Genomic DNA, 140006 nt, shown 5'->3' on the forward strand with positions numbered 1-140006 from the left:
TCATTAACATCCATGGAGCTCGCCCATACACAAATTCATCCTCAATCTTGTTGATTTAAACCCATATGCCAAGTTTAATCAAACAGGATCAGAAGCTCGGCCTATCAGAGGCAAGATCATCTCACTGAAATTAGATCTTGACGATATAAGCAATTATTATATGCTCATTTTTCCCCCGTTAACTTTACATTGTCAGAATCGTTCAGTATTTTACGATATTGCACACCTTCATATTGCACTCACGCGCAGGACACGTGTGCCCAGTAGTATATTAGGAACTATGTTGTAAACAAATCATGTACCCTCGTGTAGCAGACGCTTTACATTTTGGTTGATTAAATTTGTTTCTGAATGAAATAAAGCATATGTTTCGTAGACTGCCACATACCAGCTGCTTTGCTATATTCCGCGTTAACTGTTTTTGATACAATGTTTCGGATTTTGGCGATAGACGCCAGATTTCATAAAATTGCTTGGTACCTAAAAATAACATGCTTGGCGTAAACTGTCTCCTTTGGCTGGTAATAAGAATGGCAAAAAAATATACTTACAGCTTTACATTCTGAATTTCCTCAAAATGTACTTTCTTAGTTCTGCAAATCCGAATTACATGAGCCATGTCATGAGTTCTCAAGCTTGATTATACATTTCTAAATTGTACTGTACTTTCGACTATATTCCAAGTGCAATTACATCCTCCTTACTGCACTCAAAATGAAATAAACATTAAATTCAGGTCTTTTTGATAATTGCAATTAAAACACTTCATATTTTCCCCACGTTATGATTTCAAATAGTCAGTGACAAAACAAACACACTTGCAGATGTAAACACGCTTCTCCCCCGCTGCTTCAATCCGATGTATTTCATGTACAATTTGCACAGATGAATCCAGTCCATAATCACGAAATTTCTTAGAATCGACAAAAACACCAAAATCTATTCATTCCAGATCAAATGGAAAACTTGTTGCAATGCGCATTCATACACAACATGACTCCAAATTTCAATTTTAAGTAGACAAAAACTCCATTTTCTTTCAAAACTTATGTCAAGTTCAAATTTATCTGGGCGGAGTTATGTGTGGATTAACAATGTTGTTGTAATGTACTGATGATTCTGCGCTTGTGTATATAGTTTGGAATACGGCATACATTCATTTACTTTCTATAAATTCAGATAATAAATATTGACTCCTGAGTGTGGTAACAAGCTCGTAAAATCAGATGCAAGATCACCTCATTAATACGGTATGCGTGATTCCCAGTCGTATTCGAACTTTTCCACGATTTTCACGACGTAAGTATATACATTCCAAATTTGTTCAAAATCAGATCAGAAAGTTCGTCTTCAAAGGATAAAAAGCTCATTATGGAATATGTTTGAAATGTTGATGATATAAACCTAGATTCAACGTTTGATCACAATCGGATAAAAACCATGAAGTCGAGAGTAATAACAAACACAGTTTGACGGACGGGCAACGGATGATGAGCTAAGAGACCACGGCTGTCATCTAAAGCTGCTTCACGAGATGATTTCTAAGAAAAGCAACGTTTGCTTTAATTTGCAGCCAGAGTATCTCGCTAGAACTAGCACTCAACTGGGTGTAAAGAATTTCCAGGAATTCGGGACCATTCCTTCCTTTTAACTGCTGAATGTTGAAACCATCTATGACATTCTTCAGCAAATAACTATATACCAGCTTAGTACTATTTCATTTAGCACAAGGTGGGTATCGTTAGAAGTCTTTTGGTGAAAACCCCTTGTCATGAAGTTCATCCATTCAGCACCAGTAGTGACAAAAAGAGTTTTATGACAGCCATATTGTAAGTACGACTGGCACCGTTCTCATTCAGAATCAACAAGGTATCATAAGACGTTTATTACAATATTTTCAATATCTGACTTTCCATTCCGACGCAGAAATAAATAGATTTTCAAGATGGTTGCTACAGCGGCGATACTGTAAATCAGATCTGCGCCATTTTCATATAAGACTAACTGAACATCATAAGAAGTCTTTGGTGAAAACTGGACGTAAATAAATATGAATTTCTGCTCGTGTAGAGTCGCGATAATAAGATTTTTAAGAGGCCGCCATATTACATGTTAGACTGGCATTGTTTTTATTTAAGGCAAAGTAGAGTATTTTAGTGAAAACCCCAATGACGACATGGCCATCCATTCAAGCGTATTTGATATGACAAGATATTTAAGATAGCTAACATGGCGGCTATATTGGAAGTCAGATCGGCACCATTTTCCATTTGGGCCAACTAGACGCGATAAGAGATCTGTTAACATGATCCTTCGTTAAAGAGACGTTGCAATAATAATAAATTTTTCCAGGATGGCCAAGCAGCACCATTTTCATTTAGGACAACAAGTCCATGGGATGAATGAGTGCGTAAAGTTTCAAGGTAATCCTCTAAGCTGTTAAGAAGTAGCGATAACAAACTTATGCTAACAAACGGACAGACCTCGGATGACATCATATCACACCATTAGCACTTCTGGCCTATGATAACCAAAGTCAAAAACTGGCTTACTATTTAATTTTAATATAAGATCTGGCACAGAAAAATAGAATTCAATGATTTCTAGAAAATTAGGATTACAGTAACGTATACAATATTCACCTTATTAACAACATTTTGAAACGCCCTCAAAGTTTACGTGGTTATGAAATGAGATTTCCATTAAATAACCCTACAGAAAGAATTTCCCTTTAATTTGTATTCTTTTGAACTTCATTTTCAATAAACATGTTACCATTGAAAATATATAAAAATAGTCAATGTGTAATTGTCTTTTATGACAGCTGCGTAGGTAATGGTGGCGTAGAATCATATGTATCACGACTCCAGCCATGGATCAATTGCTACCAATATAGGCTGTTAATTAATTAATTAATATATTTATTTATTTTTTATTTATTTATTTATTTACATACATACATACATACATACATACATACATACATACATACATACATACATACATACATACATACAAAACGACGATCATTGTCTTGGCATAGAAAACTTGCTAAGTGAAAAATTATTAGTGAAAGGGCCAGCATGGTTGTTTTATATTCAGCTTTTTTAGAGGAGATCAACAAATGAAAGACCTCACTGATATGTGGAATATAAACTCGAAGATGACGAAGCCTTTTCTTTCAAGAAAATACTTGGAATGCACATTGTTCGTTGTATAACCGAACTGAATGTTTGGCATCAGGTACACGGTATTAAATTCATAGAAGTAATAGATTTGGTCGACCCATTACAAATCAGTTGTTAGAAGAAAATCATCTCATGAAAGTTACTATGTGTCCGTCTGCACCTTTTCATCATCTATAAGAGGAAAAGCTGAATCATCCAGATCGGGATTAACTTGATTTACATCGACAACAGACTTCGTTCTAGTTGTACTTTCTTCAGTTTTCGTTTCCCCTTCGGTTGCCTCCAACGTTTCTTTAAGAGGTGGATTCGTCTCAACAACGTAATAGCGAAGAAAACTCTCCGTTGACCTCCGTCCTTGCTAAAAGAAAAAGATAAAAGACTGGAATAAGAAATGAAGAAGCTTCTTATTAAAAAAGTGATCAATCAAAATACTTGAGCATGTGCTCTTTTACGATTACCAAGATCTCGTTGCAAAAAATTCCTAATTTTGAATTGAATACCCCTAAGAGATGCGACATTAATATTGTATCTCACAACAGAAGAAAAAGTGCGGGATCCAAAATGCATAGTATAGGCATGAAACGGGGTACAGCTGACAAAAGAGAAAAATATAGCGATAAATATACCTGTAACGATAGCGTCTAATGTGTGACCAGCGTAACCATGGATGTGGTGGTTATTAGCTCCAATCATAAACAAATGATAACTGTGGCCATAGAAAACCCAACGCACTTTACCCAGTAGTGAAAAATAATACATTAGAAAAAACAAATTTAAAAACTGACGATAATTGGCAGTTGGTATTGAACTATATTTCATGGGTTGTACAGTGTTTTCGTCACTGCAAGACGTCAGCAAGTAAATGTTACCTCAACAACGAATTTTCTGTCTTCTTCTTCTAGCACGAAATCTGATGTCCCCACGTGACCCGTGTTAATTCCCACCGTTCTCTTGATATCGCTTCCCTGTTGCAAAGAAATAACGCCTTATGTAACGATCGCTTAACACTAAATTTCTATCACTATATTTAGGTTCGTGCCTAGTACAATATATATCACCAAGTTATTGATTTGTGGTTGATTTAAATGATACAGTTATGCTTGAAAATGTCTATTTCTGTTTCAAGCAAGCTGTCTGTACTTCGAACACTTAACATCATTTCCAACTCCTAGAGATCGAACATACATGATATAAGCATTTCAAATGTATGTATCAGAGTTGAAACGAATATCTAAACATTCGACTTCGAATACTCTTTTACGAATATTCTTAAAACAAATTAGTAATTGAATATTCGTTTATTTACCCAGATAGTTTGACTGCATATTGGAACAGGAACAAGCAAGGCGAAATGTAAACTGTGCAACGTCGAATTAATTAATCTAAAATGCAATAAATTACAACATGGTAAATCACATGAAATTCAACCACTGCCTCATAAGGTAATCATCGTGTCAAAATTCTGAACAGTCATAACATCTCCATTTCTAATCTTTAGATTACTGAAATATGACATGTAATACAGCAAGTTGACAAAGAACATGAGTTGGAATGAGGGGGGTATATCAAAGTTACCAAAGCCTTAACAATTAATCAAACAGAGTTACGAAAACATTGTATGAACTGTTCGAAGACACTTGTTTTGTCATGAGTGGCTATAGTTCATCCAGCAAACCATTACCACTACCCACCACCAATGACCTTACCCCGAAAAGTACCTCCAGTATAGTTCCGCTTTGATATAGTATTCAATTTGTGACGTCATTTTACAGCTATTTGTCTATACGATTAAAATCTGACACTATACTTGTCTTATTTTCTTAGAAGTCAGTAATCCACATGTCGGCTTCATATTAATAAGATGTGCATGGATAAGTTGGCATGACTTTGGAACACAATCATTTAAGCCGCAGAGGTCGAGGGCTTGCTTTCGATAATGCCTGTTTTTGGTTGTGTTTATTTGGGGCTGTGTATTTAGTACAGAGCCAGAAGTTTCAGGATTTGTTTAAAACTGTGCAGGCATTATATCACTTCTTATTTCCCTTACCTTTCTGAAAATGCCTTAAATGTTTGTTTTGAATATTTCTTTACCCATAAAATCGAATTGTCTACTCCCAAACTTGGTTCAAGCAGAAAATTCGTAATCTGGGCATCGATTCACGTTTCACAAAGCAAAGTACGCCTGTATTATTTTTATTTTTATTATTTTTTTGCTTTTGTTTCTGAAGTTAGGACGTACAACTTTTCGTACGTGATTATTTGGGGTTTCACAACGAAAATGACCGCCACTTTTTACTAAGTTTCTCTTACAAATTTACGGAATTTAACGGGAACTCCAAGAGAGGCGCAAGTGCAAAGTTTTTTTTCCCCATATGTTTGTGGAGAGAGAGAGTTATTTTGAGATGCTCTCTGACATTCCAATGTATACCGTATACTAAGCTGTTCTGAAGCATATATTTACTCGTTCTAAAAGAAGACATTTACAAATTCATATGCGTATTGATACGTTTTACACTGTAGATTAACATGAACAATACCAACAAGTTAGATATGGAATGACAGATTTTACTTAAATTCTGTCACAAATCACTTCAGAAGCAAAATGACTACGTTATATCCAGGTCAAGAAGTGTCGATGTAAAAAGAGAAATTACGATGAGGAAAAAGTGTAATCCAGTAGACCGTACGTTCTTTAGGATAGCTACTACTCATTCCATATATTTTCTCTGCATGCTTGCATGTGATGGTGTATAATGTAAGCATTCCATTATGTATGATATGGGCGGCAGTCTTTAATAAATCTAACGAAAATGATCGTCGACATCATCATCACATATTTGTATCCGCAAGAAACACGATTTAATAAATGTTTTAAAATGGATCATAATAAGAATTCTTTCTTGCAGACTTTGTGGTCCTTAGATAAACAAAACCGTTTCAGCTAGATCTGGAAAATATTTAAAAAAGGGACATCTATGTTATTGAATAACTGAAATTTTTTATATTTTTTAATTCTTGGCTGATATTATGCACATCTGTAGATGATTTAGTTCCAACTGGATATTTCAAAACGTTTGACTCAGTGATTCAATATAGATACTAATATACTATTCTAACTGCTTTATTACGATTGGATACTGAGATTAATAAACAACTTCCCACTTGTTTATGTTCCTGTTTCCGTTCAAATCACATATTTGTACAATAATCAATCACAACAACATACATTGCGATGAGGAAGCATTGCTTCGTATATGTAAACCTGAGGGAATTATTATTCTTATAGCAAATTATAAGCTGCCCCTGCATGGATCCGTAACTTTTCTCAATAGGGTCCACAGCTCATGATACCAAATTTAGTAAACCAAATCAGACAGATGACTCTTCTCTAGAACAAACACAATTCTGTTAATACTAATCATCGTTAGACAGCAATCATTCAAATAGTAACGGAAATGTGCGATCCATAATATGACCAAAATGTAAACAACACCAAAAACAACAATAACTATTTATAGCTTAATTTACATTTTCTTCAGGCCTCTATTTCCAGAATGTTGTTCTTCCCTTTTCCTAGAAAACGATTCCTTGTACAACTTATATGCTCAAATGATTTGAATATTTTAGTACAAGTCTATATATTGTCTTTTTTTAATCAAATTGCATTTTTTTAAAAGGTCATACAGACATCTCGAAACAGTAACTCTTGAGTCTTTTTTACTTCATTCAGCCGTATTGTGGGAGTTGATCTTAATGGCCTTCTTTCAGCTAGTGCGCTGGTTTACAAAGATAATGTTAAATACAATAAACAGGAGAAGTAAAAGAAAATTTATATTTAACCTAATAGTTTCTCAATTTTTATATTCTTGTATCAATGTATTGTCCCTGATTTACTTAAATGGATCTACATTACGTCCCACATATTACAAAAATGAAATTTATTCCATGGTTTGACGCGGAGAAAACATGGAGGGGTGTTAGAGCATGAATAAATGATGAGTTTTTGGCACCATAATCTGAAATATACCCGGCATTTACGCAGGAAAATAATATTTTCTTTTTGTTAGGCACAAAATTTTTAGTTTACGCTGGCTCTTCACCCATCCACCCACCCACCCACCAGTTTTCGTAAATTAGCTTCTCTTTCATAGGCTGATCATTTAAATATAAGTGACTTAAGAGAGCAGTTGGATTGGTTGACCTAATCTGTCGCAGTAAATTATATTTTTGACATTCTGTAAACTATTTAACGCTATCTGAAAACAAAGCATCTCCGATTCAGCAATGCACCGCATTGGTTTATCTTTGTTGTTAAGGGACTAAGGGGAAATATCTTCATAGAGACACGAACGGTATCTGGTCCAATTTCTCCATCAAATATTAACTTTGACATCTGAAATGTTAGGCAGTTTCTATTTATTTGTTCAAGCTCACAAAGTACTCGCTTTGTTGCTTCAGGTATTATAATTATTGTAGCCACAAACAATCAAGCGTCGCATGGCATGATGGGAAATCTTGTATTTTCACAATTGAAAATATAATAATATACTTTCACATGTGAAAATATAGGAACAAAACAATATGAAAATTGTGTCGCAAATAAGTTTCTATATGTCATGGTTAAATATATTATAAAAGTGATTAGTTAACCATTTTGATATAGATAAAAAAAATGTACGGCTTAGCCGTTCATTCACAAGTTCAAATCTGTATATTCACGGAATTTTAGCTTAACAATCTCTCTCTCTCTCTCTCTCTCTCTCTCTCTCTCTCTCTCTCACACACACACACTCACACACACACACACACACACACACACACTACTCTCTTTAATAAGAATAAAATACTTTTATTTTTTTTATTTGGCTAATAGGTTATAGAATAATTTACCGTCATGTTTGGGTAGTTGTGTTGTCACTGTTTTTCTAAGCGTCACCTTTGTCGCCAGCCTTTATAAGCACCTTGCAACAGCCTTATTACATGTTACTCGGTAATTAAGTACAGACTACACAAATGCTATTCTTGCACGTACGAGATTTTCCAAAGAATATTTTTGTGACGCGCCCTTAAGAAACAGCGCAAGATTTTCTTACGCTTAAAACGTATGACAATGCTGTGAGTGAATTTATGTTGCTTCGTGAAACGGGGCCCAGATACCTACCATAACAGATTTTCCATCCTACTGCTTACAGAAGCCACAATTTTATTCACATTGCAATGTACATTTTATGTACAAAATGGTACCAAAATAGCAATTATTTGCCATGTCTGGATATGAATTTCAGATGACTTACCCGAAAATCCCAATGTCCGGGCATTTTATAATCGGTAAGAAAGTTGGTCCCGTTGAGCTCTTCACTTCACTTTTGAAGCGCATTCTCTCTCTCTCTCTCTCTCTCTCTCTCTCTCTCTCTCTCTCTCTCTCTCTCAGAGTCATGCTTCATAAACACGTATAAAATCGTGTTCGAGACTTATTTAACTCTAAAAGTCGAGGTATTGGGAATCGCTGAAGAGAAACCATGGTAGTTGGATCCACGAAAGACATGGTTTGTTAGAACCACTGACCTCGTGCAATGCATGCCATGATAAAGACAGATACAAAAATAATGTATATTTCTGGAAGAATTTTGACTAAAAAGGGAGGTATGTAGGTAGGTATGTTTATGGTGTTTTATTTGAATCTGCATGTGCAAATATTACATCAAATGCTATACGTATGCCTACCTCAACAACGATTCTCTTGACATTTGTTAACAGTGCAGACTGAAGTGTGTCAAAGAATGAGAAGACTCCCTTGATCTCTTTTCTCTGGTATCCAAGGAAACGGGCTTGTAGAGAAATCCCCGTCCTCTCAATAAACCGGACCAGTTCGTGGAAATTTATCTAAAGTATGCAAAAGACACGTATTTTAATCGACGATGGGAAGAATAACATTAATTTCAAATTTATCATTTGTAACCATCTATTAATAAACAAAACGAAAATCTCCACAGACGTAAGGAATACTTACAGTCCATTTCAAATAATAGATATTTAAACCTCAGTACGGTACTGAAGATGTGTCATCTGTAGTAGTGTACCAAAAACTTGATTAATTTTAAGGATGTACTTATCCTCTCCCCTATAACAATTGGGCAAATAACCCCTCGATTTTCCAAAATTCTAAGGATCTCCGTTGAGCTGTAAACTAGTCTTGGAGATCAGAAAACTACAAACAAGCAATTCATACATTATTCCATTCCATATATAGACAATTATAAAAAGTCTTTGGATGTGGGAGTCGTAGGCATGTGGGTGAAGGATAATTATTTCATTTATCTCTAGACTGGTCTGTTATCATTATTATCCTACAAATAAAGATGAGATAAATATTATAATGACATAAAAAGCTATCAGTACCATTCCATCTTTGTTTTCATCCATGACATCGAACGCATCCTCCACTGTAATGTCCTTCCCAAACAACCTCTCCATATAACGACTGGGGAAAATTGTATCCTTTGAAAATGTACATAATATACCATTATTCTTGTAATATGTTCAATCATTTAGTTAAGACGACATTCCTGGAAGCAAGCAGCAAATTATATTATCAATGAAGTTTTCGTCTGCTCAACAAGAATTCGACATTCTATTAACAGCTTTTTTGCTAAAACGTAGCAGAGAACGAGATTTAGTACTGCCCATCAGCCAATATGTTTTTTCTACATAGGGAATTCCGGATATTCAAAGGTCTTCTGGGTAACATGGATATGGTTCATGTTGTCTATGTCAACGTTCTCGGATAATGCTGATAAATACAAAATGCGGCATATCTACATATCATGATGTTTTCACTTTTCGACGTAGTTTAAAAAGAAATAAGTCCATCGATATTTTCCTTTACATCGGTTCCTTCGTTTTAGCGGCACTTTGAGGACTTGTTTATTTATATCATACCGTGAAAATGGGAGTTAAGTGCCTTTCCCAAAAACACACCGAGGTATGCGAGTCAGAAGCTCTACAAACTGAGCTGCCATGACTACATTGCCAGACTCTGATTTAACATAGGTGAAAACATTTGGTATAATCTGGTATTATCCTTTATTTGTTCTCAAATTTCTCGAAAGCTTAGGTTATACTTTACCAAAAGTAGTATTTTACATCGTTGAGAATGAATATAAAAAACTGCCTTGCAGAATAAATTTCACCTTACCACAAAATGTGAAACTTGATATCATTCATCGACATAATGGGATCTAAAAGCATAAGCTGTAGAGAATACATATTTTATCATGCACTAATAAATACAAATACCTGCTTGTGTGGTTTTTTTTTTTTCTTGTTTTTCAGATTACGGTGTTTTACAACATTTCAAAATTTAGAGTGTTATATCGTACTGAAGTAAATAAGATACACACTGTGGTAGCCTATCCGACAGGTGTGGGTGGGGGCGCATTCTTCTGGTCACGAATCAATCTCCGTTACCAATATATTTTGTTATGATGATCATCAGTCTCGTTTTCGAAACGTGTTTACGTCTTATTCATCGTCAGCTTTCACTAAGAGGAGTAATTCATGGTCTGATCAGTGCAAACTTTTGTCGAACACGACGAAAGAGATTCAGAGCATGTAAGTTCTGAGGCTTGTCCGAATGTTCCGGCATGGTTTGCGAATAGCACAGTATCGTTATTCTTTTATTATCAATTACCTAATATGGCAGTCTTCCACAAAATACTACAAAACCTGTACTCAAGCAGCAAGTTGGATTCGGATATTCATACAGACAGCAAGTTCGATTCGGATATTTATGTTCGAGCAACACGTAAGATTCCGATGTTTCAGCACTGATAACGTTAAAAAATCACACCAGCTAAAACTGAACATTATCATGTAAGAAATTCGAATAATGTAAGGCGGTTAATGGAAATTAGTGTCTGGTAATTGTTTAGACATGTGCAGATCTTTAAATGTATTCGAACAAAACGATCCCAGAGATGAATCAATTACAGACAAGAATAAAGAGATGTCGCCAACATATTTAAACCCACAGAAACATAACTGAGTCGAATGCCTTGTGGTGGAGTGGGGGTATTTCTGTCAATCATCATAGAACTTGAAGGTTTCTCGTGCATGTGAATGCCTCACAGTATCATTACTTGAAAATTTGACTCTTTACAAACGGCAGCCTATACGTCATCAGATAGTTATGAATTTGATCCAGAAAGCAAGAAATTGATTGGTTGAAGATTAAGACAATGAATACTAAAATTACGAAAATATATGTACCTTCGTCAAAACCTAATTTCGTTCCAAAAAATAACAATATGAAAAACTTAATGTTGCATCCATGACGTAGCAGATTTTGATATATTTCTGTTTTATATATATTTAAAAGAGGTTAGAGGTAAAAATGTCGCAAAGATTTGTACATGACTATGAAAATGATGCTAATTGTTGTAATTTCTTTTATGAAAAGTTGGCGTATTACTACAAATACTACATAAAATATAGCCACGAAAATACTTACATCATTCAAAGCATTTGCTAGCTCTTCCCTGTTGATAACGTCATCATTGTTTTTGTTGTGTATCTTCAATACCTATGAATACATTCATATACATCATGTACATACATGCTTTTATATATATATATATATATATATATATATATATATATATATATATATATATATATATATATATATATATATATATATATATATATATATATATATATATATATATATATATATATATATATCTTATGTGTATTATTACCTTGATAATAGTTTGTACGGGTCATTTAGTTAATGGCAATTTATATACTAATATTCTTTACGATCGTAGATTTGTACTTTAAGACGAGGTCATTTTTGTCATCGTAATGCGTAGATTCATTCATTAATTAGTTCAATGTTGAGTTGTACTCTTATCTAAGTAAGCATTATATCATCTGACTTCAGGAGCCGAGTTCTTGACAGGACAAACTGACCTTGTTCCTGACTGGTTAGTGTAAAGCAACTGACCTTGTTTACAAGTTCGGATCATTCTAGAATGAATATGCGTCTTTCATATGTATTGCACATTCGTTATCTATATAAGATATGTTTACGTAAGAATTAATTTTTCCTAATATTAATATAATTCTTGGAAGACATTTCTTTACATTTTTTTGAGGGGATTTACTTTTTTAATTCAACCATTCATTGGAATTACAAAGTGCACAAAAAACTTGGAATTATATCTGTTATAATATTACTGAGAATTCATTTAATAAATACATTGTTTGGATGATATTGTTTGAATTACTCTATGCCCTTAGACTTAACAAAACATTTAGGACCAGTCAGGATGACCATACTGTAACTTGTTTGTAATGTTTCACTTTTTTATTTTAGGAAAATAATTTGTATTTTCAGTTTTACCAAACTTGTCTGTTTTCGCTTTTATGTTACTTAATCGAAGACCATAGAGCAGTAGCAATATAGATATATAGCGAGAGAGAGAGAGAGAGAGAGAGAGAGTAGGGAGGATAAAGATAAAAAGATAACAGAACTAATCTGATTCTCGACGGAAGAAATGAAAGCTATTTAATCTTCTAAAGAAGAATTCCTATGATGCAAAACCAAAAACAAGGCAATGAAAACATAAAATTAACGGGGTAATGGTACAACCGTTGCCGTCATAGTTGCGTCGTCGCCAATTTCGGCTAAGGTCGAGACATAGTAATCAAATTGACATACATTTTCCTACATTCAACTTATTTCAACTGGGAACTAATCCAATGACTACTGTGTGACCTAACAAGCATATACAAAGACCTCATTTGTGGGCTATAGCAGTTGAAGGTATTAGCCAATCGAATCAGCTCGACTTTTTTACGTCATCTGTTACACAAATTCTAAGCTCACAAACTGAGCAAACATATTCGTATCCGGCTACAAAATTATGCGGCGGAACTAGATAACAAACTTTGTTACATATCAGAATTTTCGATGTAAGTGTTGAGGTCTTCCGAGTATGGAACAGACAAAATATATACATTACCTTCAGGAATGCATTAACAGCATGCAGAGTACGGACGTGTTCCAATCTAGCTCTTTCTTGCATCTTCTTTTTTTTAAGTTTCTCTCTGGAGGTAAAAGGTGCATTCAGTTGGTTTTCCGTACATGTTTGTATACTATGTACACTATGTACACTATGAGTGTATGTATGTATGTATGTATGTATGTATGTATGTAGTTAGGTTGGTAGATAGGTAGGTATGTTTCTGGTGTTCTTTTTAAATCTGCATGCATGTATCTAATATAGTGTATGTATTTTTGATATAAATTATGTATTCTATATGCACATTACCATTATAAAGGTAACGTAACTTAGTAATGTATCCATGCTTTATATGTAATTAGTTTGTGTGTTAAAGTATCGTAAATTGGTAATGTATCCATGCTTTATGTGTGATTAGTTTGTGTTAATGCATCGTAAACTGGTAATGTATCCATGCTTTATGTTAATTAGTTTGTGTGATAACGTATCGTAAATTGGTAATGTATTTAGGTTTTAATGTATGATTAGTTGGCGTCCTAATGTATCATATACTGACTTGTATCCTAATATTTATAAAGTCTTCTCGTTTTGCTTATACATGTGTTTTGTTGATTGTTTGTTGGAATAATAGCCCTTAAGGTGCATTATTATTGATTACAATATCCAATCTCAAATACTGTCGGTACTGAACAATGATAACCTTTAAGTCAGAAATTATTTAACGAGTTTCATAAATTCAATATTAAATCGTCATTCGTTTGAGATTCTTTTAGATTCTGAGTGGAAAGAGTTTAGATATAATGAAAATCAAATGATTAATATCACTGCATTTAATTCTAGCTCGGATGCTGTACTTTTCAGTTATTGTACGTCAAATATAGTCCCAATAGAGAGTTAAGCAATATTGCACAGTTTGAAAAGCAATAATATTTAGAAATAGGTTCATTTTTTAAAATAAAAATTCAACGAGGAACTGACCATTTAATCAATGATAGAACATTTAACAAGAGCAACATAAGTTTTCAACCCTGGATCTCTGATAGAAATTCCTGTGTAATGTCACAGCCAAGACACCTTTCATAACTAAACGGCTATCCAACAGATCCAAAGTTTTAGCTTGGCGTTTGGAGAATTCAGTGTATGGTATATGGGTCATATTCCAACATACGTAACCATGATTCTATTCTTTTGTGATAGTCGCCATATTGTTGATAGTAATAGTTGAAAAAGTGGATCCAATAGGCGGAGTAAGGAAAATTCCTACCAGTCACAGCCAATCAATACTGAAAACAGTGCACTGCATGGGTGATCTAGACCAATCCGATTCACAGAAAGTGATACGTTAACGTGTTGACATATCCAAAATAATAAACCGCAAGCACTGTGTAAAGTGTACCAACTATGACATAATATCTAAATATGCATCAGGTGTAATAATACTGCCTAACCTCACAAATGCCATCTTAACGTCATGAAAAGTAACGACGCAAAGACCGAGGCATTCGAATATACGTGAAAGTCATTTCAATACATCACTGGTAAAATAAAATCAGTATTTCTCGTCACGAAATAAAAAAGAATCTTGCTTCAAATGAAATTTGTGAAAAACGTAGAACAATTTCAATCTCGCAAAGGTAGAAATCATCCAATTCGTTTCATACATTTCATTTAGAAATGAGCCCATTGGAGCCTCCGTATCTTCATTCATGACTTTCCTTTGGTAGCTGAAATCTTTTACAAAGCTAATGGAGAACAGAAACATCCAAAGGATCCTAAATTGTTTGTAAATGCGTTTGTCTTTTTCATGATTTACGCATTCATTTCTTGTTTTTTTTTTTTGTACAACAGTTGTACATGAAGATACATTATTAATTGTTTCTATACAGTATACTGTAAAAATGACAAGACTTAAATAAATTACGTATATAAGATGCGGCCTAGATAAAGAACAGATATAAGGCCTGCTAGAAATTTGTGTTGCGAATTCGAACTTACTTGCCAAGTTTGGTTTGTGGAAATTCTGGAGGCCTAGCCCCAACTCTCCTTTCCAGAATATCTTTCAGAATGTCTCGCTCGTTATCTGCATACTGTGACGTTAGTAAAAAGCAAAGATTACACCACAAGTTTAGAAAAAGAAATAGTTTGCGATTCATTAAATAGCATTTTAGGACTGGAACTCTTAAAGCTTCTTAAGTTTGAGCATGGAAAGTTTGTTTTCAACTGACTTCAAAAGAATGTTTTCTTAAAATAAATTTTTAAAAACTAATATTGCATTTTCATCCCAACCTCAAAAACCTCCAATGTTAAAACGAGTACAGCACCGTTAAAAACTTCAATCTCGCAGTTTAAACGTTGAGAAACATACGAAAAAGTTTAAAATTAATGTGCACAAATGCTCTTAAATTTACAAATATAACACAAGTCTCTCTCTCTCATTATATAGCTATTGTATTTTTAAATGGCTGTGGTTGGCTCCGTTTGCATGGACTTTAAATCAATGTATTTAAAATATCAACGACATATTGTTTATTTTATCCAAATGACAAATGAATTTAGATCAGGGGTCTCAAACACTAGACCTGCCAAGCTATATCCTGTAACCCGCAAAATGATTGGCGTCACAAGGTGTCATGAGAGATAACAAAGGTGGTGCTGCCCTTGGTCCATCGAAAAAGCCCTCGTGCGGCCCTCAGGATGGTATGAGTTTGAGACCCCTGGTTTAGATGAATTCACAATATTGTCTGTCACAAACAAATTATATAACGTTTTTACCAGGACATGTGCCAAGTGTTTCAAGATAACTTTTTTCACTGAGCAACACTCGAGAATGGACTGGCTGGACAGAAGAAATGAATTTGAGTTAATTGACACATACCAACAGAAATCCAAGAGATTTCTCGTTGAATGTCCCGAATCTTTCTTTTTTCTCAAAAAGTTTTGGGAAATCTTCTAAGGGCTGTAGTCTATTCAAAAAGCTGTCCTTCATGTCCATGGACAGCCACCAACCTTACGAGAAAATAAAAGAAAACTCACGCTATAATTGGTTTGATGGGACTGGATAAAATTATACTCTAGATACGTTGCAGTTTAATCCAACCAATGGGCAAGTACATGCAGTATTACTAGCACAAAAACATTCCCTGTGATATCTAAGATGCATTTACACAATTAAAAATCTACACATATATAGGCTAACTTCGTCTGGTTCACTTCACTCAGTTTCTAGTGTTGCAATTAAATTTACGTGTACAATCTCAATGACAGCGAATCTTGGTGGCTACACAACTACCACAAAGATTACCTTTTATATTGTAACAGTTCCAAATCATTCACTAATGAAAACGTGAGCTACAAATCCTACTTTTACTTTTACTTTCAGACTAAAATGTAAAAATTATATTATATATAAGCAAATGGTCTAATACCTAGTGAATCAAACAACTGCATGAGCGTGGCTTGATAGTCCATCTTCCTTTATCTCAAAGGACCTCAAGACAACAGTCGTTGTCAACTGAAAGGTTCTCATACGCGTAATTATTTTCTAATCACCTAATGACAACAAATCACGAAACTCTAATTTCATACTTGCATGGTTGTTCTCTTACTGCACAGTTGTATGACTTTGTAGTAAGCCATTTCGAGTTGAATATTAGTACCCAAGACCATGCAATACAAAATAAGAACCAGAACAAAAAGAGAAGTATTCCAATCTCCAATTACAAAACACATATACCTAAAATATTTAGATAATTCCCCATGTTAATAAAATAGGTAGAGTCCATTTGACAATAATAATCCTAGATGTCATGAAGTATCGCGAAAACTGTTAAGATTCAGTGTTTCCCTTTACGCAGATTTGTGCGTCAGGGACGCACGCTGGAGAAAATTGACGCACACATTTTGTTGCCGTGCGTTTTTTTTTTTTGACGCAAAGGATTTTCATAATGTGATCAGGATTTATTTGACGATGGATGGCATCGTATTTTCTTCGAGCATAGGCATTGACTGGTTCCCCGCTTTGTTTGCTCCTTGCCTTGCGCTCCTCTATTCGTATAGCAGAGTGCAACGCAGGGAACATTCGAAACAATGAACCAGACTAGCATAGGCAATGTTATGACGGAGTAGCTTCCCCTAATCTCGCGAGCTCTCACGCGATTTTCATTAAGCTTGCAAGCCGTCATCTAGATGTTTAATCTCACTGCTTGATGCACTAGAAAGTGACCTCCAGATTAAAACGCCGTGCACTAAAAATAATTAGCGAATAAAGTGAAAGAAGCAGAACACAAAAGAATAACTACGGATCTAACTTTAATGAAAAATGGAGAAAATAATGCCCTTGACTGGACGACGGTATTCATACATTAGGATTACCGGTGTGACTTATGATCGCGTGATTGCAATGATAGCAAAAGTGAATAATCCTTTCTTGACTGTGTTTTAGAATTTTTAAAAATCTGCCCTCGTTCGCCACAAGATATCTGGAGAACACATTATAACCCAAGACATTCTTTCACAACAAAGAAATCAGTAAACTTGCAGAGACAAAAGCGTTATTTGGATTACAAAGTCAGCGGGTCATTGCAGATTTTGCTGGTTTTTAACTTTGCTGCAATAAAAGACAGATCTTAAAGTTCAAGAGTAACTTATTAGAAAGAAGATAATCATTATCCTCCTTGATATTTGGATAAATAAGCTCTAGGACGAAGTACAATGAAACCGATGATAGTACACATTTTATGAAAGGCAGTAATTTGACTGCCATTTTGTTAAAAAGATTTATTTGGCTTTTTGTATTGGCATGTTATGTACTGTGTTGGGCTATAATATTGCTTCACATTGATTATAAGGAGACTGTTAAAAGAACGACTTTAAAAGAAAAATGAACTAATAAAATTATTCTTTGAATGGACAATGCATTTGTTTGTTAATTGTGCATGTCGATTTATTTGTATGCTTAGAGAGAGAGAATGTTGTGCAAGTTGCAATATCATATTTGAAGCTGAAAAAGTACGAGTCATATAAAAATTTGTCAGTAAATTTTTGACCCCCACATTTTTTATTTGACCCCCAGTTCTGACATCAAAGGGGTTTTTTAACCCTCAATTTTACACCCCTGGGGGATACACCGGTTAAGATGGTTCATTCTGACGAGACTAATCCATACTGTCAAGTCTCGCTAAAGCTGAACAGTCTGCTCTTAGAAATTGGCTAAATTACCGGAGTTCAGAAGAGTTCAGAAATATATTCTCAACACTGACACCAAATTATCAAACAAATAATCACTGAAATCTAACTAAGCTATAAACGGATATGTAAGTACTAAAACACATATCTGAGGTTTATATACACATATAAACATTCTTGCAAGTGTGCTGTCGATTATAGGCCAATAGATCAATGATGAATTTCCACTCATTAATCACTAGTGACGTATTAATATAAAGATAAAAGGTATTAATAATCCCCGTTTTATAAATGATTTTAACATGGTACACAGTTTCATTGCAATCTTTTCTTTTTTTTCGTTCCCCCTCACCTCTCATTAATAAGGTGCAAACTATGCGGAAATCTGGAGTGAGAGAGAAAAAGAATTTGAGCAGGATGAAAACCTTGAAACTGAACTTGCACCAGATAACCTACAAGAATATGGTTCGACGTAACGGTATGTTTACAATTTCCTTGGGATTTATCTACAGTGTTTATAGAATCAATGATACAAGTTGCAATAGTCTGCCTAAACTATACGGCAAATTTCATTGGTTAGGAGAGACACGTACTGTAAGGTATTTAATGATTTGTTGTTGTTGTTGTTGTTGTTGTTTCTTAAAAATATTACAGTGTTCTAAAACTCGATTATTATTAATTAAATATAAAAATGTCCAAAGTCCTCGATCGATCGACTCAGCAGGGATGGGAGTTCATTCACTCCGTCAATATACAGTTGCCTGGAGTAGATATAAGCTCTTTCGTTTCCTTTTAGTGAAAAATATATACATCTCATAGTATATCATTGATACAGTATATATATATATATATATATATATATATATATATATATATATATATATATATATATATATATATATATATATATAGTCAAGGAGGCCTTATTTCTTATTTCTGCTTAGTCCACCAAAAGTAATCGTTTTAGGTTCTTAAGATTGAACTAATGACACCACTAATGTTAGAGGCCTTACTTCTCTCTGACACCATTAATGTCAAAGAGGCCATATTTCTTACTGTCACCACTAATGTCAAGGAGGACTAATTTCTCTCTGTCTCTCTCTCTCTCTCTCTGACACAACTAATGGCAAGGGTCTTTTTTCTCACGTGTGCTATTCTCCGTGGGATCAGTAGTTCAACGTGTATTTTTTTTCTCATTTATTTGCTATTTCACATCTATACATCTATCAATGATACACTTCTATCTTCTACATCTAAACATATCTTGAATCTCCTATATCTCAAACTCTAACGCCACCAGTCTAAGTTACCCCGCCTTCTCATTTCAAATCATGCCCACATTAATTTCATAATCATCTTGTGTCTGGGACACCGTGACTGCATTTGTCTCTCGATCGATCGATATATATATATATATATATATATATATATATATATATATATATATATATATATATATATATATATATATATATATATATATATATATATATATATACATAAATAAAATCTATCTATCTACATACCATCATAGCAGTTGATGGGATAATTACAGAGTACTCCTCCATCCACGTAATAATTCTGCTGCCCGTATTCTTCTTGGTTTGTTGCCTGGAAGAGACCTGTTTAAAAAAAAAAAAAAAAGCTTACATAATAGCGGATATCAAATCTTGCTAGAATGAATTATCAGCAACATTTACATGGATGGATTGTGTACTAATATATGGTGGGCAAAACTTTTTCTATTGTTAACTTTTAATGTTCCCAATGTCTTTTCATCATGCAAGTTCTCAATATCTTTTTATGATACAAGTTTTCAATATCTTTTTATTATACAAGTTTTCAATATATTTTGATTATACAAGTTCTACATATCTTTTCATTATACATGTTCTCAATTTATTTTTATTATACAAATTCTCATATTATTTTTATTATACAAATTCTCAATAATTTTTCATTATGCAAGTTCTCAATTTATTTTTATTATACAAATTATCAATGACTTTTCATTATGCAAGTTCTCAATTTATTTTTATTATACAAATTATCAATGCCTTTTCTTTATACAACAATGCTTAATGACTTTCCATTATACAAATTATCAATGTCTTTTCTTTATACAACAATGCTCAATTTATTTTCATTATACAAATTCTCGATATTTATTCATTATACAAATTCTCAATTTATTTTTATTATACAAATTCTCAATTTATTTTTATTATACAAATTCTCAATGACTTTTCATTATGCAAATTCTCAATGACTTTTCATTATACAAATTCTCAGTCTTTTCATTGTACAAGTTCTCAATTTCTTTTTATTATACAAACTCACAAAAATGACTTTTTATCATACAAATTCTCAATGACTTTTCATTATACAAATTCTCAATGACTTTTCATTATACAAATTCTCGATGACTTTTCATTATACAAATTCTCAATTTATTTTTATTATACAAACTCTCAATGACTTTTCATTACACAAATTCTCAATGTTTCATTGTACAAGTTCTCAATTTCTTTTTATTATACAAATTATCAATGTCTTTTCTTTATACAAGTTCTCAGTTTATTTTTATTATACAAATTCTCAATGTCTTTTCATTATACAAATTCTCAATGTATTTTTAATATACAAATTCTAAATGACTTTTCATTATACAAGTTTTCAATGTCTTTTTATTGTTCGAGGTCTCTACGTTGATCTGAGAAAATGAATGGAATAAATGCTTTAAATTTATGTACAGGATTTAGTGTCAGACAAAAAGAAAATGTATTGTATATATATTGCATTTATCAATAAAAATGAAAGTAATGGGCACTAAATGCCGTCAAATAACTGCTTATTAAAAGTATTAAATGTTTGTGATATGATCTAACAAACTTGTTGTTGAGGATGTACATATTCATCTGTTTTAACTATCCAGCCACCATCGATCTTTAAGTGACATCTACAAATGGAGAAATATGGCTAATATTTATTTCAAGGAAGTACTGAAAGGCCGCCCTCAGCAACTGCATAAAATATTTTCCTGACTTTTTAGAGGTCAAACAATGTAGAGTCAATAATTACAGAGGTCAAACAACGTAGAGGCAGTAACCACAGAGGTCTAACAATGTAAAGGCAGTAACCACAGAGGTCTAACGTTGTAGAGGCAGTAACCACAGAGGTCTAACAATGTAGAGGCAGTAACCACATAGGTCTAACAATGTAGAGGCAGTAACCACAGAGGTCTAACAATGTAGAGGCAGTAACAGAGGCAGTAACCACAGAGGCCTAACAATGTAGAGGCAGTAACCACATATGTCTAACAATGTAGAGCAGTAACCACAGAGGTATAACAATGTAGAGGCAGTAACCACAGAGGTCTAACAATATAGAGGCAGTAACCACAGAGATCTAGCAATGCAGAGGCAGTAACCACAGAGGTCTAACAATGTAGAGGCAGTAAACACAGAGGTCTAGCAATGTAGAGGCAGTAACCACAGAGGTCTAACAATGTATAGGCAGTAGCCACATAGGTCTAACAATGTAGAGGGATTAACCACAGAGGTCAAACAACGTCGTGGTAGAATTACATTTTGACTGATAAGAAATGCATGGTGAATGAAAGGAGGAATAAATGAACTCAGTCTGCAAATACATCCTCATGTTCCTTGTAATTTATAAATATTATAACTATCTGTAGATGTGGCGTACATTGCATGTGTATTATAAGATATTGTAATCACAATTGCCATCATGTACGATGTTATATTTTCACATCTCTCTCTCTCTTTCTCTCTCTCTCTCTCTCTCTCTCTCTCTCTCTCTCTCTCTCTCTCTCTCACACACACACACACAATCGCGCGCGTGCCCCATCACGCATCAAGGCACGTACAAACGCGTGGGATCACGCATACACACATACAGATATATACATATAGATCATGTATGTTACTAAGAGTATGAAAACGTGTACGATGTACATCCTAACCATTATCATTAGTGTACTGTGACGGTAAGACCACAGAGGTCTAACAATGTACTGAAAGACGCAAGTGAATTCAGTAAGTTTCGAAGCAAACTTCAAAGCCTCAGGGATTTAAATTTTCGGAGGGGGGAAAGGGGGCAAATCCAATCATTTAATTGAGGTATTATGAGGTTTCGCACCACTTGCAGGAAATTCTTACCTCAGAAATTTAAAAGTTTGGCCACCTAGAACAACTAATTACCGCCAACGCAGAAACTTAAGAGTTTAGGTTGAACAAAAACGAATGGTAACACAATTTTACGAATACTATTACTTAACGCCTACTACAAGTAAAACATATGTCTCTATGACTTTAGTAATTCGTCGGTCGTTTTTCATTCTTATGTGTCCGCTAATTTGGACAGCATAGGGATACTACTATACGCAATTGTGTAAACGATCGCCATATAGTAGAGACGCTTTACTTAGCGGCTATGGTACTGTCTGCCCTCTGAGTACCTGGATATAGCCAACATGGCGCAGCCCGGTTATCTTTAAGTGCTGACCTACCCGTTGATTATTTGCTTTGCCGCAAATATAAAACTCGGTTTAGAAAAGCTTTGAATTTAATGTTGATTTGTATAGAGATAACGAGTTTAAAGACCGTTTATGTCGTGCTTATGTGCAACGAATGCAAAGAGTGTATTTCCTTATTTGTGTGCTATAGATGCTACTATAACAAAAAATTCCGTACCTTTAGTCATATTTATTTATTTATTTATTTATTTATTATTTACTGACTTACTTGTTTAAAGGATCTGCTGTCGCTTCGTGATTAGAGTGCCAACCTCGCACTCACAAGAGGGTCGGTTCACATCCTGACCAGACTAACCGGCCGCCGTATTATGTTTCTGCACGATGTAAGAATTCGTGTGTTGAAGAACCATTAACAAAAACATAAACAAATCAAATTTATCTTACATCCTGACATGAGATAATACGTTCACATGTACCCCTCACCCACAACTCCCACCCATTCGTCCGGATTCCAGATGACGCTATCGATAATTTAGCTATTACCTGGTATTGCCATGGACATCCTGACAGCGACCCGGATCGGCATGTTTGGCGTCGTTTTCGGATGGCAAAATTCTGCATTCATCATGTTCAAGTTGGTTACAACTATACACAGTTCCTTCCCCTTCTGCTGGTACAACTGGTAGAAAGAAACTTTTTTAGAAAAAAAACTAGGTCACAGATGCTTCTCAATTGCATATTGACATCTCCATAAGAGGACACTACTTATAAATAACTATCCTTAATTCAACTTTCCTATTTAATTTCTATACACAGGATAAATATGTATGGCCTTTAGTGTGTCTCACTTATAAGTACCTTTCACTCAATATAGTTGTTCTAGGGTTTAACGCCATTTTTCAGCACAAGATAGGCTGTACATGGCGGCCAGTATACCTGGTGGAGGAAGAACCCTGGAAAACCCAAAGAACCACCGACCCACGAGAAGCTACTGGCAGGCTTTCCCACGTACCCACGCTAGCCGAGCCTTGGACTCGAACCCACGCAGACAGAGGTGAGATGGCACTGATCATGAACGGTGAGCGCTTTGGACCACTCGGGGCTACTTCATTGAATATAAAGTTATACGAATTTTATCGAAACCTTGACTTCAGAAGTACTAGTGAAACACACGTACAGAATAACGAATTGACTTGTTTCATGCAAATGATGTGTACTCAGGATAACTAAAATGAAAAGAGAACTTTCTCAACGTTTAGTGTGTGTGTGTGTGTGTGTGTGTGTGTGTGTGTGTGTGTGTGTTTGAAAAATGTCCTAGAAAAGCCCGGATCTTGGGAAAGACGACCCCCAAAAATGCCTAAAAGATCCCGTTGTCGAAATCCGATGCATTTGAAACCATTTATCTTACAAAAGAGTTGGCTTAAACCACACAAGAGAAGGTCTACATAACTACATTATGAATTTTATATATAATACAGTGTGAAAAATAACGTAGGGTGTACCTCGTAAAATGTAAAATCTGGATTTCCAGTCTTTCTGGCAAGATATTCTCCAAACCACTTAAATATTCGTCTTCCAGGGTTCCAGCCAAATCCAGATAGTAAATTTGGAAGCAGACTGAGGTATCCACAAGAATGATCTGTCAATAATGGTGATAACAGCAAATCAGAAGAAGCAAGCACAGACAGAAATAATTTACTCAAGGAAGCGAGAGAAGGAAAAATGCAAAAATAGAAAAAAGAAATTAAAAGTATGCACAATGAACTGCCATTTTTTTAAAGGAGCAATTAAGCTCAAGCAATGGAAGAAAAGTGCTACCCTTGAAATAATGCGTAAATGTACGCAAACAAATCCTGGCTTATTAATTGTTATTTTATGCTATACCCTATCCACACACAAAAAACAGAAAGTAGCCAAACATCATGTAAGATATTTTTGCTATATAATTTTGGAATTATTCATGAGATATTTTTAAGAAACGCTCTTATTTAGATATGACCTTCGGCAGTAACCTTGACCCGAATAGTACGTGACGTACGAGTTGAACACATCCTCAATAGCGTTTTCTTTATATATAAAAAATATTTTAAAAAATTTTTAAATTAAAAAACGTGAACAGAAAATGATGTACATTACGAAATTGCTTCACAGTCCGTAGCATACGCTTGAGGTCTTACTACAAGTAAATTATATAATTTAAGAGCAAAGTGACCGATCCTACTACACCTTGAATGTGCACAAATGATTTAAAACGCGTAATTCATTTCTTACCTAAGAAAATTTTTGATAAATCCTGACTGAGGAATTCTCTGATTTCGTCCGCGTTGTATCCCACTGCAAGCAAAGCAGCTGTCATTGCGCCTGCGCTGGCTCCCGCGTATCTTTTTATTTGTGGCATTACACCAAGTTGCTCAAGAACCTGCATTGGATAAAATGAGGATTTAGATTATTACACCATTAGGTTACATTCTCAGTGTACATTGTTATGACACTGCCTGTCCATTCGTCCATCTTTATGTCTGTTATCTTCAGTTTCCGCACCACAGCCTTAGGTTCACACAACATCGCTTTACTAAGCCTTGTTGATGGAGTTCACATGGTGAAAAAAATTGATTTTGGAGTCCAAAGGTCAAACGTTAAGGTCACTAACTAAAAGAAGAAAAACAAATTTGCAAAATACCTTTACTTCTAAATCAAAGACCTAAATTTAACCTTGTGGATTGCGTGAAGTTAGAATATGGAAGGAGACTTAATTTTCATTGGTCAAAGTCAGTGGTTTCTGCACAAAACCTCAACTGTCGACCATCACTGAAGCCTGGGTATACATTGGTGGAAAACTTATTTATTTGGGGTAAAACGTTCAAAGATCAAGGTCAATGTATCTGAAAGAGGAAAAAGGCTTTTACATAATAATTTTAGTCCTAACCCTTGCGCCATTATCGAGTTTTGTGGAGGGTTTTACTCTTAAGGCAAACAAAAGATGCCTATTGCATTATGGTCAAAACCTCCAAGGTCAAGGTCATTCTGACTCATAAAACAAGGGTTTCACAAAAACTTTTTTTTTTTAAATTACAAGTGTAAGTTCCTTAACCAAACTCTGAAGATGACTTGCACTTGGAATAAAAAGGAACGTACATATTATGGGACATAAATGTCAACGTTAAGACCGCGACAAGAAGGTAAAGGTTAATGCGCAGGAAGCTTTGTTCAAGACTACATACCCTGATCAAATGTAAAGGTCATTAGCATTGTTTGGTCTTTCATGTCCAGAGTCACATATGCCCCACTAGAGCCTACCATAGGATTAGTATTATCTTCCGGACTATATAATGGAGAAAAGTTGTCCATACGACAGTAATGTGCAATAGCTGGAAGACAAGGAAATTAAAAAGGTTGCATTTGGAGATTTCTGTAACAACTGGGCAGTAACGATGAAAGCTACAAATGCAGTTTGACGCTGATAACTGAAATATCAATCACTCGACTACTGAACAATAAATGCATGACTAGCCTAGATCAGAAGTAGAGATTTCGAAGGCAGGTTACTGAAAACTCCAGGGAAAACACAAAAGAAAGACCCACAGCACCTCGAGTTTTCACATTTTTACTGAACTTTGATATATGGTTCTTTGCATCTGTGCTCGTCTGTACTTCGCTACGGTTGGGTACATAACTAAGTACGTGTAACTAACTAGGTAAGGTAAAGAAAGAGAGGAAGAAAAATATTTGTGTCATTTGGTGACAGACATTTTTCTTTGGTGTTAGTTTTAGTGTCTTTGTTTTAGTTCCTTCCAGACATTGCAGAGATTACAAAGTCAGCAATGATGACTGTAGGTAACCATTGTAGTAAGCTAGACTAGAATCATGTGAATGTTTGCAATGGGGGTGGGGTGGGGTGACTTAAAGAAAGAAAGGGAACAATGCCAGGGGCGACATCCAATAAAGAATAATAATCCTTTTAAGATTGTGTGTATTCTTGCATAGAAAACTGATAGGAAAAAGACAGCTACCAGAAAAGATTGTATTACACCTGACACCTATTTTGTGAGAGACAATAAATTGGGTTTTGCGGGTGAGATAGGGGTTAGATGGAGGCGGGGGAGGGCTATGAAGAAAGGGGATGAGTGACGAGTTAAAGAAAGTAATATGATACGAGCACTATTTCTAAGTTAGATATGTAAAGTATAAAGTGTGAAAATGGGGTTTTCTTATATAAATGTACCGACAAATTTGTTTACATACTGGGATATGGAATTTCTACGTAGTGAGTTTTTTCTTCATTTTTGAAACATTACAAACCTTAATTGCTCCGCAGTAGGCCAATCCTTTATTCCCGCCCCCCTCGAAGATAAGATTTTCGAACGGAAACTGGTACTTTTCTATGTCAACTTTTGTAGACGCGTCGTCAATTTGGTCATCATCTCCATAGCTAAGGACTCTGTTCTTCCATGCGACACGTCTGGCATCTGAGTCTTCATTGTGGTAGGATAGAGGGACTATGTCGTGGTTAGGGTCAAAGTCTAAAACACCAATTATATCAATTTATTAGTTGCACATTTTTTCGACGATTCGACTCGATGATAAAAGCAATATAATCATTTGTTAAATTGATATTATTTGCAATTCCTTAGTTCTACAAAATAGTATGAAAAGCACAGTTGAAAATTAACCTTTGCATTAAAAAAAACTTGATTTCACCTTCATTTTTCTTTTGTTTCCTCTTCAGCTCTAATTAGCAATAGTTTATAGGTGATACATTTTCAACTACTGTATATCACACACGATTTTTTAGAGAACAAATATATGATTAACATATAGGTGAACACTGAAAATGCCACAGATCTCCATTTTAAAAATCGTTATTCGTAAGTATATGTCAATATTTCATGCCTTAGATGCGGAAAATAACAATCCTAAGATATACCCTCAAACCATGGCATACTATATTTATTGCTGCGTCTTTATCATACGAATATTCTGCAATAGAGTAATATTAAATGAAGTACTAAATCATTTAATAAGGGTTGGATGACGAGAAACAAACTAATCATGCTAAAATATGACAATACATATAAAACATGTTGCGTTGTAATAATTACGTTATGGTTGACGGATCAAAATCTTGGAATGATGTAGAAGGAAGGGTGGAAGAAGATTAAATATCCAGAAGGAATGTGGACATGGTCGGTGGGGAGTATATAAAAGAGAAAATGTAATGATAGGTTCAAAAAACGATTTTAAGAAGAAAACATATCTGCCCTGATAAGCATGATGTCATGAGAATCATATATATTCACAATGGAAACATTAGAAAATCCAATCCTTGAAGTACAAGCGCAAATCAAACTATTACTTGTTAACAAATGTCACATAGTGGAAAGTGCTCACATCTGCACAAGAAAATCACAAGCAGAAGAAAAACAGTTATTTGTTCTTGTACCCGAATGTGTGTATGTCATGTTTCTACTTTGAATTTTCTTATGCAAAGACATACTTAGATTGCATTATTGAACGACTGATTGGTCATTAACGGCATATCAGCACAAGAAAAGCTATTTAATGCTCACGCAATGTGAGTAATGTGCCTTGCCCAAGAATATAAAATAGCAGCAAACTCAGACTGTTGTAGGCAGGATTCGATCCGACACGCTAATGATTGGGAGTTCAGCATACTCACCAATGAGCAAATGCTATTTAAAAATGTCTTTCTCACTTGGTGCGTAGTACCTCACCTGCTACAGCAGACATGATGCTCTATGATAAAACGCTGTTGTTGTTGTTGTTGTTGTTGTGGAGTTTAACGCTATTTTTCAGCCCAAGATAGGCTATACATGGCGGCCAGTATTAATGGTGTTGGAAGAACCAGGGAAAACCCCGGAAAGAACCACCGACCCACGAGAAGCTACTGGCAAGCTTTCCCACATACCCACATTGGCTGAATCCGATACTCGAACCCAGGCAGACAGAGGTGAGATGGCAGTGATCCGTAACGGTGAGCGCTTTAGACCACTCGGCCACTCCGGGCCCCCATGTTAAAACGTACATGTACTCATGCATTTTTGATGAAAATATTAAATTTTGAATGGAAAGTATGCAATGATTCAAAGTTCTGGCTAACAATGAGTAATTGGTGTTTTCTACATTCATTCCATATATTTACCACAATTGAAAACCGAAATGTATATATTTGGGAAAGGTATAGGCAAAATAACTAGTTTTATGAATTAATTTAATTAAAATTAGTAAAGTCGATGTTGATTATAGTAAAACCTCAGATGAAAATATAATTTGATAATGAGTAACTAATAATCTCCAAGTATATAATTGGAGAAACATGTCAAATATAAAACAAAACCTGGTCTATAAATGAATGATATACAGTTAAAATTATCCACCACCATAGTTCTCCATATGTGAGGTGCAATAAATAAAATGAAATATACATACCTTTCACTTTGAAGAAAAAAGCCTATACAAAGACTTAAATCACATTCCAGTGATTAATTAAGAAAAGAATAACCAATAATGTGTTAGTTGGTTTTAATGGCACTTTTAACATATTGTTGGATATATAAATGTCGAGGAAATGGGAGCCACGTGCCTTTTTTTCCAGGGACATAAGAGGCAGCCAAACCGGGCTGACCTTGGGGTGGCGGAATTGAACCAGCGACACTTGGATGGCCTGTCCGACGTTCTACCAACTAAGCCACAACCAATACTGAATCAAGATGCAATTTTTCTCCCCTGCAATCCATTTAAAGACCTTACATGATCTGGGATAATCTAGAATGGACGTGATAAAAGCAATGTATGCCACGGTAAATGGAGGAGGGAGGGCCAAAATACTCTCTTATAAGTTGGGTCATGCTACAAATGACGTTGACTCTGATCCACCATCGCACATAGGAACTGTCTTTTCTTTTCCATTGATTATTCCGCGCAGGCGCAGTTTGCAGTTGGCCCTGATGTAAATGCTAGTACATGCGGTATTCCAATTTATTGACTCAGTAGTTTATTAATTCAAGTCTTTCTTTCAATTCATGTATATTGTGCCTTTCTTCGTATCTTGAGGATTGTATTCTCTATTTTTTGGTTTTGACAGAAAATTGTAAAAACCTAGGATATAAAACACAAAGCAACAGTTCAGTATTTGATTCTTTCAAACTTAAGTTAATGTGATCATTTTAGTTTAAATTGTAGTTTAGGATATTTCATTTGACATTAAAAGTTTATCATTTATCCTTATAAATACGTATGTGTGAAGGTGATAATTAAAACGCATGATTCATTAATCATGTGAAAGTTAATTGAGAAAATCCACTAAAAATTTGTAATTTAGACCGCTGTGTCAAGCAGGAACGATTTGATTTCTGTTTTATTTGGATTTTATTGTGCATTTGATAAGATGTGGTACATTTCGTTGCCGGGTGACCGCTCCGGTGGCCTAGTGGTTAGAGCGTCCGCCTCGGATGCGGGAGGTCGTGGGTTCGATCCCCGGCCGAGTCATACCAAAGACTTACAAAAATGGTACTAATAGCTGCCTCGCTTGGCGCTCAGCATTAAGAGGTTAGTGTTAGGACTGGTCGGCCCGGTGTCAGAATAACGTGACTGGGTGGGGCATCATGCTACATGTCTGCGGCATGATGCCCCAGTGCTAGACATCACTATAAACTGCCACATTGCAGACATCGTAGCGATATGACTGAAAAATTGTTAAAGCTACGTTAAAAATCAAAATCACATCACATCACATCACATCACATCACATCGTTGCCGGGTGTTTACATTTCACCTGCGAAAGAAATCCGCATTTGACCAGAACTTCGAAATAAATTTAGGCACAAAAATCTGCCATGATGGTGATCTTCAACATACATTTGCCGATTACAGCCATAGCTATACATATTTGTCATTTGACTAATTTATTATTTCAGTCAAATATTTTCGCAGCAGATTCAAGTGTTTACTGCGAACAGAAAATTAGAAGAAAAAGTAATTTCCACTTATAATTCTCAAACGGCAATGAAAATCAAGGCCGTTTAAAACATAAATCACCATGCTAAATGCATCAGTAATTATATATTTTTGCCGAGGTACCAGATCTCAGGGGGTGAAGGTAGTAATACAAAGACCGAATATTTCCGACTATGTTTGCAGAGATAAAGATGGTCTGAAAACTGGAAACGATAGATTTTATTTTGGTATCGAAAAATCACTAATACAGAAGTTGAAGTCTTTGAGTATGCATTCTGTCAGTCATTACCCAAGACTGAAACAACAGGAGTCCCTCAAAATGATTGACAATTTTTCTGGTCGAAAAGAATTTCCAGGAATTCAAGATGAAACAATATCTTCATTTTAAATGCTGGTTGTTGAAAGTATATTTTAGTCCTCTCCTGGTCTATGATCAAAAGAGCTAAGGAAAAATGTGTCTCCCCTGCAATTGTGTCGTTGTTCACGACTTTGACCTTGGATCATATAACAGACCATTCAAGCATGAGTCTCCCTTTCGCTTATAACTACAAAGTCGAACGAAAATATGTTAGAGACAATTGAACATATCTATTCCCCTATGATGCAGACAACCGGTGATTTATATCTGTGGGTGTACTGAACGTATTTTTTTTAAAACATATCCGTCCGTCTACTTTCAACATGTATGTAGGTGTGTAAATGTAAATTTCAGGGTAAATGAGAGTAAACAGTTACTAAATAAAAAAATGTTTTGATACACGGTATACATCCGGCGCATTGTTAAGTCTCAGATTGTGTTCTTATTGTTGTTGTTGTTGTTGTTGTGGATTTATCGCTGTTTTTCAGTACACGAGCAGCTAAACAATCCTGCCTGCATGCTTGGTGGAGGAACAATCCCAAAGAACTCCAGGAAAAACCACCTACTCAAGGGAAGCTTCAATTAATAAGACCCTTGGTATTTATAACAATGAAAACGACGTTTACATTGCTTTGTCATTGCTTTTCACAAAACTACGTGAAATCGGTTATAAAATCAGGGAACTTAGGAAATTTAAATACGACGCATTAAAAGAAGAAGAAAAAAACACCATAAGAAATAGTTCTGACACTTGCATTCTGATAGCACTTTACAAACGCTATAGTAATATATTGGACTTGTTAGTGAAACATAAATTACCAAATGTCTGGTAGCTTACTTGTACACGTGACAATTGAAAATTCTGTAATTCTATAAGTAATGCATTCATAGTAAAAAGTTTGAAAACACGTAGGAAATTTAAAATTGTACAATATATTTCATGTAATAAAAATTGTATCATTGTCTGAACAGCATAAATCCGTGTGAAGTGCGAGTCCAGTACACTAGCAATTGGGCTTCCACACCTCACACGAGTTGGATGGACATAATCTTATCTATCATTCTTTGTTTCCATTTTATCTTCAACACAAATGTGCACAGTAACGGTCTTAGCAAATGGGGGTGGGCGACGGATTTGGCTCATTTCGGCGGGACCCCCGGATTTACGTGCGGAGCCCACTGTGAGCACGTCATTTTGGAAATAAACTTTAAAATAAGTTTTATATGATATTGAAACGCGGGGCGCATGTGAGCTCGGGGCCCAATTGGGCAAAATCGGTCCAACCGGCCTAAGGCCGGCCTTGAAAATGCAAACAGTTGCATTCATCCACTCGCAAATGTAGCTCTATCAGGAAACAACTTCTTTACATAAAGCATTTAAAATAAAAATGTACGTGTTCAAACAAAACAGAGTATCAACATTTATATACATAGTATTGCAAACGTATATTGTACTGTACTTTGTGCTATATTTGTATGTGCAATTGTATCAAGCTTGAATACGGAAGTTTGATAAAAGTGGTACCCTGTTACCGGTAGATTTTCAAACGTGGTATACATTACAATAGAAAACCATCCTTAAAAGCTATATAAAATCGAGTAAAATGTGCTTTTGAAAAATGAAGATTTCGACTCAAGACTGATTAGCATACAATGTTACAAGCATAACTCTACGCAGTTCCCCATAGCTAAAACAGCGAACACGTTTAAGAAAAGCCAGAAAAGAAAATAGCCAACAAAACAAAATTAAAACAAAGAACAAAAGCCATGCAGATTAGAAAAAGTATATTAAAAATGTGACACTTTACCGAAAATACCTACAATAAGAAACAAGAAAACACATATAAAGGTTACATTAAAATGGCTAGAAATTTTAGCTAAAAAGTAAATATTTCAGATAATTTCTGCAAATTATTATATGCAAATATATCATTCAAACTCATTTTAATTAGTGATTACAGAACACATGCAATATAAAACAAATCAGAAAGATGCATATATCTGACAAAAATTGGATTTAAACTAGAATCAATCATTAGTGCTAGCCAAGGTTTCGATATGATAATCCTAGCTACACCTTGGCGGATCGAGCAGATATTTCTGTGCTTCGGGTCTGTGAATTTCATTGGATTAGACGGCAAGCCACCGCATTCGATCAAAATTAAGTTGTTCAAATTTGAAAACTGTTCCTACATTATCAAGACAAGGGGAAGTTACAGTTTGAATGGACTGATAAATAAGCAATTTTCCACTGCTGGTCTGTGTTTGCATAAATACCTTTCACTCAAATAGACCTGTAATGGCTTCCCTCTGGTATATAATCATACTTTCCATGTTAAACTTTCAAAGTATCCTTTTTAGGTCAATTACCTCCACAATTTTCGGCCGATGTACAACGCACCTCTAGTACACGCTATTGGTTAATTGGCATTATATACTAAGGGAAGAAACTTATGAAATGCAATATATATTTCTAAAAAAATAGAATGAAATCTCTTGTAATGTGAAAGGGAGTTGTGTTGTATTTCAGAGAATAAATTCAGGGGTAAATGGGCACAGTATATACTCATATATAAGACGAGTGCAACTGAAAACTGCACAGACCCAGATGTGCTATCGTATAATGCGTATGCAGATTTGGGTCTATGCAGTTTGTTAGGAGTAATCAGTAGAACAATTAGTATAAACCAAAATCTTCCGGCGCGTTATGCGACGTCAGATCATGGTCTCTAAGTTTTTGTTGGTTTTTTTTTGTTTCCCCAGTTGAACTAGTCTTCAAAACGATTATATAAGGCAATAGTTATGCGGAGATAAACGCCGATTCCGTATGGACCTTAGGAAATCAACAGATTTTATGTTACTAGCTTAAAGCTCCATGTAAGATAGAAATTTAAGTTTCTACTCTGTGTCACAGTAATATAAATGTTTATTATTGTAAATGTTATAACGATTTTTTAAAAAGCAATTCAGAAAATAAGTTAGAAAATAAAATATCACTTGAATTTTCATAAACAGAGAAAAACTGCATTTAGTTTTGAAAACATTTCCTATATCCCAACATTTGTGTTTGTAAATATTGATTATATCTGAGTCGACATTCATAAGAGTCAAATAAATGTACACTTGTAAGTAAATGATGAACACTACAGAGCGTCATTTAAACCAGAACATTCATGTAACTATTAGTTTTAATTTTATTGTAATTCTAATATAGAATCAACAGTTAATAACTAATTTCGTTTAAGATGACTGTGTTTGAATTTTTGGGGTGGGGGATTCAATAAACCTTCATAAGCATGAATAGAGAGCACACATAATTTAATGAAAGTGCGATCTGTCGGGAAAGATATTTCTAACTGCTTTTGTTCAAGTCAACTTCAAATTAAATAGTTGCTGAAATGTCATACAAATAAATCTCCACTGATATGGTAATATCATACAACATTCTGCGACAAAATTAACAAAATTAAATATTAGGAACCCACTTAGGAACAATGCCTAGTTTCTTAATGTCTTTTTTTTTTTTAAAAAAAATTCAAAATACCTTCTGTTATACGATTCCAGGGATAAATGTTCTGTTTTCTCTTGTATGTTTCAAATATAATCTTGAGCTGATTTCATCCATAACATATATATATATATATATATATATATATATATATATATATATATATATATATATATATATATATATATATATATATAAAAGCATAAGAATTACACATTTTTCGTCAGAGAATTTTCACTTTCACAGCTGAAGATAATACACCATTTTTTATCCTTTGAGCAATGACGTATAATTGTAAGTAACAAAATTGTATGCAGTAATTAACGACTTTTTTTCGAGTATGCAATTGGGTGTGAGGTGGACATGGTCCAGAATAAAAAAAATATATCATAAAATCGTGCAATTTTTAGTTACATGCATGCTTGCGCATTTCAATGAACGTGCATCCATATCACTCATCAAAATTACGTTGTAGGATAAATACCAGTGTCAATGGAGGCCCTGTCCACTTCGTCTTCTGTTTCTATTTTCCCCCGCACGAAGGAATCTTGAGCATGGTATAAATCTCTCCTTTTTTCGTCCTTCTGACCTTTCCCGGCCCTGCCACACGTCTTTCCGGAACAGTTACCCATGATGTACTTCGTCTGCAAAACAGAAGTGTTTAGGTAAAGAACTAAGAATGAATGCAGCCAACACAAATTTCTAACTGTTGCTTTGTTCTCGTTTTTAGGGGAGGGGGTCAATCGATCGCTTCAGTTGAGGCATAATGGGATTGCTGACTACCTGCAAGAACTACTTACCTCCGAAATTGAAGAGTTCAACCAAATTGCAAGAACTTGTTGCTTTCAAAACTAAAGACTTTGCTACAATGGGCACATACAGTTTTACATTGTACGAAAACACGTTAGCATCAAGAATCGTACTTAGAATTACACCCCAGACATCGATCAGTAACACTTCTAGTTACTCATTACAAAAACAAAAACCAGCATAGTAACAGGGTCAAGAGTGTGGAACCATTTTGTGGGACTCTTAGCATATATGTCCGTCGGGCTGGCTGGCGCAGGGATAATATTCAAAGTTGTATAGCGGATCACATTTGTGATTTACTTAAAGGAATGGTACAGAGTGGTAAACAATAGTGGACGTATGTTTACGATTATAATAGTCCTCATTCCAAAGGAAATTCGTGTCAATGTAAAGTAAATTATTGTATAAGTGTTTGTGATTATATGGGGTACTTTAATGTCATTTTAATAGAAACAGGCCTCAAGCATCATTATGACATAAAAAGGTGATAAAAACATGCCCACTGAAATGCAATTGAGAGTGAAGAATTGTGTAGAAAACTATAATCTCTTAGAAGGCCTTCAATATCGAACGCTCTAACAGAACCTTCCAATATGTTTCATCAATAATCTGATCTAACTCAATGTCAAGGACATGTACCTATATCACCAACATATGACGCTAACACTGCAACGACTAACATGCTCCATGAAGCATTCGAACATCAGCCGAACCCACACTTTAAGTATATATAAAAAATGGCCACGTTAAATACAAGCAAATGAAAACATAGAATTAAAGGAGGAACCTTTCTGGGTGCAAGTTGCAGTTATTGTGTTAACATAATGTTTGCAGAACATATTTTTCAAAAGTACTAGAAATGAAATCACTAATGTGTCATCGATACTTCTCATATATAAGATATGACCAAATTCTGATGATACTGCCAGAGGTACCTCCAATCAGGTTTCAGGAAGAGCATAGGATGCTGGCGCACTTTAATAATGCTGCTTATGCACAATACGTTTAGTTGAAATTGCATACCTTGAGCAAAGGTCAAGGTCATTGAGGCCTGTTGGTCAAAACCATCAACAGTCAACAATGACATACTATCCAACGCAGGGTTAGAGTATAATGCATCCTCTCTGCATGAATCATAATAAAGCAAAACATTTTGGAAAGCAAATGAATTAAAACATTCCAAACGTAATTCTTTCTCAAGTGAAACTTCATTGTTATCGCAATGCGCATTGCATTTAAACATAATAATTCACATAAATTGTGCCGCTAATATTTGTTCTGCTCTTACGCTCTTGCCAAAGATATAGGATTTCCCAATAAAGCATATTCGTTTAACATTTTGTACACAAGAGGAATCATTACTCTGTCGTTGCATACTTTTATGAAGTGTTTAGTTTTAATAAGATGTTGACATGTCTGAATCTTCCTTGCGTTTATCTCTGCACCAAGTGTCAGAGTATATATTTAAATCTAAGTTTATATCGATATGTTCGTATGAAACCGGTATGCCATTTGTATTTACACGTATCATCTCCACTAACATTATTCAGCCTTGTTAGGTAACAGCGCCATTAGATTTTATCTTTTGAAAGTTCCTTTTAAGATTGTGTAAGATCTCGTTTTATTTATCTGTGTTACAAGTCTGCAATCTTTTGTTCCACAATGCGACTAAGATTTTATGTTTCGTACTTAGTCCTCCGAATCCAATCTATTGGCCGTGGTCACAAGTCCTGTTTAGAACTGGCCACTGGCAATCAACCTAACCACACATATTCGCGTAAAAAAAAAAAATGTTAGCATTATCTCTGATACTATTATGGTATCGTAATGACATACTGTTCGGTCCGGCATGTTTCGTTTCTTTTCAGTGGGTAACGAATATCAACGACGTTCACCACGATAAATAGAATAGACGATTGGGTTTTAAAATTGACAGCGTGACACCGTGAAATTGTATCAACACGAAATTGTCATTTCACTCGCAGATCGTGTAATTTCTAATTTAACTGTACTGTCGTTACGCTATAATTTATAGAATCAAGGCAATAACACCGAATCGAAAAGATGAACATTTCCTGAAAGACCCGCTTTCTCAACTGTGCGTTAGAATTGAAATACAGAATTTTCAAGTTGACTTTTTATGCACAGTGAAATCTCTCCTAACAGATCAAATGGTGTCAGTATATAATGTCCTTATAGATGATAACGTGTCATGGAACTATTGCTACAAGTATTATGTCAGTTCAAGGTAATATTCTCAATGGCCAGCTACTCTTGCCGCGCATCTGCTGCTGACATTTCAGAGAGATCGTAGAATTCTTAATGCCCGAGGCAGAATACAAATGACATGTTCTTATGTTTAAAATACGGAATCGTGTGCTTTTTATGGCCCTAAATCTTAGAATTGTGCCCTTCATTTGCATCGCATTGGCAAAAGCCCGACCTGCACAATTTTATTGTAAATAGAAGGATATTTAGAAGTTTGTGTATATTATCTATCCCGACTATTTTTTTCTTTGCATCTATTGTATTTGCAGAAACATTTCATACAAAATATTGTCCTGATCAAACGGAAAAATCTTTTCCCGAATTTGTTAACTCCCTTCCATACAAACAGGATGTGACCTCATTTGAGACGATTAACATATAAGAGTTGTATTCAATTTGTGCAGCAAAGTGTCAAGTAGAAACAAGATGCTTCAATGCGCAGCTCTAAATTGTGTGAATAATAGCAGTTCTGGAACAATCCTCAACTATTTAACTCCTTTTTCTCTCTCCATCTTTGAAAAGTAAGAAATTATCTACCAAATGAAATAACATTAAAGAAATGTTTATATTTTTTCATTCAATGTTTCCAACATCAATTTATTATGCGCGTTTGATACTGCATGTAACTGCATCGGATGAATATGCAATTTACTTCCACACTTACGTTCAAGACTGTTTTCCACTCGTTGTGTAATAAACCCCTCCTTCCCATTCTGCATTCATCTTGTTTGTGTAATGTCGATAATAGAAAAATAAATCACTTATAATTGAAAGTCTGTGTGTTCATATAAACTCGTCAGATTTCTTATAACTACACACACCGGAACACCACGATACAATTTTTTAAACAAATGTTCTGTTAACTTTTTTGATTGATAAATCTATTATAGTAACATTATTCATTAATGTGGTAATTACTCTCAAACTCGGACCAGGCTGATTCGGTACAAATCGCTAACTGATTCGGAACATATATCTGGCTGATTCTCCAAACTTCCATGTGAAATGTTATTCAGTTTAGTCCAGGATTTAAATGGGACATTTAAATTTGTTTTTAAAGATGATCTTCTCATTATGTTCCAAGTACGTCGAGCAGTTCAAATATGCATTTAAAGTAACAAAATCCCGTTAGTACGCGTGATCATGGTATTGTTATATATAATAAAATAACGTAATCATGCTTACTGTGCATCGGCAATTTAGTAGTGAAATATTTTTTAAACTTCTCGTTCAACTTAAAATAGTATGTTATGCTGAGAAATAATAAAATTACGAACACTGACAAAAAATAAGAAACAAACTAAATGATGGGTGTAGTACATGATAGCTTTCAGAAATGGTCCGAATTCTGTGCATTAGCCATAATGTTGAACTCAATAGCGACCGGATTTCCTGAGTAGGCGTCAATGATGCTTTTTATCGAGTTCAAGTATCATTCGTCAATGGTTAGCAAATCTCAATGAAAAATCAGATTAAATTGTTCAGTTAGAGAGATGATACTATAACCCTTTGGATTATAGACGGCAAAACTTCAGTCGATTTCGGGTTATAGAGGTCCATGCCATAAAGCCGTCTCAGGATGAATTTAGTTATTAGGTTGGAGCCCTTTCATGTATAACACTGCAGATGTCACATTGTGCTTACACCCGCTCTATTTTTCCAATTAAAATGCATTTAATGATTTGAAGAGCAGACCAGAGCGTACAGAAGCGGAGTTGATCAAATGGAAAAGTTGAAAAGTTGCAAATTTTATAGATTTAATAAGTTATTAAGTTGAAGAAAAACAACAATAAATAAAGCCTTAACAACCATGTGGCGACATCTCAGAATTACTATATATGATCCTTTGGGCGACTTCTCCAGGCGCAGTGGGGCGACTTCTCCGACCACCATGGGGCGACTTCTCCTAACACCTGGGATAAGTTTTCCCATAGCGAGTTCTCCATAATTCATTATCAACAATGCCAGTGTACACAGTGTCTCAAATGACGTCACACCCGCTATTTTTACAAGGGGAGGGAAGCGCGTTGTTCTATTCAAGACGGATCGGGAAAGAATATCGGTTTTTCATAAATTTCTTCGTAACGAGTAAGAATAAATGGTACAAATGTTCAGAAAATGAACCTTATACACATAGCAAATTATATATGAAGTCTGCGCGAATTTCAATTTCGCATGTTTGTCCCCATTAAGTACACGTGTTTCGTCTGCCTCAAAATCCATTGAGTGCCTACACACATGCCTTCAGGACACACGATACTAATGATATTGAAAAATGATGGCAACCAGCCTGGATATGGGTGAATATAAAATAGAGTATATATGGGTTTGGCTGACCAGGATTGGTTAATAATGTAAGTTGTTTTAGGAAAAAGAATCTGTTGAGAGCTTATCCTAGTTGTAAGTGAGAAAAAATAGAGACGTTGTTTTATTGATGGAATTTCAGTCCTTTACCAGTCTTGAGTTTGGAACACTCGTTGCTAAAATTAACACCCGACTCTTTGGTGTGGAATTGAAAGCACTTTCAAACACATGCAGGTCCAGAAAATGCCGCAGCTCATATACTTTCCTCTACACAGAAGCTGCCATCCATGTTTCATCTATACTGATAAATATAGGTTTGATCATGAGCACTAAAATATTTAAGTTATTGAATTTTTAATATCATGGTGTTTGCATAGGTTTATTATGGAAACTGATTTAGTACCGTGAGTCCTTCAAGAGTAACGTAAATATTGTGTATTTTGTGTAGTTATTCCTGTTTCATCCACCTCAATGTCTAGTTTATGCTAATACCTATGCCTTATAAAAAGATATATATACAAGTCTTTCTCAGTCCTGTATCAGACCACTCTGTGAGTATGGATTAATCTACATACTTTAAGTGTGAGGGTATAGGTCATCGTAATTTCTTTCTTATGTTACTTCGAGTCTCCTGTTTTCTCTGCCTTACATTCCATTCAATGCTAACATCGATAAATTCGGGAGTTACTTATATAATTTACTATCTGAGGGCAGGATTGGCCTTAGCAACGCGGGGCCCGATTTGGATCATTTTGACGGGGGCCCCATGTGAGAACGGCATATGATACTGAACTTAAAAATTTTCTTCCATCGCTTTAAAATTATTTTCACTCTATGGATATATTTTTTAAAACTACTAATGCGCAGGGCCCCTGTGAGCGCTGGGCCCGATTTGGGCCAAATAGGTCCAATCGACCCAAGGCCGGCCCTGTATGTTGTCACGCCGCAGAATTTTGTTCATGTACTCGTGTCTCATCTGATGTTGAGTCCCCTAACCCATTCTTTGCCTACAGCCACGTCTTCGATAGTCATTTGCACAAGTTAAAAAACAGTATGGGAATACATCTGCGAGGTTCTCATTTTCTATAATAATCATGTTTTATATGTCTTCACGTCCAATTTATGCCTATAGCAACCAATGCTTCATAGAGCCACAAAACATGGCATCGTCCCATATAACCACCTGCTTTAAAGGATATTGGCTTGTAAAAGCAATTTTACATAAATAGTAGAAGTTTTAAGTAATATTATCGTTTTCCACCGGGGAAAGAATTGAAACTCGTTAATTTGGTTGTATCGTATGGAAGGTATATCAATATGGTCGACAATTTTGTTCGTGCCCACGCAAAACAGCACGGTGATGGAATTGTAAACTTTGTTGGAATTCTGTGATTCACAGTAGTAGTAGTAGTAGTAGTAATCAAAATATATGAAAAATACTGCTACTACTACTACCACTACTGCTACTATAACTAACCAACATGTAATGAATATTATGCAAGGCTGCATATCTGGAGCTGAGAAGCATCAGCTACGTTAGCAATTTACTTTCAGCTGATGCCATTAAAATAATTGCGTGTTCCTTAGGACTTTAAAGACTGGACTATTGTAAGTCACTTCTATCTCATTATCTACTACAGAAACTTCAAATGGTTCAAAAACACAGATGCTCGGATCATTCTTAGAATCCAAAAAATTGAGCACACCTCGCCACCCCACGCTCTCTAACTTTCACTGGCTACTCGTTGAATCCAGAATCAAACAGTAAATCTGTTCACTATGCTACTTTTCGTTGATTGGCTCCAGTCCGATATACGTATCTGACCTTACCCATGTGCTCACCCCGTCTAGAAACTTAAGCTCATCTTTCAACACTCGCATTCTCATTGTTCCCACTGTTAAAATAAAGGCATAAGGACAACGTTCTTTTGTGCAATATTGCCCATAGATCTTAGGCACAATGACACTGTGATCTCAATCAAGAGGGCTCTTAAAACTTACCTATTTCGACTACAAGAACAGACTCAAGGACTTAATAATGTTAACTTCCTTAATTATTGTCAGCATGTTTTGATTTGTAATGTCATGATGTTTGTTTTTGTAATCTTGTCATTGTATGTGTTTTAATGCGTTGTCTAATATTGGAAAGTGCTTAGAGCTTCTAAACATTAGGGGCTGTAGTAAGTACACATTACTACTGCTACCACAACTACTACTACTACTACTACTACTAATAATAATAATAATAATAATAATAATAATAATAATAATAATAAATATAAGGTCCAATTTTAAAATATATTTGTAATTCATTTAATATTAGAAGCTTGAGTGTGTATTTTGCGCAGTGCATCCTTTTTATTATACTGAGAAAAGTTATTGCATACAACTGATTTTGAATGAATTGATTTGAATGTGCAGAAAAAGTAAATTCGTTTGTGAAGATGAACAGATGAATACTGTCTATTTCAACTGACTATGGCCGATAGACCTGATCGATGACAGTTGTTATCTCCCTTGGCTTAATAATTGCCATAATTTACCGACGATGCAACGCTCGTCCGGTGATCAAATTTGTACAGTAATGGTGTCAAACAAGGCTGCGAATGAACTTTGTGACCTAGAAAATTTTAGTGTCAAGTGCCTTAAAACGTATTTACGGGAACACGCCATATATATATATATATATATATATATATATATATATATATATATATATATATATATATATATATATATATATATATATATATATATATATATATATATATATATATATATATATCCCTGTACATGCGGAAGTTATGATTCGTAGTTGTTTGAATAATAACAACAACAAAAACTTTGATTTTAGACTCGCCATAAAGTTCTGCCTGAGAATGATGGGATTTGCTGTGTTTGGGGCATGAGTGGATTTTTAATTTGGACCCGCAAAGACAACGGTCCGACAGAGATGTTAACATAAGATCACGTAGAGGGAATAGCAGCACTAAGACAAGCCAAGAGACAACTTTTGGGAATATTGGTCCATTTGAAATAAGTGTCATAAAATGATATTTCTAGAATAGTTATTAACAAAGGCGAAATCCAAAGTTTAAGTAGTCTTTCTCTCAAAATTAGTAGTCTAAGTTTCTTTGGAAAACCGGAATTTAGCTCTGAAGACAATTAACATGTATTTCTTTCTCTTTAAATAAATAGTCAAAGGAACGTGGGTCTGGAAGAATTTTATTCCAGGATGCATAGAGAGATTCGGCTTTATCGAAAAGGCACAAAGGTATTCTCTCACTCACATACAATATCCACTGATGTAGGTTTTTAATTATTTATTCAATTTATTCGTGTCAAATTCATGCTTCAGTTTTCATTGAGTTCAAAAATTAATTGTTTCCTTTTATTTGTCTTGAATGTTAAATGCAATCTAGGTTGTCATACAAAATTTACTTGTAATGAAGGTGTTCGGATTTAGTGGTTTGTATGTAATAAAAATCATGTATTGTAGGAACTTCATGGATTACTCTGACACGAATTGTAAGAATTAATACGTCTGTTTTAAATAAGGTGTCAGTATGATAAGACCTGATTATCTATGTCAATGGATCGTTAGACAGCAAGTAGTGTAGTTAAGACAATTCATTTGTTTAATTAAGTTGTGAATTCTTTCCACCGAGAAAATCGGCGTGTGTCGACCGACATTGTGCGGCTGGTAATTTATAGCCCACGGTGGTGCATAATAGTTATGAAAGAGGTCCAGTTGTGTTATAGTTCCAGTAAGAATTGTGAGTAGCCGCGAGAAAACTCATCATGATCAGGTTGCGAACTGACCATAGCTTAGTTCTGTTGAATTACGATAAGACGATAGCCGAAGTAATAAGAGTGGGAATATTGTTCGATCCCAGGAGAGGAAAAATAACCTGACAAATATTTAGGTTGCGTATTACATTTATTTGAAGGAAATATAGCTCCATACCTTCACCACGTAGTGGAGAAAGATAGCAGAAAGTCAGTTTACGGTTGATGACAAGAAGAGGAGAGAGAGAGAGAGAGAGAGAGAGAGAGAGAGAGAGAGAGAGAGAGAGAGAAGGAAAATAAATACGACAACGTTGATCTGTCACCAATAGTGGTTTGGAGAGGGGACCGGAAGCAATCAGGTTATGCTGACATACCGGCAATTTGAGTTCGATCAATCACTCGATTCCGTGATGAAATTTATTTTATCGATATAACAGAACGGCTAATTGCATTACGCATAAATTGTGTAAATTTATGTCTAAGAGAAAGTGTATCATTCAAAAATGTCATGTTTAATTTAATTTTGTTAATGTAATTAAAATGTCACATTTTACATCCGGGGGCTTGTGTTGTTCTATTATATATCTTTGTTCAGATCTTTGTTATTCCATACATTAGTTTTATATTTTATATTATTAATTACTCGATACGGACAATAACACTGGTTGATCATCTCCAAGGTAACCAAAACCCAAGCACCATAGGCGGCGCTGTACCGTTTCGTATTTTGCTAAGAGTTAGAATTTTAAAGAAAAAGAATTTCCCCGGGTTTCCTCACCGACTATTTAAAAAAGATCTTGTATATCGTACGTATTGTTCAAAGAATCTTTAATTTCCTTTATTTTAGTGTATGATTGATGGGTGTAATATGGGTTATAGAGTATACTGACTTGCATTACTCCAGATGTGCACGTTTCAAAAAAGTGCTAGCTCCACTTGGTCATTTTCACTTCCTGGACTTCAGAGGGAAATTGTAAAAAAAAAAGAAGAAAAAAAAGCTGATAACGTTTTTGACATTTTATTTATTTGGTAATTCATCCATTGTACTTTCAGAAGCTGGTATTATCTAGTTGGGTACAATTCATTTTCCCAATATTAATAGGTGCTAAAGATAGTGTACTTTAGGCTAATTCAGAGTGATTTTTTTTAGCACAAGGGAGCAGTCATTTTAGTTAGCAGTGTGTTTAGATCATCTACAATTTCCAAAAGTACAATATCCAAAGAAATGTCAGCCACATTACATTAAAGTAGCATAGAGGTATGCCAAAGTTCTCTCCACTGTGCATATTTCAGATACAAACAACTTCACCTTACATAATTCACTTTATCAAAAGTACTTTAACTGGAGAGCACCCTCATAGCAGGTGGGGGGATAGCATATATATTACATCATCCACCAAAACCTAACACAGACCCAAATCATATGGGTCAGCCTGATAATCGAGATGTATGAGAATTATGTATAACTTGTTTCTAACATTATTATACGTGACCGCTCAAAGTCCTTTAAATTAACACCGCCTTCTACACTCATACCTGTAGTTTTAATGATAATCAATATTTATGTAATAACTTGGAGGTAAATGTTTGGCATTAATATGACGGCAATATCAAGCAATATTAACAGTTTGTTTTATGCATTTCTGAAAACAGAAAATACTATTTGTTGCAGACAAACAACCGACATGCAAAACGATAATAAGCTTCCACCGTTCTGAAACATGAATGAATATATTCCTTGTAGTGCAAATTTATGAAATGCTACGAAATAAATTACAATATAAATTGTATGAATTAACTCAGCATGCACAGACTTATGGTGCTATTTGTGTGTATACATACATACATACATACATACATACATATATATATATATATATATATATATATATATATATATATATATATATATATATATATATATATATATATATATATATATATATATATATATATATATATATATATATATATATATATATATATATATATAATAGTGTCAGGTCTTAACACTTTGTTTACTTTTAACTTATAAGTTGGTCAAATATACAGGAATCTTAGGGTTGTATGTGACCTATTAGAACTGCTGCATTATGTGTGAGAATTTTGAAAGACGTGCGACTAGTGTCTAACATTCAGGTCACTGACTTGGATATTGTTTGTTGTTAAAGTGCGTAACATGTCTTTTTTTATAAATGCTGCCTAAACAAAAAGAAAGTTGATGACCAAAAACCAAATGCCAAATGGAGCATATTACCATTATAGTGATATTGAAAAATTGTCTAGTTGAAGGTCATCAAAATCAAATTATATAAATTAGTTGCACGTTTGTAGATGTGACAATTCACCTATGAAAACACATATGTCACGCAAAAAGTATAAGCAAACGATATACCCATAAAATAACAAATTATAGTTCAAAGAAACAGAATGTTTCTGTAAGAATTCTGAATTATTTTAATCTTTTCTCTTCGGGGTATGCATAGAGGAAATAAATGGGGGGGGGTAGCACTGCATTGTGACACTTTAAACAAACACTAGGTACTTCTTTAATTGACATAGTTGTGTATAATACAACGAAAAGGCCTGTGGATACACGACTGGAAATAACCGATTTAATGCTATTCTTTATCGCCAACGCATTTTTTAAATTACTTCTGCTATCTTGAACTTCTCCACCTGTATCGGTCATGCATCGGTGCGTGCCTGGCCTCATGTGCGGAGCATCATGGGAGGCCATGTACCAGACTACCACTACTGGAAGAAGCCTGCCGCAGTGAAGCAGAGAAAACGCTACGGTTATTCGGAATAATTAAAGACTCTTCAATAGATCGTGTTACAGCCTAGATAAATATCTTGAATATCAATTCATTAGCACACATATTCTCAGCTGCATTATTTTAGCGTATTGTCTTTGCAAATTTAGATAAGAAAACAATTTGTGCTTAAAAGCATCTAAATGCTGGTCCTAAAGCAAAATCCATACCTGATTCATTTTCAAACACAAAAAAACTGTCGTGTAAACAGGCTGTAAAGACAAACTTAACGAGCGCAGATAAATTTCTTTGGTATACTTCCTTCTTCCTTGCCAACTGTAGTTGTGCAAGAAAATTTATATTGATGTAGGTAGGTAGGTAAGTACGTATGTACGTATGTATGTATGCATGTATGTATGTATGTATGTATGTATGCATGCATGCATGCATGCATGCATCTATGTTTGTAACGCCAGTTTTCAGCACAAGATAGGTTATACGTGGCAGCCAGTATAAATGGTGGAGGAAGAACCAAGGAAAACACCGGAAAGAACTACCGACCCACAAGAAGCTAATGGCATGCTTTCACACATACCCACATTCGCCGAACCCGACACTCGAAAACATACAGACAAATGTGAGATGGCAATGATCCGTAACGGTGAGCGCTTTAGACCACTCAGGACCCCTATGTATGTATGTATGTATGTATGCATGTATGTATGTATGTATGAATGAATGAATGAATGTATGTGAGTGCGTACGCGTGTGTGTGTGTGTGTGATTTAGATTTTTAACGTAGCTTTTTTTTTAAATTCAGTCATATCTCTACGATGTCTGCAGTGTGATAGTTTATAGTGATATATAGCACTGGGGCATCATGTAGCATACCCATTCACATTATCCTGACACCAGGCCGACCAGTCCTAACACTAACCTCTTACTGTTGAGCGCCAAGCGAGGCAGATGTTAGTACCATTTTTCAAAGTCTTTGGTATGACTAGGCCGGGGTTCGAACCCGCGACCTCCCGCATCCGATGTATGTGTGTGTGTGTGTGTGTGTGTGTGTATTTAGGTACGTACGTATGTATGTATGCATGTACCGTTATTTGTGAGGTGTTTGTGTGTGTAAGAGACAGACAGACGGAAACAGAGAGCGAGAGACAGAAAAACAGACAGATAGACAAAGAGAGAGAGAGAGAGGATAGGGTCAATACTTACCTATTGTCGTTGAAAAGGCTCAACCAACTTTCTTAAATCAATTCAATTGATACAAATCGTATTTGTCGGTGCAACTTCTGAACAATTCTTGACGAGCAGTTCTCAGTTCCATAAAAAGACTTCTATACTTCCAACTGCGCTCCCCTTTAATGACCTTAACCAAGCTTTGTAAACCAGACTGATCAATATTTTCTCTCCAGAAGGCAATGCTCAATGTAGACTGATTTTGCAAATAAGAGATTTATCTTAGAAAATGCAAAACCCAACATGAATCCTTAAACTGTTGCTATCATAAGGGATCGATAGATACATCCATCTGTCCATTCAGCAAGTATATATATATATATCCATTCAAGCAGCGTCCTTCCGTTTCCCGTGTTTGAAAGCCACACATTCCTTAAAGCCAGCCGTGCATGGTGCTTGACACAGAAAGGTGAACAAGGAGACATGATTAACAAAGGCAAAAATATGAATGAAAGAAAGGTTTTCCACTTGCATCTGAGAAAAGTGTAGGTAGAAAATCCTCCCACTTGCAATCAATAAACTTCGAATTTCCGTACAGAAGGATGGGTAAGCCTAAAATTATACATTACACCCACCTCTCATTCGATAATGCTGATTTGAATGTAGCGAGACAAATAGCCATATTCAACAATTCGGGTGGGCGATCTGTGTGTGTGTGTGTGTGTGTGTGTGTGAGAGAGAGAGGGGGGGGAGGAAAGAGAGATGGTAAGAGACAGTCGGCTGAATGGTTCTATTGGCGATATGTACATACTATTTCCAGATCTAATCGTATGTTTGGCGACTTGTAAATCCACGTGGAATAACACAACCTTCTGTCCTGTAGCCGTTTTGAATTTTGCAGTAGATATATCTGTTACCATATGCCGGTGTCTAAATTGTACACAGGCACGTTCCGGAGAGATTTGCATGCAGCAAAATTGCACATTTTAATAAACAGGTGACATCAGACCTACATATCGTCAATCAGTATTAACACACATATTTGATGGACTGATTTATCGGACTAATGATGATGATGATGATGATGATTTAAAGATGATAACAATTACCAATGTTGCTGTAGGAAAACAAATAGAAAATATAAATATAAGTCATGTAATCTTTTGAGACAAACGAAAGAACATACACTTCTCAAAATATTTATTCTGAAAACAAGGACGAGAAATCTGTCACTGTCGCAGCAACTTGGAGAAAACCATGTTAAATAACGGTGTAAGGAACAGATTTTTGCATAAATTTAATGTTTTATACACCTGCCTAATATAAAGCTTCTTAAAAAATAAAATACACAAGTGAAGCAAAAAAAAAGTCCATTTTTTAGATAGATGTAATAAAGCAAAACATAAAAATATCATCAAATTGACCTGACAAGTTAGTGGAAATATATTGAATAAAAGGTTGATGCACCCCACCCGCAAATTTATACATGCATTTTTCATGTCCGCTGGGCTATTTTTGGGAATACGTGATGCTCAGACATGACATGTAGGTTGCGAGATAGTTGTATAGTCATGTGACTCGGAATGTAAACGGCGATATCCAGGTCAAATTTTAGCAACGAAGTACTTTCGTCTTGTCTGTCAGCGGATTAAAGATCTAACAATGCTATGCTTGCAATGTCTGAGAAAATAAATCATATTCCTATCGATTTCATGCAGGTATATCTTGATGAAAGGTCGTTCAAATTTGCTAGACCGGCTACTAAGCAGCAACCCTATGCCAAAACCAAACGGTTTCGGCGAATTCCAACTTCTCGAATAGGCAGTGGACTCTGACCCTACACCCCAACATCAATGTCCAAATATCAAAAATGGGGTAGAAAGGGTCAGAGGAAACTCGAACTATTCCCTGGGTGATAATTTTAAAAAACAATGCGAACTTAGATAGCTAGATTCAATTCAAAATAGTTGTCATCCAGGCAGTTTTTGAGATATTCTACTTGCTTTGAACCAACGTGTCTACTTTTGTAAGTGGCTAGCTCTGCGTCCTAGCCGACAATTGGTATTTTCATCAGCTACATACTGTGCAGTGACTACATGAGGTGTACATACCTCCCATCAATTTCAAGAACAACACAAGCCGGAAAGACCAAATTCACAAATATATCTATATATTTAATTATTACACAATAATAGCTCAAAAAGTCACACTATAACCATAAGTTAAGAAGTTTGCCAGGGGCCAGTTTACTAGACTGTCCCCTGCAGTGCCGGATTTCCAAATAGGCAGAGTAGGCACAGGCCTAGGGGCCCCGCGAGAACGGATCAAAATAATATTGATAAAACGTATTAGGAGATAATCGAGAGAGGGGTCCCAAGATTTCGACTGCCTAAGGGCTTAAGGGCCTCCACGGGGTTTAATCCGGTATCAGTCCCCTGCCACAACAGAAAACACATGTCAATGTGGTAGTGCATGATCAAAACAATAATATCGCTGACACGTGTTCAGTATTTGATGAATCTGGTTTTCACCACTTTGATGTCATACCGACATGTTTATGGTCGTTCTCAGAATAAATATTTTGAGAATTAAGTGTGCATTATATTTATTTACAAACATTACGGGACTTTTATTTAATATTTTCGAATTTTATATAGAACACAACTGGTAAATGCTTTATTGTTGATATCACATGAATATTTGACCTCTGATGTCATTGACATATAGGTTCCGATATTTGTGTTCTCATGTGATTAGCAATGCAAATGATTGGTTCCAGGTAAAATTACATCAACGCCCTAGTTTTGTCTCATCTGTCCCCGGATTAAAGACATAACGAATGTTAGACTCGCAATTTCTGAGAAAATTAATCATCTTCCTGTCGCTTTCATGAAGGTATATATCCATGAAAGGTCGTTCAATTTTGACACAGGGACTCGTATCGTTGCTTACAATTGACCTGTCATACACTGTGCATAGGTTATTCACTTACTAGCCGGTCTAGCAAAATTCCCGGGGGCTCGTATCATTGCTTAAAATTGACCTGTCATACATGTACTGTATAATAACTACAAGGGAGGACACGTCTCTCCTTGCTCGCGCGACCTATTTATGAATAAACGCTTATATTTCAAGCTACGCTTTGCGTAGCTTACTAAATTTGGTATCGATATTTAGCTCAGGCATTCGACTGTGTATCCCTATGAAAAGTTTGACTTAATAACATATCTTTAAGGAATGCCAAATCATTTTTCCACGGTATCGTTCGACATGGTCTTGATCGCGCCCGCTTAATATGCAAGAACAAAGTGCTTAATGGAATACTGTCCTCTCATTGGTTAAAAGAAAATGACGTCCTTTATTTATTTATACTTTTTTTTTCAGTTGGCCAATGAGAAGGTAGTATTCCATTCAGGGCGTTGTTCTTGTTTATTAAGCGGACTCTGACCCTACACTCCAGCTTAAATGTTCAGATATCAAAAATGGAGCGAAAAGAGTCACTCCTTGTTGAGAAGTACAGTCAGTTATAGCAATGGTGCGTACAAAGCAAACAGTTTAGAGGTCCTGGGACCCCCAACAGGAATATCTTTACTGTCCATTACTGTCCATTACGGACTCCAAATCTTATAAAGGGTAAGAATCAACTTATATCAATTAACAAATCTACAAATACAGGAATTCAACATGGAAAAACAAGAAACCGAAACCGGAGCACGTGCAACACGAGGCAATATGGCGACTAGAAGAGAAGTCAATTACCTTGAGAAATTCTTCAAGCTGAAAAGGGTAGAGATGCATGAAAGAAGCTACCTACAATGTACATATAGAGAAGGAACACAAGAAATAGATATGAGGCACATACAAAGGGAAAATATACCTAATCTTACTACGGTAATGATAGCCATGAAAATAGCCAACCCAGAATGTATGAACAGAGTATACTCCATAAACCCTAATGGATACAAAGGCTACATAGTAAGACCGAAAGGGAAGAAACCGATTTTACCATGTGGAGAGATGTGTATTGGGAAAGGAAAGGTGACAATAAAGGAACCAGAACCACTGCTAAGGGAGATAAAGAAACGAACAGGAGAATTACATGTAACAGACATCCCGCTTGAAATTCCAATAGAAGAAATAGTGAAGCGTTTTGAGCAAAAATTTAATATTCCAGTTAGCTCAGCACGGAATAGAACGATAGAAACAACATCAATATTAGACGGAACACGGATACTAGAAATAGAAAGAAGTAATATGAAGAAAGTGAAGACAGCCTTTTACATATTCGGGTTCTTAGCCAAGTCTTGGTATAAAGGATGCATATATGACAGAACATGCAATAGATGTGGGAAAACAGGTCACACACCATTCAAATGTCCTCAGAATTCGGAAAAGATAGTACCAACAATGACAACAACAACAAACATATCCAGCAGGCAAATGGTAATAGGAAATATGCAGCAACAAAAACAACCAATATCACAAGATGGACTACATCAACAACAACAACAACAGCTACAAGTACAGGGACAACAAATACAAGAACAGGAAATACCGAAACAAGCAGCACAAAAGCAAAGAATGGAACAAATACAACCACAACAACAACAAGGAAGAGAAATTTCACTACAGAAAGAAATTACGGACAAAAAGCAAGGGCAAAATATTCAATTGCAACAACAACAGACGCGAACCCAGTCTACAGTAGGAAATGAACAACAAGGACATAAAAGGCAACAGCAACAACAACAAATACAGATACAATCAGGGCAACAACAACGGGTGATGGAAACTAGACAAGAACAACAACAAAAGACAATAAAATCACAGCAACAACTAGGAAATATAGACCAGCATGAAACTACCAATACTAAACAGGAGAATAAAAATCAACAACAACAACAACAACAGAATCAAGCCCAGCTTCCGGTAGAAAACGGACTACAGGGATGTAAACAACAACAACAACAACTACAAATACAGACACAAGCACGAAGTAAAGAGAAAAGACAACAACAAAATAACATGTTAATCCAACAAGATATTGAAACCGGGCAACAACAACAACAAAAGAAGATAAAACCACAGCAACAACTAGAAAACAACCTACAACAACAACAAACAAAACGAAGCTTACATGAAAAAGAAGTGATACCAATACAATCACAACTGCTTCATGGGACCAAACCACTACAGCAAGAAAATGACTCATTACAGGAGATTACAGTATTCAAATTACAACAGATCCAGAAAACACAAGCACCCAGGCTATTAGAAATAACCCAAATCAACAAGACACCGCAGCAAGAAAAAATCAGTCCAAACGAAAATTCAGAATCGCTAAAAACAGAGAATAGAAAACAAGGGCAGAAAGAAGCACCCCAAAAAACCAATTCGACGAAAGAAGAGAAACGGGAAACAAGCCCAGAAGTAAGGAAAGCACTTAGGGAAATGAGGAAAGCAAAACGACAAGAAAGGAGAAGACGACAACAAGAGGAGGAGAATAAAAGGATAGAAGAAGAAATTTGGTTCAGCACAGATGAATATATTGAAAAAATAGAAGAATAAAATATATTTTTAAAAAAAATCAAAAAAAATAAATAAAAAAATTTATTTGAAATTTTACAATTCAAAAAAGCAATAATACGATAGCTAAACATACAGAATACCAATACAAACATGTAGGGCAGGAGGGCCTCCCTAAATGGTCTGTGAAGATCAAAAGGAGAGAGAACCCTCCAAAAGAAAAAAAAAAGAAAAGTCAGAGGAAAGTCGGATTAAGTGACTGAGTAGAGGGTCGCTAAACTATCTTAAAAGCGGTGATACACAATATAGTCGACAGTCAATGGCGAGCGAACGGGATTTTCGGTTTCCAGCATCGGGTTTAGAGAGTGGACATGGCAACGTTGTCTCCTATGTTTATCATACTGCAACTGAATGTAGCGTCAACGATACTAACCTATGTAAAGAACAGACATGATGTCCCACCCAGTCAAATTATCCTGACACCAGTCCGAACAGTCCGAACACTAACTTCCTAATGCTGAGCGCCAAGCGAGGCAGCTGTTAGTACCATTTTCATAAGTCTATGGTATGACTCGGCCGGGGATGGAACCCGAGACCTCCCGCATCCGAGGCGGACGCTCTAACCACTAGGCCTTCTGAGCGGTCAAGAACAGACGTACTGTAACAAATATTTAGTTAAATGAAAATATCTTTCATGAACGTGTGTTGTATACAATAAATGGACTGTATGATTTAAGTTCAATAGTCTTATATATTAGTAGCGTCATTAGCGAGGTGCAAACGGTGCAATCGGAACGGTCCGCATGCGGGGGGGGGGGGGGGTCGGTGGGTGTCGAAAACTTTGGAGTTCGTTTAAAACAGATTAGAATTAAAGCCGATTACTTAAAAATAAAGTTGCTTTAAAAGCAAACTTGTATCTTGTTATAAATATTTCACAAAATTACTTCATTGATATAGAAAGTATATGCCACCAGCTGTTTGCAGGAAGTGTATTACAGTGCTGTTCAATAATCTACATAAGACACGAGCACTTCATATGAGCATAACATTTTTTCTGTCTCCTGAAAACATTAAATAAGAATTGTCATTTGCTAATGATAATACTAGCTGTTACGTCACATAGCAACCTTCGATATGCAGTTAAACTTCCTTCAGCTGATGACTCTTATAAAATGTGATTCTCTGCAGACGGATCACATAATTTTGTGCTAATGAAGCGGTTGTTAACGTGATCCAACCCCTGTTATTATCCAGTTAAGGTCAGTGTCACTCTATATGAATGGACGTGACATAATGGTCATACGCGTGAAAAATATCCAAGATTGTAGATGGTTCGACTGTTTATTAGATCGCATTAACCTGTATACTCATTAAAAAAGTTACACTTTCAGTGGCATGATAAACTGTTTCAGACAGCTATTTTTGTACACAACAACATGCCTTCGACGAGAGACCGCTCCAGTGGCCTACTGGTTAAAGAGTCCTCCTCGGAAGCGGGAGGTCGTGGGTTCGCACCCCGGCCAAGTCATGCCAAAGACTTACAAAAATGGTACTAACAGCTGTCTTGCTAGACGCTCAGCATTAAGAGGTTAGTGTTAGGACTGGTCGGCCTGGTGTCATGATAATGTGACTGGGCGGGACATCATGCTACATGTCTGCGGCATGATGCCCCAGTGCTAGACATCACTATAAACTGCCTCACTCCAGACATCGTAGCGATATTGCTGAAAAATTGTTAAAGCTACGTTAAAAATTCTAATCACACACACACACACCTTCAACGAGTGTTATCACTATTATGCAACTAATTGGAATTAGACTGATGTCACGTCATTCCTTATCTGCGCCTCAAATCCGGTTACACTTGGCTGTGTTTCATTAGCTGATACAACGAAGAAAAACTACCCGCTCACACTTTGAAGGACGAATTTAATTTTGCACTAGACTTTCGGTGTTACGTGCACTATATAAGCAAGAATACCCGTAAATAACTTTTCGTAACGTTTATTTGTCTGTTTTTCAGTATTAAGCAGCAGGTTATACTAAATTTTAGCATTTTACTTTTTAATTTGGTTGTTTTTATACTTCAAATTGAATTATGGCCACCACCCTTTAATATATCAAGAATTATTTAATAAAATATACGCTTTCCCAACCAGCTTCAAGCAATTAATTATAAATACTATGTAAGATGACACAACCTCCATAGCATACGGTATAGAGATTAGCGCCGAAAAAACCAAACCGATGACAAACACCACCAACAGCATCGGTGGAGCAATAAAGGTCAGTGGAAAGAAGCTGGAAGGAGTCACAAGCTTCAAATACCTGGGATCAGTTATCACAGATTAAGGGCTCCAAACCAAAACTACTTTGCAGAATTGCCCAGACAACAGTAGCAATAACAAGGCTGAGACCAATCAGGAAAGATACCAACATTGCTCTTGGTTCCTAAATCAGGCTGGTGCGCTCGATTATCAAATCCATCTTTCTGTATGCTTGTGAAACAGGACGCTCACATCAGATTGACAAAGAAGGATTCAAACCTTCGAAATGAGATGCTACCGCAAGATCTTGGGCATCTCATACATTGACCATGTAATCAACGAAGAAGTCCACACCAGGATCCAACGAGCCATCGGATTCTATGAAGACCTCTTGACACTGTGAAAAAGCGTAAACTGAAGTGGTACAATCATGTCTCAAGATCATCTGGACTGGCAAAAACAATCTTGCAAGACACAGTGCAAGGGTGCAGAAGTAGAGGCAGACAGAAAAAGAGGTGGGAAGACAACAATAAGGAGTGGACAGGCATGGGATTTGGAGATTCCCAATGGGCAGTAGAGAACTGGGAAAGATTGAGAGAATTGATTGTAAAGTCAACTGTGGTACCCCAACGACCTCTTCGGTTAAGGGTTTGGTGATGATGATGATGATGATGATGATGATGATGACTATATAATGAGTGATATTTTATTATACTTAGTGTTGTAAGTGCTAACGTTGCTAATGATCTGCTCAATTTTTGCTTTTCTTCTTAATGTAATTGTTGGTATGTTTTAGTTGAAAACACGTTCTTTGTCCGGGCATCTATTAAAACCTGGAGTGCAGTGTAGTGTTAGTGCAGAGCTCGGTGGGAGTTGGGGAGTGGGAGAGTGGAGTGGAGCGGATTCGTGAAACAGAGATGTGGAGTGGAGATATAGAACAAACTAAATGGAGTCAAGATTACTTCGCCCAACCGGGATCAATATAATGAAGATATCAAGTTACACTAGCATTAGCAAACATTTCCATGCAACTTTTTACAGACTTTCTTCATGACAGTCGTATGACAAAGAAATATCTACATCTGTTACAATTAAAAGATCGCCATTAGTAAATCACTGACATCTTTACTATTTAATTAGAAGATCGCCATTAGTAAATCACTGACATCTTTACTATTTAATGAGAAGATCACCATTAGTAAATCACTGACATCTTTACTATTTAATTAGAAGATCACCATTAGTAAATCACTGACATCTTTACTATTTAATTAGAAGATCACCATTAGTAAATCATTGACATCTTTAATATTTAATTAGAAGATCACCATTAGTAAATCACTGACATCTTTAATATTTAATTAGAAGATCACCATTAGTAAATCATCACAGATGTTTATGCATTTTGCATCAAAAAATATTTCTAACTTAAACTCCATAGCGCAAGTGTTAAGGTGAAATGCACAAAGGATGACGCATCAAATTATACAATAAACTGTGAACTGGACATGGCGCTGGTCACTTATGAAAAACATTCCACATATACATTTCCATAACTTTGTCATCTCAAAATTCAGAATTGCCTTGTGAAATTGACTATTAAGAATTGTTGTATTATCCATAAATAAATTATAATACACCCATCCCTAGTCATTTCAGCCTCAAGGAATGTAAGCAAACAGTGGAGCATATACTGTCATGAATATTTGTTATGATCGGGTTGTGCATGATTTTTAATATTTTACTTTTTTTTTTGCAACTGCTATCAGAGATACGAACATGTGTTGATTATTCACCCTGTGCCACAACATGGTCTACACAATGACATTTCCAAGGGCAGTACAAATTATCAGTGTAATCGAGTTCTCACGTGCAGGAAAGGAACACTACATACTTTAACTGCCTATTGGTCATTAACATGCAGGGAAATAGCACGTGTTCAACAGAAAAAGTATGTTTTTAATGCCAATATAACTGATTTGACGTAGCAAAAAAAGCGAAAATACATCAAGCAAAATGAAAAGTGGGAATTTCACTAAGATTGCAAGAAAGTCACATACATTCTAAAGTTATTGCATCGATGTCATACCGTTTTTAAATAACGGTGATTGATTCGTTATGAGCGATGCAAACATTTTCCAATATTGTTTTGAAAAAATTCAAGATATTCAATAATTCTCATAGACTTTTTTTTTAAAAAAAAACTCGCTTTTGAGTTGTTTTTTTTAAACTATCACTTTTGAGACTTTAAAACAGTATCACTTTTGAGACTTTAAAACAGTATCACTTTTGAGACTTTAAAACAGTATCACTTTTGAGACTTTAAAACAGTATCACTTTTCAAGCATGAAATTATTAAAATTGAAAAACCTAGAGTGTGGTCAATCATTTTTGACTTTTATTTAAATAATTATCGTCAGGATTTTTGTTTAACTATTACAAAAATATTGCCTTTGCTAAATATGATAAATGTAATTTGTGATTAATGGCAGTATTGTAACAAAAACAGTTATTATAGATTAGGTTTCATGTCGAAAGGAATATGATTAAAAGTACATTTAAAAAATTCTGAATTAAATATTTATTAGATTTTGTAAGAAACCGGAAATGATTGTGCAATATCGTGGATTTTATTCGATTTTAATTTCCCATATTTGTATCAGTGTTTCAACTTCTGCATAGATTATACTTGTAACTACAAGACATTCGCCTTTTTGCTCCAAAGGCCTAATCTTACAATGTGCTTACCCGATACGAGGCCGCTGATAAAGGTAGCACGTATCGATATACAAATTTAGGACCATTGATTTCAAAATACATGCCGCGAATCAAGAAGTGTTTGCGTTTCATACTTGGACCATCTAATGCACATAATAAATTTATTCATCGAAGGTTAACATTGATGTCTCATGAAAATGATTTTATATATAAATACAAATATATTTAGACCACATATATTAAACGCAATATGGTTTTTAAAGTGTCGGTATAAAACTATTTGAGATACCCATACTATTGGTATATCAAATTGTGATCCGTCCATGGCGCATTAATATGTATATATAAATATTGTTTAGACATTAGGTTATATTACAACAGGTTGTCGCTTTTATGTTCTCTAAATCTGCGACGAATTTCCACTGATTAATCATTAGCGTTGTTATTTAATAACGTTAAGAACTAAGTTTTGTAGCGGACACACTGTACAGTTGTGAGGTGTTAATATATAAAAAGTATGGGAATGTTGACTTACATAAGTCATATGATAACTAAAGCTCAGTACCTGAATCGATCTCCCGGTCAGACGGGTGTGGGTACGATTCCTGCCATTTAATCAGTCCATGTCGGCTGCCTTGGCTTTTCACTGGACAGTCTACTTTGTCTTACTTCCCTTATCAGGTTATAACCTTTGTATTGATCTACCGAAAAACGCCAAACACTACCTCAAGTTGCAATATGAGAAAAATTATAACTAGACCTCTCACACGGCTCCATGAAATCTTCGCCGAGGGTTTCCTTGACGGCCGCGTCACACTTTCGGTATTCGTGAGACCAAAGATAATTATCAACATCATAAATGAAAAAAAGTAGGTAATTTTGTACTTTTTAACCAGTAGACACCCAGCCGGTGTAAAGTTACCAGCTTACAGTACACTTAAAATATGTTTACGTTATTGCTTATACACAAATAGCGCTGATGGACTTTTTTTCGGTCTACCTATGTATTTTACACTTCCTCAATGGAAACAATATTATACAAAGCATATATAAAATGAACTTCAGTGAGTAATAAATCAAACCAGTCATAAAGTTAGTTGTCGACTTATGCCAGGGAACGAACAAAATGTGCACCTGAGCAAATGCTGTTTTATAAAAGTTTAGATGAAGGCAATGGTCGTATTATTGCGATGCTCAAAATCTTTCTGATAATAGCCAGTGTAATACCAAAGGTCGTTTTAGCAGAAATTATACACTATCTCCTACACAAAGCAGTTTGAAAGTTTGCTGTACCACAAAAATGAGTATCCATAAATATGAAAACTTTTGTTTCAACAGCAACAACAGCAAGAAATTTTCTTCATCGCTATCCTGTATAATGTTCCTATGTATGTCAGTTTTTCAAGCGATAAAACAAATGATGAAATACAAATAATTTTTGACAAAAAGAACAAATGAATGTAGATAAAACTATATAAAACTATTAATTAATGCGTAGCTTGTCCAACTATTACAACCTGACATAAAATTTCGCAATAATTCAGCTACGTCTGCACCAGGCATATATAAAATGATACGACCACAAACTCATTTCCAACGAAACCTAATACGAACATATTAAGAAATAAAAATAATTTCTGCTTTAAATAAGCATACAAACCCCACATGCTTCCATTCAATAGTTTCAGAGAATTTTTGCCAGCAATGCGCTGTTAAACGATGAGACCACCTCCCGCACATACATACATACATATACATACATACATACATACCGCTCCGGTGGCCTAGTGGTTAGAGCGTCCGCCTCGGATGCGGAAGGTCGTGGGTTCGATCCCCGGCCGAGTCATAACAAAAACTTACAAAAATGGTGCTATCAGGTGCCTCGCTTGGCGCTCAGCATTAAGAGGTTAGAGTTAGGACTGGTCGGCCTGGTGTCAGGATAATGTGACTGGGTGGGACATCATGCTACATGTCTGCGGCATGATGCATGCCCCAGTGCTAGATATCACTATAAACTGCCACAATGCATACATCGTGGCGATTTGATTGAAAAATTGTTAAAGCTACATTAAAAATCTAAATCACACACATACATACATACATACATACATACATGCATACATACATTACATGCATGCAATATAAGTTTTAACTTTTAATTTAAATTTTTCCATTAATATTGACAATTATATCAGTTTCTTGGTGATATAGGCAACTGGACCATACTATATATTTAATATATCTTACAACAATTGTCAACAATTTCAGTTACCTATTATTAGCAGTAGTAGTAATAGTATTGCCTCAATACCACCACCACCACCACCACCACCCCTCACCACTCCGGTGGCCTAGTGGTTGGAGCGTCCGCATCGGACGCGGGAGGTCTCGGGTTCCATCCCCGTCGAGTCATACCAAAGACTTACAAAAATGGTACTAACAGCTGCCTCGCTTGGCGCTCAGCATTAGGAGGTTTGTGTTAGGACTGGTCGGCTTGATGCCAGGATAATGTGTGGGACATGCTACGTTAAAAATCCAAATCTCTCTCTCTTTCTCTCTCTCTCTCTCTCTCTCTCTCTCTCTCTCTCTCTCTCTCTCTCTCTCTCAACTGAGCCATGATAACTAGAGATATAAAACTTTTGGAGCATGAGATTTCATTTTTGAAGGCTGTATAAAACGAAAAAGCAACCGTTCTTTAATAATTAAATATAATGCGACATTTTTTTAAACATTTACAGTCCCCAATGGCCCTAACCATTTCATTTTTCCCCACAAATTCAATCAATCGCCACCTATTAGCGAATAAACTTATTTCATTAAAATTTAAAGAACGTTTACGAAATTGACAAAGAGATCATAATGCATATGGTGGAAGCGCCAACAACTATCCCGACTGACCGTTCTGAACTATATTTGTAAATTAAGTTTATTATCCACCTTTATGTAGGCGTCGTTTTATTGCTAGCAGGATCAGGGGAGGAGGGAGGGGGCTTTACTAAAGAGATTTTTTAGGCATCAAGATTAATTTTTTTTAACCGTTTTACTTGAATATGTCCCTTAAATGTCATGAGTTTTACATTAACTACACAAACGTAAAAGTGCATCATAGTAAATATTTTGGTGTCCAAAAATGTACTCGTTCCTGCCGAAAAATAACACTTGTCTGCACTTAAAGCGAACTTAAATGTTGATGCATATGGATGAGCTGTTGGAAATGAATGAAGCGGACTGATATGCAACATGCGCATCAGCGAGGATAATTTTGTTGAATATAGGTTGTATTGTGCACACGGCTGCGAAATGTATGGAAGTCCAAGACTGTCATATTAGTCCGTTTTGAATATTCGCCGTTGAAAAATTATATCACGTGCAATGCTTATTATATGATGTGCATTTATTATAATATAATGCATGTGTTTTACTATATGATCTGCATATCTTATTATGTTATTTATATTTTTATTATATAATATGTACTTTTAAATATTTTTTGACGTGCAGTTATGCTGTGCATTTCTTATTATATTACGTACGGTTGTTGTTACATGAGGTGCATTATTTATTATACAACGTACATTTTAAATTATATATTTTTCATTTGTAATTATATGCTGTATATTTATTAATATTCTATGTGCATTTGTTACTGTATGACGTGGTTAAATAAAACAAGTATATGCTATATAAACTTCATTATGTGATGAGTATGTTTTATGATATGATGTGCACTGCTCATTATACGATGTTCAGACTCTTAATGATGAATTACCAAATTGAACACACCCTCAAGTGTGACAATTTAATGATGCACCGGTTTCGAAGGACAATGCTTTATAGGCTACCATACAAACACACATACGGTCCATACTCGCCTTTAAGACGGATCCAATTGCAAACTGCATAGACCCAGACATGCCGTCCCATAATAAGGAGGCAGACCTAAGTATATACAGTTTGTTCAAGCTAATCTGGTCAAAGGTAGATTAGCAGGATCTGGCAAATCATATCGTTACACCCAATGGATCTCATTGCTGAGCGAATCAGACAACTTCTGCATTTGACTGGTTTTGACAGTCCATGTTTTCCCTATTTCCACTGACCTCAATACAACCGTCGTTGTCAATTATAAGGTTCTTAAGCGCGCAAAACACGACAAATAATTGTCTATAATCACATAATTATCACACACCACGAAGCTCTAATACATTGTATACTTGCATAGTTTTTCTTGTTTCACATATGCATAATTCACCAGTAAGCCTTTCTAAGCCGAACATTAATACCTCACGCTAAGCTAAAAACACCACCCAAACACACAGCTTACTAAAAAATGCATACATTAAAATATCCAGAAAATTCGCTACATTAAGACATTAGGAAGGGTCCATTTTACGAAACTATCTCATGCTGCCACAAAGTCTCCTGAATAGTTTACATTATGACGCGTGTTCCCAGAAAATGGATAATTACTCGGGCTCAAGAATATTTTCCCTAGCCCGACTACCCATAATCAACAAATAATCACAAAAATCTAACAAAACCATAAACGGAGACGTATATACAAATACCACATACTTTAAGTTTTTGTCAATGATATATAATAACTTTAGACATTAAGTGCTAGGGGTAGGTACCACTTAGCACGACGATCACACAAATCGACACGAACGTTAGGATCATAAACTGAATGAAAACAGGCCAGTTAATAGTATTTTTTAAAAAAAGACATACTCCGAAAATTTGTAATAATGTGTTTTCTTAATGCTTCGAAGATCGTAAGCAGGATTTAATTCAGATGTAAATGATAATTCTACTGCAACATTATCAACTGAAAATGAGATGTTGAATACAGTTATTAATGTCCATAAGCATACAATGTTGTTGCTGGTATAGACAAATAGCATGTTAGAATATAAAATATATTTATCCCATTGTGCTGCTTCCATTTCTGATCCAGTTTTATTCCCATATTCATGCATAATAGGTTTAGTACAAACAATATAAAAATAAAGGGGATACAAATCTTTCCGTAACTACTGGTCCAATACAGTGCTGTACTATTTTAGAAATGTATTGAGCACTATTTTAAATATAAAACTTACGGAATTTTTTAAAAGACAACATATATTTGTTTTAGTTTAGTCAGGTATTACAAATGAATACAAGACTCCATATAATATTTTACTATGCATGTTCTTGTAGAAATTTCAAAATCAAAGAAACTCAAGTTATTTTGTGCATATTTTATTATTTTGCTAAGGCTTTGGAAACAACTTATTTACTTATATACAAATCTTTTCAAAAAGATTTTGCAAGCAGAATGTTATAATAGTGTGAATTTGGAATATCTAGAAACAGAGTTCTTGCTCTCCATTGAAATACGCGTTATGCTGAGGGCACTGCATGGTCTTGCAGAAGAAAAAAAAAATATATCTTCAGAGAACATTGGATTAAATTTTTATACGAAAACAGGAACATTTTGCTAAAGGCAATCCAGCCGTTTCTTCCTTGTATTAGGTACCACATCACCAGAAAAAGTTGGTCGGTATTTATATTACGGTTTTTTTAAAAAACATAATGGTTGATTCATTCAGCAAGAAAGAGAATCACAGTAAGTACCAAACAGAAAACATTGTCTTATGTGAACAACAGTTAATATGTCTTTATCGTTGGATTTATATCTGAAATTTGTTGACAATACTGTGATGCTGATACTGGGATATGGTTTGGAGATTTGGGTTTCTACTGATAATTCTGCTGCTGAACACGTACATGTTGATTTCCTACGAAATTGTGCATTGTAAGATGTATTGCCCAACTATATACGCTCTATGAAGAGACAGGATGGTTTATATGAAGTAAGTTTATCCACATTAGAGCTGTTATATTTTGGGCTACTGAAAACAGGAGTAAAATTTAAAAATTAATATACGACGTTATTTTATACTATCCTGCTGGTTTATGCCGTTTAAATGGCTTTCCTTTTCCAAAGAAATGTTGTTGTATGATTTGGGTCTGAACAGTTCATGGTTATTTCAGTCATTCCTCTATGTTGATTACCCAGAAAAAACGTTCGCCATAAGACCGAAAGAACAACATATACAGACTTGACATTCCGGTGTCTTTCATTTCTCTATAAGTAGAAATGATACTGCATTATTTTCTTTTAAAAATGTTAACCCTTTTTAACACATACGCCACAAATGTGTAGAATAATTTGAGCAAAGTTCTGTACAACGACTGGTTTCTCAAAACAAAACCGAAGGTACTAAACAAAATGATTGGGATTCAATTTTATATGTTTTAATTCTTCATAAACTTTCAAATCAAGCATGACATGAGTAAAGACGATTTGAAGAGTTTGTCCATAAATAATAAATTAGTAACTTTATTTGAGGTTATGACTGAGGTTAGGTCATTGACCGGTCGTCTACCTACATGCGGTAGAAGCCCGTGTATGAAAGCTCTTGTCCGCACAGGATCATTAGTTTTCAGAAAATAAATCTAAGATTCTGCATGATTTAACTAAATTATCTGGTTAGAGGACAAATACACGTTAAACAAAGGGGGGTAGTGTCTGTGTGTGTGTGTGTGTGAGAGAGAGAGAGAGAGAGAGAGAGAGAGAGATAAGGATTTTTAACATAGCTTTAACAATTTTTCAATCATATCACTACGATGTCTGCAGTGTGGCAGTTTATAGTGATGTCAGCACTCGGGCATCATTCCGCAGACATGGAGCATGATGTCCCACCCAGTCACATTATCCTGACACCAGGCCGACCAGTCCTAACACTAACCTCTTAATGCTGAGCGCCTAGCGAGGCAGCTGTTAGTACCATTTTTGTTAGTCTTTGGTACGACTCGGCCGGGGTTAGAACCCACGACCTCCCGCTTCTGAGGCGGACGCTCTAACCACTAGGCCACCGGAGCGGGGGGGGGGGGGCAGTAGAAGTAGGTCCAATGACGTATTTAAAGCAGGAATATTTTTCTAAATGAGGATTACTTAAGGCAGATCATGTAAATTGAATACCGCTATAAATCGGGTTGCATAAGGTTTTGAAATTTCTGAAAGCAACTTACACTGACATCACATGTACACGATAATAGGCATGATTTGTACCAAAAATATACTTGCTACAATTTAACTTTTTAGATCACTTTAGATGATAATGCATACAAACTTTGGATTAAACCAAACTATTAAAGAGTGTTATGTAGGAGCATCCTACAGACTGGTTTTGCTGTAGTTGTCGAAATGCAAGAACAAAGTATAACTTGGGAAGACAACATCAGTAGACTACAGACTGGTTTTGCTGTAGTTGTCAAAATGCAAGAAAAAAGTGTAACTTGGCAAGACAGCAATATCAGCTGATTTAAAGTAGTAAACGCAAGCTGAGGCTACAAAAGTCTAGAATCATTTTTTTCAGTAGAAATTAATAAATATATTAATCGATAAAAACAAAACGGGAATAACCTGAGAAAGATGCATAAAGGTTTCCTAATAATATTGGAAGAATCTTTATAGTCCAAAGAAAAACAATCTAAAGTATGAAAATCGGAATAATTTTGAAGGACTGGAACTGAACAGATGATAAATTAGATGAGACATCAAATATGACAAGAAACTTCGCCCCAGAGAAATGTAGATGATAACAGAATATCTTAATTCGCCTAAAATGCAAACACAATTTTTGAGATCGGAAAATTTAACAAGAGTCCAATGAAGGAATTGACGATCTTCTGTCCAAAATGATGTCCAGACATCTATGACATGTATATTTCTTATCTTGAACTGCTAAGCATTAAAACCATCTCTGATATTCTTTAGAAACTCGAACATATCAAATTTGATGACAAATTTATTCTCTTATGTTCACGAGATACGCGAATGTACGGTACAACACTTATTTCCCCCGACCTTTTGCTTTGAATCTGAAATTACGAACGGAAGATTACAGAGCGTTTGGTAAAACCAATAATTAATATTTTTTATAACTAAATAAATCAGATACAATTACTGAAATGATATAACTCAAGATGTTCATCAGGTATATACAAATAATGTACTAAATGAGAGCAATCCAGCTAGTAGCGATATAAATATTTAGTGGGAATGTTGCATGTTGGACCGACGCCATTTTCTTTTAGTACCAGGTAGACGATATAGGACTTTTAGATACGACTATCCATGCAAGTGCCTATGCAAGTACGTAGATACAATTATCCTTGCAAATACGTAGATACAACTACCCCTGCAAGTATGTAGTTACGATTATCCATGCAATTACGTAGAAACAATTATCCTTGCAAAAAGGGAGATACGAATATCCATGCAAGTACGTAGAAACGATTATCCTTGCATATAAGTAGATACGAATAGCCATGCAAGTACGTAGAAACAATTATCCTTGCAGATGCGTTGATACGACTATCCATGCAAGTATATAGATACGACTATCCATGCAAATGCATAGATACGACTATCCATGCAAGTACGTATATACGATTATCCTTGCAAATACGGAGATAAGAATATCCATGCAAGTACGTATATACGATTATCATTGTAAGTATGTAGATACGACTATCTATGCAAGTATGTAGATACGACTGTCTATTCAAATACGTAGATACGACTATCCATGCAAGTACGTAGATACGACTGTCCATTCAAATACGTAGATACGACTATCCATGCAAGTACGTAATACGACTGTCCATTCAAATACGTAGGTAAGACTATCCATGCAAGTATATAGATACAACTGTCCATGCAAGAGGAGTACTGGTAACAAGATTTTCAAAACTGTCGCAGTGGCGGCCATATTGACCGTTTGAAAGGCACCATTTTATTTTAAGAGCAACTAGACATCATCATACGAAGCATTTTGGTGTAAAACCCCATGTCATCAGTACGACCATTCCTTCAGTCGGAATAGCAGTAATAAGAATATAAACACGGTTATACTGGATGTCGGACCAACTAACCGTTAAAAGAAGTCTTTCCGCGACAACCCCATGCTGATGCGACCATCCGTTCAAGACGAAAAGCGATAACAAGATTTCCAGATGGCTACCGTGGCGGCCATATTTGATTCAGGTCGCCACCATTTGTTATTTAGAACCAACATGACGTCATATGAAGACTTTTAAAGAAAACCATTTGTCGATGCGTCTATCCGTTCAGGAGTAGTAGCGATAAGAAATCCAATTGGACCGTTGTATTTTATAAGAATATCGTGGCGTAAATGTTGTTTTTTTGTGTAATGTTTGTGGCAATCCTCTCGGCAGTAACGATAAGAAACATATGCTAACGGACGCCGAACAAGCACAAAGGACGAATAAGCTCGTCTGAGTATTGCCTTTAAACTAGTTTATATGCTTCGCTTGCCTTGTGGTTTTTCTGTTTCAGCTACGAGTTACAAATGTACATTTAAAAGATGTTGTCATATACAAGATTTAGTATTATAATGTTTGGAATGCTTATAGTTAATTTTAATTTTAATCATTTCCTCACTTTTCCGGATGCTGTCACGTATTTTTTTAATGTTATCTGCACACCTGCAAATATCACCGGTGTTTACTTGCCAGTCGGAGCCAATATATGGAGCCAACCTCACGGAAATAAATTGGTGATACGTCATATCCTGATTTCATGTTTATAAAATGTACTCTTGTGATAATGCAAAGCAATAAAACAAATAGGTTTGGGTTAAGATCTTTTATATTGCTCTGTCACTCCTGCGTGCGCGAACCGCCTTAGCGACTAGTGGTGATTTTTTTCTGATAGTTTTATATATTGCACTGTCATTCCAGAGTGCGTTAACCATCTTAGCGACAGAAACGGTGATCTTTCGTGACATATACCTGTATATAAAAAAAAACCCACAAACAGCACATCTCAGTGTATGTTTGGCAATAAATGCAGGTTAACAAGATCTGTGTTAGGTCAGTACCCAATCCATGGGGGGGGGGGATTGTTTTCATTCAAAATAGTAGGTGAACAAATAAAACCCAGACAGACTTTGCCATTTTAAGCAAAATGAACAACCCCGTTTCGGAAACAAATCCACTAAAAAATAGTCCAGGATTCGCCTCTTTAAGTTGTACGCAAATTATGAGAAATTGGTGGGCAAACAGATTACTTTATATTTCTTTGCTCTCTAATGCTGTCGTCTGTTCAACCCATCACATAAACAAATCTCTCGGCCGTTGAATCGGCGTTTTTACTTTTTAAGGCAGAAGAGTTATTAATTATTTAATGCTCAAGGAAAGGCCTTTTTTAAATTAACGAAGACTTTATATACAAGCTGTCACATGATGTTTCTTATCATCCACCTCTAGAAGTGCATTTGTATTGCTCAAGCAAAGCACAACTGGAGCAAGAATAAATTAAGATTATGCAATGAAAATGAGTTTACACCCAGCGAATGACTAAAAATGCTTTTTTGTGCACCGACAGGATTCACGTCAATGTGATGTATGTATTGACTATAATAATATTCATTACCGTCTTTGCTCGCTTATAAATCGAACTCGCTTATAATATAAACCCTAATATGCCATCGCATCATGCGCCGGCAGATCAGGGTCAATTGTCTTTGTTATACTGATTACTCGTAACAAACTCCTTAGATCGACATTTGCCAGCGCATTATGCGACCGCAGATTTGGGTCTGTGCGGTTGGCAGTTCGTCTAGACTTATACGGAATATAGCTACCAGTTCACTGTGCTTTACGAGCATGTTCAGTCAGAATACGGCACATATATACAACTAGTTCACAGTGTCTTAAAGACATACTCCGAATAATGCATATAATTAATAGTTCACAATATTTTACAAACATGTACAGAATACGGCATACAGATACTGGTTCGCGGTGTTTTACAAGCATGCTCAAAATACAAGCAGGTACAGAATATGGCATACATTTACTAGTACACGGTGTTTTACAAGCATGTTCTGAATATGGCATACATTCAGTGGCGTCACTCGGGTTGGTGTCACCCAGTGCGGTAGCTCATGGTGTCACCCCCATGGTCCTCCTTCCGTAACAGACCATACAGAATCCTTAGTAATGTCATTTTGGTGTAACCCCCTCTGATGGTGTCACCCGGTGCAGTCCGCACCCCCCGCATCCCCCTAGCGACGCCACTGCTGTGCCTGCTAGTCATGTATTTAACTATAATCGGTTACCCGCTTATGAAATCCGACTAGACCGAGCAATGTGTGCTCTGTAAAATTTTCAATTTTTCATTTTGGTGTCACCCCTCTGAGATGGTGTCACCCGGTGCGGTCCGCACCCCCCACCCACCCACCCACCCGCACCCCCTAGCGACGCCACTGCATACAGTTACTAGTTCACGGTGTTTTACATGCCTACTCAAAATAAGGATACAGACATTTTTCAAAGAGAAAAAAAAGAGTATTGAAAATGGTCAAAACGTATTTTGTAATAGTACACATCGTAGCAACCTCAAAGATTTGATAAATGATTTTTCAAGGAAAAATGCGATTTAAGGTGTTTAAAATTTACAATACAAACTTCAGAGATAATAATCAGCAAACGCTGCATGCAAAAGAAGGAAAATTTATTTCAAAAATGCGTGTGCACAGCTAAATTTTATTTGAAGTAAATTATAGCTTATAAGATGTTAGAATTCTGGCGTGAAAGTGCTAGTCAACAGGTTTTGCATTATCTTCGCAAAGAAAAAATATCAAATGAAGGTACATCAAAAACACCAAAACAGTATTCTGATTATTGTATAACGTTACATGTTGTCATAGGTTCTCTTTAGACCTCGGACGACGAAACTTTTCATGCGGAATTAGAACATGATTCCCTGGAGATAGACGCCGTCTTTGCAGAATTAAATTTAAAAATCACTGAGAGTGAAACATACATCTGTTATTTGGCGGGTTTGGTTTGGTTATCGTTATCTAGGAGATGATCGACCATGGTGTTATTATCCGGATCAGGTAAATAATAAAAAGAAAACATGACATTAATGGATGGAATAATCAGAGATATGAGCAGATGTATAGAATACAGCATGAGACCTCGTATGAAAACAATATAACAATTTATTCACTGACATCAACAAAATTAAATTGAACATGACATTCAATGATACAATTTCTCTTGGAAACACAATTTTTTTTACAAAATGCAATTAGCCGATCTGTTATATTGATAAAACAAATTTCATCACAGAATCAGGTGAACGATCAAACTCATTTTGCTCAGTATGCCTGTATAGCTTAATTGCTTCCGGTCCTCTCAAAATCAACGTTGGTGACAGGTTAGAGTCGCCGTATTCCTTTTCCTTATCTCCCTATCTCTCCAGCCTCTTCCGGCTCATCAACCGTAACCTGGTTGTATGTTCTCCTATCCACTGCATGACACATATATGGAACTATTTCCCCTTGTGCTTTTCCGAGATTCGCTCTCTTTTATATGCGGCAGAATCTCTCTTCTCCGTGTCCTCAACTTTCCAGACACTCGTCCCTTGGACAATTTAAGAAGAAAAGTACTTTTTACCGATCTCGGAGTCATACTCCCCTTCAACAGAAAAACTTAAACTGACTGATTTTGCGAGGGAGACTGGGGAAAAAACCCTTCCTTTAGCCAAGCCAATCACGATTAACTTTATCTAACCGCCAATATGTTAACACGCCCACCAAAGTTTAAACAATTATCTCTCTTTTGCATATAATGATAACCAGACACTTATTTCAAATGACACAAATTGTCTCTGGATCTGTCTAACCGTTAACTTAGTCCCCCAAACAATGAAGTTTAACCATCGCAGGCTGGCGATTTATTGCGGGCCTAGCCCATACGTCAGTGTTAATTGCTACGTGTCAAGCTGACCACGACAAAATGTGCTGCGAGAGCATCTACAAAATGTTTGCACCCTTGCACAAATATTATTCGAAGGCTTAAAAGAACAGAAAGGTGGTACCGATAAAATAATTAAGGAGGTTTTTTTATTATTGTCGGACGAAATTAATGTTTCCTAAACAACATGTTAATGCGATATTTGATATTTATTGTTTCTCTATATCTTGGAGAGATTTGTTTTAATATTTAAAGTGGTGATATTTTTGAAACTATAAATAAACGGGGTATTAAACTGATCAGTTGCATTTTAAATATTTATATAAAGTTTTTTAATGAAAAATTAATGAACTGGTCAAATATATGTACATAAAATAAATTTATTTATGCTCAGTTTGGGTTTAAGTAAGAGTTGAGAATTATTGACGGAATAAATATTCTAAATTGTTTTATGAATATGTATATCAGTAATGGTAAAATATTTTTTTATATCTTTTCGTAGACTTTCTAAAGGTTTTCTTATTATTCATTGAAATATTTAGCAGTATAAATTATAGAATAACTGAAGTGATAGGAAACCTGGTGAAAGCAGGAAGATCCGTGCAAGTCAGTAAAATCATGTGTTGTACATACGGGTAATTTAAACACCATTTGTATACTTAATTAAGGTCTGAGACCGTGTTCTATAATTATAGATGATATGGAAATGTCATTACAAAGTACTGGCGAAAAAATATCAGCAAAGCAGATATCGTTGGCTTTAATTACTTTTGGAGGATGACTTAGTGACGTTCCTTCATTCATTAATCTGTATTTGCTATAATTGGAGATTTAAACTAGAAGAAATATAAATGTGGAAACAAGTAAAGGCCTGGTTATACCACTTTACGAAAACACACCAAAAGCTGAAATACACAAATGTACTCACCTTGGTTATATATATTATTAAAGAGATCAGGAACTGACACTAGAACCTGAACGGACACTAACAAGATTAATGCCAGTAGAAGAGCTAGGTATAAGCTCAGGTACGGAAGGTTTTAGCGCTAACTCCTAAATCTCCGGAAATCAATGTCATTGAGAATATTCTCATACTTAATAGTTTCGTGCAAGGAAACAACATTTTTTTTATTAAATATATTCACTGCCTTTTGAAGCAAAATATGTTAAACTGTATACAATTAAGCAAACATGGTAGCAAGTCATATTTCTCAAATATTTTTCTTAATATTTGTGATACATCACTGAAATATATGTCACAAACAAAAGCATATAACCTCCAAAGGAAACTATCCATTATGTTTTAAGTTTCAGAGATATGACAAAAGTTTTCAAAGAAGCATAATTTTAGTTTGTCGATCTTTGCATCAATATATATGTGGTGTGACGGGTTGTTATGTTGCCACTGTGGAAGATGTGTTATGGTTGGGGTGGGGTGCTCCCAATATTATATTTAAATTATTACAGAAGTCCCACCCAGGCTCGATTTGGTTGGAAGTTAAATTAGTGAATGACAGATGTAATGCTTCGAGCCCATAGTCAGCAATGCCAACTGTTAAATGACTGAATATACAACAAAAAAATAATGAAATTCAACGAAAAAAAAATTTATGACAATTCAATAGTCAAATGATTAAAATTTCCCAAGTACTCTCCTTTCGTTCGACCCTGTGATATCCTATTGCATCATATGATTAGTAGTGTGAGATAGCTTTCCACCTGCCCTTGTATTCTACCCATCTTTGTATCCTTCTCTCATATTCCTCCAATTCCTTCTCCCTTTCATCTCGACTTTCTCCAAATTCAACTCCTCCTCGACTTCTCTATACTTCTCATCCTTCTCCACTTTCTCTTCCTCGACTCTTTTTCCTCCTCCTCCTTGACTCTCTCCACCGATTAGACTTTGTCGACTCCGACTGCTTTGCTAGTCTCTCTTCCGCCTCCCTTCATAGAGACTCTGGACTCAACTGAACCGGAAGTTCTGTCCCCCAAAAAGCTTCCTTTACGAAGCTTTGTCTATCCTTAGAATCTCCTCTCTAAGTTTTACCGCGAAATTACTAGTGGCTTCCAACGGAGTAACCCTCTATTGCTCAGCAATCTTCCTAGGCGAGACTAAATTTTCGATTGCTAGTAAGAAGCTATAATTCTGATCGAAATGGTTATAACACGCTCTATCTCAATTCCAACTGGGTGTCGCTTTGACGAGATCCAATCAAACTTAGCGGACAAGGTCCATCTCGCTGTCTGTCCACGTGGGGACGGATTTAGAACACGCCACGTTTCCCCCTCGCGGTTCCTCTGATCTTAGGACTAAGCCATAACGCATGGGTGTGAAGTCGCGCGATCCACCGCATGTGCCGATTCAATATGCCGGAGATTCTCTCTGGTCACGGTAACCTTGCGTAAGAGATTAACTCTAGCATGCGGCAATGTTTAGACATCAAACCATGGCTTTTAATAATACATAAGTTTATACGCGACTTACTAACTGGGGCTGAGCAAACGTGACAATATAGTAACCACGTATAAACACATGTATTTTGTACAAATGTGTTTCATTGATCAAGCTTGCGAAATTCTGATGAAGTCCAAAGAGACTATATTTCACATCTTACAGTGCCGAAGGCAGGACAATTTTCTCTTACAAGTAAGTTGCGATTAAGAAATATACACTCGCTCTATCGCAATCAACATCAGTTAATTGCAGGCAATAGGTGCGTCCCTTTAAGCAAGGTTTTAACATTTTTTTCAGATACTTCTTGCCTCAATTTTTTTTACTTTCTTCTGTTGGTTCTATTTTAGGAAAATATGACATCGCTTAAAGGAATCCGCCTTCGTTAAATCAAGTGTATTGTGAGGACGCCAAGGACTGGTAAGCTAAAAGAGACAGCTTAAGGACGTTAGCAAGACTTCAAAGAGACCGCTTGACGTGAGTAAGATTGCCAAATGAGGATGAGAACACCCGTGCACATAAAATCTAGCGTTCTTTAGAGCAAGTATGAAAATGTTAATAGAAATACAAAATGTCCTTGCCCTTGATGGACATGTGAAAAGACATCAAACTGTCCTAGTCCTCGATACACACGTGAATAGACATCCAAACTGTCCTAGTCCTTGATGGACATGTGAATAGACATTCAAACTGTCATAGTCCTTGATGGACATGTGAATAGACATCCAAACTGTCCTAGTCCTTGGTGGACATGTGAATAGACATCAAACTGTCCTAGTCCTTGATGGACATGTGAAAAGACATCAAACTGTCCTAGTCCTTGATAGACATGTGAATTGAAATACAAACTGTCCTAGTCCTTGATGTACATGCGAATAGACATCTAACTGTCCTAGTCCTTGATTGACATGTGAATATACATCCAAACTGTCCTAGTCCTTAATTGACATGTGAATAGACATCCAAACTGTCTTAGTCCTTGATGGTCATGTGAATAGACATCAAACTATCCAAGTCATTGATGGACATGTGAATAGACATCAAACTGTCCTAGTCCTTGATGGACATGTGAATAGACATCCAAATTGTCATAGTCCTTAATTGACTTCTGAATAGACATCTAAACTATCCTAGTCCTTGATGGACATGTGAATAGACATCCAAACTGTCCTAGCCCTTGATGGAAATGTGAATAGACATTCAAACTGTCCTAGTCCTTGATGGACATGTGAATAGACATCTAAACTGTCCTAGTCCTTGGTGGACATGTGAATAGACATCAAACTGTCCTAGTCCTTGATGGACATGTGAAAAGACATCAAACTGTCCTAGTCCTTGATAGACATGTGAATCGAAATACAAACTGTCCTAGTCCTTGATGTACATGCGAATAGACATCTAACTGTCCTAGTCCTTGATTGACATGTGAATAGACATCCAAACTGTCTTAGTCCTTGATGGTTACGTGAATAGACATCAAACTGTCCTAGTCATTGATGGACATGTGAATAGACATCTAACTGTCCTAGTCCTTGATGGACATGTGAATAGACATCCAAATTGTCCTAGTCCTTAATTGACATGTGAATAGACATCCAAACTATCCTAGTCCTTGATGGACATGTGAACAGACATCAAACTGTCCTAGTCCTTGATAGACATGTGAATCGAAATACAAACTGTCCTAGTCCTTGATGTACATGCGAATAGACATCTAACTGTCCTAATCCTTGATGGACATAACAATAGACATCCAACTTGTCCTAGTCCTTGGTGGACATGTGAATAGACATCCAAACTGTCCTAGTCCTTGGTGGACATGTGAAAATACATTAAATTGTACTAGTCCTTGATGGACATGTGAAAAGACATCAAAAAGACCTAGTCTTTGATGGACATGTGAATAGACATGCAAACTGTCCTAGTCCTTGGTGGACATGTGAATAGACATCCAAACTGTCCTAGTCCTTGATAGACATGTGAATAGACATCCAAACTGTCCTAGTCCTTGATGGACATGTGAAAAGACATCAAACTGTCCTATTCCTCGATGCACAAGTGAATAAGCATCCAAACTGTCCTAGTCCTTGATGGACACGAGAATAGACATCAAACTGTCATAGTCCTTGATGGACATGTGAATAGACATCCAAACTGTCCTAGTCCTTGATGGACATGTGAAAAGACATCAAAAAGTCCTAGTCCTTGATGAACATGTGAATAGACATCCAAACTGTCCTAGTCCTTCATGGGCATGTGAATAGACACCCATACTGTCCTAGTCCTTGATAGACATGTGAATAGACATCCAAACTGTCCTAGTCCTTGATGGACATGTGAATAGACATCAGATTGTATTAGTCCTTGATGGACATGTGAAAAGACATCAAAAAGTCCTAGTCCTTGATGGACATGTGAATAGACATGCAAACTGTCCTAGCCCTTGATGGAAATGTGAATAGACATCAAACTGTCCTAGTCCTTGATGGACATGACAATGCCGATGATGCGAACCTTTGACTAAATATTATTAATACCATGCATTTGATATTTCACAATGATTTTCTTCTGGTGAAATAAATTATATTCAGCTATTCCAAACTTCATGATCCTTTTCAACACTACGTGCCAAACGGTATCATATGAGTTCCTTATATCCAGGAAGGTTTTTACATCCAAATGCATTATTCAAAGTTAGTATATATGACTTCATAAAGATATGGAAGGATGCAGTAATGAAAAGGGGTTTTTTTTCTGAAATTCTTGTTTTAATTTTTATATATACTGTTTTGATCAAATTTAATAAACATTTTAAGTCATTACTAGAAAATGGCATTTTACGCTTATAGTTTATGATCTCATACATTCAGAATTTAAACGGATAAGAAGGAAGGTTAAGATAGAGTGTTCATCAGCTTTTGGGTTTGTAATGTAATTTTAGGGAACTTGAAGACGAGTTTGATTTTAGGATCTCCTCTTTACGCGAATCTTCAAATTAAATTACTTGCTATATTTTTAAGGAATCGTCCAAACATTTTAGGTGTGTTGAACTAAGTCTTAAAATAAGAACGCTATTGACAATTAGGCTAATTAATGATCAGATTAGTGTGTGTGTGTGTGTGTGAGAGAGAGAGAGAGAGAGAGAGAGAGAGAGAGAGAGCTCATCTGAGATCTCATTTTGTAATTATATGCTTTGTTATCACCCTCATTGAAAAAAATTAGAAATGTGTAAAACACCATAAACATGATATTGCTTACAGGTGATTCTGATTCTAATTTTTCTCTGTATTTCTTCAAAATGACATTTTGTCATTACTGTCTCATTTTGCTCAGCGTATTCAATTTGCCACAGTTGTGTTCGGATGATGTCTTCACTTTTTCAAACATAGAATTTTTTTTATCCCAATCAAAAAATGTAATCTGTTCCGATTACGTCAGTCGCATATTTGTGAGACTGTCTTTATATTAGCTAGTACGATTCATGTCATAATAAACAGACCTAACACGCAAAACGTACCAAAACAATTAAATAAAGAAATAATGATATAAATCGCATACATAAATCAGTTTTACGCGCTCAATATCTCATTTCGCCTATACATTCAGGGTAGCTGATTACCGCGTAAATTTTGAAATGAATTGGTTTTGTAGCATGTAGAATAATATTAATTTTTCAAATCATTTCGACTAATAAGTATTGACAAGTTGCAACTTGCAATCTTAATATCAAACTCTGAAAATTAACCTTCTGTGTCTGAACAGAACATTGAAAGAGACACTTAGGCTCCAAAACTTTGTTACACCTGGTCTTTCAGACGTAAACATTATAGTTTTGCAGTCATACGGTGCCTCCATTTATAACGATCAGACGTGTTTGCGCTATTCTTAATTTGAGCTGAGACATTAACAAACCGTTTAACCTTTGAGAGCTGCGAGTAACGTCGTAGGAAAATTGTTGTTAAAGTACCATAGTTATTCATTTTGTACCGATCGATTGCGAGGAAAGGTCAATGTTAACATACTCAAGCACAATCATCGCTTTCTGCAAAATGTATTCGTGCACCTGATAGCGTAAAAGCCTGATGACTCAGAATTGGGTTAACTTCTTGTAGCTGAATGGAATGATAGTTACATTTGCTTAAATAATGCGCTTTTTAATGTAACAATGCCGCAGTTACGTGCAAACAGTCGTATATGCCAAAATCATCCGAATAATACAGAATCTTGAATGATACTTGTGCGAAACATCGTTGGGTGCCATTAAAACTAGATAATATCGACGTTTCATCATATGAGCATGTAAATTCTGCCTCGAACTGACAAACCCTGCCATTTTTCACAAGCGTACGAAATTAAACAGATGCGTATCGGGGTTATCCGTAGGTCAACCGATTTCAGTCGAAAGCTGGAACACAAGATTTTACGATGTCACTATTGTAAACAGAAGTCAACACCACAATGTGTAGGATATGGTATGTGTTCCTTATGTGATGCTATGTTCTTATTTTGCGTTTCATTTTATGCAGTACGCGGCATAGCATTTACAAGCATTTGTTTTCTTTAAAGGCATAACTGATGTACATTATGTTTACAAGTCCTAGTCGTGTGCTTACCAATTAACAAGGAAAACCGCAACAGCTGGGTATGTCTTCAGCGCAAGTTCGCATCCTGAAAGTATTCTAGAGTCCCAAATGATCATCAATATTTCTTATCTAATGCACACTTTTTCTTCTCAGATCCACTTTTAAAATAAATAAAAAATTAAAAACCTGCCTACATCTCTTCACTCCATCTCGAATCGATTTGTCCGCCTCGTGCGAATGTTGTTTTTATTAGATTAGTCACTAACGGAATTTGTTGAACGTATGACATCAATACTTTTGAAGCACTCCCGAATAAAACGAAATTACGAGCAACTTCTGCTACTGAGTGGCACCTCTTAATTCTAAACTGAATATCTGAACGTCGTTTATGCCTAACATCTTCATTATTTCAAAAAACGGTTATGGTCAGATAGTTTTGTTTTGTGTTTTAGTTTTCTTCTGGTTTTTGGTTGTGTTTTTTTTTTTATTTATTTAACAAACTATTTCCTTCCTTGAAAACTTCAGTAGGATTGGAAGAATGGTGAGATTTATGAAAAGCGGCAGAATTGTGGCTTTAAGTCTTTCTTCTGACAATAAGAACAGGAAATCACAGATTAGTGATTCAGTGTCTAGGAATTTATTGTACTGATGTTGTTCAACGGAAGTATCAAATGAGTTATGAAATTAAGTTGTTAATATTTTCGCAACGCTGGCAAGGAAATTATTAATATAGAAATTCTAAAGTTTAGTTACATTTACATTTATTGTGGATGCTGTTGACATTCTGTATATCATATATTATCTATTCTTTATGTTACACTGCTTTCATAAAATCAAAATAGGTTCTTTGAACTTTTGTAAATAGATTTTGATTGGTTTAGAGTCGTATCAGGCAAACCAATAGAAAACGTGACAACAATTACAACTACCCGGCAGTTTTGTAACTATTTGAACGAGTAAGAGCGCGTTCCGATTCATACAAGGAATACCCATTATACTCGCTATAAGTCAGGTACAGCTGCAGACTGCTCCTACCCAGATATACAGTCGAATAATCCGCTGGCAGATCTAGGTCTATGCAGTTTGTTCCGAGTAATGAGTTAAACAAACAGTATAGACCCTGATTTGACGGCGCATTATGCGACATAGATCAGGGTCTTTGTTAATTGCAATTGGATTCGACTTATAAGAGAGTATAGTGGTAGCTTAGAGATAAACGTTGTCAATCATACTTTTTCGGTACTTTGAAGAAAAAAACTCAGTAGTCTAATAGCGATAAATATATACTACAGGTCTTTTTCAACTATAATTGATAATGTAACTGCATACGGCAGATGAAAATAAACGGATTACACAGATCTGTATTCAAGATCCTAAATATCTAATGTTAGATGTGTTTGAAATAAAGATTCGAAAATTTGAGAAATAAACGCTTTAATGTTTTTCGTAACATGAGGGGTCCGCGAAAGCTCAGTTCATAAAGCGTCGGAATCATAAACCAATGGTACCGGGTTTCATAACCTGTCCAGGGCAACCATGGTCCGCTGCATCATTGAGTCCTTGGGTAAAACACTTAGATTCCATTTTCTCGGCATGATATAATCTATAATGTCTTAAAAGTACCATTAAAACAAACCAAAAAAACAAAACCCACCATCATAACATGATCTCACTAAAAGCAAAAACTGGCCGTTTACGGAAGCAGTACATTACCTTCCCCCGGTCAATTACCCCCCCCCCCCCATGCCACTACCCGCCTGTCATTACCCCACCCCCATCATTTACCCCTTCAGTGTATTACCCCACGGTTTATTACCCACCCACCCGCCATTACCATCATTCACAAATACAGATACAAAATCAAACTAAAGCAAATACAGCGATGACGACGAGTGACGATAAATTTAATTGTTAATTGATATTGTATTGGCTTTTCCGCATTAAGAATATATCCCGTCAATTTAAGTGTACACAAACCCAATCTGATAAGAGTTTTGGTTACAAATCAATACAAATGATTTGAGCACTTTAATCTGTGCTCAATCTATAATATTTTGTTGGCTTCACCTCACTGAATATACTTCGAGCAGAAATGGGTTTTAGTATGATTTGGATTTTTAACGTAACTTTAACAATTTTTCAGTCATATCGCTATGATGTCTGCATTGTGGCAGTTTATAGTGATGTCTAGCACTGGGGCATCATGCCACAGACATGTAGCATGATGTCCCACCCAGTCACATTATCCTGACACCAGGCCGACCAGTCCTAACACTAACCTCTTAATGCTGAGCGCCAAGTGTGTAAGCTGTTAGTACCATTTTTGTAAGTCTTTGGTATGACTCTGCTGGGGGATCTAACCCACGACCTCCCGCATCTGAGGCGGACGCTCTAACCACAAGACCACCGGAGCGGTGAAATTGTTTCTACGTGCATATAAGAACGTATATATATATATATATATATATATATATATATATATATATATATATATATATATATATATATATATATATATACACGTTCTTAAAAATATAATATCATCAGAAATAATTTTAGCATGGAGAAAGTTCAGAGTATACGTGGAAAGCCAAACATTATGCACAGTAGATATGTCTATGTAAAGCAGATAGATTTAGCGGCAGGTGTAATCAGTTACGAATGTGAAAAGCGACGAGGGAATGTAAACGGCGTATCGGAATGTTAAGCAATGATCAAAGCTAAAATATGGTTGTAGTTTGATTTCTGCATGAACACACACAAACATGCACCAGATTCAGTACGATGTGAAGTTCTTCTACAAGTTAGACAAAACATTACAAAAAGAGCAGTGGAAACAAAAGAAACACCTCAACGGGTTCTTGGCCGGGAAATGCAGAATCTAAGTGATGAAGCATCAGTACAAATGGTTCCTATACAACATCTTAGTCGTCAGGTTCGACGAAAGCGACAATACTTCAAAGAGAGCAATCATTCCTGAACGTGATAATTTCTCAGCGACTTGGAGGCCATCCAGCGGAACCAACTCGAAAGAAATGTCGTGACTGCAATGCTCGAATATCGTGACTGCAATGCTCGAATTATGAACATTGTTAGTGCTTTGCTAACAGAGAGCACTCTGAATACTTGCGAGGGATCGCACATAACATTTAGCTGAAATCATATCAATATAACATATTTTATGCTACTATAACATTATGTTATGATGAATTTAATACTGAATATTCCAGAACAAGTATATGTTTTCAAGGCTGAGATTACTTAACTAAAATAAAAATTTCCAATAATTTTCTTCTGAAATTTAGTTTAATTTATTATTTGTTCTGGGGATATAACAATTATATGTTATATAGTAATAGGCTGGGGGCGGTAACAGAACGGGGGATAATAAACAGCGGGGTAATATACTGAGGGGGGTAAATGACAGGGGTTAATAGCAGTGGTGTAATTGACAGGTGGGTAATGTCATATACTCGCCGTTTACAGATTATATAAGAGCAAATAATGGTTACCGCACTTTCTGGCTCGACGATGAATTGCCACAAAACAATAAACTCGCCAGAATTAGCAGCACAGATACTTCTAAATAAAAACTCATAATATTTCTCTCTCTCTCTCTCTCTCTCTCTCTCTCTCTCTCTCTCTCTCTCATACAGCTGTTCAATACATGCAGTGTAGATACTACAGTAACTACCCAAAATCACACTTATAATAAGATCACCATAAATTAAGACACTGAACACATTGCAGTCACTGTGATTATATATATATATATATATATATATATATATATATATATATATATATATATATATATATATATATATATATATATATATATATATATATATATATATATATATATATATATATGTTGGTGTTTGGTGTTTGCTACATCGTTTAATATGAAACACTTTTATTTTTCATGGTGTATGATGCGGATAGAGAAACACCACTGCACTAGTAGTATAGTGATGGCGGCGGCATCGTGATTGGTAATGGTTGTGATTATTTTATTGGGGTTTTGTTGTCGATTTAGATGATGATGTTGTTGTTGATGATGATGGTGATCATGACGACGACGACGATGATGATGATGATGAGTAGTCAACAACAATGATATTTGTCATCGTCCGCGCTTTATATGTTTATAATTATAATTAAGGTCAATATTTCATACATAACTTTGAAATACGCAAACTTGCAATTTATCTCATCGCATTGTTTTATTCTGGTATTTTATCTGCAGCAACACCTGGAGTTTTTTTACTGCCTATGTTTTAACTACAGCCACACAAGAAGCTTTTTAATGCCGAGACAATCTGAGTAAACTCAGATTGTCGAGTCAGGCACGCTAACCACTGAGTCATCACGTATGTTACCGATAGAGAGACATTGGGTGGATTCATAAAGACGACAACCAGGGATACGACCATCCAGATACAACTATTTGCACTGGAGAAGTGCTCTCAAAATAACACCATAAAAGTATCATGTACAAACACGAGACAGATGATTTATAACTGTCATCACACACTGAATTGGCTCAGATGGTATCAGTATCAGGGAATTAAATATCACAAGGCACTTAGAGGATTCCCGGTACTAATTCAACTCTAACAGTAAACATATGGAAACACTATCATATAAAAAATTCAATAACTCAACGTTTCTGGGTGCTGATGATGAGACCTTTAATTCTCCATGCACATCTAACCTTGGTGCAAGCTTATGTATGGAGAACACCATATGAGCCGCGGCAATTTGTTTATCTACATGTGCATGAAACACATGTTACTGATTCTGTACCAAATGAATCAGGTGCTACTTTCATTATTGAGTATGCCTGTAAAAATACTAAAATTGCATCAATAGAAATTTGTCTACACTTTTTTTAAATTACAGATAGGATAAGCTCTCAAAATATATCTATATTAAAATTTTAGTTTTCATTATTAACCAATTATGGACCACCAAAACCCGTACATACTCTATTATTTGTTAACCCATTTTTAGACTGGTTCACAGTTCTTCTGCATAATTAGTACCGTGTGTCCTAGAGTTTTGACTAGACAACTGGACTAGGGAGATCGACTCTTCAGTATATATGATGTGTATGGAAAGTCGTCGCAGCCAAAAACATAAAACTGAAACAAAGCTTGGGTGGAGGTGGGGGTGGGGGTAGGGGTGGGAGTTAATGCCATTTCTCAGCACAAAATAGACTATACATGGCGGAAAACTCCGGGAAGAACCACCGACCCACGAGAAATTGCTGCAAACTTTCTAATATACCCACATTGGCCGAATTCGAGAATCGAACCCGCGCGGATAAAGGTGAGATGGCAGTGATTCGTAAAGGCGAGCCCTTTAGAGCACTCGGACACCCGGGGACCCACAGAATAAGCAACTTTCAAATAAACAGATAAATCTGTGAAGCTGGAACTGCCAGCGCGCTTGATTAAACGATATTTTTTTTAAAATCCGTTGTCTGTATATAGAAAACTGTATGTGACCCGACATTGGTGGGACAAGAAGGAAGTGGGGGTGCTTAATTATGACCCCTTTTACGTCTAATGTAAAAGTTACGTTCAAAATGAAATAAAAACATAGTTGGATAATAGCATAGAAATCTGCCAGTCAGTGAATATATATATATATATATATATATATATATATATATATATATATATATATATATATATATATATATATATATATATATATATATATATATATATATATATATATATATATATTAATCCTAGTTTCTTTGACCCTTGCTATCCCATTGTTGTGTGATTCAGGGTCCGAGTCCCCCGCCTATCGAAAAGTTGGAATTCGCCGGCACCATTTTTGGGATCGGCATAGAGAAGCCGCTTACCAACTAGCCTAGCAAACTTTAACGACCTTTCATCGAGATATACCTACTTGAAATCGATAGGAATATGATTTATTTTCTCAAATATTGCCAGTATAGCATTCTTTATGGCTTTAATTCGCTGGAACTTGCCATTTGCATTCCGAGTCACATTACTACACAACTCTCTTGACCTACATGTCAATGACGACAGTTCAAATTGTTACGTGATACCAACAATAAATCATTTTTAATGTTGCTATACGAAAATAAATCTAACATATAAATAAAAATCACGTCATATTTTTTAGAAAAATTAAATTAAATAAAATTCTAAAAATATTTATTAAGAAAAAAAAAACGACCACAAATCGGTAAATGTTACAGCAACTTGGAAACAACCAAATTCACAAAACGAATAGCACAGGACATTGTGGTAGACACATGATACCAACAAAATACAAGCAGACACGTGGTTATTACTTGATGAATCTGGTTCTCTCCACTTTGCTGCGATATCGACAGGTTTCTGGTCGTTGTTCTCAGAATAAATATTTTGAGAATTAAGCGTGCATTCTATTTATGTACAAACATTAGGTGAATTTTAATTAATATTCTATAGTTATATGTACAACTTTGGAACTATTTTATTGTTGATATTACGTGACTATGGACCTCTGATGTCACTGACATGTAGGTTTCCATACTTGTCTAGTCATGTTATTCAAAATACAAATGGCGTGTTCTGTCATCTACGCTGTAGTTTCATCTCGTCTGTCAGCGGCTTAAAGGTATAACAAATGCTATACTTACAATTTCTGAGAAAATAAATCATATTGCTATCGATTTCATGCAGCTATATATCGATGAAAGGTCGTTAGAGTTTCCTAGGCCGGCTAGTATGCGGTTACCCTATGCCGACCTTTTTGATAGGATGTGGACTCTGACCCTACACCCCAACATAAATGTCCAAAGATCAAAAATGGGGTGCCAAGGGTCAGAGGAAACTCGGATATATATATATATATATATATATATATATATATATATATATATATATATATATATATATATATATATATATATATATATATATATATGTGTGTGTGTGTGTGTGTGTGTGTGTGTGTGTGTGTGTGTTAGATAGACCGTGACTTCAGGACGATGCGCGTGGCCGGATGGTTACTTTGCCTATTATTATCGCCAACAACTCTAAGTCCATTTCAACGTTTAAAATATTTTTCATCATGTAACTTCACTCAGCGTGTTTAAAATCACAGAACTTTCAGAAACAGACCCGGCCGGGTATCCGGCAAAGTTTGTCTACCCATCAATGCCTAATTGTAAACCTCTTTTTGAAAACCTCTGGTTTAGATCAATAAAAGAGCACCAGTCTGCCTACCTGAAGAAGAACTCAGTACTGTTACCATCACAGCAGTCCACTGTACAACTTATTCCAATATCGAAGCACGTGGTCATAAAGAAGATAGAATACGCCTTCGATTCCAATGGTGAGGAAAATCATTATCCAAAATTTCATATCATTATTTCCTTTTGAGCAACAAACACACTGACACTTCGAGTTACAACAAACTGTATTATTCCATTTATGTTTAAGATGACAGAATAACAAACACCGAGAATAAATTGTTGCGGGCTTTAAATTTCATATTTATGGAGTTTTAAAGCTTATACGTTAATGTAAATGCGAATATTATTAATTAATTACTTTTCGAATTCCAAACAAAGAAGCTCTGTATATTTTGCAGACCTGTTGCTTTCAATTTTAAAGCGCGGAAAATGCTTACCAGATAAAATAGTATCTGAAGAAAAATGGCTGTACGGTTGCGTTGATTATTTTCTCACATTACCTTGAATGTCACCTAGTTTATAAACCTGCCTCGGGTTTCTTTACCATCTACAACCCTATTAGATTAACCCCGTTAGCAAAGCCTCCCTGGGAAGTAGTGAAGCAGAGAATGTAAGTAAAAAAAAGTCGTCAGAAGTGTAATGAAAACTACTATGACAACTGGAAATAGTTCAAAATGGATCCTAATGATGCAATAATATTTCGAGTTGTTCCGATTGGGTATAGCCTGTCACAATCCATGACTCGTGCATTTATGCAAAAGTTGCACTTAAAAAATGTAAGAGAACAATCGGATTACTCGGCTGTTATGTTTCATTTTGGGTAAAAATTCAGAATCGTAATTTCTATAATCAAACAGTTATTATAAAAAAAATAATTATAACAGAATCATAATGTTTTTTTTTTTTTTATAATACATATTTCAGCATATGTGAAAATAAAACATCGTGGAAAATCATTGTCATTGGGTTTCATGAAGTCAACATATCTTTCTCTTTCAAGACATTACACCGATAAAATGACTCATCGAATGAAAAAAGTGATTGTAAACAACGGTTTCTGATTAGTGAATGTTAATGTAGATATAAAATCTTAGGTACGATGTAGCATTCCTGTGATTTGTGTTATGATGATATCCCCGTTTACGTCTACACACAAAAATATGGACGCTAATGTGGAGATTGACGTCTCGAATGGAAGTCCTATCTATGGATCCGTTAAAGACGCTCAGGTCTAATTTGGTACTTTATTACAACAGATTTTGGTCTGGATCTGTCTGTCTCTTGTTACTACCTTGGGACCTGCTCAGTGGCTAGTTCCAGAAGTTTGGACCGAAGCTGGTTCTGTTTTTAAGACTGCTGACTGGATGAAATTCATAGGTGCCATATGTTAGGTGGCGGTTTGTTTCTACCCACTTCAATATTAAGAAAATGTCTGTGTAACCCGCAGTGTACATAACGACCTGACCGTACTAAATTATTTGTTCAGGATATAAGTTAGTCCGAACCATCTTTTATTATAGAAATAAGCCTTGTGTCTCGTCATCAAATTACGTGTGTTAGACAAATGTAATTGATAGAAATGTGGCGAGAATTCTTACCTGGGTCTTATGGAAGAGTACATACGGCTCACAAACACACCACAGATAGAAACTACCTTGTAAGTGTTTGGTTCATTTAAAGAGTAAATGTGGTGTGGGGGGAGGGGGGAGTGCTTATTATATATGAATGAACCCACTAGTAATTGCAAGACTGCAGCTTGCAATTATCTGATAACTTCGCCATGTGGAGTGTGCAACACTGTCAAATAAGATTTGAGGAATTTTAGGCGTTATGAATGGCTATTTACTAAAGATAACAGCATTCTTTATGCAGCGTTCAGATTCGTAACATTAGTTTCATTTCACTGCAAAAACAGTACCGGTGTACACTGATATCATAGAATACAATCTGACAGCAATGCGATGGTTAATAAAAATTAAAATAAACAAGCCAACTGCTGGCATTTAGTCTTGCACAAAGTTCGTTTGTCCATTACGAGTGGGAAGAATGTATCACAAACAACAACAAAAAAAAAACCCCATTAAGTTATATAGTATACTCTCACGGTAATGTTCTACATCCGGGTATGCAAATATGTAAACCAAATATTAATAAGACTATGTTACGTGTAAATTCTCCTAATGCATGCTTCTACAGTGCGAATTCTTCCATACTACTTTTAATTTCAACTTGTTCCGATTGAATATAAACCATTTACGATAAGAATGAAGAGGCTATAAGTACTATTCTCAGTTCGAGGTCAATCTTACGGATCACATCTCGAATGTACAACATTTGCGTACCATTACCTGCCGTTAGGATAATCACTGTTATTCACTAAACAAGAACTGACTCAGTTACGAATGCATGGAATTATTTCGGATTCTCAACTTTTCGGTCAATCCTATTGTCAATCCAACTTTTAAAATAGCCGAGATATTCCGAATAGATCACAGAAACTTTTCTTGCGAAGAAATTTCCTGCCAACAAAACGTATGATTTTTCTGTAAATTACTGCGACAACGTACATCTAATCTTTGTCTAGCAGAAGTAACCTAATTGGTCCGAATCAATAAATGTAAACAGTGTGACGGTTGTTAAGCTTATGATCTCGCAAACCGTCATGCCGTCTTCACGATTTACAAATAAGACTGCAACATTTACACGTGAAATGCATGCAGCTGTCACTGACGCAGGAAGTACTCATTCCAAAGAAATTATGTATTTTTCACAGTCATGTCCAACGTGGTCGAGCTATGAAGAAGGCAGAAAATAACTAGAATTGGTTATAGCGTGCGTTACATAACATTACACATCATGATGATTTACATAAAATGCTAATACAAATTTCTTTATAGTACAGTATACTTTTAAACGAAACAATTGTTAACGGAACCAGTAGCTACATTTATTATAAAGAAATACTGTTTCAAGTTTCTGAGCCGCTGTTTAGTTTCTTAGTAATGGTAAATCCTACAACAACATCCCATACTCATGTTCCGGGGTATATCCGGTTTCATTATAAGAAATTTTCAACATGTATATATTTGTTCAAATAGAAAACATTACCACGACAATCCTAGGGGTGGTTTATTTAAACTGTCAAGTATTTTGAGCAAAAACATTCCTTGCAAATTGAATCCTGATATTATAAGAGATCAAAGGCGCACAACAAATCAAAAATTCTAAAATTGAGCGAGGTAAGACATACCTTTTCTAATAACTGTCAGCTGAACGTCTATTATTATTATTATTATTATTTGTGATCTGTCACAAATCTTGCTCCATACAAGTTGTAGGATTACCTATAAATCCGTTTGTTTGATCACTGCGCAGTATATATTTGTATCTCAACCAATTCAAAAAATGCAATAATGATTACTTTCATCTTTATTACTTCTTATAAACACAATGTTCTTTTGTTAAGCACTATAACATCTTTTTGTACCGCATGATGTATGGATATGTATCATGGGCCAGTGGCCTATATTACAAATAAAAACACAAATATTATTATTATTATTATTATTATTATTATTATTAAAAGTATTATTATTAAAAGTATTATTATCATTATCAAAAGTATTATTATTAAAAGTATTATTAAAAGTATTATTATTGTTAAAAGTATTATTATTAAAAGTATTATTATTAAAAGTATTATTATTATTATTAAAAGTATTATTATTATTATTATTAAAAGTATTATTGTTATTGTTATTATTATTAAAAGTATTATTATTATTAAAAGTATTATTATTATTATTATTATTAAAAGTATTATTATTATTAAAAGTATTATTATTATTATTATTATTAAAAGTATTATTATTATTATTATTATTATTATTATTATTATTATTATTAAAAGTATTATTATTATTAAAAGTATTATTATTATTATTATTATTATCATTATTAAAAGTATTATTATTATTATTATTATTATTATTATCGGCGTCAGCAGCATTATCATCGTATAGTGTTCATTTCTAATGTATGTTCAGAGGTGGAATCTTCCCTAAAAGACTAATATGGGTAATATGTGTCCATTTTAAAACATATTCAAGACGGATATCACTTTGTTGCTAAATGCCCAATATAGAGCAAATTTAGAAGATCTTATAGTAATTGAAATGTATATACCGATGCTAATGATTACAATTTTCATCAGATTATGCAAAGATGTGATGTGATGTGTGATGTCCTAACACTAACCTCTTAATGGATTATGCAAAAATAATGAAATCGTTATAATATCTTGCATAATTTGTTCTACATTGGCATGCATTTACTAGACTGAACGTATTAATGTAATTTAAACCAGTTGCCAGTGTTAGAAGAATAGAGGCCATCATCATCATCATTATCGATATATGGTTATGATATTATTTAATCAAAAAGGATATTGATAATGCTTATATAAACTCTTCCATATCAAGGAGCCGATATTGCAACAACATTCATGTAAATACAGCAAACTTCACAAAGAGTGGGAGCTGATTTTGCAACAACATTCAGGTAAATACATCAAACTTCGCACAGAGCATGGGCTGATATTGCCACAACATCCAGATAATTACATGAAACTTCACACAGAGCAGGAGCTCACTGTGCAACAACTTTCAGATAATTACAATAACTTCACATGCAGAGGGAGCTGATATTTTAAGAAAGCGCGTATAGTTAGCGTAATTTCATTAATCATCCAAAAGAGAGTTTATTTTCTCATCGAAAAAAAAATATGCACATAAAACGAGCTTTAATTTTAATGTCCTCTAGACTTCTATAAAGAAGTATACCGTCTATTTCAAATTTGACAATTTTGTTAAATTCGGTTATCATAGGAAAGCCGACCAGTCCTAACACTAACCTCTTAATGCCAATCGCCAAGCGAGACAGCTGTTCGTACCATTTTTGTAAGTCTTTGGTATGACTCGGCTGGAGATCGAACCCACGACCTCCCGCATCCGAGGCAGACGCTCTAACCACTAGGCCACCGGAACGGTGTGTGTGTGTGTGTCATATAAATCGACGTTATTATGAGCATTTCGTATATCTGCGTTTCATTCTTTTTCTTCAAAAAGTTTGATAATTTATTTGCTCTTAACTGGCACATCCTTTTGAAATTGGAGACTGCCGCCACCAGATGACCAAATGACTTTTCCTTTCATTCTTCGAAGCTGACAAATTAGAAATTGGAGAATAAAAGGCGTTGTCGACATAGACGTTGTCTGTTGATAAAAGAAACTAAAATGTTAATTTGCAGATAAAAAGCATGTTGTAGCAAGGCTTTTCAAAAATAATTTAAAAAATCTGACTGAAATGCACAATGCATATAACCGAGGCAGTAATTACTGGCACAGACATAGATTTCTGTTGCAAGGGAGCTACGTTTACTCATAGACTGAAGTGTACGGTAGTTAATACCAGCCAGAAATAATCCATTTCTAAGAAGCGCTCTAATATTTCTGATTATGCCGCTTGGCTGCCAGTGTTTGGTTTACTTAACAGCCAGTGTCTGGTTTACTTAACAGCCATATTATCAGTACGTTATACAATTCCACGGCACAACGGATGATAACTGTCTCCTTTATCATCTATGAGGATTGCGAAAGCCTGAATGTTCCCGTGGGTTTCAACGACCAAAGGTAACCCTGAGAAAAACAAGTTGCTGAACAAGACCCAGGTTGGTCTTGTTACACCGTTGTCATAAGCGACGAAGCGATTGAGCCGCCAATTTTATATCTTAGCAAAGATTAATATGAGGAATTTATCAAATCGCTTGAGTTTGTAGCGGAATGCTTTCAAGTAAAACTTTCCTCGCCCGCCGATATGATTATGACCGATGGTGACATTTGGGAGTATTCAGCGGCGACTTATTGCTGGATATGTGACGGAGCGTTCTGCTTCACGGATGAAAAAGCTCGCGATCATTGTCGTATCACTGGCGCGTATTAAGGAACCGCAAACAGCACATGAAATGTACAGTTGAGAATTTACCCATTACAATAATAATTCCACTTGGGCTTCATAACTTGCGCAGGTATGACGGTCACTTTATCAGGCAAGAAATCGCAAAAGCATGAAACTCAGCAATAAGTGCCACTCCCAAAATCATATAATAATTACAAAAGCATTTCCGCTGGGTCAGCTGAAGTCCACTGACTACCTGCAGTTAATGAATTCCAACCTGGACAAACTTGCGGCGGGGGGCCATGATCGTTTTATAACCACTCATCGATAAGGTGGTAACGACAACTGCAACGTTTAGCTTGTTACCCCTCACAGGAATCTACTCGTATGAGTTCATAAGCTATTGGAAGAAAAGTTTTCTGAAACTCATTTGCTACGAATAATACTTTTTCTTCGTCGCTGTCACGCGAAGGCTATTCGTCGACGACTACACGCAGGCAAATAACGTCAGGCCTGCGTTAGATTGTCGAACTCAAAGTGACTACATTGACTTGTATCTGCGCACTGACGTGTTGCTGTTCACGTCTGCTTTTGAGGCATTCCGGGATTCCACTATGTGTGTGTACAAACTCGAACCTGCCTGCTACTTCTCATAACCAGGATATGCATTGGATGCGTTGCTGTCAAAACTAGTGTCGGGCTTCTCCATGACATTAATGAACTTTTGTTTCTCGAACGTGACATCCGTGGCTCCGTGATCCCTCCCGCATACAACCCGTGTGTGGGCGGTTACGACACCACCACACCAAACAGATGCATCAAGTAAAATTTGTTTGGCAATGATGCAACAGATATCCATAGACAAGTTTGCACGAGACGATCCTGCGCTTCAGAACATACACTAGCTCAACAGCAACAGTCACTCGGGTACATCTGTAAAGTTTACATGAAGTACCTGGTTAATCTTTACCACAACCACAACTATTACCTGCTGACCCGGCAGTGCTATCGGTGCCTAGTGAGTTCGAGAGACTTTTTCAAACTCATGAGCAATGTGGTGTTCTGGAAAATCACCGAGAATCTTCTGAAACTAATCGTCGTTGACTTTGTCCTGGACAGTAAACGACAGAAATTTTACAGGTTGATTGCAGATCCGGCGTTTCAATCTCGCAAGATATTCGATGACAGTCTTTTTCCGCAGACAGTAACGCGTCCAGGCTAAAGTTGACCTAGTACTTCTACGTTTACGCGTCAGTGCTGAACTAATCGAAGCTGGTTATCTACGAGTTTTATTACGATTCACTCAATCAGCGGTACGGTAAAAGGTTAAGATGCTGTACACGGACAGGGATTCGTTGCACATGCACATGACTGCCGGTTACGTTTACTCGGATTTGGGTGAGACATGGCTTGTTGACAAATTCGACACCAACGAGTACCCAAAAGATCATCAGCTGTTCGGCAACATCTACAAGAAAGTCGCAGAAAAAAAGATCAAAGACGAATACTAGTCAAGTCCACTGATGAATTCATGGGACTGCACCCAAGTGTGCAGTCGATCATGGCTGCCCCTGGTAAGAACCATAAGAAACCAAAACGAGTTCAAGCATGGCTGTACAAAAGGATCTCTGACATGATATTACGTAGGCGTGTCTTCGACAACGAGGGGAATTCATGGATACCAATCTTATTCGGTCAGTGCAACATCGCATAAGTACCAAAGACAAAGCCAGATTTGTCAATAACGGCATCATGACGTTGTTCAACAGCGCACATTATCTCATCGAAGGAAAGAAAATCGAATCCTGTTTGGACAACATCGTCGATCTCACGAATGTTCTCAGATTTAACCATTACAATGATTACAGCAATGATTATAGAAGATCTGCAGGCCTGTCTTTGACGTTTCCAAGGAATCAAGTTATTAGGCAGATCATATCCCACATATGCCAGATCTGGTGCTGATGTCGCCCCTGTAATAAGTCTAAATGAAAATTTCTGCTTCGGCTCTGCATTGCGACAAGCCCACTTTTTCCTACATTCCTCCTTAAAAACTCCACTCAGACACAAATTTGCGTTCTGCAGAGACATTAGTAAGGTTATTATTCGGGCCAGACACACCCTTGTTAGGTTGTAAGGGTAACACCAGAGATATAGTTTGGTATGACAATAGTGTCGCTGATAGTAAATTTTGTTATTCGAACTGGCGCTCTGGATTCGCCATTTTGGGTCCATCGGTGGCCACATAAGCACGTTTGACATAATTTAGAGAGTCTGGCGAAACATCTAAGATTTCAATCCTCGCGATGAACACAGACTGTGCCAAGTCACATCCGAGGACAATTCTCACGGCCAATTAGTACACAACAAGGTATCAGCGTACCACGACACATGTTTGTGGCATTTCGAGTCATAAATAATCTAAACACATAACAGGGAAGTCAAAATCTGGCAGTGACTGAGGTCTCGCTGAGACTAAATGGCCACCAAGAACCAATCCAAGACATTTCGTTTGTCTTTTAAAAAATTGCACGTCGAGCGTGTGTATAATCGGCTGTTGAATGGCATTTTCGAAGACCAAAAGGTTTATTCAAGATTAGAGATTTCCACAAAGATTTCACTACGGTGTACCCAATTCGTTATTTTTCTCTCGAGCATCTGGACCTAGCTAAGCAGCCCGTGGTGAACATGCATTTTAAAGTACGCGTAGGAGGAGCACTGGGTGACCCGGATAATATATGCATTGCTGTCATACTCTCCTACAAGGCGCGATGTTGATGTTGCAGAATTTACCGACGTGGTGCTGGGTCAGCTGAAAGATAGTGCCAACATCGACGGTAACTCTTCCACTAGTCGCAAATGATTGTCCGAGAACAGAGTTGGACGATCATCATATACAGTCAGATATAATTTCGACGAGGGCCAAAAATGAAATCGATAGTTGGAATCACACTAGTGTGCCAATACCATTTAGAGGCCATCATGGAATTATCCACTTGCGGGGGGGGGGGGGGCAAAAAACTGTTGCTGACTACACTATCCAACGTGAAATCACTCAGAAATTGTTACTGCAATAATGAAGTGAATTCACCAGCAAATCCATGCCAGTTACATTCTCCGTCATATATTTCGAATCAACGTTAACTGAATTAAGAACAGCGAGATCTCGACCTTTACTCAACAAAAATGCATTTGTTAGTGAAACAGTTATTGGACAAAAATGATAATTGACTGTACCAAGTACGGGCATAATCAATGTAGTTTTAGGTGAACGTGGTGGCAACGTATAATCGCCGAAGACATAACTATTCCTCGGGATATTTTCTATAATTGCAGGGCAGTTATACCAGTAAAGGACAGTGCTTGGTTGGAAGGGGGGGGGTGTAGGTGTGTGTCTTGCACCGGGTCACGAAGTTGTTGTTGTTCTAGGGTTTAACGCCATTTTTCACCACACGATAGGCTATACATGGTGGACAGTTATAATGGTGGAGGAATAAGCCGGGAAGACCCCAGAATGAACCACCGACCCACGAGAAGCTACTGGCAGGCCTTCTCACATACCCACATTGGCCGAATCTGAGACTCGAACCTACGCAGACAGATATGGCAGTCATCCGTAACGGAGAGCGCTTTAGACCACTCGGCCACTCGGGGCCCCCGGGTCACAAAGCGTCTCTGCGTGGCCGTATGTCGATCAATTAGTCTCGTCGATGATGTTGTTAACAGAAGAACTGTGATGGATCCTCGAAGTTACAGACACGAATAAATAACTGAAAAAGAAGAACAACTGTGCGATGAAATCGCCAGGAACACCACGGTATTCGCAAAATACAAACTCCTGTGTATTTTCGCAAATGCTATGTGTGGACTTACCGCCGCTACCATTAACGACCGCGGTCACCATGACATCCTGCACAACTACTACCCAAGAAGACAACAGTGTGTAATGTCAATCTCAATGTGTGTATAGTAACATTGTCAACTTAACAAACATTCTAAATCATTTTCCCAACAAGTAAATGTTCCATTAAAAGCTCATTTTGATCAAATAACATTAGCACATACGTGTACGCTACCTTTATGCACAGCTTAACATTCTTGCATTTTATCACAAAATACTATATATAAAGTTTTATAAAATAGCTCTATACAACATGTATTTTTAAAAATATTTTCGCTGTTTCAAATGTTCAAATGCTTGTCACCAATTTCTGGATCTCGTCTTTCCTGGCTACGTTTTTACAAAGAGAAAACGTGCAAACTTGCATTCTAAATATGACTCCAATTTCTCATTGACTGTTCTGGCCAAAAATCAAATTTCAGATAGCAGGTTAATACAAGGGTCATCTAGCTCTGAATCCAGTATGCCGACATTATTATTTGACTTTGTCAGTAGTTATTTACCGGCGATTTCCTTGATTAAGAACCATTCTTCTTTTGAAATTTTTTCTTCTCATAAACTTCAATTTTAATGATTTTAATTACATTGATTTTAATGCATTTCCTTTATCTATCTGTATAAAATGTTTTGATGAAAATTAAATCGCATTCTATCCACTCTGTTTTTGAGACTTTGTCTCATCGTTACCATGTAGCAATGTACTTGAATAATTGTTTTGCTCTTGTCTATTACAATCATGAGTTTCCCTGGTGATTAGCAGTTTGATGGTACGCAACGTTGCATGTTGTGAAAATTATGTAGTCATGTAGTTAGCAATGCAAATGGCGAGTACCAGATAAATGTTCATCAATCCTGTGGTCTTGTCTCGTCTGACAGCCGATTTAATACACAATGAAAGTTCTACTTGCGAATTCTGAGAGATAAACTGATCGTTTGATCGTCTGTTTTTTTTTTGTGTGTGTGTGTGTGTGTGTGTGATTTTTAACGTAGCTTTCAAACAACTTCAGTCATGTCTCTACCATGTATGCAGTGTGACAAAGAAATAGCGCTGCCTAGCACTGGGTCATCATGCCGCAGATATGTAGCATCATGCCCCACCCAGTCACATTATCTTGACACTAGGCTGACCAGTCCTAACATTAACCTCTTAATGCTGAGCGCCAAACGAGGCAGCTGCTAATACTATTTTTTAAGTCTTTGGTGTGACTCGGCCGGAGTTCGAACCCGCGACCTCCCGCATTCGAGGCAAACGCTCTAACCACTAGGCCACCGGAGCAGTAATCGTTTGATCGATTTCATTCATGAATAGTATCGTTTGATCGATTCCATTCAGGTAAATTCTGATGTAAAGTCGTTTAAGTTTGCCAGTGCGTGATCTTCGCGAATTCCAACTTTTCTAAAGAAAATGGGTTCTTCCCCCACGCCCCAATATAAATGCCAATATAACTAACATGGGACGGAGAGAACCAAAGAAAACTTCATATCAGCATCACGTATCTGTAGTTCTTGTAATTCATAATATAATACAGGTCTTGGAAAGAAATGATAAAATTTTATTTAGGAATAAAGTCTGACGGAGTTCAGATTGTGACGTTTAGAAAGAAGTTCAATTGAAAGTGGAAGATCATATAGTGTGGACAGCGTACCCCATTGGACAATATTTGGAAAAGTTGTAAGTAATGGGATAAAAATAATTATTGCTTTCGATAACAGCCACAGGTAAATACATCACTGATATTACGAATATATGCATCTTCTTTGCTGTGGTATATGGTAAACTTTTAAAATGTACGCCCCAAATCACAAATTTCTACATTGGGGCGCGAGGCTATTTCTTACTGGGCGGGGAGGTGGAAATCGATGTAAAGTTACGCCACTACCGACTGAAATTTGGCAATGAAACGAATTTAATTTCTTTTTGTCTTATCTCAGCATCATGTATCTGTAGTTCTTGTAAACTATTTTCCTCCGTAAATATTACATGTTGAAGTTTGCTTAAAATTATATGCAAATTAACACAGAGTTGGATAATTGTATTTCACATTAGTATTAGACCACATTAGTGTTAGCCTTCATCTAATTGGCTCTAAATATCACTCAGTTGTTCTTGACAGTAAAGAGTAATCCGAATTCCACACTGGATATGAAGTGATGTATACACAGATGGTTTTTCTATGTTAATAGTACAGAATTCCTTCTGGAATCATTCTTCAGTAACAAATAACATTACAAGATGGCGACAATAAATGCAGTAAAAATACAAGCCTGAAATTATAAGAGTTAAAAATGGCAATATTTCAATCGACAAATCCGGACAAATCCGACTTTTGAAGATCTGAACCCTGGGAAAAGTTGTTAAAGCGCTTTGAACGCTTTCTTCAAGGGTCTGGACCTAAGTGAAAATAAGGAATAAATTCAAGTGAATACCTTGATTTACTCCATCGGACGTGGGGCTGATGACACTTTACCTTGGTTTATCTTGACAGAAAAAGATTTTAAAAAGTGGAGACCCGTGACAGATTCATGCAATATTTCATTCCAAAGAGTAATGTAAGTTTTTAAGAAGCAAATTTTAATCTAAGGAAACAAGAAGAGGGAGAAACATTGAAAAGATTTGTAACATTTCTCCATGTGTTAGCAGTTAATTGTAATTTCGAGCAGCTAGATGATGTAGTGGTCAGAGGTCGACTTGTACTTGGACTACGAGATCCAAAATTGCCGGAAAAATTGCGATGACATGTAATTCTAACTCTAGAGGCTGCAGTTAGTCAAGCTCGACCAAACGAGTCCGTAATATAGCAACAAGTCGAGCGACTGGACAACGAATGACAATAATGAATGCAGTAAAATCGTCTTCACTGAAGTTTGCGAAGCAGAAACATAAAATCCGAAAATTTCAACAGAATGATGTCAACAGAAAAGGATGCATGAGATGTGAAAACATAATTAATCATTCGTGGGTCCAATGTCCAGCAAAAGAAGCAGAATGACACGAGTGCACAAAAAATAGGACACTATACAAAATGCTCTTTGACAAAATCAGCAGTTTGCACAATAGAATCGAGAGCGGAACCCGGATTTCTGAAGAATCTCAGCACAAAAAATGGTCAGCCCTGGATAAAGCGGTCAGATTGATCAACGCTTCACTTTTATTCAAAGCTGATCCTGGAACTGACGTGACTGTAACCCTAAGAGTGATTTACAAAAGATCGGAGACCAAAACCTATCGAAGTCTGATCTAAATGTACGGTCCTCGAAACCCTCATACTTTGTCTGACTTTTTGTGAAAGCAAAGCAGTCAAAATGGATATTTCACACGTTCGGGAAGATTGTCAAAACCACCTCAGAGACTGAACTTGTAAAATTGAAACTGACAGCAGCTTGTTTTTAAATGCGGTCAAGATCGCAACTAATTTTAAATGTTAACATACTCAGTAGGGGAGAAACAGTGTTAGCCTTCATCTAATTATCTCAAAATATGACAGCTGTTCTTGGAAATAAAAAGCAATCCGACATTTAACACTAGAATGGAACTGATGCACACACAGATGGTGTATGTTATGCCTTCGCCATAGTTTATGTTCTATGGGACAAATACCCTCATGGCAGTCTCTTCTTCACAAATATAATGATGTCTTGTAATTAATCGATAGTATAGATCGCATTATTCTTCATTAACAAATAGCATTACAATCTGCATTACCAGTCACAGGTTTCAAATATATTCAGAGACAATCTCATGCCTTGGGTGTTTCTTCCTTTATTTTATTTGACCAAGAAATGACCACAATAAAGAAAGAATACGAACTGTGTACACTGGGATTTTATATGTGTCAGGAAGCTACGGAAGCTCGGTTGGCAAATCCTCGAGTCGTATTCCAAAGGTCGCGGGTTTGATACCCGATAAGGCCAGCCCACATCTGCTGCCTCTGTGTACTCGTTGCGAAGGGCGTTTAGCTTCCATTTCCTTGCCATGATACAGTCAATCATGTGCTAAAAATGCTGTTAAAACCAACAAAGCAAACAAAACCCACAAAAAAAAACAACAACAAAAACACAATCACATCATTCTTTATGAGGCAAATTTTTATTGTACTGGATTCTTCACATATTATCATGTTATATTTTTTTAAATAGCTTACTTCGCCGACGAGTCTGCCCTAAGTGCGAAAAAATGAAATTAATATTTTTATTATTTTTATTATTAGATACGGTATGTTAAGAATAGTATTGCCTTCTTTAATCAAATATGAAACGAACGAAATACAATCTTATTTTTCTCAACTTCAGTTTATAGTATTAATGATTGCTTCCTCGGATTTCGTGACTTTCATATTACCATACAAAAGATAAGGTAGAGATGGTGTTTTTCATATAAAGGTCGTGTATGTGTCTTTTCTGATTGACTTGAAGACTGACTGCTTAATAAATCTTTCTTGTGGCAAAAACTGAATTCACTTTTTATCTTTAAAAAAATCGTGCATAAGACATAATTAAATAACACTTTTAAAGACAAATGTTTGTTATCTTGGAGAAGTGGCCATGATACCTTGTCTTTACTAGCATCACAAAGCCCTAATTGGGACTAAAGTTGCGGCCTGATTTGTTGGAAAGTGGTGTTATAGATGGGTTGGTTATGTGTATATCATGGAAAAAATAATTCAAGACATCTTAACACTGTATGCTAGTAACCACTCTATGTTTGCTTGACTCAAGCCATACACCAAAAAATATTAGAGAAATTTCTGATTAGGTTAAATTTTCGGAGAGCACCATTGTTGACTGATCTTAAAATGGGTCGATACTGAAAACTTGTATGTTACGGCGATATGGAACTATGTAGTTCTTTAATTGCTGGAATGTGTTATAATTGGTATATCAAATTAAAGTTCTCGATAGAAGATCCACGTGATCTTGTTCTCTTGAATAAATACGTTGATTGTCCGGACGCCAATTACCCCGATTATTTGCTTCTTCAGAGGAATAGTGCCTCTCGAATTTTGTTAAATAATACAATCTATAAATTAAACAAATTTGCGATCATGACTGCAATATAAACCAGTAACGGAAATTAAATACATAAACAAATATAATCTCATCCAGATTTAGTTAAAATGGTGTTATATACAAACAAATTATCTTTTTAAAGTAAACGTGAATATTATTTGGTGAAGGGAGAGGCGGGGCTTGGTGGGGGGGGGGGGGGGCCAGACTTCATGGTGGAGGAGAGGGCCAGACTTCGTGATGGGGTGAGGGTAGACTAAGGTACAAATATTAAGCATGATCAAAGACTCACAAATGTTCGATCAAAAGAATTCTGTATTCCAGTCATATGTAATTAAATGTCAATCAACGATCATTGATGACTTAACGGGTAATAGAATTGATCACCTACCGGAAGACAAGGTATGACTAGAATCCATGTCAGCTTTGATCAACGCCCTCAGACACTTGTGTTCATACAACCACACATAAACTGAATGTTCATCACACCTACACTCTCATTCCATCCTGGATAGACTCTAATATTTGCATTATTTATACTTGCTGCTCATATATGTCACATGTTTACAATGCATTAATATTGACTTACTGACACAAATACAGTCAAACTTAAATATCGGGCCCATATATATATATATATATATATATATATATATATATATATATATATATATATATATATATATATATATATATATATATATATATATATGTGTGTGTGTGTGTGTGTGTGTGTGTGTGTGTGTGTGTGTGTGTGTCTTACATATTCATTTAAAGTTATACTTTATAATAAACATTCGATCATCCGAGACGGCCGATTAACCAGACGAAATCAATGTCGCAATGTTGATATGTTTTTTTTTTACCTCATCCAAATGATGATCCAAAATGCTTAATAAAAATTACATACATTTTTTACACCTTTCTTCTTATGTGAAAGCTTTATTGCATCGCAGAATCTGTCTTCAAGCAAATAAAGTGTACGTGGTAACAAAAAGTTTTCAAACTTTTTAACTCTCGTACTGGGAGTGATAATCGATTGAAAACATTACAAGAACAGTCATCAAATATTGTTTAGTACAAAACACACACTGAATTCTATAATTCTCACTACCGTTTAAAAATACAAGTTAACTCGATAAATAGGAATTCAAAATAGGCTATTTATAACTGTAACCATATGAACTATCTGAGTGGCAAGCAGCGATTAAATATAATAGTAGGGAAAATCACAATGTCTATTATCAAGGCTTTTGACAGATAAGGGACCACCCATTACAATTTTGAGGAGGGATGGGTATATCGAGCCAGGATGTTTCTATTCCTTACCTCAAGATAACTTATTTTTTGAAAAAATATAATGCGGGTGGCGTTAGGAGCTAAATATCATAGCAAGAATATTTTTGAAGCTACCTGAGAACCGGTATTTATTTCGAAACAACCCCAAGCACTCATTCCCTCCCACACAAAATACCGACAGTCAAGAAGCCACGACCTGTGGCCGATCCTAGGAGTACGTACAAACTTCCATTGTCTCGTTTTATTTCAAATAATACTTCAGAAAACCCAGTGAAATATGAGAAACAACGTGAGAGTTGTTTGCTTATTCATGCGTACAGGAGTGTGTGTGTGTGTGTGTGTGAGAGAGAGAGAGAGAGAGAGAGAGAGAGAGAGAGAGAGAGAATGCTTTAATGAAGCCTAGAGGTAATATAATTCTTCAACGGCATTATTTGCTCTATGCAACATCCACGCTTAGATTTTTTATATATTTAAGGCAAGGAAATCGGTTTTGTTGCCGTTAACCTTGGTTATGTCAAGATAATTAGGATGTGCATGAACACATGTAGTAATCGTCACTGCCATCCATATGACAAGCACACGCGTTAACTAGAATGTATTCGCAAAAAGAAAAGACGTGCCCGATTTTTCTCAACAACATCTTGTGTTTGGATACAATTAGTACATGGAACGTGCATAGTTTTTATTGATACACACATCATCATCATATCCTATTGAATTACCTTGCATAAATTTCGTTGATATATATATATATATATATATATATATATATATATATATATATATATATATATATATATATATATATATATATATATGGTATAGCAGTATAAGGAACCAGCTTCGCACTGCTAAAAGAGACAGCCGTAAAGCTGAGAGGCTTTGGCTTTCCACCAGACTCACTATTCATAAGCAAATCTATGAAGCCTCTAAGAAGAATATCACAAATATAGTCCATGCAGAGAAATCAGCCCACTACACTACTAAGATCATGGAAAGTTCCAGCTGCAAAGAGCTCATCGAGATTACGAACATGATAATGTCAAGGAACAAATCTACACCACTTCCAACTACCTTCTCTCCAGTCGACCTTCCGGACATGTTTGCAAATTTCTTCCGTGACAAAGTACAAACCATTAGAGATAAGCTTGACACCACAATTTCAATTGACTTGTCGTCACCATCCAGTTGGGATACAGAATTTAAGCGGCAACCATTAGCAGCATTTGAACCTGTCCGCATGGATTCTGTACGTACAATCCTGATGAAGAGTGCACCAAAGTGAACTTGATCCAATTCCAACATCACTGCTGCTTGAGTGCTTAGATCCAGTATTGCCTTCACTAACTGATGTTATTAATACCTCTCTCTTATCCGGGGAATTTCCATCATTTTTCAAAACTGTCATTGTAAAACCTCTGCTGAAGAAACCAACACTTGACCATAACGATTTAAAGAACTACCGCCCAGTTTCAAATCTCCCATTCATATAAAAAATCTTAGAAAAGGTTGTTCTATCCCAGCTTGTATCTCATCTAAATTCAAACGGTCTTTTTAGCAATGTACAATCTGCATATCGCTCTTGCCACAGTACTGAACCTACTCTTCTAAAAGTAGTTAATGACATTCTCTCTGCGTTGGATAGTGGAAAGATTACAGTCCCCACCCTCCTTGATCTGTCTGCATCATTTGAGACAATAGACCATGATATATTACTTCACCGTCTCCATCATGTATTTGGCATTCATGATACAGCCTTAATGTGGTTCAAGTCCTACTTGGTCAACAGGACACAAATTGTATCTGCAAATGGACTACACTCCAGACCAGTTGATCTATGTTGTGGTGTTCCACAGGGGTTTGTTCTTGGACCTGTTTTCTTCATTATGTACACTCAGTCGCTCTCAAGTGTCATAGATCATCATCCAGTGTCTCACCAATTGTACGCTGATGACACCCAAATATACAAATCTAGCCACCCAACTGAAGTTGATGCTACCATCCAAGGTGTAGTGAGGTGCATTTCTGATGTGAAAGCATGGATGACATGTAACAAACTGCAGATGAATGATGATAAAACTGAGGCCATTCTGATCACAACACAAAGACTTTCTCATTCACATCCTTTACCTCAAACAATAAATATCAGCAACACCAACATCAAATTCACACAATCAGTACGAAACCTAGGTGTTACTCTGGACACTACTCTCACATTGTACCAAGGCCGCATATCTTGAGCTGAGACTCATCAGCTCAATTCGCAAATATCTTTCAGCTGATGCCACTAAAACACTTGTGTGTTCATTAGTACTTTCAAGACTGGACTATTGTAACTCAATTCTGTCTGGTTCATCTCAATATCTGCTCCAGAAACTTCAAAACGTTCAAAACACAGCTGCTCGGATCATACTTAGACTACGATCAGAGCACATCTCCCCGCTGCTCTGTACCCTACACTGGCTATCAATTCGATCCAGAATCAAACACAAAATTTGTTCTCTGTGCTACGTTTCACTGTCGGACTCTATCCGATCTCAACCATGTGTATACAACATCAAGATACTTACGCTCCTCTCCTGACAATTGTATACTCATTATTCCCACTATGAAAACAAATTCATATGGACAGCGTTCTTTGGTATACCAGGGCCCAGCAACGTGGAATGAATTGCCCACTGAACTTAGACACAAAGACACAGTGATCACATTCAAGAGAGCTCTCAAAACTAATTTTTTTCGACTGCAAGAACAAACTTAAAGACCTAACAATGTTTCCTACCTTAAATATTCTCAGCATGTTTTTTAATGTTTTCTAATTTCATGGTGTTTTTTTTGTAATATTATCACTATATGTTTTTTATCTTATAGGTGTCGTCTAATGTTGTAAAGCGCTTAGAGCTTCTAAAGATTAGGCGCTATACAAAGTCCTCATTATTATTATTATTATTATTATTATTATTATATAAGCATAATAATTATATCCCCCTGAATCACCTTGCATAGATTTCATCGATATGCACATAATCATGATATCATATTGAATCACCTTGTATAGTATTCATTGATATAATGATATAAGCATAATCATTATATCCCGCTAAATCACCTTCCATATATTTCATTGATATAAGCATAATATCCTATTGAATAACACTGCATAGATATCATTGATATACACTTAATCATGATATCCTATTGAATCACCTTGCATAGATTTCACTGATATACAAATAATCATGATATCCTATTGAATCGCCTTGCACAGATTTTATTGATATGCACATGATGATATCCTACTGAATCGCCTTGCATAGATTTTATTGATATGCACATCGTGATATCCTATTGAATCGCCTTGCATAGATTTTATTAATATGCACATCGTGATATCCTATTGAATCGCCTTGCATAGATTTTATTGATATGCACATCGTGATATCCTATTGAATCGCCTTGCATAGATTTTATTGATATGCACATCATGATGTCCTATTGAATCACCTTGCATAGATTTTATTGATATGCACGTCATGATATCCTACTGAATCGCCTTGCATAGATTTTATTAATATGCACATAGTGATATCCTATTGAATCGCCTTGCATAGATTTTATTGATATGCACGTCATGATATCCTACTGAATCGCCTTGCATAGATTTTATTGATATGCACATCGTGATATCCTATTGAATCGCCTTGCATAGATTTTATTGATATGCACATCATGATGTCCTATTGAATCACCTTGCATAGATTTTATTGATATGCACGTCATGATATCCTACTGAATCGCCTTGCATAGATTTTATTAATATGCACATCGTGATATCCTATTGAATCGCCTTGCATAGATTTTATTGATATGCACGTCATGATATCCTACTGAATCGCCTTGCATAGATTTTATTGATATGCACATCGTGATATCCTATTGAATCGCCTTGCATAGATTTTATTGATATAATCGTGATATCCTATTGAATCGCCTTGCATAGATTTTATTGATATGCACATCATGATGTCCTATTGAATCGCCTTGCATAGATTTTATTGATATAATCGTGATATCCTATTGAATCGCCTTGCATAGATTTTATTGATATAATCGTGATATCCTATTGAATCGCCTTGCATAGATTTTATTGATATAATCGTGATACCCTATCTAATCATCTTGCAATTTAACCTCAAGCAAGAGAACTTTGTTTTTCTTTAACAGTCTAAGTTTGTCTAGTACAGGAAGCCACGATCAGATAGCGTGAAGAATACACTAATTTGACGCACGGTTAACCCCTCTAATGAGATTAAAGAAGACGAAAAACCCGACCTGCAATTTTATTGTAAATAGAAGGATATTTAGTAGTTTGTGTATATAATCTATCCCGACTATTTTTTTTTTCTTTGCATCTGTTGTATTTGCACAAACATTTCATGCAAAATATTGTCCTGTATTCCGAGATCAAACGGAAAAAACCTGTCCCGAATTTGTTAGCTCCCTGCCGTACAAACAGGATGTAACATCATTTGAGACGATTAACGTATAAGAGTTGTATTCAATTTGTGCAGCGAAGTGTCAAGTAGAAACAAGATGGTTCAATGTGCAGCTCTAACTTGTGTGAATAATAGCAGTTCTGGAACAATCCTCAATTATTTTACTCTTTTTTTTTTTCTTCTTCTTCATCTTTGAAAAGTAAGAAATTATCTACCAAATGAAATAACATTAAAGAAATGTTTACGCTTTTTCATTCAATGTTTCCAACATTAATTTATTATGCACGTTTGACTTTGTATGTAACTGCATCGGATGAATATGCATTTTTCTTCCACACTTTATGTTCAATACTGTTTTCCACTCGTTGTATAATAAACCCCTCCTTCCCATTCTGCATTCATCTTGTTTGTGTAATGTCGATAATAGAAAAATAAATCCCTTATAACTGAAAGTCTGTGTGTTCATGTAAACTCGTTAGATTTCTTATGACTACACACACCGGAACACCATGATACAATTTTTTTTTAACAAATGTTACTGTTAACTTTCTTGATTGATACATCTATTGTACTAACATTATTCATTAATGTGGTAATTGCTCTCAAACTCGGACCAAGCTGATTCGGTACAAATCGCTGACTGATTCGGCCCATATATCTGGCCGATTTTTTTCAAACTTCCAAGCTGATTCGGACCATGTGAAATGTTATTCAGTTTAGTCCAGGATTTAAATGCGACATTTAAATTTGTTTTTAAAGATGATCTTCTCAGTATGTCCTAAGTACGTTGAGCAGTTCAAATATGTATTTAAAGTAACAAAATCCCGTTAGTACGCGTGATCATGGTATTGTTATATATAAAAAAATAACGTAATCATGTTTATTGTGCATCGGCAATTTGGTAGTGAAATATTTTTTAAACTTTACGTTCAACTTTAAATAGTTTGTTTTATTGAGAAATAATAAAATTACGAACACCGACAAAAAAGAAGAAATAAACCAAATGATGGGCGTAGTACATGATAGCTTTCAGAAATGGTCCGAATTCTGTGCATTAGCCATGATGTTGAACTCAATAGCGACCGGATTTCCTGAGTAGGCGTCAATGATGTTTTTTTATCGAGTTCAAGTATCATTCGTCAATGATTAGCAAATCTCAATGAAAAATCAGATTAAATTGTTCAGTTAGAGAGATCATACTATAACCTTTTAGATGAAATTTGACCAGAAACTCGCCATTTTCATTCCGAGTCACATGACTACACAACTCTCGCGACCTACATGTCAATGCCATCAGAGTTCGAATAGTCACATGATATCAACAATAAATCATTTCTAAACGTTGCTCCAGGAAAGAAAATCGAACATATAAATGAAAGTCACGTACTATTTACAGAAAAATGAAAGAACATAATCTTCTAAAAATATTTATTCTGAAAACAACGATCAGAATTCTGTAAATGTTACAGCAACTTGGAGAAAAAAAACATTCAACAAGCAGAGCACAGGTCAATGCGGTAGTCACGTGATACCAACAAAGTACATTGCAGACACGTGCTTAGAACTTGATGAATCTAGTTTTCTCCACCTTGCTGCGATACCGTCAGGTATCTAGTCGTTGTTCTCAGAATAAATATGTTGTGAATTAAGTGTACATTATATTTACGTACACGTATTACGTAACTTTTAATTAATATTTTCGACTTCTATGTACAACAACTTTCGAAATGGTATATTGTTGATATCACATGATTATTGAACCTCTGATGTCACTGACATGTAGGTTGCGAGATTTGTGTAGTCATGTGACTCGAAAGCAAATGGCGTTCCAGATTAAATTTCATCAACGCTATTGTTCAGGCTAGTCTGTCAGCGGATTAAAGACATAACAAATGCTCTACTCGCAATATCTCAGTTACATCTCGTCTGTCAGCAGATTAAAGATATAACGAATATATTCGCTATTTTTTTAAAGAAAATAAATCATATTCCTATCGATTTCATGCAGGTATATCTCATGAACGGTCGTTTTAGTTTGCTAGGCCGGCTAGTAAGTGGCTACCCTGTGCTGATACCAAATGGGGAATTGACTCTAACCCTACATCCCAACATAAATGTCCAAATATAAAAAAAGGGGTGGCAAAGGTTAGCCGAAACTCGGACTAGCACATCTGTATGCAATACCACAGAAGCTATTTGTAGTACACAAGTATTGTTAAACACTTTACACTAGATCTACTACAACAGTCATATAGTCAATCACCAACAACTAAACATCTATCGCTGTCACTCAAGGTTGTAGTCACATGTGTTTAGCAGTGCCGTATTCAAACCGATAAAAAACAGAAACCTCTTTTCCGTTCGAGAACCCTTCTCATGTAAGTGCAGAAAAAATAGTGATGTCATGAGATGCTAGTTTCACCTGACCGTGCTGTCTGAACGAAAGCACAAAGGCTCCAGACTCAAAAGTTACATATCTTACCGGTTGTCTCGAAATATCTTTTAAATTTGGTTTGCGTATAAAAGATATGAACAGTAAGATAATCCACGACATTTTTTGTCTCCATCTCAAAGAAAAACTATTGCAGCTTTTTTTTTTCTGATTGAGCACAAGTTTAGAATATATCCCCATAAAATTTTGTGGCCAGAAGTTGTTTCCCACGACAACGTTTGTAATCTGTTGAAAACAACGCCAGGAGATTAGATCGTCACGCGAGGAAATAGTTCATGAAGTTCATTAGTCTGTCAAACCATTGACAAATATTTAAGTTTGGTTTGTTTTTTTGTTTGTTTGTTTTGTGTTTTTTTTTTCTTGTTTCTTACATGGGGGGGGGGGGGCACCAGGGATAAATAGTTTGGTTTTTGTTGTTGTTGTTGTTGTTGTTTTTTCGTTTTTCTTTCATATTTTTTTTAGATGGACAACGGGTGCAAATAGTTTAGCTGGGGTTTTTTTTGGAGGGTAGGTATTTAAGAATATTATTAATCCTCGCGGCGGGTTACTTCCCCTTACCATCTAGAAAACATAAATGTCATTACGTTTAAATGTTCAAAAAATAAAATAAAACACTTACTTCCTGACACTTATGTCGTCTACTTTGTGGTGCAGCTCCCCCCCCCACACACACACACACACGGGGGGGGGGGGGGCGGGCAATTTTTATATCATATGATTTAAAATAAAATTCTCTATCGGTGTAACCGGTAACGTTATTGTGCTGTTTAAGGCGCCAGTTTAAATCCAGCTTGTGAACTTGCAAAAATGCTTCCAATATAGCAGACATTTTTTATGTCTTCCTCTTTCCCTGTTATAACCAATGACTTTTGCTTCACCTGCACTTGCATAGCGATATATTTGGCCTTTCCGAATCAGAAATGTGAAGAAAACTAAAGCGGATAAACAAATTTCACACCAGGGCGCCGCTCGCTGTATTTAAAGATAGGATAATCCTTATATTAATCCTGCCCAAGTTCGGTCATGGTAGTTTAGACGCTTCTTAATCCTGCCCAAGTTCAGTCATGGTGGTTTAGACGCTGGTTAATCCTGCCCAAGTTCGGTCATGGTGGTTTAGACGCTAGTTAATCCTGCCCAAGTTCTGTCATTGTGGTTTAGACGCTAGTTAATCCTGCCCAAGTTCTGTCATTGTGGTTTAGACGCTAGTTAATCCTGCCCAAGTTCGGTCATGGTGGTTTAGACGCTGGTTAATACTGAAAGTTCTTTTTATATTTTCACTTTATGATCTAAGAGAAACACTTTTTGTTACAAAATATGTTGATTTTCACTCTTTTCTGTTTCTTAGTTTAAGACAAAAGAGTCATTGCAACAGGTTTATATCAACATCTCAAATGTGTTCCGACATGTAGGGCCAACAAGGGGGAGGATCAACCGGGGATATTTCCCAGGGGCCCGGGCCCAAGCCCGTAAGGGGTTCCGAGTCGAACAACACTTTTTATTTTTATAAAAGAATTTTTTTGTTTTAACAAGAACTAGGAGAGGCCCGGTGTTTCTTACCCCAGTGCCCGAAATTGCTCTCTACGGCCCTGCCGACATGAGTGAGATCCATTAGCTGAGCTTCTTATCCCTCTGGAAATCAAAGTTCTGATCTTATTTTGATCAAACTTGGAATGTATGCTTACGTCATGAAGATCTCGAAAGAAACAAAGATGCATACATACCGTGTTAATGAGCGAGCTCCATGAATATTAATGAGGTGATTTGCGTCTTATTAGATTAACATCTTATCACTCTGTAGTCATGTGTCTGATAAACCTTTGATCGAACTTGAAATATACACTTATGTGATCACGATCTCTTCATTGTTCGAAACTGAACGAGATCCACGTGCTAATAAACTGATCTTCTGTCTGATTGGCTTAACTTGCTACTACTTTAGAGATATTTGTGCTTTGAGTAAATAAAGTAAACAAACTTCAGTCACCAGGATATCCAGTGAGATTTTTTATGAGTCTTCAGTCACCCAATGAATTTTGTTTTGAATCTTCAGCCATCCATTGAGTTGTATCATGAGTCTCCAGTCATCCAATGAGTTTTGTATGAGTCTTCAGTTATCCAATGAATTTTAATTTGAATCTTCAGCCATCCAATGAGTTGTATCATGAGTCTTCAGTCATCCAATGAGTTTTGTATATGTCTTCAGTCATCCAATCAATTTTATTTTGAATCTTCAACCATCCAATGAGTTGTATCATGAGTCTTCAGTCATCAAATGAGTTTTTTTTTAAAAAAAAAACATAAACAATACATACAATACGGGCAATACCAACGGATTTTTACATAGTATTGTTTGGACGTAATGAGTCCTCCATGTAGACAGATAACCACGTGACCCTTTACATTCGACACCATTACATAATAGCTCCAAAACTGTCAGGAACATGGTCTGCTTTATATTTGATGTATTCCATCTTTTGCGAAGTAAATTAATTTATTTTAGAGATAATTAAATTAATGATTCTGTAGTATGATGTTTGTGGTGACTCAGCTACTATATGATTTGTCCCAAGTTTGAGAAGAACGACCATGCATAAACCATGTAACTCTCATCATTTTTTCTCATAACAATTAGAGACTCATTTCTCGCTCTTGTAGGTGTTAATTGGATATCCCATGGAAATGATGAGCATCATTATTCACTGCAATGCGAAGAGCGTATCTATGTACAAAGTGGTATCAATCACACGGTTTCCTGTCAAACTAAGGGAATATTGTCGCCAGAAGCATTACAGTGCGTGCTTACCATTGTATTGGTCCCAAGTCAGCATTATTGAGGACTCCCTTGCAATCGCTTTTGGAAAACACGGATATATGCATTCAGGAAGGGTCCAAATGTTTATAAGTGAAACTTCTTCAAGATTTGTTTACAATTTTTATACTTCACACAATCGTGGTGAATAATTTTTTTTAACCAACGTAAATCATCTGAGCTGAAGTTAAAATGTACCCATTTCCCTGTCAGCACCAAACGTACTTCGTATCTTGTTTAATATTATGTAATAACACGTGTCCGCGATTAATACTTCTTAATTACTATCTAATGCAAGAATGTATGCACAATTTACTTTAAATATTTCATTACCTTGTATCAAATTGTGCATTTATCGGTTAATTGTCTTGAATTACTCGTGTCAGTCAGATCTTTTAAGGAAAATATTAATGAGAAGGGAGCTTGAAATAAGTTTAAGCTTGTTATTCAATATTATTTATTTCTCGATGTGATATTTTATTTGCATGCTATGACGATATTTGAAATAAATATTTTAAAACTAATCAGGGGTCACTTTCTTATTAAAAAAAAAAACATGACTAAAACTATCAAACCCCTTAAAGGCTATTTCAGACAAGATATTTAGTCCTTCCAGTGTTTCTATTTCTATCAGACAGAGTATTAAAATACCTAGTCCTTCCAGCATTTCTATTACGCCAAGCAGAAAAATATTTAGTCATTCAAGCGTTTCTGTTAGACCGAGCAATAAAATACTTAGTCCTTCCAGCGTTTCTATTTCTATTACACAGAGCAATAAATACTAAGTCTTATAAAGCATTTCTATTTCTACTTCTATCTGACAGCAAAAAAAAATACTTAGTCCTTGCAGCATTTCAATTTCTATTAGACGGAGCATTAATATACTTAGTCCTTCCAGCGTTTCTACTTCTATTAGACGGAGCATTAAAAATATTTAGTCCTTCCAGTCTTTCTATTTCTATTACACAGAGCAATACAATATTTAGTCCTTCCAGCGTTTCTATTTATATTCGACCGAGCAATACAATACTTAGTCCGATAAAGCATCCCCACAAATCTGTATTGATACTGATGGACAATGTTGTGGATCTGATGTTACTTGTTCATTAAAATGTGTAATTTTGCTGCATGCAAATCATTCCGGAACAAACCCGCGTACACATTAGACACATACCCGTTATTGGTAACAGCCATATCAAACGCGAAATTCACAATGGCCACAGGACATATGGTTGTGCTATTCCAGGTGGATTTACAAGTCCCCAAAGATAGGATTAGCTCATGAAATATAATCTACCTATCACCAAAAGAACCCTTCAGCCGGCAGTAGCTGAACAGCCACGAGAAATACCAGCAAGTGTATAGCATGTACTCCAATGTGTGCAGACCAAATTCGATTGCAGATAATTGCAGCTTTTAATGAATAGGTGACATCAACCCCTCGCCCGAAAATCAATATCATATACGGGTGAAGGGCTGATTTATCGGCATATACAATACTTAGTCCTTCCAGCCTTTCTATTTTTATTACACAGAGCAATAAAATACTTAGTCCTATAAAGCATTTCTAATTCTACTTCTATATGACAGAGAAACAAACAAACTTAGTCCTTGCAGCATTTTCATTTCTATTAGACGGAGCATTAAAATGCTTAGTCATTCCAACGTTTCTATTTCTATTAGACGGAGCATTAAAAAATATTTAGTCGTTGCAGCGTTTCTACTTCTATTAGATGAAGCAATACAATATTTAGTCTTTCCACCGTTTCTATTTCTATTAGACAAAGCAAAAAATACTTAGTCCTTCAAGCGTTTCTATTCCTATTAGAACGAGCAATAACATACTTAGTCCTTCCAACGTTTCTATTAGACAGAGCAATACAATACTTAGGCCTTCCAGCGTTTCTCTTTCTATTAGACAAAGCAATAAAATACTTATTCCTTCCATTCTTTCTTTTTTTATTAGACTGAGCAATAAAATACCTAGTCCTTCCTGTGTTTCTATTTCTATTTAGACCAATTACTAAAACACCTAGTCTTTCCATACTTTCTTTTTCTATTAGGCCAATTAATAAAATGTCTAGTCCTTCCAGAGCAATACCCCTCCCCCATCTCTCTCTCTCTCTCTCTCTCTCTCTCTCTCTCTCTCTCCCTCTCTCTCTCTCTCTCTCAAGAAAGAAAGAGACTATTGGCCTTTAAACGGAAACCAGGTTAGGTGAGGGAAATAATCTTGCTGAACTATAACAAATTGCTTCCGTCTATTCACTATATCAGTGGTTAAACTTCTACAGAAATAATCTCCCTACATGAAGTGTCACTTATCGCAGCCGTTGTAAATGGATCAGATGGCATTAGTATACTGTCCCACAACGTTATCTCTGCAGCAACATATACTGGCCTTGGTATAAGGGAGAGAGAGAGAGAGAGAGAGAGAGAGAGAGAGAGAGAGAGAGAGAGAATAATGAGTTAAACAGTCAACTGATTGTAATTACGTAAAGTTGAGTAAGTAAAGAAACAAAGTCAACATATTCAGGTCTTAATTTACAAAGTAATAAAACGAGATCCAAGATAATGTCTAAAAATTAATATAGGTTTTTGTGATTTCATTTTAGTGCCATGGTTTCTTTGTCTCTGATCGAAAAGCCATTGGGAGAGGGGCAGTCGCTATATGAGTTGTGTCAGAGCAGTCGGGGTTGCTGAACCTATACCACTGTGGTATTTTTCCAACCATTTTCCGCTTAGATGTTACTTTTGCAGTGTCTATCAATAGGTAAAAATAATTCTGACCAAAACAATCAACAATGAAATTAAAAATTCTCTTAATAATTTATAATATTATGCATGATACAAAACAACAACAACAATAATAATAATAACAATAATGATGATGGTGATAATAATAGCAAAGAATGCGAGTACCACTTTCACGTAAGGATTAATACAATATGACAAAACAATAATCCACAATAAAATGCAATTCGTCTTCTATAAAAATGAATACAACATGTACCAACCCGATTACTTCTATACAATGAATACAAAATATACCAACCCGATTACTTCTATACAATGAATACAGCATGTACCAACCCAATTACTTCTATACAATGAATACAAAATATACCAACCCGATTACTTCTATACAATGAATACAAAATGTACCAACCCGATTACTTCTATACAATAAATGCAGCATGTACCAACCCGATTACTTCTATACAATGAATACAAAATATGCCAACCCGATTACTTCTATACAATGAATACAAAATGTACCAACCCGATTACTTCTATACAATGAATACAGCATGTACCAACCCGATTACTTCTATACAATGAATACAAAATGTACCAACCCGATTACTTCTATACAATGAACACAAAATGTACCAACCCGATTACTTCTATACAATAAATACAAAATGTACTAACCCGATTACTTCTATACAATGAATACAGCATGTACCAACCCGATTACTTCTATACAATGAACACAAAATGTACCAACCCGATTACTTCTGTACAATGAATACAGCATGTACCAACCCGATTACTTCTATACAATGAATACAGCATGTACCAACCCGATTACTTCTATACAATGAATACAGCATGTACCAACCCGATTACTTCTATACAATGAATACAGCATGTACCAACCCGATTACTTCTATACAATGAATACAGCATGTACCAACCCGATTACTTCTATACAATGAATACAGCATGTACCAACCCGATTACTTCTATACAATGAATACAAAATATACCAACCCGATTACTTCTATACAATGAATACAGCATGTACCAACCCGATTACTTCTATACAATGAATACAGCATGTACCAACCGGATAACTTCTATAAAATGAATACAGTATGTAAAAACCGGATTAATTCTATGAGATGAATACAGCATGTACCAACTCGATTACTTCTATACAATAAATGCAGCATGTACCAACCCGATTACTTCTATACAATGAATACAGCATTTACCAACCCGATTACTTCTATACAATGAATACAGCATGTACCAACCCGATTACTTCTATACAATGAATACAGCATGTACCAACCCGATTACTTCTATACAATGAATACAGCATGTACCAACCCGATTACTTCTATACAATGAATACAAAATATACCAACCCGATTACTTCTATACAATGAATACAGCATGTACCAACCCGATTACTTCTATACAATGAACACAGCATGTACCAACCGAATAACTTCTATAAAATGAATACAGTATGTAAAAACCGGATTAATTCTATGAGATGAATACAGCACGTGCCAACCCGATTACTTCTATAAAATAAATGCAGCATGTACCAACCGGATTACTTCTATACAATGAATACAGCATGTACCAACCCGATTATTTCTATACAATGAATACAAAATATACCAACCCGATAACTTCTATACAATGAATACAAAATGTACCAACCCGATTACTTCTGTAAAATGAATACAGCATGTACCAACCGGATAACTTCTATAAAATGAATACAGTATGTAAAAACCGGATTAATTCTATGAGATGAATACAGCACGTGCCAACCCGATTACTTCTATAAAATAAATGCAGCATGTACCAACCGGATTACTTCTACAAAATGAATACAGCATGTACCAACCCGATTTCTTCTATATTGATGGTATTTCCATCGCTCTAGCTTCCGAAACCATTCTAATTTACTAATGCTGTTAACAATAAGGTGACCGTCTTTTCGCCTGGAAGTCGAGTGGATATGGAGAAAAACGGGCGACCATTACCATTACGTAGATAGTTAATTACGTTAACATATCCATATTATAATTTGTATAATTTGTATGTATTTTCCACGTGCAATAAATATTCAATACGTCACAAAATGACGATATAGCGTCATACAAATGAAAGGCGTAATGACCGAGACATCCAGAAAACGATTTTCAAAGCCATTTCACCTCACTATTCTGCGGTTTGGTCAAGTAAAATTATTATCTTGGACATTCGATAAACAGAATCTTACATGTCTGTTCATTTCGAATGAAATCCGTCGAAAAACTATTATTCGAACAAGGCCTGCAAAAAGTAGAAATGATTCTATACTCGTTCGTACACTTCACTAACAATGAGCACTCGTGTGTATTTGTTGCTATCGCGTGACTAGATTTACCCTATGATACCATGATCATGGAGGTCTGGAGATCTGAGTTTCGTCTGTCAACGAATTGATAAGATAAATAATGTTATACTCACAATATCTGAAACGATAAATGATCTAGCTTTCGATTTCGTAGTACTTATTGTAAGGTCCTACAAGTTTTCTAGACTCACTACAGGCGCCTATTCTGTCACGACACGGCTCAATTCCGGTGAATTCGAAATTTTCGATAAATAATGCACTCTGACCTCAGAAATAAATGCAAAATATATCCATGGGGGTGGGTAGATCGGAGGAAACTCGGACTACCTGCCTGAAGAAAGAAAGGAAGAAAAAAAAACACTCTCCTGGATGAAACTGTTTGGACGACGTTTTCACAACTTGAGAGAGGTAGTCGTTGTCTTATTTTACATCGATGAGCGTGTAATACCGTACTGAAGTTTAACTGATATATTTAAAAGCCTTCAAACTATTTTAGGACTTAACGAGGGAAAAGGAACTTTTTAAAGTACTAAAAAAATGTATTTAAAACATATGGATGGAGCCCACATTTAGAAATGTTGATCAACCTAGACCAACAAGTTATTGTCGACCTCTTCTTTTCATACGACCCAACTGGCGCCAGTAATGTCATACAAATAATAAAAAGATAGGGAGAACAACTTGTTGGTCTATGGTAAACCTTATCGAAGCACTAGTTTGATAACGTCGTAAAGCAAGGTCCTTGCATGTTTTGTATGCATAAATCCGCGGCAAAGGTAAACATGTTTCAAGTAGAGTCATTCCCGCCCCTCCCTCCTTTTCTTATGTTAGATATCAATTAGGCACACACTCCGATAATTAACTATATATGTAATAATACTCACCTGTACGGAGTATAATCCAGTTAACACAAATACTTGCTTCACTGACGCACCGAATAACACACACTAATGGGATAACTATCTAACTGGGGGTTAAAAACAGTCCGTACAGAAGCTATTCGGCATGTTTCCGGAACAGATGCACTTTGGAAGTTAATCGCGGTTTATTCATTAAGATCCTTTGCTTTCAGCTATCCAAATGAATCTTGACATGAAATAATGGGTGCAATGGACGACGAAGAAAGGGGCATGAAATGGGGAATACATGAGCACGGTAAAGTGAGAGAACAAGCAAAGTAAATCTCGCCGCAGGTTCTTGTCTTCACACAAGGGACATCTGCAGTCCACTTAGGATAGAAGTCAATGCCCTTATTTTTTATAAAATATTTACATATGTTGACCTAAGCAAACGGTCGCGAAATATCGAAGGCTGTGCATGTTATAAACACCATAACTCTCTTCCATAATAGTTAGGAAAAGTTTGCTTAGCTGTGTTCAATAAATATAAAAAATGAGCAACGGTAAACCTATCGTATTCAATGATTTTATGAAAAGAGTATTTTTACGTTTTATTCATTGTGTGGCCTAAATATATTAGTCATCAACTCTGCTCATTGGTAAAGATATAATCATTTTTTTTTCATTTCTAACTTTTAACAAATCTCATGCATATAATAAAATTAATACTGATGACATTTAACTGTTAAGCGAGAAGTTATATGAAATGAAAATGCAGTATTGAAAATGTCTTTTTAATCATATTGAAGATTTGAATGCGATAATTAAGAATGTGAAGATAGTATCCCTGACCGTACATTTGACTCTGTTTATGGATGTTATGCTGGTGAGGATACTGATAAATTCTCAATGCAAAAAATACAAAAGTCGACAAAAATAATAAAAATTTGGTTTATCTCGAATAGGTTCATACATATATTTTAGTGTTCGTCTTTATGAATGAAAGATCTTTTGATGATAAAAATGGTCATTATACATAGATGACAAAGTGTAGATGGTATATATATATATAATACCATCTACACTTTGTTATCTATGTATAATGACCATTTTTATCATCAAAAGATACATATATATATACATATACAAAAGATATATATATATATATATATATATATATATATATATATATATATATATATATATATATATATATAATACCATGACTTAAATATTTCTATTTTAATGATGAAATCATAAAAAAATTTACTTAAAATAAACAAATAAAATTTTGTTCTCTTACATGACACTCATTTGTTTTTGTTAGTGCACGTCTAGAACAATCATACAGTTCCATTATGTTCTGTTTTATAAAATCTTTGAATTTGCTTAAGCAGTGGGGAAAAAGTTTTACTTGCCTTTGATATAATAACACTGTCAAGAGTGACCCAAACTGTCACAGAGTTATCTCCCTTACTGATATTTTATGCCAGGTTTATACTTGTGTATTGATCACACTTATCTACGCATGGGAGGAAGACAACCGTCTGATAGATAGAGCACCAGCAGGGTTTACAAAAATATATTCCAGACACGAACATTCTTAATATTATGGTTTTAGCAAAAAGATAATACATTACTTGAAGAAGATGTACATTTTATTGTATTTTTAAATATGAAAAAAATTTACGATAACGTACATCATGATAAATTAATGTTGTCTCTTATATATATAAGGGTATGAATGGTAAAAATATTAAATATTTTAAGGAATGTATATAGGAATTTTTAGATCGGTGTCTGCATACCTAACGGTTTAACTACTTATTTATAAGACAATTTCGGCACAAGGCAAGGCTGTGTCCATGGTCCTATCGTGTTTTCCCCTTTCATTAATGATTGGATATCAGAACCTAAATTTTAATGCAATATATATTTATAATACTTTTACAATATGTAATGCTGATGATCGTGTTACATGTGCTGATACAATAAAGTTTATACATGAACTTAATATTCTTACTGAACCTTTGAGGGACAAAACTGACACGAATGTTAATCAACAAAAGCATAAAATCGTTGTTTCCAAAATCATATTTTAAGCACAATGATGTTTGGTTGTTCAAAGAAAGAAGTATTGAATGTATGCATTTTAATAAATATGCGGGTTAATTGTTTCACCTGAAAATTGGTTTGGATAAAATCGACCCCGATAGTAGCAGCTCAGTCAAAGAAAACAACAACTCGTAAATTCAATTATACAGCACGTATTGTGAAAACTCAAAACTAATTTGGCTGTTTTAGTGTACATGATTGCTTGTTATGGGTCAGGAACATAGGGATATGAATTTAGTGGAGGTATTTTCACTGTGCAATATAATTTGTGCTAACAGCATTTAGGAGTTCCTCAAGCAAATAATAACTTTAATTTGTTAATGGAATGCTTTAGGTATATATTTTGTAACTCGTATGTTTTCTACGATGTATAAAATAACGATTGAATGTTGTAAGAATCATTTCTATTCCGATATCTTCACCACTTGTTTCTAAATTTTAAAAGATTAGACGAAGCCAAACCGTGTCTCCTGAGCTACCAAATAGTCAGGTAGCTTGTTCCATGAAATTAAGTCCTGTAGGAATTTTTTGATGAAAGCAAGCTATGAATCTAGCAGTCTTAGAGAGATATCAAAGGACGAAAAAAAAAATACTTTCTGGCATTTAGAAATCTGCTCTAGTTATGGTGATTAGTCGGTGCAGGAAATACCTGATTTTTTGGCATTTTTTTCGCAGTATTTTATGCCAATCTAATCTCATTAACCCATCCCTTTGCTCTATATGTTTTTCAGATTTCATCCAATGTCAACTCTGCTCTGCTCAGCATGTACGCTCTACATCTGTATCAGTCATATATTGTGTACAATGTTGAGTGATATCTAACCTCCATGAACGTATAGCGTATATGCAGGTGAGCGTTTTGGTGGTTAGAGCACACTCTCGTCTAACAGCTCGAACAGTATAGAAATCAACCTGGCCGATATAGACTAGATCTTTGATCCCCATAGGCCAGATGCTTGTATGGTGAAGCAACTGAGAAAAGTCGAAACGAGAAGCTCCATGCCAAGCTCTGCACATCCATCTACCCATACAAGATGCACATATCATAGACATCCAGTACCACAAGCGGGTTTGGTCAATGCACATCACATCTACCCATACAAGATGCACGTATCACAGACATCCAATACCACAAGCGGGTTTGGTCAATGCACATCACATCTACCCATACAAGAATCACGTATCACAGACATCCAATACCACAAGCGGGTTTGGTCAATGCACATCACATCTACCCATACAAGATGCACGTATCACAGACATCCAATACCACAAGCGGGTTTGGTCAATGCACATCACATCTACCCATACAAGATGCACGTATCATAGACATCCAATACCACAAGCGGGTTTGGTCAATGCACATCACATCTACCCATACAAGATGCACGTATCATAGACATCCAATACCACAAGCGGGTTTGGTCAATGCACATCACATCTACCCATACAAGAATCACGTATCATAGACATCCAACACCACAAGCGGGTTTGGTCAATGCACATCACATCTACCCATACAAGATGCACGTATCATAGACATCCAATACCACAAGCGGGTTTGGTCAATGCACATCACATCTACCCATACAAGATGCACGTATCATAGACATCCAATACCACAAGCGGGTTTGGTCAATGCACATCACATCTACCCATACAAGATGCGCGTATCATAGACATCCAATACCACAAGCGGGTTTGGTCAATGCACATCACATCTACCCATACAAGATGCACGTATCATAGACATCCAATACCACAGGCGGGTTTGGTCAATGCGCATCACATATGTTAGTCGTAGAGCAATGCACTCATCCTTAATTAAGCCACGTGCAGCTGATGAATTAGTAACATAGGTTGAATTCCTCAGTCTGGTTGAGGACAAGTTATTTAATGGAAATGCAGTTAGCATGTCTACACTCTAAGAGGCGTGCGTGTGCATACTATCTGCCAACAATGTGGTGAACCACAAGTGCAGTCGCAAGAAACTATTACAGCTCATAACATCTGAAATACCGGATTTACAATTAGGTCAAAGCATGTAAACGAAGCACAACGTGTAACCTTCAAGAGTTCAAGAGATGCTGCAATTCATCTGGTTTTTGTCGAACAAAAACTAATTAACGAGTTTGAGGACAGGATGAAATAAATCGTTAAAGATTTAGTAGAAATAGAAAATAATTTCATTACAGCGATATGTGCATTTAAAGCGGTTCACGATAAAATAAAGCAAGAACCTTTAACCTAAAAACTGATAGTGTGTGTGTGTGTGTGTGTGAGAGAGAGAGAGAGAGAGAGAGATTTGGATTTTTAACGTAGCTGTAACATTTTTTCAGTTATATCCCGACGATGTCTGCAGTGTGGCTTTCTAAAGTGATAAATGTACCACGATGTCCCACCCAGTCATATTATCCTGACACCGGGCCGACCAGTCTTAACACTAGTCTCTTAATGCTGAGCGTCTAGCGAGGCAGCTGTTAGTGCCATTTTATAAGTCTTTGTTGGGACACGGCGGGGTTCGACTCCACGACCTCGCGCATCCGAGGCAGACGATCTAACCACTAGGCCACCGGAGCCGTCGACCTTAAGGGCAAAATAAACAAAAATATATAGAATGCAAGAGGTCTGGTGTAAATAATATTGTAATAAATACTGCAATTGATGAAATTGTGTACGAGTTAAATGAAATGGACGAAATGAATATCTGGAAGTAAAGCAACTGATGATAATTACATCGTACCATGTTTGTGCGATCGATATCAGGGGTCTCAAAGAGTGGGCCCGCGGGCCGTATGCAGCCCGCCAAGTCGTATCCTGTGGTCTGCAAAATGTTTGGCGTCATAAGGTGTCATGAGAGATAACAAATGTGGTACGTCCCATTGGCCATCGAAAATGCAATCATGCTGCCCTCAGGGTGGTTTGAGTTTGAGACCCCTGAACTAAATGGTTATGTTAGTGTTCCACGCTGATAACTCATATTCCATTAGATACTCCCTATAAAAGAACCCCAAAACGGGTTACTATAATTTTTATGTTCATGTTAAATCTTAAATTTAGCTATTTAGATAAGGATCTGACTATACCCTATCGCGTTTTGCTGATTATCAGTTACGCACATTAGATTTCAAACGGCATAATGTCATGCAAATACAAAAGTTATGTTTAGAACCACTTTTATTAAACTTAGGCATATATCAGATTGGAGATAAACAATAACGTTTTACTTCTTCGTTAAAGTACATTAAGGCAAAATTTTATCAAAATTTCATTATTAGAAGAAATGAATCACAAATATCTAAAAGATAACATAGCTTTATTTTTTCGAAAGGTCAAGGTGTTATAGTGTTTACGACAGAGAAAGGAGGCGTCGTTCAATTCCATTAAATTCGTAGGCAATAAACTTGGCAAAAGCAGCAACAGCAGCAATCGGAGGAGCAATAGCTAACTGTTTAACATCATAGTTAGTAGCTATCTATTGAAGTTATTTGATCCTAATGCAGTTGATAAGACATTGATAAACCTAGATACATGCATGTGGGAAATGCAGCAGAAAAGCAACGAATTCAACGAAAACAGAAAAGTCACTCGAGTTCCGAATTGAATTATTAACTAAATAGCATTAGGTTACTCAGTATTTAAATAATTTAGATAATTGGTTAATGCCGTCTATCATTCCACTCATGCTGCCGCTGGCTTAAGTAAACCTAGGCTGCATAAACTTGTTGATTTTTACAGCCTGCTGATAAGCAAATAACATGAGCATGCATTTATTGCAGTTGTGATAGGTGCTGGTGCTTATGCAGTCTGCATATATCTTTAAATATGGACTAGCTCAATACACAATAATTAAAGCATACGGAAAATGTACTCTTCACAAAGAAAACAAAATATGGCAAAGTGTTATACATGCTGTTCCAGCACACCATTGTATTGCGTACACTCAGCTGATAGTGTGTGTGTGTGTGTGTGTGTGTGTGTGTGTGTGTGTGTGTGTGTGTGTAATTTGGACTTTTAACATAGTTGTAACAATATTTCAGTCAAATCGCTATGATGTCTGAAGTGTGGCAGTTTAAAGTGATGTCTAGTACTGGGGCATCATGACGCAGGCATGTAGCATCATGTCCTACCTGGTCACAGTATCCTGACATCGAGCCGACCAGTCTTAACACTAATCTCTTAATACTGAGCGCCTAACGAGACAGCTGTTAATACCATTTTTATTAGTCTTTGGTATGACTCAGCCGTCGTTCAAACCCGCGACCTGCCGCATCCGAGGCAGACATTCTAACCACTAGGCCACGTGAGCGGTCCACTCACGGTAGTATCAGACTGAAAGAAATGGTTCATGCGGTAATACCTCGGTCGAGACCTAATAACATTATTAGTGCAGGTACCATTTTATCGTTCGACATAAAGGTTAAAGTAGATGCTATAATTGTAAATAACTTGGCAAGAAGTACTTTTAGAAACGTAGGAATTTTTATGGCTGTGATAGTATTTCCAATTAAATGATTAAAACATCGGTATCCTGCTGGTCTCAGGGAACTGGTAACTTCCTCTGAAGAACATGTCATTGGGGGTGCATCCATCTTGCACGTGTACGTGTTTGAGACAGATAAGGCGGTCTCAGGTTAAGTAGTGCCAGGATGTTTAGTTGTTTGGTCTGTGCAAAGGAGTCAGTATTGGTGTTCGTGTCCTTCCATGTGGTAACAATGATGTGATGCACACACTGGAGATAGAAGCTGTTGAATGAATTCTCTTGGCGTCTTGAGGTATTCAGTGGTTTGTACTATTCAGTGGTTTGTACTATTCAGTGGTTTGTACTATTCAGTGGTTTGTACTATTCAGTGGTTTGTACTGTTCAGTGGTTTGTACTATTCAGTGGTTTGTACTATTCAGCGGGGTACCGAAAAAGATGCAGGCCTGATAGATCAGTATCTTAGTCTTGATGGAACATTTGCTGTTATCCCAGACGATTGTTTTGAGTCAGTGTGAGGCGACTGCCGTCTTTCCAATGCGGATATTGATCTCATCGTCAAATGAAAGGTTGTCGGCCATTGTAGATCCTATGTAGCAGAACGTGGTAAACCTTATGGAATGAAAAAATTGCTTTCAACAAGCTAGAAGATGAAAGAAATCTGGTCAAATACATCATCTTCATATCTCTTGACGAAGACCAAGTTAAACATGTCATAGGGATCAGATGGGAACACCCACTTCACTTCTCCTTTAATTAAATAGCAAATGTTGTGCACATTTATCTCAAAGAAAATTTCTTTTATCACGGTTTCTGTTTCACACAGGTCAAGTATCTCAAGATTTAGCCGGTTTAATATGATGACCCCGTATGGTGCGCCTCACTGAAATCAAGTTGGTTACTTATTCCTTATTCCCGATTCGAATATTGTCACATACATTTGAATACTTATTCCTTATGCACACCGAGTTTTTTTTATAAAATTTATTCATTATTCTCAATTCATTATGTAATTGGTTACCACTTAGTTAGTGCAGATGAGAGCTTTTTAGGGCATGCATTGGTGTAATTCTAACCTGATTGGAGAAATACAAGTGCTATATATGGTATCACGGTACCAATTGTTTTTCCATATACCTCAATGCTAATGTTTTGTGAAATAAATATACTTTCTGTCCTACTTGGGCATGCATGTCACACGCTGTCATATAGAACAATGCTAGATTGTCAATTTGACAATGACATAACCAGGTACTCCATTGCATTTAAGAGAGATAACTCTACTGGAACTAGACAGGGGTAAGAGTTATCTAGTCACAACAAGCACATTTTCAGTCATGTGTACCATATTTTAAAAAAATCATAAAAAATACAAAATATGATCTAGATAGAAATTAACGCAAACTCACATGTTGCCAAGAGGCTCAACATTTTTTAAAGCCAAACAGAAAGTACAACTCTTACATAATGCACCAATCACAGCTAGTGTTGTTCTTTAATTCTGAATACAATGTTCCATACACCTTAAGCTCCGCCCACCTGGACTTGCGCAATTGGTACCGTTATACCTATAGCAAACCTTAATTTTTCCAATAATCTGTGAAATAGTTCGGGACTGTATAAGTAACAAATATACTTAGTCTCACTTGTGAAAAACAATTTGATGAGGTACTAACCTATGTCTTATATGAATGTGTATAGAAATGTCATTGAGCTGTTTGAACTATTGTTTTCATACTTTTGCTTCACCATCAAAATCATCTTTTGAAATAAAATGAATTCTTTCAACTATGAGTTGTATCTTATTCATATCAGCAATTATTGAACTTCACATAGGTGATATGGGATAAATCACATTATATCATATTATGTAATAACTAGGTCAAAGGTCAATGTACCAAATAGTATGCACCTGTCCTACTTCAAAATGTACAATTCACCTAAAAGAAAGGAATTTATATTTGTTTAGTAGGTGCAGAACTTAACATCAGAGACAGGTGGACATGACCCAATCTTATTATAAAGTATAAGCTTTGACCACTTTACACTATCTACAGATACAACAGGTCACTAACCACCAGTCCTCACACAAAGGTCCACCTACCCATCCTCTTTGTAACACAAATAGTAAGCTTTCCTCCTTTGTAATGTGAATAAAATTGTTTCAATAAGCCAGTCAGTCACCAAATATAGTAAATCGCAGCTTCTAAGTGGTTATGTTTGGATTGGGAGGTGAAATTAGGGGAATAAAATACAGAAAAATGCCAAATATAAACACTAAGTATAGCACATCAAATGGAGTTAAAAACAGGAGGAAAGTGTTTATCTAAAAGGGAGAGGTAGCTTATGATAAAGGAATTAAAGGTGGCAAAATCAGCAATGCGAAAAATGAGAAGTGAAAGTTTGATGACCTTACCTTGGACAAATATATGGGGCAGGGCCCAACAGGTCCAAGGACAGCCCAAAGGCAACTGTGCTATAACATCCCTTACAGGACCCAAATTTCAAGTGAAGTTGTGTTCATTTCCATCTAATATAAAAGGGTGAATAATTTAGATAATATAGATACATATAAAGTATATTTCTTCTACATAAGAATTTAATAATAATTGGCATAAGATGGAGAGAAACTTATCTCAGAGCCAAGCAGAACATACCTTATCAGTTTTTAAACTTGTAAACTTTACTGTGAGAAATTATCAAATTGCTTCTACTTACATTTGCATCAAGATTGAGGGCTAATATTATACTTCACAAATCTTCTCTTTATTTTCATAATCAGTCACTGAGATTTTATTTCCTTGAAATGATATGACTGGTGTAAGGGAGATAACTGAATGATATACATAAGGTGTGGTAACCTTGAATATATTATCCATGTAATATAGATGAGTTCATCAACAACCTGTATTAACTTCATTGCAATTAAATTATCTCAAAATACATTACTGACAAAGTGAGAACCTAACATTTAGACTCCTATGTTTAGTGGAGACCTCAAGAGTCATGTAATTTTACTTTCTAAGATGACGCAGCTCTTTCATATCACATAGTTCATATTTTCTACAATGCCGGCATGTAGAGTGCAGCCTTCCATAACCATGCAGATATCATCTCATGCCAATTTGGATTCTTGCGATGGGATGCAAAGTTTCAAGAACAGTGTGGATTTGAATGGAATGAATATGCACTGTGTGACTAAAATGGTTATCATTCTGTAATGTTGGACCAAACATGGAAATTCCACAGGAGCAGCTTGACAGAAAGAAATAGGATTAATTGAAAGTCAATAGTAGATTATAATTGGGCTTATACAAGTGCCAATGGGAAATGCTGACTTAAGGAAACTGTTCTTGTTTGTTGGTATTCACTGCTACTTCAACAAAAGGGAATGCAAGAGAACTGAACTAACTACATGAACAATTTCAAAGCAGGAGAGTGTAAAAAAAAAAGGGACAATTAGAGCAGGACAATTCAAATCAAAATGGGAAGGAATACCAAATCCTTAATAAATTACCTAAAAATTACTCATGCCAGAACATCCCACATGGTACAAGTGATCTATCTACAAGTGTACTTAGAATGTTCTCTATCCTGGTTTATGGCATGCCTTACAAGAACAAGATAGTTGTTTTTGTACACATGATTTTTCATCTTTTGCAGGTACAATAGCCAATATTTGGCCAAAATCAACTATATTATGTTTACATAACTTATTTTGTTGCATGCATTCCAATCTAGGAGGTAACAGCACATACATAAAGGCATCAGGTAACACAAGTCTATATCTATCATAGCTATAGTTATCAAAAGTCCCCATCCAAAGCCATCTTGTGCTATTTTCTAAAGATTTCATACATTTTATTCTTAAAGAACTTTCAATATTTGACCAAAAGTGTTCAGCATACATTTGTTTTCCTACATCAAACTAGTATAGTTCATAAATGCCGCCCACATGTATGCGTTTCTATGGAAACACTGTGAGGCTATTCTTTCCTTTAGGTATCACGGTACCAATTGTTTTTCCATATACCTCAATGCTAATGTTTTGTGAAATAAATATACTTTCTGTCCTACTTGGGCATGCATGTCACACGCTGTCATATAGAACAATGCTAGATTGTCAATTTGACAATGACATAACCAGGTACTCCATTGCATTTAAGAGAGATAACTCTACTGGAACTAGACAGGGGTAAGAGTTATCTAGTCACAACAAGCACATTTTCAGTCATGTGTACCATATTTTAAAAAAATCATAAAAAATACAAAATATGATCTAGATAGAAATTAACGCAAACTCACATGTTGCCAAGAGGCTCAACATTTTTTAAAGCCAAACAGAAAGTACAACTCTTACATAATGCACCAATCACAGCTAGTGTTGTTCTTTAATTCTGAATACAATGTTCCATACACCTTAAGCTCCGCCCACCTGGACTTGCGCAATTGGTACCGTTATACCATATAAAGCTGAATATAGACGTGACATGGACTATATGTAGGAATGGTTTAGGATATTGATAGGAATACGTGTTTAGTAATTTGATATCGGATTAATTAGTTGTGTTAGGTATCTGGGTCGTGTCTTGTGATGCATGGCGTTAAGTATTAGTATTCGGGTTCGAAAAGCTTACTTTTGACTCAAGTAAAAGGAAAACCACAAAGAAAACATACAAGTGTGAAATTGAAGATTTTTCTTGTGTGATTTTTATCTCCGTAGAGGAGAAATATCTGGAGTATTTACGAGTCTAAGAAGCCTTCAGCTCTTCAGCTAACTTTGAATATTGTCTTGAAATCCTTGGAAATGGGGAACTTAGCATACTTGTAAGGGGGCGCTCACCAGTTATTATGTACTTTTGAGTTAGTGACGTATGTAAGGTGAATTTGTTTGCGTTTAAAACATGCACAGTGGAAAGAATATTGGCATACCTCTATGCTACATTAATGTAATGTGGATGATATTTCTTTGGATATTGTACTTTTGGAAATTGTACATGATCTAAGCACACTGCTAACTAAAATGACTGCTCCATTGTGCTAAAAAAAAATCAATCTAAAGTACACTATCCATAGCAGTTATTAAAAGAGAGTAAACGAATTTTGCAAGACTAGACAATACCAACTTCTGAAAGTGCAATGAATGAATTACCAAATATATAAATGTAAAAAAAATTATCGGTATCGGCTCTGTTTTTATACAATTTACCTCTGAAGTTCAGGGGGTGAAAATGACCAAGTGGAGCTAGCACTTTTTTGAAAGGTACACATCTGGAGTAAGGCCAAGCTGTATACTCTGTAATCCATATTACACCAATCAATCATACACCAAAATAAAGGGAATTAAAAGTCCTTTGAATTATACCTAAGATATACAAGGTCTTTGTTAAATAGCCAGCATGATCAGTGAGGAAAGCCGGGGAAATTCTTTTTCTTTAAAATTCTAATCCTTGTGCAAAATACGAAACTGTAGAGCGCCACCTAACCGATTTCCAGAAATTGGGGTTACATAAAGGGGAGTGGAGCGCGGGTAAAGCTCGTGCCGCAAGAAGATTATATCTTACTTATACAGTTTGGTCGTTATGTGTCATCTCTAAAGAGATTTAACAAGGACCCTTCTTGACATGTTATCTCTAGAGGAGAGTGTAGTCACGAAAGAAGTCCTGAGGAATTTTGTTGAGCCGATTTCGAGAAATCAGAAAGATGACGGATGTCTCGTGCATGCTGTAAGATTATAATATAGGCCCTTCTTTGACATTTTATCTCTAGGGGATAGAGGTCCATCCACGAAAAATGTCCTGGGGAATTTCGTTCAGAGGAAACAGGAAAATAAGGGACGCCCTATGGGTACCTGGTATTAACCCCCTCCCCGAAAATAAACCCAACAAAAACAACAACAACACGCAAATGTTAATAAATTATATCGATAGTTTGTACTAATTGAACACATGCTAAAAGGATTTTGATTTCAACGTCATTTGCATATTATCTAACTAGGTACACGTTCTAACAGTAGAAAAAGGTTTTTAACAATTTCCAGAAATCTATGGCTAGACGAAGGTCGAGTAAGACACATGCCGTAAGAACATTATATCTTTATACAGTTTTGGCATGGAACCTTCTTTGATATTTTAACTCTGGGGGCTAGTGTCAACTCTCGAAGGAAGTCCTGATGAATTTCGTTGATAGCAAACCGCGATATAAGGGGCTTCCGATGGGTACCAGGTATGAAAAACATGCACAGATTAATAGACTGAATCAAGAGTTTGTACTAATTGAACATCTGATTAGAGGATTTTGATTTCAACGCTTGTCGGACAGTAGCTGGTTAGGCATCCGTGCTAAAAGTATAAAACAAATATTGAAACTAAATACGTTGAGTCCATTTCGAGAAAGTCGCGGCCACATAAAGGTGGTCGGGTACAACACATTCCATATGAAAATTGTATTTTACGTATATATTTGGGCCATTGAGTCCATTCTTTATAGAGTTTGACATATACACTTGTTGACATTTTATTTATAGGGGGATTGAGTCCATCCACGAAAGAAGTCATGACGAATTTCGTGGAGAGGAAACATGGAAGTAAGGGACGCCAGATGGGTACCGGTATGAAAAACACACAACTGTTAATAGATTGTATGAATAGTTTGCACCAATTGATCCCGTACTTTAAGGATTCTGATTTCAGCGCCTCTTATAGAGTATCTAAATAGGGCCCCATTCTCACAGCGGGAAAAGTTTGTAGATAATTCGCCGAGTCGATTTCGAGAAATTCGCTGCATGAGAAAGGATGTCGATTACAACATATGTCGTTGTACAATTGGGCAATTACGTCCCCTCTTTAGTTTTGATATGGACTCTTCTTTAATATTTTATCCCTAGGGGATAGAGTGCATCCACAAATAGTCCTGACGAATTTTGTCGTGTGGCAAGAGCGAAATAAGAGGTATCCGACGGGTACCGGGTGTGAAAAACACTCACATATGCATAGACTGTGTCCTGGAAATTATCTAGCTAGTGATCTGTTCCAGAAGTAGAGAAGTTTGAAGAAAATTCGATTTGGAGAAACTCGCTGCTATACTGAGGAGTTTGAGTACAACACATGTTGTATCTTGCGTACATCCATGGCTTTTATGTCCCGTCTTAAAAGAGTTTTAACATGTACCTTTCTTTGAAAATTTATGTCAAGGTAAAGAATCGACCCGCGAAAGGGCACCCTATGGGTATCGGGTATGAAACACACACACAATTAGGATCGACTGGATGAATATTTGTTCTAATGTGACACATATTTAGAGGATTTTGATTCCAATGCCTCGTCGGCGGTATCTAGATTTGTCTATGTTCCAACAGCAGGAAAATTGTAAACAAAAATCGTCGAGTCGATTTCGAGAATTTTCGGCTTGCTTATGGGGTTTGGGTATAATGCATGCCGTAATCAATATTTTACCTGTACAGGTAAGACATTACGTACCCTCTTGAACAAGTTTTGAAATGGATCCTTCTTTGACATTTTATTTCATGGGGATATAATCAAACCCACGAAGGCCGTTCTTACGAATTTCGTCTACAGAAATCAGGGAAATAAAGGGGTTACCCTATTGGTACTGGGTATGAAAAACACGCACAATGTGGATCGATTGGATCAATCACTTTTTTTAAATTTGACAACTACTTAGATGATTTCGTTCTCAACTCTTCGTCGGCGGTATCTAGATCTGTGTGTGTTCCAAAAGCAGAAATTTTTTAAAGAAAATTAGTCGAGCCGATTCTGAGAAACGTTCGACTGTATAATGGGTTAGGTTACACTGCGTGCCGTAAGAAGATTATATCTTACACATGCAGTTGGGACATTATGTTCCCTCTTTAAAGAGTTTTGAAATGGATCCTTCCTTTAGATTTTATCTCTGTTGGATAGAGGCGATCCACGAAGGAAGTCCTGACGAATTTTGTCGACAATAATCAGCGAAATTAGGGGTTTCCTATGGCTACTGGGTATGAAAACACATGCACAGTGTGGACCGATTTGTTCAATATTTTTACTTTTTGAACCCCTTCTAAAAAGATTTTGAGAGAAGTTGGGTATCACACATGCTGAAAGGATATTGTCACGTTTACCCCGACCCAGAGTAGTCCCAGTTTGAAACATGTATAATCAAGGTAATTCTGACAAGTCATTGTTTGATGTTAAACATTGCCGCAGGCTAGCACTAATCCCTTACGTAAGATTGCCGTAGCTAGAAGTGGAGAGCCAGACCCAGGAGCTGCGAGGCCGCCAGATAGTCAATTATCACCTAGATGTGGAAACGTTTGTCCAGACCAAAAGAAGTTGCCCGAAGAAGTGGGGGTGTCTTAACTTCTTTTCCCTGCAGACAGAGAGCCAGGTTGGACTGGCCGCTAAGACGATTGGACAGGGTCACAGCGCCACCCAATCAGAATCGAGATAGGGGAGAGACCCTGATTTGGCTAGAATGATATCTCCGCGTCTTCCGGCAAGAATTAGTTCTCTAGAGAGATTGCCCAGAGGAGGAAAGAGTAACCCCAAACATTCATTCGTTATTGGCGGGAATATCTTAGAACAGGAAATTCTAAGTTCAGACAGCTTCAAATAAGGTCAGTGAGCTAGTTGTTCGGTCTTTGCGGAATGCGACTGCATTTTTAATTGTAGGTCGTATGTATACTTTATTATTACTAGAATCGTAGTACGAAGAATTACTTTGTGGTGTTAATATGTTTGCATATTTTGAAGAAATGAGTTGATATTTGTAAAGAATTATATAGCTTGCTAGCCGTCGTAAGAGTTAATATTGTAATTCGCTATGTGGGTATTTTATAGTAGACTAGCACATGTGTTCATGTGATTATAGATTTTGCCATTGTTGAATATTTGTGTACGCTTGTGGGAGTGTAATGTACAGACATGCGTCTGATTGTTGTCTTATTGTAGTACAATGAGATTAAATATATATGTGTATATACTGATGTGACGCAATGTATTGATGTCTGTATGACAATTCGCTGATACCGTGTTATTACGCCATTGTTTACCCTGCAAGAAGTGTGTGGGAATTTCGATGTGTACGCATGCGTGACAGAAACCGTAATAGCCTTATCTGATGATTAATTGTTGATCTAGTGTGAGGTGAGATTCGATAAAACATATGTTAACGTCTTGTGGTTTTTCACAGGAAGTTTGAGGGACAGACCAGTTACAGTTTGGTCCCGTAGTCTCAGATAGAGAGACGGAGGAAAGGAGAAGAAAGGAGAGAAGTCAGGAGAAGTTGAAGTCTAGGAGGGAAAGGGGAGAGAAGGGAGGAAGAGAAAATTGGGAGCGAAATTGAAGGAGGAGATAGTCGAGAGGGAAACGGAGTCGAAGGAGGTGTTGGAGGAACGGAAAGAAGGAATTAGCGGGAAAGAAAGAGATGAGTAGACACAAGGACAGGGGGAAAATCGAACTCACACTGTAAATCACGGGATGAATTAGGCTGTCACTTGATCGAGGGAAAGACGGGTGATTGAGAGTTTATCGTTTTAAATTATCGAATTTATTAAATTGTTATTAATTGAATTTCATCTTCGTGTTCTCTATAATTTAACCGTCGGCATTGCTGACTGGGGGCTCAGAGCTGTAAATCTACCGCGTCACTAATTTAACTTTCTAACCCCACGAGCCCGGGTGGAACTTTCATCATAATTTAATTAATATATATTGGAAGAACCCCACCCCAATGTGTGCAACCGTCACAGATATTATATCTAAAGTTGGGATAGTACGTACCCTCCTAAAGAGTTTTGACATTTACTCTTCTTTGACATTTTATATGGAGGTGTTAGAGGCAATCCACGAGGTAATTTTCGTTTCATATACGCTTATCTTTAATTTTAAATTATAGCGGGCTTCGTAGTGCCGTTTAACGTCTTTTGGGTCACGTGATTCCGCCTGGATATATAATAATAATAATAATAATAATAATAATAATGAGGACTTTGTATAGCGCCTAATCTTTAAAAGCTCTAAGCGCTTTGCAACATTAGACAACACCTCTAAGATAAAAAAAAAACCTTTTAGGAAACATAAAAAAACATGCTGAGAATATTTAAGGTAGGAAACTTTATTAGGTCTTTAAGTTTGTTCTTGCAGTCGAAATAAGTGAGTTTTGAGAGCACTCTTGACTGTGATCACTGTGTCTTTGTGTCTAAGTTCAGTGGTCATTTCATTTCACGTTGCTGAGCCCTGGTATGCAAAAGAACGCTGTCCATATGACTTTGTTTTCATAGTGGGAATAATGAGTATACGATTGTCAGAAGAGGAGCGTAAGTATTTTGATGGTGTATGCACATGGGTGAGGTCGGATAGGTATGTTGGACTGGAGTCCGACAGTGAAACGTAGCACAGAGAACAAATGTTGTGTTTGATTCTGGATCGAATGGATAGCCAGTGTAGGGTACAGAGCAGCGGAGAGGTGTGCTCTGATAGTGGTACTCTAAGTATGATCCGAGCAGCCGTGTTTTGAATTTTTTGAAGTTTCTAGAGCAGATATTGAGATGAACCAGACAGAATTGAGTTACAATAGTCCAGTCTTGAAAGTACTAATGAACACACAAGTGTTTTAGTGGCATCAACTGAAAGATATTTGCGAATTGAGCTGATGCGTCTCAGCTCAAGATATACAGCCTTGCATATGATCATGACATGTTGGTGCAATGTGAGAGTACTGTCCAGAGTAACACCTAGGTTAAGTACTGATTGTGTGAATTTAATGTTGGTGTTGCTGATATTTATTGTTTGAGATAAAGCATGTGAATGAGAAAGTCTTTGTGTTTGTGTATATACGTACCAACTGTTTATGCAATAGTGGTGTGTTGTGAAGCGGTATTGTGTAAAGACGTCCCCATGCAAGTGAAGCAGTATAACCACCTGCCGGAGCAGGCACATTTGTTCGTAGTTTGCCGAACAGGAAAAGACCAGGCTGGTGAATTTAAAAAGTGTAGGGACAAGGATTTTCGTCCACCAGGATACAGGCGCTACAAGGCTCGTCCAAGAAACGCAGAAATCTTGCGACAATACACATTTTAACTGATGCTATATCTTGTCACATAATTTCACACTGTTCGTCTCTCTGTGTGTCGATCTTGATCGAGTAACGACGCTCGACCACAACCTTGCCAGCGACTCAGTCAGTTACACAGTCGGCGACTTTGCGACCAAGTCAGTGACACAGTCGACAACTCTGCGACTCACTCGGGGATCCAGTCGGTGACTCTGCGACCAAGTCAGCGACACAATCGTCTACTCTGGGACCCGGTCGGCGACGCAGCTACCAAGATAGCGAACCTGTCGGTGACTCTGCGACCCAGTCGGCGACTCTGCGACCAAATATGTGACCCAGTCGGCGACTTCGTGACACACTCAACAACACAGTCGACGATTCTGCAACTCACTCGGAGATCCAATCGGTTATTCGGCAACAACAGGACACCCAGCCGATGACTCTACGACTCACAGACGACCAGTCGGCAACTGTGCTACACAGGCAGCGACTCTGCCACACAGTCAGCAACACAGTCGACGATTCTGCGACTCATTCGGAGACCCAAATGGCCACTCGGCTACTCAGCGACCCTCTCAGCCACACAGAGGGTGACTCAGCGACCCAGTCGACGACTCCACAACCCAGTCGTAGACCCATTCGACGATCTGCAGTCAATTCAGCGACCCAGTCAGCGACCTGTCGATCAAGACGACGACCCAGTCGACGATTCAGTGACTGAGTTGACGACGCAGTCGCCGACCACAGGATACGCATTTGGCGACTCAACGACCCAGCGATTCAGTCGGCGACAAGAAGCCAGAAATAAGACGGTATCCTGCTGGGGTAGAAATCTGTCGCACTCTGCAGCAGCAGTCCTCTGAGAGATTCAGCGGGGTATCACTCCAACTTCGAAGACCTATCCTAAAGAACCCTAGAGAGCTATGCTCGGTGTAGTTTAACAGAGGGAGTTTCCGCTGGAATAATTTGCTACGATTGCTACTGCTGAAACTGATCACAACTAGATAGTTTCCAAGAGACGATGAAATCAAAGTCCTCTTAGTCATTGTCCAATTAGCTCAATTCGATCCCCATTATGCGTGTTTTTCACAGATGGTACCCCTTAAGGTGCCCCTTATTCGCTGTTTGTCTCCACGAAATTCGTCAGGACTTCCTTCGTAGGTGGACCCTATCTCCTAGATAAAAAATATCCACAGAGGGTTTATTTCAAGACTGTATAAAAGAGTGGACGTAATGGCCCATATGTATATAATCTTACAGTATGTGTTCTGCTTGATTTCCTTTATATAATCGCGAGTTTGTCGAAATCGGCAGAACGAATTTTCTTTAAACTTGTTCTGCTTTTAGAAAGTGGCGAAACAGTATAAGAGGCGTTGAAATCAAAATCCTCAAAGTAAGGGTCCCATGAGTACAAACTGTTGATACTGTTTTGTAACATAGGCGTGTTTTTCATATCCAGTACCCCCTAATACGTTCCTTTTTCTGATGCTGACTCCACAACTTCACAACTGTTCAGCTTCTCATTATTCAACTTCTGTAATGTAGTGGTAGTATTTCACGCCTTTAAAATATACAGCTCAAACACCCTATACAAGGAACTATTTTACCTGCGCTACCTCAGGCCAGTCAAATCATTGCTTTTAAGCCTCATTTCTCCTGTACGCTTGCACTATATATACCATTATAGGAACAACATAAGGGGTCTCCAGGCAACGGAACCGTCCCTTTTGAATTACTCTATAAGACAATTTACCAGTCACCCATCACGAATACTGCACCTGAACTCACATAATCGTTCCATACAGATAGCTTTTAATAGGGACAACTCAGCTCAGCGACACTTATGGGACTCTAAGCTGGACTGACTATAAAATTAAACCATGCCATCCTCGAATCTCAACAACACTACAATCTGTGACGCTTTCCCCTAGCAATTAGCTAATTAGTCGGGCTAATAATAAATGTCATATCATTTTAGTGGTGAATTGTAAGAATCAGATATGGACTGAAGAGGTAATCTGCTAATGGACTTTATTACAACTATCAGTCTCCGGATTCCAAGAAATCGGGTTTACGAATTTTCTTTAAACGTTTCCTACAGTTGGAAGAGATCCATAACTAGATATTGTCGGAGAGGAGTTGAAATCGATATATTCTAGACAGGGGTTCAATAATTACAATCTATTCAGTCGATCCAAAATGTACGTCTTTTTCATACCAGGTGCCCCTAGGTTGCCTCTTTTTTCGCTGATTCCTCTCGATTAGATTCATCAGGACTTATTTCGTGACTCGACACTATCCCCTAGAGATAAAATGTCAGTGAAAAGTCCATATCAAAACTAGTTAAAGAGGAGACGTATTGGCCCACCTGTATAAGTAAGATTTTATCTTCTTGCCGCATATGCAGTAAACCCAAACCCACCCACCCTTATGTCGCCCCAATTTCTGGAAATTGGTTAAACGAAATTTTTAATGACTTTTGCTTCTGTTGGGCCAGATTCCTGATTAGAAACTATTCATTAGACGTTGAAATCAACATCGTTTAGGTACTGGTTTAATTCGTACTAAGTTTTGGCAGATTTGACTCACACTGAACGTGTTTCATACACCTACCCGTATGCTTCCCAGTTCCAAGGACTTCAAGACAACAGTCAATGTCAACTGAAGGCTTCCTAAACCCGTAGATACTTGAAATAATTCTTCTCTAAGCACATTATGACCACAGAAAAGAAATCTCCAATTTCACACTTGTGTGTTTGTTGTTTGTTTTTGGGTTTTTTTTGTGGTTTCACGTTTACTTTAGTAATTAGTAAGTTTTTCGAATACAAATACTAATATTTCGCGCCATGCACAACAGGACGCGAGCCAAATATCTAAGACAACTAATTCATCCTAACTCAAATTACTAATTATGTATACCCACCAATATCCTTACCCCTTCCTCCACATAGTCCGTGATTTGTCTCAAGTCAGCTTTATATAGCTGGCACCAAAGAACACTTATTTCTCTAACTGGATTAGAATAATAACAATGTATGCCCTAAAGGGCTTTTAATCTTCAATAATTAAGTTATAACCAATTACTTATGAAACTGGGAATAAATAGTGAATACAGAACTGGATTTGAATAAGGAATAAGTAACCAAATATATGTAGAAATAGTTGAATCGAGAGTAGGTAAGTGGTTGCTTATTCCTCATTCAATCGGTAACTGGTTATTTATTCCTTATTCAATCGGGAATAAGTACAAGTAATCAACTTGCTGTCAAAGTGCACCTGAGGGTAAAGCTTTCTTCCTCGATTTACTAATTCGATGATAATTCCAGATTTTTACGCAAGAGTCTATTCCAGCCTGAAATAAGGAACTAAAGGCAAAATAACGTAAGAAAGGAAAGAACGCACGATATTAGGGAGGGAGGAAGTGAGTTCTAAAAAATATATTAAGACACACACATAAGCACGAAAACTGCTAGGTTCAGAGATATGTGGGCCAATTAAATGCCAAAAGGTGACAGAAATGGTAAATTATGGTCCCACAACACGATTAATTGCCTGTCAGTCACCTAATAGTATTCAGCTACTTTAGGACACACGACAGAAGTAGTGATGGTGTTAATGACGGTCGAGATTGTTACGTTTTACTGCATATAAAAAATGATCCATTCAGTTATGCAGAGAAAACAAAGTGTGGCGAACGGAAGGACAAAACCTGGAACCATCAACAACATGTCCCCATTTTGTCCGCACCCCACCCCCACCCCCAAAAAAGCGCAAAAATTAGGATTATATCTATTGTGTTGAAATGAGCCATAAAAAATATGCATCTAACAGGTTATTTTAGTTTCGGTTGAGATCAAAGAGTTCTCACAACCCTAAGTAAACTTGAAGACTTTAATTATTTGCAATTTGGTCAAACTTGTGTTCGCCTAAAACGATATTGTGAGTAGTTAGACGCCTCTATTGATGGACAAATAATAGTTATATCGGCGCACATAAGTTAACAGATTAAAAGATAGAAATATGTATCTTAGAACAATACTGTTAGCAACTAAGATGTCGCAAACTTAGATGTCGAATGACGTATCGTATTATCTGGTATTGATTCTCATGTACAAGGAAGCAAACTCCTATCTATGCAACTCCAGATGGTTTCGGAATGGAAGCTGAAACGAGGTCAGACCCAGAAAACAAAAGAAAAACAAGGAAGAATATTTCACTTGTGAGATATGTTCAAAAACGAAGAACTAAGTGTCAGTGTATTGTTGAATACATTTTCTAGATTATCTGCTGCACTTGTATCCTAATTCTATTTTATTATGTTTGTCTAATTTATTTATTTCAAAGATAAATATATAATAGGTTTTCTGGATGACAAGTTTTGAGGTGACTTCTCCAGCCATTTGGGGCGACTTCTCCAACCACTCTGGGGCGACTTTTCCAGATATGTTGGGGCGAGTTCTCAATGGGGCGAGTTCTTCATGGGGTGAGTTCTCCATATACCGTTGACAATGCAGTCAAGCGCTTTATGAGTTGGCTGTGCTTATCGTTACATGTGGCAGCTAATTGGGATAATCTATTGATGAAAGTATGTTGATTTAGATAATTTTCCATTTTTCCCTCCTGAAGGGAAAATTGAGAAAAAGTATAAGTTTCCATTTTCCCCTTTAGGAGGGAAGATTGAGAAAAAATATAAGTTTCCATTTTCCCCTCCAGGAGGAAAGACTGAATATCCAAAAGGATCTTGGACCTGTTTTGATGACTGTGACGCAAATTTAATCGTACGTTAGAAGTTATTTGCGGAGTCAAGAAATATTTTGAATTTTCGCCCGTTTATAAATAGTATTTAAAATCCAATCATCACCATTATTGATAACAAAGAAAGAATGATAGATAACATACGAATATTATAAAGGAGCTATTTAAGTTACTATGTAATTTAACGAATTAAAATTGTATGGTATATATTCAAATATTATGAAAATACCAATTAG

At 36.2% G+C, this 140006-nt stretch overlaps 1 protein-coding gene across 4 annotated transcripts; it reads right to left on the reverse strand.

Annotated features, from left to right (window-relative positions):
* Positions 1-2544: 2544 nt before the first annotated feature.
* On the reverse strand, positions 2545-117698 carry LOC149776411 (uncharacterized). 4 transcript variants are annotated; one of them, XM_089940817.1, is made up of 15 exons: positions 117411-117698; positions 35223-35382; positions 27198-27418; positions 25170-25317; positions 24401-24537; positions 23442-23577; positions 19927-20022; positions 16092-16222; positions 15212-15303; positions 13217-13301; positions 11698-11769; positions 9588-9686; positions 8913-9071; positions 4058-4153; positions 2545-3546 (listed from the first exon to the last, which is right to left on the reverse strand). In XM_089940817.1, exons 2-15 carry the CDS (start codon positions 35368-35370, stop codon positions 3331-3333), a joined length of 1836 nt encoding a protein of 611 aa, XP_089796943.1. In that variant the 5' UTR covers positions 35371-35382; positions 117411-117698; the 3' UTR covers positions 2545-3330. The 4 variants fall into 4 exon arrangements, with proteins under 4 accessions (XP_089796943.1, XP_089796946.1, XP_089796944.1 ...); XM_089940820.1 differs by lacking the exon at positions 117411-117698 and adding an exon at positions 85499-85631; XM_089940818.1 differs by lacking the exon at positions 117411-117698 and adding an exon at positions 58927-59251.
* Between the last annotated feature and the right edge of the window lie 22308 nt (positions 117699-140006).

The sequence above is a fragment of the Sinohyriopsis cumingii genome, chromosome 18 (assembly GCF_028554795.1).
Source record: "Sinohyriopsis cumingii isolate HCF-2022 chromosome 18, ASM2855479v2, whole genome shotgun sequence".
Lineage (NCBI taxonomy): Eukaryota > Metazoa > Mollusca > Bivalvia > Unionida > Unionidae > Sinohyriopsis > Sinohyriopsis cumingii.

Excerpts from the sequence above, each read along its gene's own strand:
- LOC149776411 (XM_089940817.1), bottom strand. The coding sequence starts at position 35,370 with ATGGGTAACTGTTCCGGAAAGACGTGTGGCAGGGCCGGGAAAGGTCAG. Across the intron at positions 24,538-25,169 it reads TTTATCAAAAATTTTCTTAG|ATCATTCTTGTGGATACCTC; the intron begins GTAAGAAATGAA and ends CATTATTGACAG. Across the intron at positions 13,302-15,211 it reads CCACAAACCAAACTTGGCAA|AGAGAAACTTAAAAAAAAGA; the intron begins GTAAGTTCGAAT and ends TTTTACCTCCAG.